At 32.5% G+C, this 144,179-nt stretch overlaps 14 protein-coding genes and 1 long non-coding RNA gene across 33 annotated transcripts in view; 5 read left to right on the top strand and 10 right to left on the bottom strand.

Moving 5' to 3' along the window:
- LOC123691509 (trafficking kinesin-binding protein milt) overlaps window positions 1–23,436 on the bottom strand; it is a 42,110-nt gene extending 18,674 nt beyond the window's left edge. For 2 of the 13 annotated variants that reach the window (XM_045635949.1, XM_045635948.1), the window contains exons 1-5: window positions 19,591–19,817; window positions 17,938–18,042; window positions 13,602–13,706; window positions 1,135–1,211; window positions 713–877 (exon numbers count right to left, since the gene is read on the bottom strand). In XM_045635949.1, the coding sequence (XP_045491905.1) occupies window positions 713–877; window positions 1,135–1,211; window positions 13,602–13,706; window positions 17,938–18,042; window positions 19,591–19,678 (540 nt within the window). In that variant the 5' untranslated portion in view covers window positions 19,679–19,817. Of the gene's footprint in view, window positions 1–712; window positions 878–1,134; window positions 1,212–1,993; window positions 3,247–3,269; window positions 5,468–7,977; window positions 8,024–8,065; window positions 8,751–10,411; window positions 10,931–13,601; window positions 13,707–17,937; window positions 18,043–19,590; window positions 20,371–23,346 lie in introns of those variants that run through there. The other 11 variants (XM_045635960.1, XM_045635947.1, XM_045635953.1 and 8 more) reach the window with 11 other exon arrangements.
- A 1,699-nt stretch (window positions 23,437–25,135) lies between these two features.
- On the bottom strand, window positions 25,136–25,994 carry LOC123691513. Its single transcript, XR_006751409.1, has 3 exons — window positions 25,881–25,994; window positions 25,580–25,789; window positions 25,136–25,482 (listed from the first exon to the last, which is right to left on the bottom strand). It is a non-coding gene; the product is annotated as an uncharacterized LOC123691513 (long non-coding RNA).
- Window positions 25,995–26,273: 279 nt separating this feature from the next.
- LOC123690863 (DNA primase small subunit) lies at window positions 26,274–30,447 on the top strand. Its single transcript, XM_045634960.1, has 7 exons — window positions 26,274–26,450; window positions 26,546–26,799; window positions 26,919–27,088; window positions 27,464–27,662; window positions 27,961–28,171; window positions 28,634–28,973; window positions 30,225–30,447. Exons 1-7 carry the CDS (start codon window positions 26,448–26,450, stop codon window positions 30,242–30,244), a joined length of 1,197 nt encoding a protein of 398 aa, XP_045490916.1. The 5' UTR covers window positions 26,274–26,447; the 3' UTR covers window positions 30,245–30,447.
- On the bottom strand, window positions 30,281–39,942 carry LOC123690864 (peflin). Its single transcript, XM_045634961.1, has 6 exons — window positions 39,785–39,942; window positions 39,649–39,700; window positions 39,115–39,153; window positions 31,680–31,911; window positions 31,299–31,442; window positions 30,281–30,916 (listed from the first exon to the last, which is right to left on the bottom strand). The coding sequence occupies exons 3-6, from the start codon at window positions 39,121–39,123 to the stop codon at window positions 30,696–30,698; spliced, it is 606 nt and encodes a 201-aa protein (XP_045490917.1). The 5' UTR covers window positions 39,124–39,153; window positions 39,649–39,700; window positions 39,785–39,942; the 3' UTR covers window positions 30,281–30,695.
- On the bottom strand, window positions 32,387–37,932 carry LOC123690862 (leucine-rich repeats and immunoglobulin-like domains protein 3). Its single transcript, XM_045634959.1, has one exon. It carries the CDS (start codon window positions 37,464–37,466, stop codon window positions 34,788–34,790), a length of 2,679 nt encoding a protein of 892 aa, XP_045490915.1. The 5' UTR covers window positions 37,467–37,932; the 3' UTR covers window positions 32,387–34,787.
- Window positions 39,943–40,230: 288 nt separating the features above from the next.
- LOC123690976 (SCAN domain-containing protein 3-like) lies at window positions 40,231–40,743 on the bottom strand. The gene has a single exon (XM_045635137.1). The coding sequence runs from the start codon at window positions 40,741–40,743 to the stop codon at window positions 40,231–40,233; it is 513 nt and encodes a 170-aa protein (XP_045491093.1).
- Window positions 40,744–41,628: 885 nt separating this feature from the next.
- LOC123690975 (zinc finger BED domain-containing protein 5-like) lies at window positions 41,629–42,030 on the bottom strand. Its single transcript, XM_045635136.1, has one exon. It carries the CDS (start codon window positions 42,028–42,030, stop codon window positions 41,629–41,631), a length of 402 nt encoding a protein of 133 aa, XP_045491092.1.
- An 855-nt stretch (window positions 42,031–42,885) lies between these two features.
- LOC123691010 (NECAP-like protein CG9132) lies at window positions 42,886–45,048 on the top strand. Its single transcript, XM_045635186.1, has 5 exons — window positions 42,886–43,135; window positions 43,209–43,414; window positions 43,546–43,727; window positions 44,266–44,447; window positions 44,855–45,048. Exons 1-5 carry the CDS (start codon window positions 43,050–43,052, stop codon window positions 44,910–44,912), a joined length of 714 nt encoding a protein of 237 aa, XP_045491142.1. The 5' UTR covers window positions 42,886–43,049; the 3' UTR covers window positions 44,913–45,048.
- Window positions 45,049–54,691: 9,643 nt separating this feature from the next.
- On the bottom strand, window positions 54,692–96,193 carry LOC123691009 (potassium voltage-gated channel subfamily H member 8-like). 7 transcript variants are annotated; one of them, XM_045635179.1, is made up of 16 exons: window positions 96,038–96,193; window positions 78,231–78,345; window positions 67,342–67,572; window positions 63,516–63,653; window positions 61,275–61,531; window positions 60,940–61,174; window positions 60,700–60,863; window positions 59,865–60,081; window positions 59,484–59,663; window positions 57,819–58,018; window positions 57,031–57,280; window positions 56,695–56,810; window positions 56,322–56,608; window positions 56,053–56,245; window positions 55,567–55,713; window positions 54,692–55,488 (listed from the first exon to the last, which is right to left on the bottom strand). In XM_045635179.1, exons 2-16 carry the CDS (start codon window positions 78,304–78,306, stop codon window positions 55,012–55,014), a joined length of 3,168 nt encoding a protein of 1,055 aa, XP_045491135.1. In that variant the 5' UTR covers window positions 78,307–78,345; window positions 96,038–96,193; the 3' UTR covers window positions 54,692–55,011. The 7 variants fall into 7 exon arrangements, with proteins under 7 accessions (XP_045491135.1, XP_045491137.1, XP_045491138.1 ...); XM_045635181.1 differs by having other exon boundaries at window positions 54,692–55,485; XM_045635182.1 differs by having other exon boundaries at window positions 61,284–61,531.
- A 10,739-nt stretch (window positions 96,194–106,932) lies between these two features.
- LOC123691485 (protein kintoun) lies at window positions 106,933–111,958 on the bottom strand. The gene is made up of 3 exons (XM_045635896.1): window positions 109,836–111,958; window positions 109,560–109,680; window positions 106,933–108,658 (listed from the first exon to the last, which is right to left on the bottom strand). The coding sequence occupies exons 1-3, from the start codon at window positions 111,848–111,850 to the stop codon at window positions 108,287–108,289; spliced, it is 2,508 nt and encodes an 835-aa protein (XP_045491852.1). The 5' UTR covers window positions 111,851–111,958; the 3' UTR covers window positions 106,933–108,286.
- A 1,662-nt stretch (window positions 111,959–113,620) lies between these two features.
- Window positions 113,621–115,622, top strand: LOC123691484 (THAP domain-containing protein 1-like). The gene is made up of 3 exons (XM_045635895.1): window positions 113,621–114,087; window positions 114,232–114,406; window positions 114,504–115,622. The coding sequence occupies exons 1-3, from the start codon at window positions 114,017–114,019 to the stop codon at window positions 114,837–114,839; spliced, it is 582 nt and encodes a 193-aa protein (XP_045491851.1). The 5' UTR covers window positions 113,621–114,016; the 3' UTR covers window positions 114,840–115,622.
- Window positions 115,623–116,049: 427 nt separating this feature from the next.
- Window positions 116,050–119,278, top strand: LOC123691483 (rRNA methyltransferase 3, mitochondrial). The gene is made up of 6 exons (XM_045635894.1): window positions 116,050–116,179; window positions 116,681–117,087; window positions 117,188–117,435; window positions 117,930–118,085; window positions 118,294–118,594; window positions 119,060–119,278. The coding sequence occupies exons 1-6, from the start codon at window positions 116,159–116,161 to the stop codon at window positions 119,226–119,228; spliced, it is 1,302 nt and encodes a 433-aa protein (XP_045491850.1). The 5' UTR covers window positions 116,050–116,158; the 3' UTR covers window positions 119,229–119,278.
- Window positions 119,279–119,915: 637 nt separating this feature from the next.
- Window positions 119,916–129,995, bottom strand: LOC123691482. Its single transcript, XM_045635893.1, has 3 exons — window positions 129,836–129,995; window positions 127,764–128,650; window positions 119,916–119,964 (listed from the first exon to the last, which is right to left on the bottom strand). The coding sequence occupies exons 1-2, from the start codon at window positions 129,993–129,995 to the stop codon at window positions 127,797–127,799; spliced, it is 1,014 nt and encodes a 337-aa protein (XP_045491849.1). The 3' UTR covers window positions 119,916–119,964; window positions 127,764–127,796.
- Window positions 122,940–124,865, bottom strand: LOC123690974. The gene is made up of 2 exons (XM_045635135.1): window positions 124,503–124,865; window positions 122,940–123,443 (listed from the first exon to the last, which is right to left on the bottom strand). The coding sequence occupies exons 1-2, from the start codon at window positions 124,842–124,844 to the stop codon at window positions 122,940–122,942; spliced, it is 846 nt and encodes a 281-aa protein (XP_045491091.1). The 5' UTR covers window positions 124,845–124,865.
- LOC123690973 lies at window positions 125,613–127,123 on the top strand. The gene is made up of 3 exons (XM_045635134.1): window positions 125,613–125,911; window positions 126,044–126,268; window positions 126,379–127,123. The coding sequence occupies exons 1-3, from the start codon at window positions 125,798–125,800 to the stop codon at window positions 126,787–126,789; spliced, it is 750 nt and encodes a 249-aa protein (XP_045491090.1). The 5' UTR covers window positions 125,613–125,797; the 3' UTR covers window positions 126,790–127,123.
- Window positions 129,996–144,179: the final 14,184 nt, after the last annotated feature.

Raw genomic sequence — 144,179 nt, 5'->3', positions numbered from 1 at the left:
AACTTATTGATTACCGGTTTTACGGATCATTAACAAATATGGATGTAGTTGATTATTATCTTTGAGATGTTTTATACTATCAAATAAATTACTGGATCACCTGCATCTGCAGCCCGTTTAAATATTTTTTGTACGAGTTTACTTTACCGATAATATTATATTTAAGCGTTCGATGGACTGTAGAAAAATGCGGAATTTTTATGCTGCGCTGTCATTATCCGCACCAAATTACAATTTATTATACCAGTTACGTCTGGGTTGAGGAAAATGATCATAAGACAGTATTTCTTTTTAAAATTTCGCAAATAAATAGTAATGTAAATATTATAATTTTTATGATTTGAAGTGCTTCACGCATATAAAAACCAAAAATCGCGCAGTTATGTCATAAAAATTACTAGTATTCATTACAGGAAATAAAATATTTAAAAGTCTTTTAGTGACATAATTACCGAGTTATTACTAAGTTTAATATGATGTATGATACAGAGAGATAAGCAAGGGTTTACAAGGAAAGACTATCTAATAAATTTAAAGAAGTTAACAAAAATCTTTTAAAAAAAATTATTTTTTATTCCTCACAAATGTGAAAAAGAACGGAACTGATCATATTAAACAAAATCCATTTCTAACACGGCAAGCGATTCTTAATCTTTCTAATTATAGCGATCGGAAGTCATACAAGTGGCGTTAATTAACCAGTTATGTATACCTGGAGCAAGTCGCTCTTCGCGCTGAGCTCGTGCTTGAGCTGTGTGATGAGGTCCCGCGCGCCTCGCAGCTCGCCCTCGAGCGCGGTCACTCGAGACTCCAACCGACCGTTTGCAGTCAGCAATTCCTTGCCGATGCGAGCCGTCAGTTCTAGATCCTTCTCTTTCTGCGAATAAACAAACACCTTGCCTTACATGTATTTACAATCAATTTACATACTAACAGTGCTATGTGAAGTTCATTTATGATGCTTATAACTTATTTTCTAAAACTAATAGCATCTTCGCACCTTTTTATTGCAATGTTGATGTAAACATTAAACATCACGTTTTTATTGTACAGATACAAAAGAGACGTGGCCAATTCATTTTCACAGTCGATCATTAAAATACAAAAAAATGGCAAAAAATGAACACGACTTACTTCTTCTAAGAGCCTTGTTACCGCTTCGATGTCATTGTAGGTTTTTGTCATTTGGCTCACCCTGTTGCTGCATAGAACTGAAAACACACGGCTCACTTGTACACACTACGAACAATACTTGAATAGCCTTATCAAATATAGAACAAGAATCGTAGTGAAACAAAAGTAACTGATAAGATAATCGGCGTAAATATTAACAACGTATTAATTATAGCTCCATCGGTGTATTTGTTGATATCAATTGAAAATGGTTGTCTACACAATGAACATAAAGTTAATATTTACTAAACAATATAATTTCCAAAGAATCTTATTGATATCATAAAATATTTATTTACAAAGCTTTAAGGACTAAATAGCTTTATAGATAAGTTCAAAGGTATGAATTGTTTGCTTTAACTAAAGAATATTGTAGGTGAATATAGCACATTTGGCAAAGTGACGCATTGACGTATTTTCATCAACATTTTATACCACACCCAATTTACTAGCTTTATATATAATATACTGGCTAAGTTCTACTGAAAAAAAGCTAAGAAGAACTTTGAATTAAATTTTTATATCCAATTAGAAATTTTCATTTGACTACATTTTGATATAGAGTTCAACAAAACATACGAGCAATATACAACATAGATCATGATAACATATATATATTTACCATTGTTTATAATCTGTCGCAATATAAACACTTATTTATCATTGTATACAATATATTAGAAAGGGAAAATCAAATAACTTTATTATAGATTCTATACCACAGTCAACGCTGTGTTGTTAAATACAAATCTTTTATTAAAAGTAAACGAATACATATTATATGTAATATGAAATACATTCTGAGTAAATAACGACTGACCAGCAAAAATTTCATCGAAGTTCAACGAATCCGCGTTCATGGAAAATCTTAGGATGTTCAGTGCACTCAAGTAATTCGACGCATGGTCAACAAACAAGCATGATTATTATTTCACAGTTCCAAAGAATCACACCCGTATAAACATAATTGAATTGCACCAAGTTGGAAATCAGGTTTCCACACTAGCGTAAACCGTCAGTTTAAGTTATTGACTGCATACGCAACGAGCCCGACCGCTCGCGCCGGGTGAGCCTATTGTATTGTGCAACATGGGAAAACTGGAATACAAAGACAAAACATGTTGACTATTCATCGCTTATTGGTAAACACATTGGATGTTGAGAGTTGAATTCAATGAAGATTCCATCATTATAACACGAGTTTTTGCTGACAGCAATCATTTCTCTTTTGCATTGCATCATTTAAAGAAATACTCCCTCCGTGTTTAAGTCGTGTGATACTTTTCCAGAAATTTCTATGTAATGCCGTAATTCAATTTAATTTTTTACAAGATTCCGCATTATGGGTCAAAAAAGAAATAAACATTACACAAAGACTCAAGATATTATTCGAGTACCTAATATTTATGATATAATGAGCAATTGAACGAAACAAATATTTTTACTAAGAGATAGTTCAAAGATAGTAAATCTAACAGTAATATATTATACATCCTCTCACCATCATACATTTTTATACAAAAAGGGTTATGTATTAACACCGACAGGGCCGCTTTCCAGCACTCAAAAAACTAATGGGAACTCAAGACATCTATAAAAATGCGCATTGAATGCTTCTGATTTTTTCCCAATCTTACCTAACGTTACAATTACATCGGATATGGATTGTTCACGGTTATGTCTCTCACGATGTCGGTGGACTTTCATTCATTACAATCACATAATATTTTATAGAAACTTAATAAAAATACCCTAATTGAACTAACACCCAACTATGCCTATTGCTTAATACATATATCCCATCATTATCTCAAGTTTATAAAAAAAAATAATCATAAACAACTTATATGAGACATTGCAAACCTACAAATAAGAAGGTGCACGCACGTCTTCTAAAGCATTGATGTCATGGATCGACTTGAGTTTTAGATGATTGCGGAAGTGGTTAAAGAAAGTATAGTGTTTTGTTATAATAAGCTTTAAAAGAAAGAAATGTGAAGGCTAGATGAGACGAGCAGAAGCGCAATGAAAGTAGAGACGACACCAAAGATTGCCGCTAATGATGTGAGCCAAGTGGTTTCCCAGTGTGGTCGTACCTCGATCAAGGAGCAAGGTCCGTATGACGCGAAAGTAGAGACGGCCGAACCTGTCTCGAGCCACGTGGTAAAGGAAGTCGGGATATTCGCCCAGGCACTCCCGCAGTTCCGCGTCGGGAAGGTAGCTTAGCTCTTGGAAGAGCTCGCGATCGAAGCCGGGCGGCGGCGAGGCACGCGAGCCGCTCGCGCACCCCGCGCCCGAGCCCGCACCGCCCTCTGCCGTGACGCGCCCGGACAGCGGACATCAGCTCCGCCCCCGTCACGTGGCCGACCACTCTCCTCACACACCAACACCACTTTTGTCCGAATGATTCGTTGATTGTACTAAAAGTCTGTCCGTTTCCGAGAACTCCCTCCGACCAACTGCGATATCATCACTTCACGCTCGTTCAAAATAAACATTTACTTTGACGACATCCAAAAATAAATATAACGATGAAACCTTAAGAGAGGACCGAGTATTAAATAGTAAAAAACCGCATAACAAAATATGTGAATTAAATTAAGAAACTCATAACAAGCTGTTCACGCAGCTGATGTAAATGAAATCCTAGACTATCTTGACGCGGACTACGTCAGTATGAATTTTTTTTTCAATTCTTAACTTATTTTCGTCTTAGGGACAATCGATTTTAGCGCAAGTACATATAAAAGTAAAAGAAAGCCAAGTAATACCTTAATAATTATAGTCTGGTTTAAAGAAAAGCCTTATTCAATGATATAGGTTCTTTCAACATTTACGGGCTGAGCTCTCTACGTTCAAAATGATCTATTGAATTGTAGATGTTGTTGTTGGTTAACAATCAATCAGAACAATAGAACTTGCAAACAATTATTATTTTTATTTATGTTAGTATAACTACTAATTGTCTACTGGAAATCAATAACTCTTGCACCTCGTTAGCATCTAAACAATCTTTACCTACTATTCACGGTCAAAGGAAACTTGGAGAAAGAAAATCACTATTTACTTGGTCTCGATCTAGGAAAATGGGGAAGCAATTAAACGCTAAACGCTATCTTAAAGAAATAGTTGTGTTATTGTGTAATATGATTGTAAAGTTTTTTTTTTTTTTTTTTTTCTAAAATTAATTGAACTACGTTTGTTCTAACATTTATTGCAACATGTTTATCGATCGGTCACTTTTCTACACGTTTTTGAACGGGTCTGGCTAAGTCTGAACTGAAACTATGAAATATAAGTGGAGAACTCGTCTTAGGCCCGACTTTGATAGTAAGAAAAAAAGTAATAAAATTACAATTTTAAAGAAACTGATAGTTTTGACGAAATACTTAGTATAAAATAAGGAATTTACTATGACTGGTATAGAGGTGAACAAAATTGTAATGGAGGTTGTAATGGTAATAAACAATAAATTTTATAGTATTGGAAATTTATTCTACTTGTATTAAATTTTCATCATTAGGTACTTTGCTTAGAGCTTTAGCTTTACTATTTCTAGAGTTTAAAGAGGTCTTCATCAATAGAAAGTTTTTAAAATAGTTTGAAATTTAGTTATTAGGTTTTTATTATTTACTTATTGCCTTCATATCTCATCATTTGAATTTAATTAGTGAGAGATAGGAGCTGTTTAGGAAAGATAAACCTATGATCGTCTTGAAATGGCCACTTAAAAACGTATAAAATATTTTATCTCAACATTATCTCTAAGGATAAGATAAAATCTTATAGATCTTAAATCAGTTAACATAAATCTATATCTCTTATTTAATTTATTTAATATTTCATTTATTTATAATATATTATGTATGATACGTACACCTATATTGGTATTCCTTATAGATCCCAAGTAGGTACCACAATTTTTGAATACTTTGATCTCAATATTACATTTTAAACTTCCTAACGTTTTATATACGGTCAATAACATAGCCCTCGATGTGACCCCAATTTAAAAGATCCGATCCCAACGGGAATCAAGTACGTTTTATGACTACACCCAATTAAGTTGATTGATGCAGGAATATACAACCTCGAAAATATACTAGGTACCTATATACATTGCAAATTTAATTAATATTAAATTAGTTTAAATAGTTAACTCAACATTTTTCCTACAAATCCTTATTGGTAAGAATTTCGGACGTGATATTGTGATTAGGCACTAAGAAAATGGACCTAAATTATTTTAACAATTATTGTCCTATCACGATAAATGCTTTGACAAATTTTGTAACACTAGTGTTGTAGTAGGTACCTAGGTACCTCGTACCGAAGGAGTTTAAGGTCGTCGACGCACGTGAGTCAAAGAGTGACGTCAAACAGCCTCGCCTCGATTGTATATAGGCCTACAATTTGACATGCAAATACAATTTCTTTTTTGCCTTACATTTATGTTTTACATAGGTATTTAAAAATACATTACATTCAGTTCCTAATAGTACGGGAGCTAGCAACGTTTAAAAAAAAGTCATTTTAGTATAGTTGGGTTTTTGATATACTGTTTCTCTTTCTATTTCGTTTAGAGTCCGGGCTGTCTGGCTGGCCGCAGTGGTTGCGTTTATTAGTGCGCATCTTATCTGCACAGGAAAATATCCTTAATTTAAAGTCATTTTTTAACGCGTAATTTTTAATCTTTTGCCTTTAGATAGATCCATCAGACATAATTTTTTTATTGCAAGACGTTTTTTTCGTTGTAAAATAGGTGCCATACGCAATTTTTATTTCAAAATAACTAAAATGTCATCGAAATAAGTGAAATTACATCAACATGAGTCCGCTTAAAAGGTAAGTAATAACTTTATTATTTATATTATATTATCCTTTTTTAATACTTATATTGAATACTTAGTAAATTAATATTTTTAATAGATGGTTTCATATTTATTACACTTTTGGGTATAAATATGAATTTGATGATATTTGTATTTTCTAGTGTTTGATTTTACGCGAGTATTATACATTTTGAAATTAAAGACTTGGGAAAATAATACAATGAATAAATCGTGTTTAAAATTCGTTAAAAAGTCTTTAATTTCTTGATGATATTTGGTTTTTATCAAGTTTACATTAACGTCCTATTTGAGGTTCGTTGGGAAAAAGGAGGCGATATGGTAGATTGTTGCAAAAAAACTGTAAATAGTAAAATGAATATTATATATAGTATAAGTAACACAGTGATTACTTATCCTTCACTGGGACTCATGTTGATGGAATTTCACGTATTTCGATGATATTTTAATTATTTTGAAATAAAAATTGCGTCTGGCACCTATTTAACAACGAAAAAAACGTCTTGCAATAAAAAATGTATGTCTAATGGATCTATCTAAAGGCAAACGATTAAAAATTACGCGTTAAAAAATGACTTTAAATTAAGGATATTTTCCTGTGCAGATAAGATGCGCACTAATAAACGCAACCACTGCGGCCAGCCAGACAGCCCGGACTGTAACCGAAATAGCAAGAGGAACAGCATATCAAAGAACCAACTATACTAAAATGCTCACTTGTCAACGTTGCTACCTCCTAGAATATAATGAAATGCAAAATTTCAGTTCTATTTGATCGATTTGTTCAAATTTTAAAATATCAAAGTACCTACCTACTCATAAGTATTTAAATGTCTTCCAAACGTGAAATCAAATATCCTATTCCTAAAACCACAAATTTTATTTCCTCTTATTGCAGACTAGCTTGCACAGTCTACCTTTCAAATCCACTTACTAAGGTAAGCAAGATCTCTTTATATAAAGTTATTATGTATAAATAACCTCAGAGACCACAACTTTATTAATATTCATTAATGACATTTAAAATAAGTCTGCATTTGAATATGACTAGAACCTCTGATGGCTGGCTAAGTGATGTAACACGGTGACTCTTTTATACCCATGTAAATTGTAGGTAGAATCAATATTATGTTCACCGCAAAACCATTCCAATGATGATGTATTTTTGTAAATAAAAGTCGTACTTTATGGCTTACTCCAAAGTTCAACCTAAAAAAAAAATCCAAAAATAAATTACTGTTTACATTGCCATTTAATTACCCTGTTAATAATCTGTTTCATTTAAAATGATTGCTAAGTATTAAATTGTCTCGTATAAAGGAATATGAAAACAAGATATTAGGTTTTATAATAATTGCAACTAATGAAACAATCAACTGCATTTTCATCATGGTCTTGGAAAATCTTTTTATACTACTCAATTTAAATGTTCAACACATAATTTTTAATTATGCTGCAATACATTAATGAATAATAATTAATAAAAAAATTTATTCATATTACAAAATCTATCAATGGAAATGAAAAAATATTGTATGTACAGTAGATATTTAACATGTATCGAAATTTAGAAATAAAGTAAGTATTTATTTTGAAATAATAATTAATTAAAGATATAATAGTCTATTGTAATTGTAGTAACTTCAAGGTCAAAAAGTTAATATATTTATTCAACACTTTGATAAGCGGCAAGACTTGTTTTAATAAAAACCTAATAAACTTCTTATACGCCTTTAAATTATATTTTGCAATTTCCATATAATTTAGAATTAGTAAATGTATTCCATTTCCACCAGTTTCAAGTAATAATGTACTGATTTGAAAATTAGTAGTAGGTAACTTTGAAATGAAGAAAATGCTACCGCCACCCTAAGATCATGTGACCTACGGTGTGATGTGGATAAGTTAATAAAATTGAATCGAATATGAGCAGCACGAGCGCTAAAGAACGTACATCTATCACGATGCCTGCGACGCAATCATAACTGCGAGAAGTAATTCTAATTCCATTAATGCAGTGTCGGACACACGAGACCACTCACTTTTCCACATCCACGAACCACATCAAGCTGATTAATCCACTTATCAATTCACCGAGGGAATATAATCAGAACGTATTGAAACTATATCGCGCTACACGAGTCACTTTTGTCTTAAAACCATTACAATATCTTTCGGTAACGGTTTCAGCATTTGGGGTCAATGTTAATAAACTTTCACGATCAAGTGCAGTGCGAAAAATGCGTAAAACGAATGTGAAACGACGCGACAGTACGCGAATATAAATGACCGACGTCCACTTCCGTCCGTATCACAGCATTAACTACAAAACGCGGTTAAAATGTGCTTGTCTTTGAATGTTGGTAACATAACTATTGAACTATATTTATATTTTTAACTCTATTGCTATGCCATAAGATTGATAATTATATAAAAGTTTCCAGTGAGTTTGTAATTAATAACGTTCACGCATCTGCATAGTAAAATGGAATCGTAATGTAACAGTATGGTACAGTAGCACACGTTATAAAGACCTGTAATAATTATTTATTAATAGCGAACCTGTCAAACTTTTGTTCTATATAAAAATGCACGTTATATGTAATTATAAAATGTTATACAACTTGCAAAACTTGTACACGAAGCCGTAAAAGTAAATCAATTAGGTATAGCACTAAGGCATTATTAATTGTCAAGCATAGCATAGGTTTATGTTCTGGGGCCTTAGACAAACGTACGTAACGCCATGGAATAGAAACTGCTAACGCTAATTATTGACATAAGCTCATGACATTTTGGTAATGGTTCGATCACACTACCAACGACGCAGACGACCACGACCAAAGTTCCAATCTTGCCGAAATTTGTTCAAAATCAATATTAAAATCTCCCGTCATTCTGGTACTCAGGAATAAAAAAATTCGAGGTCAATTAATAAAAAGAAATAGGGTTTTTTGCGATTTTCGCCGAGACGGTAAGTTTATCATACAATCACCTGAACCAAAATTGTATATAATCTAATTATCTATAAAAAAGGTTAAATACATTTTTTTTCTAGGAGCCACCGTTTCTATGAAAAACCTGTTTGTTTATCCATTGATCTCAAATTTTTTTTTTCCAAACACCAATACGACAGGAAATTCTTAAATTTCATTTTTAATTGTGTTTTGCACAATTTTATTTAATTGCGTCTGGATGAAAATTTTGTTCGTGGTCGTCGTTGTCGTTGGTAGGGTGACCGAATCCTTATGCAAAACATCATACGCTTATGTCAATTTCTATGGATAGCGTATTCTATTCCTTGGCGTTTTGACGTTTGGCTAAGGCCCCAGTTCAACTTTGTAGATTTTGTAATATGAATAAATTTAATTATTCATTATTATTAATTAATGTATTGCAGCACAATTAAAAATTATGTGTTGAACATTTAAATTGAGTAGTAAAAAATTTTCCAAGACCATGATGAAAATGCAGTTGATTGTTTCATTAGTTGCAATTATTATAAAACCTAATATCTTGTTTTCATATTCCTTTATACGAGACCATTTAATACTTAGCAATCATTTAAATGAAACAGATTATTAACAGGGTAAATAAATGGCAATGTAAACAGTAATTTATTTTTGGATTTTTTTTTTAGGTTGAACTGAACATTGACATGTATTGATTGCTTAATTATCTTGAGTATATCTTTTGGAACATCAAAAAAGATAAAAAAAACCAATAGTTCCTACATAATAATTTTTTTTATATATTTCATGAATTATTATTATTAATCTTAAATACAAAACAGGTTAAATTGCTGAGATCGATAACTTAATTATACTTCCTGTCTCCAGCCCACTCACTTGCCCAGGACACTCCTTCAGAAGTTCCAAGATTAGAAAAAATAAATAGCTATGAAAAGCTATTAACATTAAAATATAAGAAGACAACAATCACTCATTACCATAAAAGCAAAATAAAATTTGATTTTAAGAAAATTGTATAATCATAATTAAGCACAAAAATAACTATTTTTTTTTATTTAAGTATATTATATATTATTAGTTAATAATAAATTATTTATTAAATTCTATGCTTGACTGACTACAGTTAAAATATTTCAATACATACAATTATACGCGTACCTACTACCTATATCATATCATAAAAAATAGAAAATAAATAAAGCACTATATTAATAAAATACTTATGTATTGATAGAAAGCATGTCTTAATTCAAACATTTATAAATAAAATAAATCATAATAACCCAAACAGTATATAAAAAAATCTAGGCCTACTTTATTTACGATTACTCAAAAATGCAGTATGTGTAGTATAGCATACACAACAAGCTACACATAACAAGAATACAATGAACGTAATAATTATACTGCTCTCACGGTCAAGATAAAGAAATCGGGTGGCGGTGGGCCACAGCTGTTGCGCGATGCGGGGCGCCGTCGTCGCGGTCTCCCGTACCGAATCCAGAACACTTCAATCAATAGCAGCGATTCTGCGTCTAAATCCGTACCATGTGGGATAAGTATACTTCGCAATCGATGCCGGACGTCATTTCAATATCAAACAAATCCTATAAAAGTTACCGTATGTTACACCCGAATCGCTAATATCACTATGTTTAAGTCTTATAGTCACTAATTACAGTAAATAAAGTATATAAATCCCATGGATTCCTTAAGATACGCGACTAAAGAAGGAGGATGTGAAGGGACGGCTATGGTGTCTGTCGTACGGTGCAGCGGTGCACCGTGCCTTTCTATGTTTGGCGCAGTTCGTTTTGTATGGGTGCATGAGGTGCGGCGGCGGTGGGTGTCGCGGTATCGATCGGCGGAAGGGTGAGCACGCGTGTCGCGTGGCTACCGGCGCGACCGGTACTGGAGTTCGCGCGGAGGCGCCGCGCAAGCGCTCTGACCACACGCTACTCACTGCCACAATACGCCGTACCGACCGCCTGAATAAAATTCTTATCTATTCAACCATTACTTTCCTATCTTTCGATTCCATTCTGCACGAGCCGAAATTGCAAAACACAAATTACTATAAGGTCAATACAGACGACGCAATGATTCAGACAATAGACGAAGATATATTAATAGAATATACAATTTATAGATCGTGCAGAGTAGGTATGATAATGACTAATGTTCATCATATTATCGAGCGAGACAGGTATGACGTTACAAAATATTTCCGCATCGCGACATTTCATCGTTAAAATAAACCATAGGTAGACAATAATTATTAAGTAGGTATTATCATAACGCCAGCTGCAGGTGTTTGTAAACCGCTGCCTCCGTCGCATCATCAGAATTTACTGGCCTAATACTATCTCCAACGACGACCTTTGGGAATGCTGCAACGAAACACCGATCGCCCAACAGATTAAGCGCCGTAAGTGGAAGTGGATTGGCCACACGTTACGTAGAGACCCGGAACACATACCAAAGCAAGCTTTGGATTGGAACCCCCAGGGGAAACGAAAACGTGGCCGTCCAAAGTTAACTTGGCGTCGGACTGTCATCGCAGAGGCCAAGTCTATAGGAAAATGCTGGAGCGAAATAAAACATGCTGCCAAAAATCGGGATACATGGCGATGTACTGTCGACGCCCTCTGCCCCACCTAGGGGCCTTAGGATATTAAGTAAGTAAGTAAGTAAGTAGTATTATCATAACATTATGCTCATAATTTATGAATACCCTCCTATTGCTGAAGAATAATAATTTTACAGACTGTAATATGCATTTCCAATAACGATTATTAATGTATTTGTGTCCTTATAAATATAAATTTTTCATGTTCATTATGGTATGAGATCTCGGTCATCCAGCTTGTAGATTTAAAGGAGACATTGTCTAAAACTAGACTTTAGCAGTAGACTTTGGTTCTTTGCCAAAATTTATATCCATAAAAATACATGTGGTATTATTTGACCTCTTTTACAAGGCATCATTTACTTCGACAAGAAAACTTATTATGTGTGTGCAAACATGACCTCTGTTTAGCCTTGACTTATATTGAAGGCAATATTTCGGTTTGTATTGAAAAATCTGTGGAAGTTTTCCACTATGACATCTTCTTTTGTACATTTTTACAGGTTAATAATAAATTACATAAAAGTCTATTAACACTATTTTTTACATATTACTATTAATACTATTGTTTACATTTTCATTGACAATATCAATCCTATGGAATGGAAATGTCATTTTTGTAAACAACCAGCAATTATTATTATTCACGGAAGGTTCAAGAAACACAGTGAGAATATTCTTTTAAACGTTAAATTATATTTTTAGGTAATTAATAAATCTTATCTATTTAAATATTGAAATACCCACAAACGTAAATGACCCCTCAATACTGAGATTATAAAGGTTTTCATATACAAAAATGAAGATACATTATATGTTATAACATAAAATAAACCTATACCTTAACATTTTAGGTTGACTAACGTTAAAGAAAAAAGAAATTCCATATAATCGTCAATTTGCCAAATACGTGCAAATACAGTATGTACTTAGTGTTAATCCTTAACACGACAGCATTTAAAATAGAAAGTGATTTCGTGGTTTGTGTAGTAATCGGTGGTTTGTTTGTTATGACAATAGATATATCCGTGAAGTTGTGTTGTAAATCAAACCACATTCTTCAACCAGTAACATGATACATTGCACGATACATTACTTGCATTACATAAATGTAACTCGCACTCAAAAACCAACTAGATTTTAATGCTAGAAAATATATTTCACAAACACTATATTAATAAAACAAGTGATAACTGCGTTAAAAACAACCGACTTCAAACTTGCACTTGCAACATTTACAAATACAGCCAAAAATGTTCATAAAATAAAAACTACTGGGCCTATCCGAATAAAATTTTTATGGGACCAATTCGACACCATCCCGCATCGAACAAAAAAAAGAATCACGTAAATCGGTTCAGAAACCTCGGAGTAATCGGTGTACATACATTAAAAAAAATACCGGCCGAATTGATAACCTCCTCCTTTTTTTGAAGTCGGTTAAAAAGAATTATGTTTAGTCTTTTCAATACAGAAAATTTTAATACAAAATTATCAATCGTCAATGTAAATATAAAATTTCACTCTCATTTTAGATCATATCATAATATTTCCTCAAATAAAACAGACTGGAAAGTGAATCAAGGAGAAGAAGGTTTATTTGTCATCACACCTTCCTATTAACTGGCGTATAAAAGTTTTAAAGTTGAAATGATTTATTACTATTTATAACAACTATGCCGACCACCAGCATCCTTTGTTTATTTTGGTAAGCGTGCCACTCGGAGACCAAGTGATGGTGACAGAAACACGCATCGAATGCAGAGCTTAACATAAGTGACACGAAGCGGATGTTACACAAGAGATATGCGTTTCATAAAGCTTGTCATGTTTATTTGTGGCTCACTCCCCTTAATTCATACCTTTCCGCTATCGCTTCAATAAACAATTAACTCAACTTGTAACAACTTTCATTTTATAGACATTATCATGTTGGTATACATTTTAATATTTATAGGCTTTCAATTATATACTTACGAAAATAGTTGAGCGTTTCCCTGATCTGGTCAGGCGTGAGAGCGAGGTCTTCCGGGTTGACTGGCAACGCCGGCGAAGGTATGAACCAATCTTGATTCTCGTAACCTAAAAGTGAGAATATTCACGTAAATATAATGCAATTTTTTAATGGATGGCGGAATAAAATTATTATAGTTAGTATGTCACCATATCGAATATGGAAAGATTGATGAGACATGAGATAAAACACATCAACACATAGATCTACGTGTAAGCGATTTACTTTCCATATGAAAGTTAATGAAAAAACATTAACACTTCGTCCAACCATTAACAGTAGAAAGTTTGAAACAAAAGCACCATTGTAGTGTATTGAAATCACCGATACGTATACGTATATTAAAATAATAATATTTTAATTACAAAAGTGCGTTGAATTTAAATGTTAAGCGAATCGTTGAAGCGGCTACGTCATAGGAACGCTGAATCACACCTACAACATTCCCCAACCACTTTCAATCCAGTCCGTTCCTGTTTGTTATCACGTGACTAACTAATAGAAATATATTCGATTCGGTGTCGCTAGTTATGGATTAAACTTCACAAACTTTACAGACTGTGTGCTCGACCTAAACGCCAACACCTGTGTGAGTTCAGGTGGATTACGCAACACGACCAAAATATTGTCTTTATAGGCAAGTAGAAGAAAATGATGCTCAGATACGTACAATATACAATCTATTGTATAAAACATAAATTGTTTTAGATTTTTGAGGAAAAAGCAGACAGACTTTATGACATCATTCGTTCAAATAAAACAAGGCTGCATTTATGAATAAGATTTACCCCACAAAAGCATCGTTAGTTAAAACATATAACAACTGCATGTAAGATACCCACTGAAACATTAGAAAGAATTTTTAATCCATTGCTTTTAGACACTATGGAGATACAATATAGCAACATTCCATCAAATTTCTTAATTATGATCTAGAACATCTTTGGCCTTGTCATGATAATAAAAGTAATGCATGAAAGGTCGGCACACGGCAGCATACAATTTGCAATGTTTTCACAAGTACGCAGAAATGTAGACCCATTATCGCATACCGATCCTCGGCACTAGATGTGCAGCGTGCACTCCTACTAGTTCTTGTAACGGGTTGACAGATGGCACGCATGAGACCGGTCGGGAATGCACTGGTCAACGGACGATGAGTCGCACGATGAGACACCATTATTTATAGCGTCATCGGCGACGCCGGCGCCGGAAACTGTGCCTCGTGCACTAACTGGCACGGAACAGAATTTACAAACTTCACTTTACTTTCTGCATTGAATGCAAATCTATCCAATTTCCCTATCTCATAATGTATTTGCATAGGTATAATAGCTTCTGTTCAAAACAAAACTGCTGCTAACGACAATTCTTAACAAATTCTAAATCCCAACCTATTCAAGAAACATTGTATTAGAATATTATTTAAACCAACAGTCGACATCGCGTAATAAAATGGTTAAACTATTACAATAAAGCTGACGGCACAATGGACACCTTGATTGCAATAAAACTTTATTATTATTAGTCTTTGTCCATTTAATAATATAATAATCATCTTTCTTGTTTGGCAGGATTTAGCGTAACATACAAATAGTTCATCCCTCTAGAGTCTAGTCAATATATGCCTACTTCCTATAATGGATCCGAAAAGGACTGTTGTTATTTTAAAAGGATGTACATACAAAGAACAAATCATTACTTTGTTCATCTAAACTATTTTTGTTCATCTAAGCCGCGGATCAGAGCAGCGTGTAACTTGTGTTCGTCTTGAAGAACACAAGATGATAGCGGCTTGGGTCAATTCTTGGAGGCTCATGAAAATTATCCGGGTATCCCATTCTAAGCTTATCCTACTTAACTTAAGGTACCATCAAAGTGATATAAATGCATGAAGAACTACAGCGCAATGTTCGCACATATAACTGCGGATAAATTTATTACATATAAATTTTTAATTAATCAAGTAAAAAAAAAACTATTTACCTTTTTTTCAATGAAATGCACTCAGTGTGTCACTAGTACTTCTACTTTACGTAGTAACTTACGTAATGATACTCAGTGCCGACGAGAAGGTCAACGCAGGTTTTTGCAGAATGATTTCCAGAAAATACACCTTTTTGTAATACTATAAGATAAAATTTATAAATGTGCTTCCATTCATTTAATTTCAAACAAATTTATTAAAAACAAACACCTCGGGTAAAACAATTCATTATTTAACAGTTTGTTATAATACAAAATTTGTAGAGGCGTATGCATCTGTCCCCTTAAAATATGAGAAGGTATTATTATTATACGCGGAAAGACCTGCTAAAGAGAAAAAAAGGTACCTAAGGATGGCACGAGGTCTACAGCCAGCTATCAATTTGTCACGAGCTAACATAGATAGAAAACATCTTGAGGTCGCATACCTAAGATGATTCCTGGTGCATCTAGCGTTTATACAACTTTTTTTTTATAATTGGAACGCTATGTAACGGAACGTCGTACGGTTAAATAGTATTTATCAACGCTTATCTCCGTCGGTTCATAATTTAAGATATCAATTGAGACGTTAAAGTGTAAACATCAAACAAAATAACATTAAAATAAATCCAATACTGAAGGTATAATCGACATTCAATAATAATCGACGATATTTAATAGTTACATAATTACATATTATTATGTTCCTTAGGAATTTATGATAAAAAGGTCAAATATAATGGGTTTTGTCATACAGGTACATTACTCTCCTAGGTTAATAATGTTAAAATTTTTATTTGGCAACAAACGCAGCCGAGGTGCACAAAGAAGGAACTTTGACATTTAGATATTGATAAAGCAGCGCTTACTCAAGTATAGTCACGATCCGATTGTTTGCCTATTTAACATCTTTCACGATGTTACAACCTTCTTAAGAAAACGTTGAATGCCATTATGATTTTCTATTCTACTCTTATTTTCGTTAATGAAAGCATCTTTCATCAGATACACAACTGTGTTTATTTGTTTACTCGAATTTTATTAGGCTCTAAATATACCTTTTTCTACTGTGTATTGAGAGAATAAAGTCTAAAGAAGTCATATCTATATCTATACATATAATAAATCTGTAGAAGGGTCAATTCTGTACATTGAAAATATTGAAAAAATAAATACCAGGGGGTGTTACTGGATCGATACCAAACCCAAATATGTGATTAAAAAAATTTTTGTCTGTCTGTCTATCTGTCTGTCTGTCTGTATGTGAAGGCATCACGTGAAAACTAACGGTTCGATTTCGATGAAACTTGGTATAATTATACCTTATTAATTATTATCCTGGGCGTAAAATAGGATACTTTTTATCCTGGAAAAATACGTAGAAAAAAATTTATCTTAATTTTTCAGTTTTATCCATAGACGTTGTTCTGTAGAACCGCGAACACACTTTGTGTATTATTATAGGCCTAGCCGTATTTGGGTCCAATAGATATTTATAAGATGTCATTGTCAGAGTTACTCAAAATGGAGAAATAAGCCATCCACGCGAAGACCGACATCCGCGCGGACGGAGTCGCGGGCGGAAGCTAGTAGGTAATAAGTTTTTAAATAGATGAACCGACATGAACGGTAAAAGAAATAGTGCTCTTGCTTGATTTCCGATTCTTTTATTCATTAATCAAAGTGTACTTTGCTCATATTCAGTGTTTGTAGTTAACATTCAGAGAGATGCAATCTTGGCAATATGAACGAAATAATCTAAATACATATTATATCACTGCGTAAAATTTATACAACAATAATCAAAGTTGTGAATACATAATATATTGCAAAATGAAGGTGTGAAGTATGTAGACCTATTTTTAATAAATTGCATAATTTTATATAATATTTTACTACAGTTGATGTGTTTCGTGTAAAATTGTCTTAATTTTCAATAGAAAGCGAAGATGAAGATTTTATACATGGAATCATATAAATGAAACGAGAAACTTCATGTGCAGACGCTAGTGTTAGCGTTTGTCGGCTCAATTCCAGTCAATGGAGACAAAGACCTTTCGGTTCCGACAACTGATTCTCGTACTACGATTACAACGGTCTTTTGTGAATTACTTTTACTATTATTGTGGGTTTTTATATCTCGATATCTCAAGCTTTTTCTCAGTTTTGTTTCAATTAGGTATACATATTGCAATTTGTTGTACTATAGTATATCAGGAGAGAATTGTTGCGTTTCCGTTGTACGCCTATAGTACATCGTAATTTTCATATCATTTTTATAATATTATTTTGGAATAACTTATAATTTTTATCTTAAAAATGATTATGTACCTCCGAACTGAGTTAAGCTGTCGGCTCGTAATCGATACTTTGGTATATGTTCCTGCAGAAGGCTGACGATCTCAACCTCGGGCACCTCCTCGCTATTGCACAGCTCTGACAACAAATAATAAAGCATGTTAGTTAATTAATAGATGCATATCTTACCGAAAATGGCATTGTTATTACAACTACTTCTCACTATTGTACTTTCTCGATAAAGGGAAATTGGAAAGATAATGAACTGTTAGAAAGCTACAGGTTTGAATACCATGTCGTGACTCGTGACTGGAGAACTGAACTTGAGCGCAATGCGGTCTATACGCGTATAGAAGTACTTAGTTGTACACGGACGTATACTAGCAGTATTTAGAGCTTGCAGACAAAATCAATAGTTCCCTCCCGACGAACCTGACTAAGCTGACCGCGACATTTGCGGGGCCTGCACCCTATAATAATTATATTCTGGGAGCTTTGCATTCTGTAGGGATACGAGATGCAAATAAATATGTAGGTAATAAATTTTGCATACTCAAATATAATTACAATGAAATGCATGTATCGTTACATCATGTTGGAAAAATGTCACTTTAGATATGTACATGCAGCAGGAAGGTCATTATATAACACCTCTTACTGCAAGAAATTTCTATATCGATCATACTAATTAAGCAAAAACGATATTCATTATCAATATTATTCCAGCGTCGGCCACCGCCTTAATCTAACAAGAGAAAGTAAGTTATTTCTTATTAATTACCTACTTTATAACAACAGTACGGGGACTGACAACATCGGAGTGGCCAAATAAATTAAGAAAGCTAATTTACTGATATCTTCTCATCAACTATGCATACCGACAAGAGGTGTCGCGTAGTTTAAAACGGAATGAAAATTACGGTTGGATTACAGAATTTACTTAACCACCTGAATGTACCTATTATGGAATACAAAGGCATTATTTCTAAATTACACAGAATATCCTGTATCCTTAATAGTACTTTTATAAATAATCATTCAATTTGATAGGTATATGAGTATATATTTATACTGGGTGTACTGACAAAAAAAATTTAGTTAAATTACATACTTTAACTTGAAATGTACAACCAAACTCACCACAACGTATGTAACTGGTTCGCAATCTTTTCAACATAATTAAACGGAGGAGATATTATATGAAAATAATTAGCTTTTAAGTTCTTTCCCAGAAACAATGTTTGTTTCCTTCGATTAGTTTTCGTGTAGCCCATTCTAAAACGAATGTCTGAATTAATTAGGGTATCCTTTAATCATGAGAAAAAGGTAAATTTGATTTATTTATAACTTATAATATTATCCTGATGACAAATCATATAATAATAGAAATACATAAATTTAGTAGGTATACATATTAATAATCCACGTGAGTTCTTATCACAAACGAGCCATTAATCAATGCCACATTTAGTAATACATATTCAAAAAAATACAAGACGTTAATGTTCTATAACGAGCGTCGAGCTCTTTCGCGTTCCCAATATCTGTTTTCACAGATGTTTGACTTTTGTGCTCCAGTTTCAGATCTCGGTTAATTTGCACGCGCAATTTATCAGCATTATGTAGTATTTTATACCAACAATTACTATAACCGTCACACCAAAGATTCAGAATGATTGAACTCACCGTCGCTCCAGGCGAAAAGCAAGTCCTGGCGCTTGTCATGCAAATCGTTGCGTCTTGGCGGACGCGGCCGATAACGCTTCTCACTCATAATTATGTTTCATACGGAACCCTCTCTTCACGCTTGCACGCACAAAAAATAGCGTAATCGTTGCAAAATTTCATTAAAAATAACAAATAATTCACATTCAAATGTATTCTTTCGCATCAAATTGTGTGTACGTGCACTGTGTTATAGCGTCCCCTATAATCATATGTCTCCTAATCTAGATACATGATAATGAGACCGACGTCACCAAGTTCGATAATACATATAATTCACGGTCGACAATGCACATTATTATTTCTTATGAACATAACTATAAGCAACGATAAAATTAAATTATTTCTACATTTACAAGTCTTCTTTTTAGCATTGTGCATTGTAATGGTTATAGGATTGTTGTACCTACATGAATGGAAATTTAGAGATGTGTAATACAGAGATGGTAGCAACAGGGTAATAAAAGATGGCCTGATAGCAACAAAAATATGTTTGTAAATAATATATGAAAAAGAAACCAGTTTAATTTATATTTTCTTCTTAGTCCATCTGATTAAAGGTCCTTAGGACCAAATGCATAGAAGTAAGAAGAAGGCAAGATTTGCCTATTACCATTTAATTTAATTAAATTCACAAAAAATAATTATGTACTTACTAGTCAACCAGCCCTTTACAACTTCTGGGTTAGCTGGATAGCATTTATATGATTTTCAGCATGACAATATAAAGCCCAAAATTTGCATTAAAAAAACCAATGGTTTCAAGAGGCTCATGCTCTGTATTTGTAGAACAAGGCCAAGGTAAAAATTTTCTAAATTATCAAGGAAGATGTTTAATAAATTGAATGCAACTGTAACAACATGGCCAAAACAAATATGTATATTGTACGTGTACTATTCATAGTTCTTGTGTAAAGTGTTCTTATGTGAGCTGAAATCAATATGTATTATGTGAATTGAAAGGAGAATTCAGTAAGCTATTCATCACCTAGGCTGAACCTTCTTTTTAGCAGATTTTAATAACAATAAGAATGCGACCATCCTGGTTATCAGATGCAACTACATTTATACGGAAATAATATTTAACAATACTTAATGTTTTATTAAGAGCGCTGCAAACAAAATAGATACGAGGCCACACGCACAGTTCAGCTGTGAAGGCGGCTCGGTCGACGACTCGACGCACTCATTCAAACTAATAAAAATAAGGATGTCGTCAATATTTGGCATCGCCTCCATAGAGGGGTCACCTCCGTTATCTTCTATTATTCATATCGACCTTGCAAATAGGAAACGAGATCCAGAAAACCCGCTTTGTAAATAAAGAAGCTATAGAATTAACCATAACCAGTAACCACTTGTGTTTTGTTTAAATTATTTTACAGTTACAAATGTGTTGATTTAACACAAATGGATTGTGCCAAAATGTTTGTAATACTATCTGAGAAATGAGAATACATTTCTAAATATATCATAGAATAGCATAAATTCAATTTAATACATTCAAAATATACATTTAACATTAAAGCAATTGATGATAAATTTAGTTTACATTTACTTCACCCCAAACAGTGACCTAATAGTGGCTAATGTATGCATTATCGAACGCTCTTTCTTGCCAAAATAATTGAACTAATAAAACGCAATAAACCAATACAAGGATTGTAAAAACATTCATATAAAAATCCACGCTATTACATACGTAACAATGAACATTATATTTGTGATCAACTTTGCTGAATAACAAGCATTGCATTAGTGATTAGAAGAAAATAACATACAAAAAAGTATTAAAGGTACTCCCATACCTTCATTAACCCATCATTGTTTATAATAATGAATTAACTGGGCGATATATACCACTATTGAGGTTTAAGTAGGTACTAATTATATAATAGGTGAAACAATTTTTTCTATTATATCTTTCAAAACATACTTAAATTTAACGTTACATTTACATTACATGCTAATACTCTTCATAAACTTTATTTCAAGTTTTACAATAATTCTATTCATATAACCGAAACATATATTATGTCAAACACACACGAAAAAAAGTTAAACATATAACATCAATTGCAGAGCGTAAGTACGATAGGCCCGCCATCGGCGGACTCGCGGCGTTGTACTGGGGATGCGCGTGCGCAACCCGCCCGCCCAGAATAACCTTGGCACTTTGCCAATAGCAAAATTTCTATCTTTGCTCCCCATTCATAAAGCCAACCCTAAAGCCTTTATTGTTTACGCGCACTCTATCTTGTAATAGCGACGACGGTTAATGAATGTAAATTTTTTGATAACAATTCTAATTTCGATACAAGTAGAGTGGCTTCGGCGACGAGAACGCTTCGTATTATTGATGTTATAACTAAGTACCTAATTATTTAAAAATAATAACTCTTTGGAATTTGCTAACAGTATTATGCAAACGGCTCAAATATGTATGCGATTTAATAAATGTTAAAAACTTTCATATGTTAATAGGAAAGAAAGAAGCTTTACTCTCCAATTAGATTACGTAAAATAGAATTAACAGGACAGCTTGCAAGTCTTATTTGACTCAAAATAATGAAGTATAAGAACTTACTCCATGTAGTAAGTGTCATAAATGTTGTGTTGAGAGTAGCAATCCTAATAGAATGTGAACATGTGAGTCATGCTGTGTGCGTTTGCGTCAGGTCGTCAATTGCAAGTATGACAACGAGGATAATCAAATATAATTGAGACCACTGTTACATAGTGGACGTAAGTCTGCTGAACTTACGGGAAACACTTTCGAATATCAGCATAACTTTAGACGGGGTTTATAGATTTGTTAAATGTCTATGCAATAATGTACTCTGTTTAATCTAAAATAAATTATAATGTAGCTCAATTTAGGAGGTTATTTTAATAAACGGGTAAATACATACTAGAAAAATCTACCGCTTAATACAGTATGAATAAGGTTTATTCTAAACATCCTAATATAAGTATGACTCATTCAAAGTGAACCGTTGTTGCTTACGCGTCGTTGCGTGAAAATCGACAAATCCATTCAAGGTAAACAACCCTGACGATTGTAGTGCGCTAATACTTTGTTATATTGGCTTCAAGACTCGTTATTTATTTAGCGTCAAAACAAAACAGACCAGTACAGAACCACTTGCAGTGTATCCTGAATAGTAACTTTCACTTGCTCCAATCTGTGGCACTTGCTTTGAAATTTCTTGCATGATATACAGTGTGACCATTAAACGTGATGTACTTTTCATATAGATGCAAATGAGCATTCTAATAGTAAATTTCAATATTTAATCAATTTATACATGTCTGCTAGCCAGTCAATTATCTATGAGATAGTGATCGGTGTAACGTGTTAACTATGCTAGTCATGCTTCATTGTATAAATGGTTTGCACCAAGAAATTGTATGGCTTTGCGTAGTACCTATTGTGATCCTAAACAGAATCCTTCAGTCTACTTTCAGAAATCAAGGTCTAACACCATACTTCTACAAATAACATCTACGCATTACAATATAGCCTGTTTTACTTTATTTATTTATTGATATACCTAGTACAGAGGAATGTGTACCATGCATCCACATCGCTAAATATTCATTAGCTCATCAGCTCGTCAAAATTTGTGGCTTTGCATCAACCTAATACAGGGTTTAAACGAGATTAAAGAATAGGAAACGGGAGGTCTTGACTTGTAATCTATCCATAGTCCTTACCAGTTATAGTAGCGACGTGACGTGTTGCGCGCGGAGCTAGCGAGGGCGCGCGAGCCGCATCCTGAAGGGCCGCCAGCTTGACAAAGTACTCTAAAAAACAAAATAATCTTTACAAGATATACCAAAGCGAAATTTATCGTAATGCTCTATGATCGCAATTAATATGAAAAGTCATTTATCTTTCAGATCTGATGAAGAATTATCTCACCTAATTGCCATTAATATCTCTAGCTCCAGAAACTAGACCAGTTAGAGTGGAACTCATACAGATTTATTTATTTTAATGTTCAAACAAAGATCTATGTTTTGAAATGACAATAACAAAGTAAAAAATTAAAAAGGAAATTTTTTAGAAAAATTCGCTTCCATTAATAACAACATCCTAATTTTAAGTTATTTTATTTTTCGGTTTCACATCAAATCCATGTAATTATTATAATATATAGTATTTGAAGATAATATCACTTATCTATTCTGATGTTTTGTAATAATGCCAGAATTTGTATAAATCAAACAATAAAATATAATTGGCATATTCAATAATATTTAACAAATACTCGTGTTATGATGATTTAGAGTAGAAGAACTTAGCATAAAAAATGATTTCGTCACTCAATAAATGTTCCACACATTATATAATGAGAACAATGCAATACTGAATACAGATATAAGAGTAATAATTAGCATTGGAATATAGTTAAACTAAGAATCTTCTATATAAATTACTTATTCCATACCTTTTAAAATCATTACTACTTCTATTTAGACAACAAACAAAGAAGGAACAAAAAATACACCATTTTGCACTTTGTTCAAGCTTACTTTGAATATCTCAGATACAAAAATTCACGATTTGTTGATATAAAATTTTGTATATGATGTAAGGATATCAGCTATATCTAATCTTATTATAGGAATTGAATCATTCATTGCTAATACAATATGATTGTTTACATTATACATCCAACTTAGAATAGACCTGATAAATCATATTAAAAAATATACGTAGGTATAAAACATTGGTCATAAAAATCATAAACATATTTAACATACTCAACAGTATGTTTTTTACATAGGTAGTATTCTATTCGATAGGAAATACTTACAAAATTATTTTTCTAAATCGCCCTTGAAGTCCAATAATTTCTGTAAAAGAAAAGTAATTTAAGTAGGTAATGCTAAGGTTGAGAGAAACAAGAAAATAAAATACGTAAGTATAATATATTCATTATTCACTTAAATTAGAAACAAAGATCAATATTTCTTCAAACGAATTTTGGATCTTGTATTTCAACACAAGTTAAATTAAAGTAGGTACTTACGTAGATTTTCTTAAAATAATTTTATTGGATTTAAAATTTTTTATTATGGGTTTCAGAATGGCTACTTGGAAGGCATAAATTATTCAATGAAGATGAAATAAATACTTACAGGCATTTTTACATCATCAGTAGGTAATCTTGTGGTCACCAGCCTTTTTCGCACCAAACCATTGTCAGTAAATAATTATTTCTAATGTTAAAAGCAAACAACACTGTTCTATTTAGTAAAATAAATATCTATAAAGATAAGTTGTAAGTTCAGTAAAGTTATGGATAAAAACAGTCATCAATTTTCCAAATAAAAATTAACAAATTAAAAATATTCCTTCAGAATTTAGATTCCGTGCTGTCAAATTGTCAATTCGTATCTTTCAACTGATTTGATCAAACATTATTCGTCGTTCTGGATCGTGTTCGAGGATGCATGCACAGATTAAGTATTAGTTACTACGTAATGGATGCATGTATTTTGGACTAAATTATTGTTTACAATGGCAACAATTATATAAATTCTAAAGAGTTTCTATGCTCTAAGGTTTAGAGCTGTGGTAAAAAATGATTCACCGTTGAATTAATATATAATAATCAAAATTTGATTATATAATCAAAATTCAAAACTAATATTAGTAATTTACGAATTAGCTATGTACACATTCATTAGTTAGGTAAGTATATTACATATTGACGACGCTTATAAAATTTTATCTGAAAATTTCATTTAACAATTTTTTCATGCAATTGATCACAATGTTTGTGGAAAAAGCTATCAGCGTCATTTGAATTGCTATAGCAAACACAAGTATTACGATAATACCTGAAATAAAAAGTTTAATATATTATTACATAAGAGTAGAAACTTTTTAAACTCTATTAACCTCACAATATTGTAATAAATTTCATTTACAGCCTACCTTCAAATAAAATTATGTATGCTACTAGAAGAAATACTAATAGAAACAATGAAAACGAAATTGAAAGAATCATAGTAATTCCGCCTACAAAAAATGATAAAAATATTGTTGTAATCAGAGGCTTTTCCAATAAAAATAATAAAAATGTTTTGAGGTCCTCCTCTAATTTTTTGCTTAATAAATTATAATGCAATAAAGACAGTCCATAGCCTGAAACAAGTTTAAAATTTATTAGTAATGGTATCAAAATTTAAAGGTATAAATTGAAAACACAATACTCATATTTATTTTTTTAACTTACTGAGAGGAAGTTTAACGGCCAATAGAAAAGCGTTATTTATATCAACTTCCATTGATATAATATCTTGATTGATCTTGATCTTGAAGATTTTCTAAATAATTTTGTCAACCACCCGACACTAAAATAATTAAAATTTTAAGTGGTACTTCACAGAATATAGCAAAAATAGATAAAAGATGTAAAGTTTTTTAAATTCTTGTTGTAAAATTTTGGATACACAATATGATCAAATTGTGAAATAATTATGTTCTAGTACCACCAAAGTACCACGTTATTACAGTATAGATCACAGGTATAAATATAAAATAAAAAATTAAAAGTTATTTTATGTTTATTTTCTCTAGCAACTTTATTTTTCGCGCGCTAGTTGACAATTTGAAAATGTGACAGCTACTCTGAAGCCCAAACTCGAAGAATTTTTTTACTCTCAGAAAATTTAAAATAAAATACAAATTTAACTTAATTCCCAAAGTAGGTATTCAAATTAATGTGTAATACGTAAGACGTTTTATAGGTACATTCACAATTTCTTAGTTGGTTTCTATTGGAAAAAGTCAAAATTTCATAATGGTGAGTAAGTAGTTCCTGTGGTGCATTGTTTTACTACTTTTATTATATTTATTTGTGTTTGTGTTTATTTCATAAATATATATATACTTTTTCAGGTACAATATGATGAAAACTTACTATCGGATATGTTGCCAATATACTATTCTAGGCTATTTCCACAAAGTCTTTTTTGCAGATGGTTATCATGTGGAAATTATCCACAACCACTCGCCAACAGAGAATTATCATTTACTTTAGCAGAAGATATTTATCTAAGATATCTGTCTATAAACAACCAGAAGGAATTACAAACATTATTTCAGAAAAAATGTCCATATAAATTAGATATTGGGCCTGTGTATAATACTAAGTAAGTAGTATAAAACTGTATAGATTTATTTCCCAAAAATACTTTCTCTTAAAATGGGTAAATATATAAGTATCTCTTATTATTGGATATATTAAGTGAGAAATATTCTCTTATTTCAGACCATCTATAGGTCGGCATGATGCGATTGTGCTGGCCAGGGAGCTTGTATTTGATATAGATCTAACAGATTATGATGAAGTAAGAACATGTTGTCAAGAAGCAAATGTGTGCGACAAGTGTTGGAAGTTCATGGTTGTAGCATGTGAAATTATTAATGTTGCTTTAAAAGGTATGGTCTTATCTTGGATAAGAATTATATCCCTTTTTTTCTTTGATATTATTGCTATTGAAGGTGTGCTAGCTATGGCAATGCCTAAATGATGTCTTTCAACATAACATAAAAATTGCTTGCTTTTATTAAATTTTTTACTAACTTTTACCCCTAACTTTGTATGGTTCTTTATTAATGTTTAGCATCTATAAAAACTGTACTCAATTACACGTAGGTGCTTTTATGTGATACATCATGTAATTGAAATAAAACAATTTATTTCTTAGTCTTAATATTCTTGTTTTGGCTTCAATTATTGTACTTATTAAGAGTTAATGATCTATATTGTATTGTGTATAAAAACAATTCATATTTAAATTCTATTAATTTCAGATGATTTTGGTTTCCAACACATATTGTGGGTGTTTTCTGGTAGGCGAGGTATTCATTGCTGGGTGTCAGATTATGAAGCCAGGACCTTGGATAGTCCAGGTAGAGCTGCAGTTGCAGATTACATGTGTCTAATAACAGGCGGAGATAATCAATACAAAAAAGTTCATTTGGGAAGTGATAATTTGCATTCTAGTATCAAGTAAGTTATCAGAAGCTGTTGTGTCTTGTAAATTTTGATAAACTGATAAATACCCGCGGCCCCGTCTATAAAGCGGCACGGCGGAACACAGTGGAGTTTAGTTGGTAGGTCCCTGCACTCAGCAGGGTGAGTCCGACATAACCCAGGGCTCTTTCCCCGAGTGCCCTGGGTATGCCTAAATGCATTCTCCACTATATAAAAAAAAATATTTTATTAAGATTATATAATTAAATAAAGTAAAGTTGTTATTTGCTTTATTGCTGACATAATATATTAAAATTATTATTTATATTTTCAGGAGATCAGTCAATATAATTGATAAATATTTTAATGATATAATGGAAGAACAGGAGTTCCTATCAACACCAGAAAGACTAAGCAGCTTTGTAAAAATTATTCCCGATGAAACACTAAGAAAACAAGTAGAAGAGACATTAAAGAAAATGCCAGCATCATCACCAGAACGATGGGAAACATTTGTAAATCTTTATCACCAACATTGTAAACAAGTATGTTTAAAATATAGATTATACTAGCTTCCGCCCACGACTTTGTGTTTCCCCGTTCCCGCAAGAATTTCGGGAAATCCTTTCTTAGGGGACGCCTACGTTTTGACATCTACCTGCATGCTAAATTTCAGCCCGATACGTCCAGTGTGGTTTGGGCTGTGCGTTGATTGATCACTATATCAGTCACCTTTGAGTTTAATATATATATACTATATAGATTTCACTTCTTGATTTTCACTATGCACTATTAGCAAGCAATTTTATTATGTTATTGATATTTTCAACATTAATGTGTTAATGTCCAAGCCATTTTATTAAATTATATTTATTTGTTGGTGACCTTGCTTGCTGTAATGTGTAAGAAACAATGGGACAAATTAATTCATGCTTAAATTCCATTATAAGATTTTATTTACCAAAATTAAATTGATATTTTTAACCATATCATGATAAATATTTCAGAATGGAAGTGCTATGCGAAAGCTGAAGTACTTAATAGAGGAGATGAAAATCCAGTATTGCTATCCAAGGCTTGATGTTAATGTAACTAAAGGATTTAATCATTTACTAAAATCACCATTTAGTATACATCCAAAAACAGGGAAAGTATCTATTGTATTTAAACCAGAAAATGCTAAGAATATGAAATTAGATGATATTCCCACAATCAATTCATTGCTTGATGATAGTTCAAAGGAAAATGCGCAACATTCAGCAAACATGAGAACTGCTACAAAGAATTTTCAAGAAGTTGTGTTTACTTTGGAAAAGACTGAAGCCATGAGAAGGAAAAATGAACCTAGTGAGTTAATCTGCCATTTATTTACCTCTGTGTTCCATACATTTCATTATTGTTAGTCTGGCTTATTGTATTAATAATTTAATATCCATTTTGGCCAATGTGAGCAGTGCATTTCAACCAAGTGACACTTATTTAGGTATAGATATGAATTTTATATATTTTCAAATGACCTGAATTATATAATATAATATAATATCTATACATAATAATCGATAATAGCTTAATTTTGCAAGCACTTACAGTACTCCCAAACTGATAATGCGCATACAAAAATTCGTCACTGTTCGGAAACTGTCATATTCCCCGAGCCTCCGAAGACGATATGCATATAGAGATGTTAAATGTATTTTCTTCATGCATAGTTTATTAGAATTATGAGTTTTATTGTGATTTTATGGTAAAAGAGATAAGTAACGAAATTTGTTTCGACAATTCAATGTAAGTTATTAGCGAGGATAAGCCACACGATTGCGAATATATATTTGTTCTATTGATTTACTTGGAAAATTCTATACTTAGAACTATTAAAGTGTCTTAGGTACTGAAGCTGGCGTAATGATGGATGTATGGAAGCTTAAAATAAGACAAAGTTTATATTTAAAAAAAGGATTTTCAAACATTGGTTTACATTTAAATTGTGAAATCTAATCATTAAAATCTCAGTCCAAAGGATTTACAGAATCAGGGATTATCTCTATTTCTGATATCATAGAATGATCAGAACTTTCATTATGCTCTTATTAATTTTCACTTTCCCTACTGCTATCTGCTACCTGTGTAAATAATCATTTTACCGGAAAATTCAACTTTGTAACAAAGCTAAGAAGGGTATGTAACAGCAGCTCTATATTATTCCATACAGAGATAATACGTGCGGTCACCACCAATATATAAAGACGACTGACGGATTTTTGAATTTTTTGACTGACAGGCTACCGTCACCTATCGCCCCAATTGTTTTCGATTGTGTATGACTCTGAATTGACTCCTATTTCTTTCGAACAAGGTGCAAGATGCAAGTGCATTGTTTAGGGCACTTACGATTCAATGATTGGGGTGATTCGGGTGTTTCTGGGAATACGATAATTAGCGAAGATCTGCATGCGCATTATTAATTTTGGAGTACTGTATATCACTTTTAATTTTCAATTTTACAATTGCTAATAAATATTTTTAGTGAATTTTTTAAAAGATTTCACTAATAGAAGTAAATTGTTTAATATCTTCTTACTTTGTATATTTTCTTTTCAGGTGTATCTATTGATTTTTAATATGGAAATTATCAGAGGAAAAAAGAAAAACGTGGATTCTCTTATATTTTTATTAATTAATAAAAAATGCACATAAAATATATCTCTATTATAATTTTCAGTAATTGGTCAGATCCATTCGTCTATGTATGTCGTATTATCTCAGTATCTTCTAAATATCTTAGGACCTCATCCTTCAAGTAATTATTATTAAGCACGAAATATGTGACTTTCAAAAACAGCATTACTCAGTTGTTCTAAAATAAGATGCTTCAGAATCATATATCTGAATTGTAGCAGAACAAGCAAAAGATGATTTGTGACTTTGAAGCTGAACATTTTGTTGGCCTTTATTCATATTTTAATCCCATAGATATTTTTTTTTTCAAACTTTAATTCTTAGTACTTTTCATCCATTCTACAACAAAACTTTAATTTGCGTGAACTCAATTTTTGCATGGAATCAATTTAATTATATAGAGCAGCTCAATGCTACATTTAGAAAATCTTCAAATCCAATAGTTACAGTTCCATTTTGTTGAGTGTCTCTGGCTCTAAATGCTTCAGTAAAGCGTTGGACTTGGACGCATAACACAATAAAGTTATCAACCGAAATTTTTCCGTCAGGGTCACTTCTTTTCGACAGAAAATTGATAAATTCCGGCGAAAATCGAAATCCCATTTGTGTCAAAGCTGAAACATAAAAATATTTTAACACTACTCATCAGCAGACACTACAGACAGACTAATTCTCGTCTTATATGAATTATTAATAATTTAAATAATTCTTCCACCTATATAACTACCACACTGCACCTTGGATAAATGTACTTGCAACAGTGTGAAACTAAATTTACAGACTTTTTTTTAACAAATACTTAAAGAATAGAAATTATTTTCTTCGTACCGCGGCAACGCCTAGTCTTTCGGCCACCAGCAGTATGCTTTTTCTTGAAACTCACTCATACATTGATAGGATAAGGTTGTATACGTCTTAGTAGATATCGTTTTATAAAAAAATATACATTAATATAAAATATCTATACGATTCGTTTGAATCGAAATTTATACATACCTTTGGATAATTCCTGTTCGTCGATCTGTCCCGACTGATCCGTATCGTATGTTTTGAACACTGCTAACCACTGATTAATGTAAGTATATAATTTTTCAAACTCTTCAACGTTTATGTGTCCAGAACGGTCCTTATCAAACATTCCTGAAAGGACAAAAGGTGACTAATGAACAATATCAAAATTATTTTTGTGTGTCAGTCTATCTGTATCGATCTCGATATGCAGCATACATATTATCATGCTAAAACTACTGTGTGTATTAAAATGAAATTGCTGCTGATTAAACTGTTACCTTTCTTTCTTTCATGAAGTGCATAAACTTAACACACATATTAAATTAACTTTATTATAACAAACAGAAGATTATAACTTATATTTACCTATCATCAAGTTACAAGCAGTTTCAGAAAATGTTTGCCCCTGTGCGTTAACTAGAGCGGCCTTTAATTCAACCGCTGTTATATATCCCGATTGATCTTTATCCACAGCGCGAAACCATTGCACCACTTGAGGTGAGACGTTGCCTCCAGGACCGATTGAGGGATAAGGACCATGTCCCACTTCCAATTGTCCGCCCTGTGGTTGTCCATAACCTGGTTGACCATATCCTTGCTAAAATAAAATTGAAATATTTAAAAATATTCAAACGCTGGAACGAATTTTAAAAACTTTTTTTAATTCGACAGAATCAAAATTAAGGTACAGTTTGTTAACATGGACGTCGCGTAGTTAAGCGCGTATAGGGTCCCCCTTACGTATGTAATCCTAATAAGATAGCTTAGTATTTAATAGATTTGAATTATCCCACTAGTCTATTGTACTTATTTTATAATAACTATGGTTGAGAAACTTGATGAAAATAACAACTTTGAATTTTTGTGATAATTCGATTGTTGAGACAATACCTGACGGTTGTTACCTACCGTTGATTTTTTGTGGGCCCCACCCACATTTTGATACATTGCATCAATATCAAGGAACGCTACGCCCGCGCCGCTCCTCTATTAGAAAGGTATACTTTTAAAGCTATTAGCTCTATAAATCATCTCAATTATTTAAAAGTGGGTACTAAATAAAAATATATAAATTGCTTAAAATATTTTATTCTATAAAGTAGGTATAAATAGCAGTATGTTACTAATATAATATTTACATGAGGGTTGTAGAAAAGTTACCAGGCATCTTGAGACAACTGTTCAAGCAATAATCATTAGCAATAACATTTATAGTAAGTAGAATATAGGTACTTTTAGATTTACATCTTTTTAGTCTGCAGGATTCGTGGAATACAAAAGGCACCATAATTATTTTCTAAGGTTTATTTTAACGCCAGTACTACAAAATTTTAATACTTTACAAGTAATATGACCCTTGTGATCTGACTGGTCAAATTAAATAATCCATGATCGTTTAAATTAACAGCTATAAAGTGAATAAATTAAGTGCACTTAATTTCTGAAGGTACATTGTTATTGTAATTATATAGGATCCCGATATAAAACGACCTTTACCGCGATGCTTTTTTAATGAAACATATTTTAAATTAAAGTTAATATCTCAATAAATATATATTGCAAATGGGTTGCCTAACAAATTTCAGTCCAGAATAATATTAATTAATTATTGAAAATAGAAAATATTTTTAAACATTTCACCGGTTTGATTATTAAACAGTTTCAATCGAAAGTATGACGCCCTCAATATGCAAACGTTAGGTTGCCTATTTTTTTCCAGTCACAACTCACAACTATTGGGTTGCCAGGTATAAACGGGTATTAATTACTGATGACAAATTGTTATTAGTACACACATAATATAATATGTATACTGTATAGTTAAGAGTACTGAAAAATAGTACTCACTTCGGAGCGCTGTAAGAACTTAGCTATTTACTTAATGAAAAAATGTTGTATGTAAAAGTTGTTCCTCGAAAAACAATCTACAAAAATGGTCAAATCGTCAAATCGATACTAGCATTTTGCACCGGTCTACGAATATATTTTCGTTGTACTATTAGTATTAAATTAACTTCAAAATTTTAAACTATATTATAAAATTTCATATTGTCTATGGATGTATGTTTGTCCTGAGAAAATACACGTAAATAATATGTGGTACCTATGTATAAATTATGATTTTTCTTTTTAAAGTTATTTTAGTTTTTACCAGACTGATAGTAGTTGAACGTAACATATTCAAACAAACTTAAATTACAACAAAGAGTCAACATAGCGTTAGAATAGCTTCTGATTGAATAATTATCTGGGTTCATTCAGTTTAAGGAAACTTCCGTTATTATTTACACAAAAATTACATATTATGTAGGTAGTAGGTACCATTCAAAAGGAAAATTTTAAAGAATTCAAGTGAATACTACTTAGCTACTGTTGATGATATAAATATTTATTTTCACTACTGTTATCCAGTTTGCAAATTATTATGTACAATAAATATTATCTAATCAATAACCACAAATCTATATTTTACAACTTAAGAAAGAAATATTATGGTAATTTAATTCTATATCAATTGAAGGATTAGGCAATAGTCAATGGTTATTAGTTATTACATACACATAGTAAGCTCATTACACTTCATATTTTGCATGTGTAAGCAGTAAAACAGTCTTATGTTATTTATAGCCATAAAATACATTGATCTAAATTGTTAAAGTGGATGTAAAAACTAAGGGTTGAGGCAAATTTCAGATCAATCCTATTTTTTTTCGTATTATGTTACTAGTAACTACAACATTATTTTGGTTTATATGTGAAGCTTTACATTCAATTTCCTACTTTGTGCCCATTTACATTGTTTAATCTCAGCACTTCTCTAATTACATAATTTCTAAGCTTAATTTTCCTTATCTTAATCAAGTCTATCAATTATTGTTACTTGGTTATATTAATTGTTACAGGCAATATAAAAATAATTTTAAAAAGCTGCACTGCAAAAATATGTCAAGTAACTTACTCATTAAATCAAGTAAAAAAAAAATTGTTAATACAATTCATCAAAACAAACATTAATTCAATGTAGCTACCATACAATCACATGAAAGTTGAAATTACAGGCAAATGAAAATAACATTATGTAAATTAGAATAAATCTTATTCACTAGTTCTAATTATATTTATTGCCTAAATATAAAGATAAGAAAATAACAAGATTCAAACAAACACATAAATGACATTCAGTCTTTACATCAAACCAATACTGGCAAGTTTATTACATTTTGTACTAAAATAAATGTATATAAAACACTAATGAACAATGCTTTTCCACTAACAACAAATACTGAGGCAGTGCATAAGTTTCACTTCGTTAGAGTAGTTTAATTATGTTAAAATATACTATATATATGTAGATAGATAGATAAAAAGGTAACAATTATAACTATGAATAAATATTGACATACAGTTAGTGAAAATGCAATGTTTTAACAACAATATTCATAAAAAATTTAATACAAATACATCATAATATACTTAAACATTACCACTGTGACTAGAAAAACTATAAGTAGCTGGTGTGACACATGTATTTACACACACTTGAATAGACGGTTTGAAGGAAGAAGGTAAAAGCTTATGTGCTTCTGGCACTGGGGAATAACTATGACATAAAGCAGTCTCAAAATGCACTTGTTCACTTCTATCAGTGGGCACACCATCAAAACTAGTTTGTTTCGCAGAGTCACCTGTACCACTGTCCTTACATGAAGAATGTTCAGATATATTATCGGGGAACATATGAGGAGAGTCACTGTCACTATGCACTACTTGTGTCATTTTCACACTTTCGGTGGGATAGTTACGCACAGCACCTGCCATACGTCTGCGGGTATGATAGATAATAACAACCCAAATTATTGATGTGCCAACTGCACAGCACACTACCGTTATTACAATAATACCTGTCATATTTTCCTCCTTGACCATTATTGCAACAGGTGGTAATACTTTCAATTCTATCATATCTTTTTTGGTTCCTAAGTCATTTGTTATTTCACACTCATAATGACCTGCATCACTTGACTTGGCACCAATAATAATTAACAATTGATCATTACCAGTAAGATAATGACGTTCAGAGGGCACAATGGGAGTGCCATCTTTAAACCATTTTAATACTGGTGTTGGAGACCCTTGGACCATACACTGTAGGACCACTGATTCACCACTAGTTACCTCTTTATTCTCTAGTACTCTTATGAAGGAGGGTTCTTGTAAAACAGTCAATGTTGCATTTGCTATGATAGTACCAGCTGGATTTTTTGCTGCACAGCTGTAAACACCCATATCTGTAGTTTTTGCATTTACTATGAAGAATAAATGATCTGTTGGCATAACATTCATTCTCCTCTCTCTGGCTGCTGGAAAATCATTGCCACCATCTTTTTTCCATGATATTTCTGGTGGTGGATCTCCTGTAGCAGCACAATTCAATGTGACTGTCTCACCAGTTTTCACTGTTACATTAGTGGGAGTTTTCAAAAAACGTGGAAATGTCACAATATTCATTTTAGCTTTTGAAGAATAAGTTGTTCCAAATTTATTGCTTACCACACACTGATATTTTCCAGAGTCTGTATGTGATACATCAGGAATCATTAATACAGATGTAGCTTGTTGCCCTTTATGCGTCAAAGTGACATTTTCATACACCACAGGATTACTAACATTGCCATTATTCTTTCTCCATAGAAAAGTCATATTGCTAAAAGGATTTGAAGTAGCAGAACACACTAGATTTGCAGAGCGATTTTTGATAGCTAAATGAGATTTGGGATGTTCCACAATTTTGGGTTTAGGTGAATCACCACAATTTTCTTCTTTAAGTTTAGATATTAATGTACCACGAACTTCAGCTGGGTATGCACATGTAGCAGTTACAAACTTTGAATCTAATTTCTCTCTAATCCATTTAACCATCCAAAGAATATTACAATCACAAAGCAGAGATGAAGTGTTAAAATGGAGTTTTCTTATTTTTGTCATAGAATCAAATGCATGCTGTTGTATTGATGTAATATTATTGTTTCTTAGATCCAATTCTACAACATTTGTTAAGCCTTCAAATGCTCTAGAGCTTATTGATTTAATATGATTTGCAGATAGACTAAAAGTTATTAAATTTGTTAATTTTGAAAATGGTCCAGACATGTCTTCTACAGTCCATGATATTTTGTTGTTATTCAAGTAAAGTGATTGTAATTGTATAATATGACTAAAAGCTTCCTGTGATATTGATGATATATTGTTGCTACTTAAATTTAGTGTATGGAGGTTGGTAAGATGTTGGAAAGTACGGCCTTCTATTTCTATTATATAATTATGAGATAAATCCAACACCTCTAAATTTGTACACAACTCCCAGGAACCAATATCAATGTGTGATATTAAATTATTAGACAATGATAATGTTGTTAACGATTCAAGGCCATACATCCAACCTTTAGATATACTTTTAATTTTATTGTGATCCAATTGCAGTAAATTCACAGATTTAAATCCAAAAAAGGCACCATCCATGATGTTTTCTATATTATTGTACTTGATTTTCAAAACAGTCAAATTGGAGAGTCCTTGAAAAAGTAGACCATTGATAACATGCAGTTTGTTATGATTGAGTTCCAATGTTTTCAAATTAGATTGATACATAAATAAATGATTAGGTAATGATAATATTTCATTTCTGTTCAGTTTTAAAGTGATAAGGTTAGTTAAATTGTTTAGAGCTCCATCCTGAATCACTTTAATATGATTACTATTTAAACTCAATGTTCTCATTGAACTATTTGCCGGAAATCGGCCGACGTCTATTGACATGATGCTATTTCTGTTTAGACTAACTTCTTGTATTTGATGTTGATCAATAAAACTCGGAATGCGTTGTATCGCATTTTTGTCAAGTTTTAATATCTTTAATGATATTAACTTATCCAATCCTTCAGTAACGCCTTCATTCAACTTATTGTAGCTTAGATCCAGTTGTTCCACCCACTTAGGAATTCTTGGCACGATTACCAAATTTTTTTTTGAACAATCTACATATTGTTCCAAGCAGTCACATTTTTGAGGGCATTCATTATTTTCAGCGAGCGTAAAACATCGCAATAACATCAAAATCGTCGTCACAATGCGTATAATATGGGAGACTCCCATTTTTATGCATCGAAGAAGCTCGATTCATTGAATGCAACCGATGTTTTGTTCTTGTTCTTACATAATTCAAACAAAAATATGTTTACACTTAGAGTTCCCACAAAAGTCCGCTTAATAGCACTTTATTAACGCATTACATTTTGTCACTAATACGCAATATAACACAGAAAAACAACACCACTCATTATTTACAGCTCTCAACACGACCGCCATTTTCTTTAATGACAAAGACGATAGAAAATGTAAAGTAGAAACGAGTTTTCTATTGTGTATCTTTACTCAATAGATGGCGTTACTATCTTTGTAGCTGAATTGGTACCTAGCTGAATTTGATATTTTTGGTAAGTTTCTGGATGTAGGGAATTCAAATGCTAAAATTTATATCTTTGTAGCTTACTTCAAAATAATACCTAATTAATAATAATGTTTTGTATGTACTATGGATTTAAATTTCAGTTATTCTATTTAAATAAAGACATTAATTTTTAAACGAAGCTTTGCTATTTTATAACATCGATAATTACCTACATAATAGCCATAGTCCATTGTTTATGCAATTAATATGCATGATTCACATGAACATTGAACACCCCCCATAATGGTTGACTGTTTTTGATAAAATTATATAGGTACTTAAATACTTGTGAAAAAAAGATATACCTTAGGGGCTTAGGGTTTATTATTCAGATGCAAGAGGATTGACACCTAATAATTTGTTATAGGATTTAAGGCATTAAACTCATTTTTAATGCCTTAAATCCTATGGCTTATGGCTTATCCTATCCTTATGGCTATCCGATAAACAATTTTTGCAATTATTTTTAATAGGTACATTTTAAAAAACATTATACTATACTTATACTAATGTTTTCATAAGAAAGAACCAAAAAAATGTTTATAATAAATTTCTATACCTACATAATTTTATGAATTTGCACTTGCAATAATCACAAACTGATTAAAATATAATAAAAGTATGAATATGAAAATAATTGTTATTTAGAGTGGATGGGAATGGGATGAATCATGGATGCCTCTGGGGTCAATTTTATGTCTGCCTCATTCTACGATGTTGCGGTTACTTTTTATCCCGGGAAAATGACGCAATCCCGGAAATCCCACGGGAACGGGAACTATGCGGGTTTTTCTTTGACTGCGCGGGCGAAGCCGCGGGCGGAAACCTAGTTCATAATATATCTCTTATTTGTACCATTTCCTACTTGTTATTTTTTTGACTTGTTTTATATTTGTTTTCAACCAACTTTAAAAAAAGGAGTTCTCAATTCACTTCAGAACTTTCAACTGGGTGAACCATTGAATTTGAAGTTTTGATTATTTCATACAATTATATCCCTTCATTTAAAGTAGTAAGAAGTTACTTTTTTTGTTAAAAATAATTAGAAAAAAGTTGCAGCATTTAAAGCCATCATTGAAAAATTATTGAAAAATTATTATACACAAAAAAATGAGGATGTTATTGAACTCAACTTTAGTTTGCCGTTTAAATACATAATATACAGTCAATAATTAATAGTAATAGTTATACATCACACAACTCAACCCGCTGATAAGTTTTTGGTTTAAAAAAAGGTGTACCAAACAGCTTAACAAACTAAAGTATGAGATTACTGTTAGATTGGTTACTTACATAAGCCATAGTGATTTATTGTGATTGTTGTTCTAGATCCTGTGAACACATAAATAAATATTCTAAGATTTGATAATATAGTTATAACAATATAGTCATATACATGCACTTATCAATATTCATGAACATAAAAATATGTAAGTACACATATTATGCCAATTAAAGGTGTTTCACAAACATTCTCATTGGAAAGGTTAAATGTACTTAATTACATACAAATTTTACTAAAACAATAAACTGTAATTTTTTTTTCGATATTGGAAAGTCTCACATAAAACATCAATATTTTTCTTTTACAACTTGATATTTCAATTGCATCTAAAATCTTTCCGCTATGAATGTTTTTAGTGCATACAACAACCAAGTGGTTTCAGAAGTTTACATTGTTTGGTGGGAATATATCAAAATATGGAAAATTTATTTTGTGCTGTGTGTAAGCAAGTTGTGAGTAGGTACTTCAATTTTTATTTTTTGTAGTGTTGTGCAAATATGTATTTTGTTTACTGAAGTTTTATGATATATACGAAGCCTTACTTCTATTTTATCTTCGATTTTAAATTGATTATCACCAAGTAGCGAAGTTGACCTGAAAAATAAAGAGAAACATAAAAATATATAAGTTTTGGTTAAGGTATATTACTTGAGAACACAAAGTGTTTTGTTCTATTACCTTAACGTTTAATTTAAAAAATATACGAGTCCTAGATAATTCCGTTAATTACCGTAATAAAATAATAATTTTTCTCTACAAAAGTTCTTAAATAACAGGAATAATAATTAAGTCTAATTACTAGTAAAACAAATCACCTCTAATTTGTTTTTGACAGTTTTTGAGTTTGACATTGATTTTTGACGTAGGAAATTATAAATAGGTACTTAACACAAAGATAGGTAGGTAGCTGGTAGACCTTGTGGTAGACCATAGACCAGGGGTTCCCAACCTTTTTTTGTCTACTGCCCACTTTAAGAATAAATTATTTTTAAAGCCCCCCTTTTTAAACATACTTAAAAACCGCTAAGTACTTATAACTTATTATTGAAACACAACTTTATAGTATTCGTATCTAGTATCTTTTATTGAAAATAAAACAAACATAATCAATTCTTATATAAAAACTAATGTGAAGGTTGAATCTGATGCTGTTCAATAAGTTTGTTGATATCAGGTTCCAATTTACTCAAAAACAGCCGCAAGTCGCCACGTTCGGTAACACGCAAACGATTTCTCTTTTTAGTAAGCAGCGTTGCCACAGCACTAAATCCACGTTCACACAAATATGACGATGGGTATGCTATCAAGAATCGTTGAACAATTGACCACAATCCAGGGTACAATTGCGGGATCGGTTTTTGTAGCCAAAATTCTTGATATCCATTTTTAAACTTGATTTTTGTTTCTTCGTTTGTTGTCAATTCTATAAGTTCTTCTTCCAGCTGAGGTGACAATGCTGTGTTGACATTTGAAAACGGATCCAACACCCAGTCTGGTATTTCCAAGTTTAAAATGTCCTGGTATCGTTCGGTGAAGTCAATGTGGAGGTTTTCCAAATGTTGGCAGTAGGCAAACAAGTCGTCGTTACTGCAGAATACTGATAAATTCGGAAAGTTGTGAAACTCACGTCTGCCCATATTCTTTTTGTGCAGAAGCAGTTTGCTGCGAAAGCAGCAACGACATTTTTTGTTTTAATTAAATTTAGTTCATCGCCTTGCAGTTGGAGGTTCATGTCGTTGAACAATTTATACAGGTCTGTCATGTAAGCTATATCATTCTTTGATGTTATGAGCTTGTTGCGCAGTTCTGTATCTTTAGTTTCCAAGAACTCTATCACAGAGTCAAACCTGGTTGTAAAATCGAATCAGACAATTGCCTCTTGACAGCCAACGAACTTCAGTATGAAGCAACAAACCTGTGCAACAAACGGTTGAAATCTTCGTCATTAGTAGCACAAAGCTGATGAAATAATCTATCATTCAAAGAGCTGCTACGGATTTTATTGACTGCTTTGATGACATATTGCAGTGATTGAAATAGTCGTTCACTTAAGTTTCTAGCAACCAAATGTTGTCTATGAATAACGCAATGTATAGCAAGGACATCTGGAATTTTATTATTTAAGTACGCTATGAACTGTGGCTATGAAGCCTTTATGGCGCCCTGTCATAGCCGGAGCGCCATCCGTAGCAACTGATATAATATTAATTTTCAAAGGAATCTCTTTCTCTTCACAAAACTTTTTCAATGTATTGAATATGGTTCCGCCTTTTGTATCTGTCTCCAAATTTCTGGCAAACAATAGTTCTTCACGTATTTTCTCATCTTTAATAAACCTCCCATAAGATAGCAACAACGCTTCATTAGTTGGTAAAGTGGACTCATCGAGCTGAATTGAGAATTGACTAGTCCTCAGATGATTGCACAATGATTCTTCAATGTTTTCAGCCATTTCATCAATTATTCGTCTTTGCACAGAATTATTACTCAAAGGAATTTTTCGGATAATATCTGCGGCCGGTTTATGAAGCACAGTAGTTTATTACTTCCTTTATTGCTGGCAAAATTAACTCTTCTCCGATGTTGTGTGGTTTGCCTTTTTGAGCAATTAACAAAGAGATATTGTACAAAGCTCGAAGTCCATCGTCATCTTGCTTAGCAGCCGCCGAAAATAGTTTTGATACACTTGGCTGAGTATTATGCTTCTTCTCTAGGTCTTGAAAATATGCTACATTCTTGTCTTTCTTATCTGGATGCATTTTATTCAAATGATCTTGCAGTCTTGAAGGCTTCATTGCTTCGTTCGAAAATGTTTTTAGACATAGAAGACACAAAGGCGACGACGGGTTTGTGGGATTTTCAATAAATCCGAATTTAATATATTCCGCAGAGTATTGCCGTCTCTTCTTTTTTACTTCCGACATTGTTTTGTTTTGAGAAATACGTAGGTGTTGAAATCAAGTATTGCATATCTATTATGCGCGAAACCGCAAATGAAAATAAAATAAATTTACGTCGTTTATATAGGATTGCATAAGCAACACGCACCAACAGGAATAAGACATCAAACGTGCATAAACTCGTTTATCTCATTCGACGCCCAGTCGTACTCGACAAGCAAGAACAAGTATTAGGTATAGAACCAGCCGATTGATACAGGAATGTACAATCGGATTATATAACAAAACTTGTTAAAACATGATTACCCGCTGTCTATTATATCCAACCGAGTTTGAGCTATATCTTAATTAATATTAGTTGATGTTCACAAGATGTTGACTCTCAAAGTCGAGAGCTCAGTCGGTGTCTAAGAGTTTTCCTAGCTAGGTAGATGAAATTATAAATCAACCCCAAAGCCCTACACAATGCCCCCTTTTTTTTCTGGGTCTCTTACCGGCCCCCTTTAGGCCTGCAGCGCCCACAAGGGGGCGTTATCGCCCACGTTGGGAAAGACTGCCATAGACTATTTACGAGGTAGACCATTCACGACACACATCGCGAGCTAAGCATATTACTTGCCAATTACTTGCTGTGTGTTACTTGCTCTGTGAGCTAAGCCCATTGTAAAGTATACAATATCCTACGTAGCCAGTGCCGTTCAGTTAATGACTGGAAAAACGATCTATTCCTTATTTAGCCTTATTTAGCACAAACAGCTAGAAGCACGGCCACAGCTATGAATGGTAGAATAATACCACAGAGTAAGTAATAGGGTGGTGGTAATAGGTATTTATTTTAAACTTCTCTGTGCCAAACGGCAAACACGTCAAACTCAAAGTCACAATCGTCAATCGTTTATTTTGTCACGACTCACGTATTTAATATTTATTAATTTGTAGAATACATTAAATAAATAATAAGAAATATATATCAACGTTATTTCCTCTCAAAACAAATAAGCATTTAACAATTAACTTATATCAACAGATTTGAACTAACCACAATGGAAACATATGAAAGTGTGTTACTTGTTAAAAATGAAGTTTTTGTATTTAAAATACCTCCTCGGACTACCAATAGAGGATACAGGTAAGAGCTAAATAGATTTAACTGAGTATACATTTTATAATGTTACGTTTTTTCTAACTATTGCTTTTCTTAGGGCAGCTGATTGGAACTTACAAGAACCTCAATGGACGGGGCGTATGCGTTTAGTCGCGAAAGGCGACGAGTTAATCATGAAGTTGGAAGATAAAACTTCTGGAGAATTATTCGCGAAATGTCCTATAGATAAATATCCTGGAGTTGCCCTAGAGTCTGTGACAGACAGCTCTAGGTATTTTGTTGTGAAAATACAAGATGACAATGGTAAGTAATTGTGTCATCCTCAGAAAATAAGAATACATTTTAATTATTTATATTTATGATGTTTTAGGCTCAATTAATGAAATCATAAGTAGGGTTTATGGTACTTATACATTATAACATAAATTTTCTAGGTCGAAGTGCTTACATTGGCCTTGGTTTTGGAGATAGATCAGATTCTTTTGACCTTAATGTTGCACTTCAAGATCATTTCAAATACTTGAGAAAAGAGCAAGAATCTGACCAGGGGCAGCAGCAGCAGCTTGATCTCAGTTTTAAGGATGGAGAAACAATAAAAATTAACATGAAAATAACGGTATGAAAATAGGTTTATCTTTCCTCTATTTTATATGTATGTTGTAACATTTATTTTGCTATTTTTGTTTTTTGTCAGTAAACGCCCACTTATAATTATCGTTGTAACTATCAACCTTATGTGTATTGAATGTATTTTTCTAAGCATATCTCATGACAGACTACTGAAGTTTTGCTCTATTTAAATAATACCATTAGCAATAATTGTCAAGCTTTTATTAATCATGACTATTTACACAGAATATTTCTCATTAACCGACTTCAAAAAAAAGGAGGAGGTTATCAATTTGGCCGGTATATTTTTTTTTATGTATGTACACCGATTACTCCGAGGTTTCTGAACCGATTTACGTGATTCTTTTTTTGTTCGATGCGGGATGGTGTCGAATTGGTCCCATAAAAATTTTATTCGGATAGGCCCAGTAGTTTTTATTTTATGAGCATTTTTGTCTGTAGGTATTTGTAAATTTTGCAAGTGCAAGTTTGAAGTCGGTTGTTTTTAACGCAGTTATCACTTGTTTTATTGTTTATTATTTTAGAAGAAAGACGGTAGTGAAGCAAGCAGACCCCGTCGCACGGGGGGTGTAGGTGGGGGTTTGTTGCCCCCACCCCCAGGCGGTTCCAAGCTACCACCACCGCCTTCACCACAACATGTGCCTACTCCATCATCAGCTAATCCCGCTGGGTCTAACACTGAGTGGGGTGATTTCAATTCTGCTGGGTATGTAGTCACTTGATATTATTTATTGAAAACAATAAAATTTGTAATAAACTTGTAAATAAAACCGCAAGTGTCTTGATATAATTCTTTATTAAATTAAAAATATTTTTGTAGTGCTAACAGTAACCTATATTTTATAGTCATCATTGCATGAAGCAGTAGTGATTTCTGTTTGTCCTTTCCATTTGCATTATTGCAAATTGCAATATTCATAGTAGATTAGAATTAATAACAATTTCTTTATGGTATGTCGTGTTTATATTTACCATGTTTGCAATTAGCATACCTATAGCATGAATATTCACAATTGATATGATTTTAGTCTTAATTTTCTTCTATTGATTCAATAAAAATTTCATATACATTATTTAAAACTGCTAATTTTTATTATTATTTGTATATTTCAGAACTGCCAGTCAAAAGCCAACAACCCCAGCGAATCAACAGAATTGGGTTCAATTTTGAAGTTATTAAAATGTATATATATAATATGTTGATGTATGCTGTTTTGGGTGTTGCACAATACTTACATAATTTACTTAACCAATTAGTCAGTTATATACTTAATTGCAAAATATTAAATATATAAAAATTCCAGTCATCTAAAATTTTTCATTAACAGCTAAAAGAGTCTTGTTATGGGTGTGCATTCATATTATATAATATATAAAAAATATTGAAACGTAATTATACTGAAGGCATCTTTATATAACAGCACATTATTTATGGCATACAGTATTCATCGAATTTTTATTTGGATAGATCAGGGATGGGCTACCATATTTGTGTTTACTTATAACTTTTATGTTTTACAGTAGGATATTTTGTTAGAATGAGAAAGGAAACTCATAAAAATCGGTGTATGGATACCTTAAGTATATAATTGTGTAATTACTGACCATTATCCGAAAGAATGAAGTTGTTTAGAACAAGATCTATTGTGCATTTTTTAAGTGATGATACGATGACATACCGAAGAGAAGGATTTCGTAATAAGCAACTTAAAGCTTCATACTCGAAGTAAACATTTGTTCAGCAACACTTGATCAACAATGTTGCTGAAAACTTTTTTTATTGTTTCCGTTCCTTGGAAAAGTTCTTTTGAGAACTTGTAATATCAACTCTTCTTTACACAATGTTGCAATGTGAAAATAGATCATTTCATATTATAATGTTGACAGTAAACATGTTGATTCATATAGTTATCAAATGTTTATGAATATGGGGCTTAGGGCGCTTTCAAATTGAAAAGCTCGCGGTGCCCCACTGTTGCCGCACCGAGCGTTTTGCGTGAAAAAAGAAGATCGTCCGTGCGCTGTACGTCTAACGCGTCCAACACGAAACGCCCTTAGGAATACTAACGTAAATAAAAAGCATTAAAAGTCTTGCGCCGATTAGATATGTGCTCAATACTACACGTCTGAATATCTCTGATCTGAATATGTTAAATTGTTTTTATGTTGCGGTTTATTGATGTCCATTGAGCGAAGAAAGGGCACATTAGAAATAACCAATTAGGTCGTAGACATGACAATAATGATTTGAGTACTTTTCTTCTTCCTTAATTATAAAACACTAGCTTTCCGCCCGCGGCTTCGCCCGCGTTTTCAAAGAAAAACCCGCATAGTTCCCGTTCCCGTGGGATTTCAGGGATAAAACCTAGCCTATGTTACTCGTGGATAATGTAGCTTTCGAATGGTGAAAGAATTTTTCAAATCTGCCAAGTAGTTTCGGAGCCTATTCAATTCATACAAACAAACAAACAAACAAAAAATCAAACCTTTCCTCTTTATAATATTTGTATAGATTAAACAATAAATAATAAAAACCACTTCGACTAGTGATATTAACGTCAGTACAAAGAAAATTATAATCAATGTATCGATTGTAACTTTTTATGAACCTATCCCAGTTAAATGCTTTCATCTATTATTTATTATTGCCTTTGTTACATATCTCTAGGCTTATCACTTTCTACCTGTAGAATATAAAAAGTATGTGAAAATGTATAATTATTTCGCAATTGTACTTTAATGTTTAATCGTGCACTGGCAACTTGATCGTGCACTGGCAACTTGCGTAGTTGTACATAATTATAACGGTGTTAATTGTATTTGTGTGACTTAGAGCGTAGTAATTGGAGTATAGACGGCTCACTATGATAATTAAAATCGATAATATTTAATTTATGAAATTATAAATGTTCCCAGAAGAAAAAATGTCTACAAAAGTGGTATATTTATTTGGAAGAACATTTGTGTAGATTCATACATGGCAGTTATATGAAGTCAAGTGAATTGTAAATAATATATAATGTATAATGAGAATCAATATTTCGTTGCTGTTCTTGCCTAATGATACCTTATTAGTTATCATTGAGCATTTAGATGATAAATGAATGTTGTTATTTCGTTAGCAAATGCGTCATAACCCAGTTTTTTTACCATCTGGCACTTACTTCATAGACTATTATCACATATTTAAAGTAGTTCTTAATAGGTACATATTTTGTTATTGTGTACGAGTGTATGCAATAGTGTATAATATAATCTTTATCTGTATATGATGTGTTACTCATACCGTTTATAATTATTAATTAATTATTATTTACTTATTATACCACTACATTTCTGACTTGTGTAATACCTACATTATACTTTTGGCTTACTTACTATTATAATAAGATATAGGATTGTGCGTTTTCTTATGCAATTCAAATTAGCAATCTCAATGTATTTATATTATGTATGTAGTAGAACAGTTAAATCTATTATCATCTATTTATCATATAGATAATCATAAAACGGTACGAAATGTGACCCTTCGTTATTTTTAGCATCGTTGGGAAAAATAAAAAAGTGGTTATTATTCGTAGGTACTCTATTGTTGGCTAACTCTACGTTCTGCTATGTATATTTTCAAACCTCTTCCGAAAAAAAAAATAACGTTAGCGTACATTTATTCGATTCAAATACTTAAGTAGTCAGAAATGAAGGTGGTTAGTATTTTTAAATTATTAGCTATAGGTAGCTGTCGTAGATTGTTTTTGCTCTGAATCAACGTTGATGAAATGAAAATTGTTAAAAAGAACAGGTCACAGATACATATTTATGTAAATAGCAGATAAGTGAAGATAAAACAATTATTTATATCATGTATCTACATCCTTTATTTTCTTACATAAAGAAGATCTGTTCTTGGTTGTTCTACTTGATGATGTACAAAAATAAATCAAAAGCAGTTACAATTTCCGCATTTTTATTTAAGCTCTGGTTGCCGATATAATAAACTCAAATCAGTCAAACTTGAAACTAATCTGAAGATTAGTTTCAAGTTTCAAGGTTTGTTTTTAATTTGATGAATCAAATGCTCTTCAAATAATAAACTAAGCGTCAATTGAATTTTTCGCTATTGCTAACTATGGTAAACTATGTCAATGGGTTCAGGATATATGAACTCATTTTGTCTCGAACTCAGTTCTTTACATCGGTGAAATTTGTTCTTAATGATTCAGGCTTGTTGATGCTCATGATTTTAGAGAAAAGCCGGAACAAGGATAGGAAATAAACATCTGAATAATTGTTGTTTGTTTAATTACAGATGTTTAATTTTATGTATATCTAAACAACAGGAAAATGGACAAAGTTTTCACGGTAGGCTCTTCAAAATAACTTTTTCCGCGCTCAATTACATCACGACGGAGACACTTTTTGTTTTATAAAATTCAATGCTTATAAAGCCGGTCGTTAAGGCATAGTAATTACCTACATTTAGAAAAAAAGAAAATACGTCATACACAATCTTATTAGTAGATACGTGTAGATACAGGTATATTTTACCATAACTGATTAATCTATCATTAGAATGAGATCATGAAACATGCACCTTACCTAAGTTTTCACATATTGACAATTAAATTAAACGATTAAGAAAATTATTGTAACTCATGTATTAGGTATAAAACGCTATACAAACGTTCAAACTTCCATCAGCGCCTAATACGTTTAACCCCTGCGTGATTATATTAGATTGAGATTGTTATGTTTAATGTGCTTCAGAAAACTGAGGAGGGCGACACAGAAATTCCATTAACAAGGATCCAAAGTGAAGAAAGCGAAAGTGCCTTGCGCATTTTAATAGTACCTAACCTATTATTTTCCGAAATGTCGAGAATACGTTGGATGTGGATAGTTCGTAATAGACCAGAATTATACCAGGAGGAGCAATTAGGTTAATGCTTTACAGTCTACAATAAGCCAAACTGACATTGGCCAAAATACCCACTACAGTCTACATTTAAGAATAAATAAAGCCTACAACCTATATCTCCAGCCATCTACAGCCTGAAACCTATATCTGTTATTGAATTACCCCTGAAAACATCATTTAGACTATAGCTAGATCGCATGCGATGGATGGATGGAATTTGGAAAAAATATTTATGGGTTCGAATTATAGATAGACGATCAGATTATACAGCTGACTAATGTTTAAAAAGTACCATTAGGTACTATTTAACAACAATAAAAAACAACAACCTTCACACGTCCTGTAAATTGTAGGTACAACTTCGTTAAAAATATAACCATTTTACAAATTAATAACGTTCCTTTCTTTGCTTTTATGTTAAGGATTTTCATTTTACCTGCGTTATACAAGGGCCCCTAAGTAAAAAATTCATGTCGGTAATGAATACGCTGTAGAGATTTAAGATCATAATGAGCAAGGTTGAGAGTTTAGATTGTTGTAGGTACCAACGTATGAGTAGGTATGTATGTTGGAGAAATTACCTACTTGGTCCAAATGAGTTTCCTTAGAGGACATGAATGTGAAAAGCGGATGTCATTACTGGAATAGCGAAGTTGACCTAGAAGTGGGTAATTTCCAGAGAATTTATAATTACCCACTAAATCTACCTACATGTGAAAATTTTTGAAATATTTATATGTATAATCTCTTCCATTTAGATCCAGATTTAACACAGAAAATATATTAGCAGGACTTCTCCGTATCCGACCTTTAAAAACCTATAGTTTTTAACCGACTTCAAAAAAAAAGGAGGAGGTTATCAATTCGGCCGGTATATTTTATTTTAATTTATCTACCTAATGTAGTGTTTGTATTGAAATATCAAATAATATAGGTAGTAAGAGTAGCGTTAGCTACTACATATTAAGTATTCTGTGGTAAGAGCCTAGGTAAGTACCTATACCTAAACTAGGTATTTCTAAAGTTCATCTAACAAACTTCGTACCAATTATAGATACATGTAAAGAGATTTATTACCACTTACTTGCTTTCCTTAATCACATTAGCGAATGCTTTTCAGTTATTAAATTCCTCAGTTTAATCTTTGCTGAGCTTTATATGCGGTAAATTAAGGGACGGGAATAAACACGGCGAATTGTATGCAAATCTCACTAATCCGATTTAATCTTCTAGTACGCTTAGAACTATAAGTACACGAGACACGTTCTTCACAATAGTTAAACGTTATTTAAAAGGTGGTATGTAGGTAGGTAACATTCTGCAATATCGAAACCTCTAATCCTCGGATGTAGAACTTTATTTCATCTGGTTCTAGAATCTAATAATTGCATGGCTCTCTTTTGTCCCAGATTTGTTTCGCAAGTAATGCTATAACAATATAAGTAGATATCTAGATATATACGAGAAGAAGAGAGTGCTCTTCACTATATTCCAGAGCTCACTCGATTAAAATAGGATTAAAGAAAATATTCATTATATTATATTGATGTCACGAAGTTGAAAACATATTATATGGAGCTGAAATTCATCAAGATACAAGATGTGTTAAAGTTACTTAATGCTCTAAGGTAAGTTGTAATCATATAGACCTTCTGCTATTAGTTTACATTCTTTTAGAGGAGTCCTTCAACATGGTTAAGCTTTAAATTGATATTAATTTATCTGAAATATAATTAACTATTTATGTATCTACGTACATATTATTTGCCATTTCTCATTCAGATATACCTGGTATACCTACATCAGGTACAGATTTGAATGGACCACAGAACATAATATAAAGAGGTTTTCTAGTTATCCAAACGGTATTGAATAATTCAGATTTTTATAGCATTTGAATAATGGTTTCTATAAATATAATTTAATTACAATTTTCATAGTACAAAAAAGTTACTTTTAAATTATTTTAAAAGAGAGATTTTTTTATCATAGACAACTTCCTCTTGTAATCCCAAGACTATCAAAATACACAGGAGTAGGTATGTAATTATTGAGCAGGGACGTTTATAATATGCAAATACGGTCTAAGATAAACGTTAATAAATTATTTATTGCGTCTAGGTTTCATAGATACAACTTTGATACTATCAAAGTTTAAGCTACTAGCGTTGAGCCTCAGCGGGACTCAAATAAGATTTGAAGTAAGCAAGATTTTAATAATAGCCTCTGAAGACCGTCGTACCCACAGGTCGTACCATAACAGTACCTATTAAAATTGTCGTAACTTGATTTTACTAGCCATTTCTAGCATGATTTATTTAAGAATTGTATAATTAAGAATCTTAATTAGGTTGGTGGAGGAAAGTTGTAAATAGTTTAAATTATTTTTTGTAAAATTAATAGTATTAGAGATACTTATTAAAATCGGTGGGCCCACGGCCTCGTGGTGCAAAAAGCCTGGAGCCTCACAACCGAAAATAAATTAAAAATAAAATCGGCCAAGTGCGAGCCGGATTTATGCTCGGAGGGCTCTGAAAATGTCAGCAATTTATACGAATATAATTAATTATAATGTTTGATTAAAATTATTAACAGCGCAGCAGTATAATATCACTTTTACGTATTTATAAAAAAATCTATCAAATGATTTCTTGTTCGGTTGAGAAGTGAGGTAAACTGTAAGCACTTTTCGGCGAGTGGTTGGGAAAAAAATTTCAACAAACATTTTATGATTCATATTATAGTAATTGAGGGTCCAATAATTGGGTATTTTAGTGTTGGTATCAAATTACGGTATATTTTTATCTTATCGCAAAAAATCCACAGTACAATCACACCTTATACCCTTTTATACGCTTCGCTTTTCCCCTTATCACACCCATCACTGTCAATTATCCTTTATCTTTTATCAAGGCTGTAACATGAATTGCGTAGGTATAATAATCCTTCAGGTGTTATTTAAATAACAAATTCTTTATACGTTTTTTTTGTGACAGTTGTAAGAGGTAAGTTAATTTGCATCTTTATTTTTTTCTTTGAGTATTTGTCAAATCTTAGCGAATATTTTTGCAGTTTCCTTACAAAATAATAAGTGAATTTAAACAATTTAATAACGTTATTTAAAAATTAAGCTTTATAATTGTAAGTGAAGGGAATAACAAAAAAAACTAGTACCATAAAACTGAGATATACGGGCTTGTTTAAAAAATGCGCTCCAGTAATTTAGTAACGTAGCGAACTACGTTCGGTCGGTGCATCTGGGGAAAATTGCATTTCACGCCTCGCGGCGCAGGCTACCCGGTCCAGAGTCTTCAGTCTGGGGTGTGCATTACAAGAGGGGGTTGTTCAGTGCTCGTTACTAAGTTATGCGTCATATATAAACTGTTAAATCGATGTTCTCACACGAAATGAACATATCGTACTATCCGTCTAATGGTAACTACGAACGTTTGTGAGGATGAATGGTAAGATTGTAACTCTGTCACGAAAAATATACTGAATGTTTTGGGATATAACTTTAGAGTAATATAGATTATATGTCAGAATATCAAATGATCTACAGAAATAGTATTTATTAGATTTAGCCCGCCGCGCGATCCAACTAGCTCGTATATAATATACATAATAACTCAAAATTTAAATCGCTACCATTGAAGAAACATATTTTGTGAACAGGCCTTCCTCTGATTGCCTTCCTCTGATTCCTCATGCAATTGTTAGTAAGTACATCAGTATTTTCAGGTAGCCACAAGAATGATCTACAATCTATGAGTAGGTACGAATGTTTTTTATTCTATGTGACGGTTACATATTTGTATGTACTATGTACCTACTCAACGTAACGTTAGGTACTTAACCTACGCGGGGTTTCGTTCTGATAAATTATTAGCGACAGTCTAACATGCTAATGTACATTGCGAGCTTATGGGTTAATAAAATTAAAGTGAAGACAGTCAAGTTAATCCTTTCATTCAATAGAACGAGTACTCACCTCGTGTCGAGTAATCAGTTTTAATTTGTATTTTAACTGTGACGTGAATCCTTTCACATAAACCCTTTAGTATTAAATGCTTAATTGTACTTTCCTTATTATTATGTATAAGTTTAGTGTATTCAAAACACCTACACAATTTTGTAGAGTTAAACTTTATGATCTCAAAATGTTCAAAGGTCAGATACGAGTGTTTGAATTTGGTGGAGCTATTAAACACCGAGTTTACCAAAGAGAATTGGGGCTATCAACACGCAATCAACGTTTGACTCTTCACTCATGTTGCATGTTGCATGTTGTAATAACTTCCAAAATCCAACGTACCAAAAGCAAAACCATTGTGTAAACAATAGATAGGTAACTTAAGTGGTCTCTGCAAATGGGTTGTCGATTTTTAAAGGTAAAGGGGTAGAGAAAGATGGAAAATAATTGATTTTAGATCTCAGACCTTAATTATTAATTTTATCAAATTTTTGAACCGAAAAGGCATTGTTTTTTTATAAAAATCACCTTTGATCACAAAATCGTATGCCAATCGATTGTTATCAGCATTCAAGTTCTTAAATACCTTCTAAGTGAAAAGCTTTTATTATATCAATGATTGGCTGCTGAATCATGAATGGCGGTCGACATAAAATTCTGATTGTTATTTTTTTATGAATTTCTTTTTTCTCGATAAAATAGAGAATCAATCTTACTTTGACGATTCTCTAATGACGACATAAACAAAAGGAAAGAGGTAAAATAAAAAGAACGGTGCGAAACATCAAGTTGTCTTTATTCAAGTTTACAATACTAATACTTTGTACTACGAGAGAAAAATCATTAAGTTCATTCTATGTACAAAAAATATGTTAGTAGATATGCAATCATTTGATGCTTATCTTCATTTAACACAAGAATAAAATCTCAAGAATAATAAACCGAGTAAATAAATAAAAATTTAGGCACTGTATCTTAAATATTTTCTCAACATATCACATTCATTGGCTCTATATAGAGTATATCATACACATTATTATATAATTCATATTTTATACTAGTAAGCGTTTCATTCTTAAAGAATTATTATCAAAGATTTATTATTAACACATTTTAAGGACCTGTAGGGATTTTGCAATAGGTATTAATTATTAAACCTGTACCTTCAGTACGTAGGTATCAGTATTGAAATGTCACGGCAGAGTGGAACATTGAAACTTTGACCCAAGGTTCCTTAAACACAATGGCCACCGAGTAATTACTACCCTCTACAGAATTATAAATCGACTTCTTTTGATTTTGTGCGAAATTAATTTATGTATTACATATTTCATTACTGTGGTATATAAATAAATGAAAGATATCACAACCAATGCCTCGATATAAAGTTATTGACAAAAACTGTGTTTTTCAATGCCATATTCATATGAATATGGCAATACATATGTGTTGATTTCTAAATAAGTATTATTGCATGTAATCTTATAATATAAATATTAAAATACTTACACCAAAAATTTGACACAGTTTCATACTACTTCACGAGATTAGTCAGAAATGTTCATCCTTAGATTTTAAGTAATATTTGATATATATTTTGATGAATTATCATCGTTAACAACTTAACATTATCATATCAAATATTTTTTACACATTACAATCAGATAGAAGACATGGGAAGAATGTATGTTGACTTTATAACTCCTTTGCTTGGTTGTTTCACTAGAAAATATTTCATCGAATTGAGCTCTAGGAAGACTGCATTTTCTCACATTTTTGGCACATCTTGTTTATTAGTATATAGGTACGTAATAGGTAAGTATTGTCAGACAAGTTACAATAATTATTATCAAACAAAAAACAAATTACGAAATTTAAATAGATTTAAGATTATACGAAAGTAGGTACTAAAGGTCCCATTGTGGTGAAATAAGTATAAAATGTAAGGTCTTAGGATACAACATTTAATTGAATATAGGACTATTGAAAAACTGTAGTCACTAATGAAATCGTTTAACTTACATCAATACCTAATAACATTCTTTGTTCAGAAAAACACGACTAAAAAAAGAACAAAGAGATTTAATGGCAATATTTTAAGAATAACACACTGCCGAGAACATCTGCTACGTATCACACATTTAAATGACTATAATCTAAACAGTGACTAGATAAATAAACAACTTTAACCTAATAATCAAATTATTTATATGATTTCTGATATGTACATTTATTATTGAAACAAGTGAAAGGAAATTTTATTTCGCCGACAGGAATATTTCACTATATTATAAAAATAGAAGCTTTCAATTAAACTTGATGTACTAACATTGAGAGTTAACTTGAAATTATCTACTAATGAGCATATTGGAATAAATAATCTTAACTGTTAAAATTATTTTTGAGACTGTACGTGCTCTGGTTGGAGGCTCTCGTCGGTAACAATCTTTCGGACACTTCACTTATATCACTAGCAGAATACCTATTTCTTTTCATATTTGCACCTTTACAGTCTTTGTCAAATAGTCTTTTTGCCTCTGGCTGTGTATTAACACACTTGGCGCTGCCGGTGGGACTTATATTCGGTTCGGCTTTATCACTGGCCGTACTGGAGGGAGATTGACTTCCGTTTTCAGATTCCACGATCTGTTCTAATCCACTGGGCCGGCGACTTCGAGGGTCGTAATACTCTACAGCTGGAGCCATAACCGGTGTTAGGTTTGCCATGGGATCTAAGCCGAGTAATAGCATCACGGTCGCTGGATGTTCCATTATGTATTGTGTGACACAGTTCAAAAAAGGATCCGTTTGCGTGCATCGATTTATTTTTGGTCGCTCCGGAGTTATTGGCCTCTCCTGCTGTAATGCAATATATTTTAACATATTTGTCAAATAATATCATTTGTTTATATTGTGTTAAGAATATAGTATAAATACCTGATCCCAACAAAACACATCAGGCGGATGACTGCAGCTGCGAGCTAGTTGATTGGGTGGAGTATTCCACTGCAAGTTAGGGTTAGAATGTGCGGCATGCCATACGGGACCTGTCATCTCCTGTAGAGCGTGGATTGCATTCCGTACCTGTTTACAAAGCAAATTTACAGTTGGAGAAATATAAACTTGCGTGAGTGTTCAAAACGAATAAAATAATAATACTACCTATTCTAAAGGCAAAACAAGGCAAAAATATTAGAAGATAAATAAACAGCTCTACAAATTCTAATGACGCTCTTATAAAATTACTGTTTTAATAAAACATTACTTACATATGCATTTAACTGCAACAACACGTTAGATTGAAAAAAAGATTAATAACGTTTGTTTCGTAACCAACGGACACACCTGTTTTCACTAAATGAAATGCTGAATAAACGTACTGGGTTTACGAGTATCGCACACGTTATTTGATTGTTTACCAACCTCCATGCTGAGCGCAGCGACGTCATGATGTAAACTGGATACCTGTGTGTCGAGTCTCTCTACAGACGAACGTATTTCTAAATTTAAACCTTCCAAAGAGTCGGCTCTATTAATTTTGGGCGTTGCTACGGAACGTTGTCTTTCAATTCTCTCCCGTAATTCTCTATGAGTTAAACGGGCTTGCCCGTCCGACCTGTAAAGAAAATGTGTACTATTGTTTTGATCACGGATTAGCGATACAAAGATAAAAAAAATGTAAGGTTATTAACCTAAATCTTGCGTGACGGGGACTACTGGTACTCGGAACTAGCGGTTTTTTCGGAGATAAAGCCTGATCTTCTGCTGCGTTTTCATCATCTTCCGATATCGATGGTAGAGTTAACGAGGGGTGTCCATTTCCATCAGATTCCTGTTCTGCCTCATATCCCTCTCTCAAATTGTACGTGAGGTCATGTTGTATATCGTGTATAAATTCCTGCTGGTATTCTGGATATAAGCGTAGTACCTCAGCGAGACCAATCATGTTAATGCACTTGAGATCGCAGTAAGTGAGCGCCTGTAATATTAAACTTGCTCCATTATCAAGGCCTTAATTATTCAAAGTTTAAATGCAAATTTCATGTTAAGGGAAATTATGTGTACCTTCACATCGCTACTAGATTTGACGACGACGTCGGGGTTATTAGACTGCGATGTACCCGTACCGTTGTAAGCTTGTAAGTGGGTATTCATATCACAACCCACTAAATCACCCTTTCCTGACCAATAAAGATTGCACTAATTAATACTTAACGTACGGATACTTCAACTGCTTAATACTTGTGTATTCTTGTTCAAATATAATACATTACAAAACATCAATTCACATAATAAACCCTTAAAACAGCTTTTATTCTAAATTGCCACTTGTATAAATGTCAAATAGCAGAAATAAGTCTTAAATACAGGAAATCTCGACGCATTGTTGTACTGACTCACCCAATATAGCAACAACCATATCGTTTTGCATCACTTCCATTGAGCCGTTACAAATGTAGTAAATGTATGTCAATGCATCGCCTTTGTGCACGAGATATTCGCCGGGTGCACAGAAGTTGTTTCGAATATGCAGAGACAGAAGCTTGAGGCAACCCTGAGAGGCGGACTCGAATATCGGTAGCGACAGGATTTCCCTATGTAAATGTAGCGAAACGTCGCCTCTCAATTCTTCGGGGAATTCTTTTAGTGTCTAAAAAATAATACACCTACATTATTTTCTTCAAACGCTTGAATCGTAAATAACATCCATAGAAATTAAGAAAAAAGTTCTATCATCTTGTTCTTTGTTAAATTTTATCTTTATCTTATTAAATTATAACTTAATGGCGAATGATGTTATTATCCTTTTTCTTAAAAAAACAAAAAAGCTTAGACGGTGCAGATAAAATAGACCGTTTTGTATTTCCACCTCATTTAATTCCGTTCAAAGCGGGAATTTTTTTTCAAAAGAGACAATAGAAAATGCTTTTCATTTTAGGCTCACGAATAGGAAAGCGATTATGTATAATATTTCTTATTAGAACAGTATGTATTTCAGATCTCGTTTACAAATGCTATTAATTTTGGCGAAACAAATTATTAACTTTGTAGGAGGGAGTGTGGGAGGAACTCTATTACAATATACACTCTACGATATATCGTGTACATGAAATATTTCTGCGCAAATCTCCTATTAAAATATTTATCAGATATCTGTATACTTATATAAAAGTAATCAGTGAGCTTACCTCGTGGATATCAATACCATGGTTGAGAGACCACATCGTCTGAAAATAGTCTTGCATGCGTTGTTTCAGCTCCTTAGGGACTTGGTTGATTGTTAGGAAGTCCTTCAGATCTCGCCATTTACTTTGATACATCGATCGGCGTGAATACATCCGTTGTATGATTGCGGTTACGTTACCGAACACCACGGCGTGCATTAGAGCTGATAAAACGATATAAATATTATGTGTGTGAGCATTCTATTTTTTTTTATCTGGTGGTATTTACGCGAATATTATGAAGTAATGTATATATTAGTAGTAAAATATATTATAACAGTAACAAAAGTTTGTATAAAATTAAATCTAGTGTGAATGTTCACATATTATAAAATATATTTAAAATATTCTAATTCAATTTATCTAATACTAAAAGATTGAGATATTGAATAACAGCGAAGCTGCCAACAGCAATACAAGAGAACAAAAATAAGAGAACTCTCATTTATGATTTCGGTTTCATTTTCTCTACTATTGATCCAAGCAACGTCGTTATTGCATTGTGAGATTAAATTAATATCTGAAGGGTTTCGTTATGTAATCTGACGCGCTTAGTATCACAGATGCTGAGCGAACAATACTTTTAAAAGTAAGAAGTTATATTTAATATTAAGTTACATTATGCTATTATTTACAAGTTTCGTAGTTTAGGAGAAAATATGTCTACTTTTAGAAAAATATTAACCTTGAGGTCTTTTGAACAACGAGTATTTTGAACGTTGAAACATTTTACTCTCCTTTTATAATAAATATACTTACATTAATGTAAATTTGAGATAAGAGAAAGTGATACTCTATCAAAGTGATATTATCTTAGACCTTAATAAAATGTACTAAAATAAATTAATAAAAACAAGAAGGAAAACGTGCACAGTAAGTAGTTTTGGAATATTGGTGACTAGTGTTGTCAGTCATGATATACCATGGTCCATGACTCTAGTCATATGGCAGAAAAGGTATAATGTATAAATATCTTCCTCCTTTGTTTCTATTATTTGCTAGAAACACGTTAACTATTTATTTTTTCTGTAAGTAAAAGAAAATCCTCTTTATAAAATATGAGAAATCTCGTTATTTTCAGAGGGTGAATAATTTCCCTTTCGCAGGCAGCAAAATCTAAACAAAAGACTAAATCCTTCTCTATATTTAGCCAAGCAAGACTAAAGTAAACAAAGTAATAATGAAATAATGTTGACCTCATATGAGGCAATTCATGTATAATGTAGTAATTACATAGAACTAATTTTATATGCCCTCGGATGTAGAGCACAATGCCTACTACTATACAAATGTAAAAGCTAAGGAAACCTCTTAGCCTATTATCTCAGTTTATTAAAATAACCTAATACTAACTATACTTTTAATATAACTACGTATTTACGAAGGTATATAAGCTGTTTAAGTTAAAGTTTTAAATCACTGAAATCAGTGAAATTCTAAAAATGACCTTTAGGTAAGTATAAGTAGATAAGAACTAAATTTATAGTACTTATGTCGACCTCTGTAACAAACAATCAATATAGCTAATAGCTATCGCAGGTCTAATATTATTCAACAAAGTATTAACTTTACATCTAAATAATCGTATCTTGTCATTCACACGCATACGATATGTAAGTAGAATCTAACCTCCGACCAACATAACCAGTATGCTGAAAATTTTCTCTGGCAAAGTGTTCGCTGACACATTTCCGAAGCCGACGCTCGTTAACGACGAGCAGGTGAAATACAGCGCCGTCACATAGCTTTCGCTGTGTGATATGTTCACTATTGGTATTTTCAATCTTTCCGCCAAGTTATTGATCCAACCTTAAGAGACAAAAAGAACACGTAGCGTTAATGAACTTCGTTTTTGTTGCTGAATTCAAAGGATTATTTATCCTACACATTATCGTAAAAAATGATCTTTTGTTTAATCAGTAAAGAGAAACATCTCGATCGTTAATCGTTATTTGCTTATGCATGTAAAATAACAATTTGTATCATATAAAATGGAAATTATTATATTACCTAAATCCCAACTTTCATTTTTGTGATGTTCGATCTCTTTTTCGGCAATGATAAACCAAATGCATGCGAGCCAGTGAGCGACTAACGTGAACGACAACATGAGTAGCGTAAGGATGAGGGCTGAGTATTGCGAGTAACGGTCCATCTTCTGCAGTAGTCTCGCGAGTCGTAGCAAACGGGTAAGCTTCACTAAGTGAACATTACCATGCGTTGACTCCTATATAAAACCGAAAGATTAGATTACCATAATATATTATAGATTACCTTAAAGATTAATTTAAAGATGTAATTTAAAACGTTAGTGATTACCTTAAAGATGTAATTTAATTCATTAGCGCACTAGTATCTTAAAAATTTAATTTAACGGATGTTAATTTATAAATATTACACGTATTTTTTCATAAGTGCCTATACGTGACAGTATAACAATATACGTTAACATTTTCGTTTCATTCACACTTTGTAACCTATTGTGATAAAGTTTCTATTTTTATCCATTGTAGGTAGGTACTTCAAACATAAGCGCTACGTGAAACACTGTATCGATATATTACGTATTAAAATCACGTGTAGCAACAAGTTGATTTTACAAGAGCTTTATGGATTTAACTCTCCTGACTCTAACAATAGCTTTTGAAACATTTAGTATTCACGATAACTATCTATGATCTCTTATGAAGTGGATCGAACAATCGATAATTTCAAACGAAGCGCACATGTTCAGAATCTAAACAGTTGCGACAGCGCTGAAACCGTTTGAAGTTCGTTGATACAACAATAATTAAAACTTCGCTGTTAAATTAATTAATTAGTCGGCATTGCTAACGTGTCTTACCGTCCCGCTGTATACGTCTGAAGCGTAAAGTAGGTCAAAAGGGAGCGCGGCCAGGAGATCCACCACGAACCATGAACGTATATAATTAAGAGCTATCGCTTTGGAGTCAGATACCACTTCCCCTTTCTTGCTTACAAACGTCGTTCGGAAGTTAAGGACGATATCTGAATATAAGAGACATCTTAATAAGCTGATATTGAAATCATTTTAATTGGATTTTGTATAAAATTTATATTTTACCTATAATAAAAAGTGCTTCCACTATGACATCGCTCGTTACACTTATTCTGGGGTGGCCTTCGTCGACGAAACTGGCGTTATATGGCACAACAACCGCTACATAAAATGTCGCTATTAGGATTAACCAATCCCAGAAGGTTTTAAAAACGCCATAATGCGAGATAATAAATTTGGACTTTTTTATCGCTGACGTTTTGTACTCGGGAAGCGGGGGATCCGACGAATGTAGCAGGTTCTAAAATGTTCATAAATTGTTATTTATACATTCATTACCTACTTATGCAAATGTAAATCTTAACTAAATGCAATTCATTTGTTAGAAGCGATCGGGGTACCTTACTGACATTGTTGAGTTTTAGTTTAGACTTCATTTTATCCGGTTTGTAGTGTCCTGAAAGCTGGTAAAGAACAGCCCTGGAGCGCCGCCTGCCCATGTTAGCGGGTGAAGGCGCTTCGGGGTCAAGATTGCCATTCGGGTCTGGAAGGAGGCAACTAGATTCAGCTCGGAACCGGGCGCCCAAGAGTGCCGCTGCGGGTACAAATGGGGACAACGCTAGAGTTACCACGCCAGCCGAAGGCCGCACCGCGGCTCCTGTACGCATAAACCACCCTGTTACTAAACTAACTGTTTGTTTGTAACCCTTCCACACGACTTAAAAAAATGGTTCAAATAACATTAAAATTCAACGCGATGAATCATTATAAAGGACGTAAAATTTTATCGAAATAATCTAAGCGCTCGTGTGGAAGGCTCCTAAAAGCTGTTACATTAAGTGCTACAGACGTAAAAACGTTACAAGTACAGGATTTTCTTTGTGCCGTAAGCTATGAAAAGTTTTTGATGATGGAATCACTCGACAGTCATGCAAAGGATAAGCATAATGAATATTTACGAGAAGAAATGTGAATAAATGAGTTCGGATTATTTGAGGGTATTTCTGTTTTGAGGTAACGCTAACGTTTGAAAATAAGAATCATTTACTTTCTCAGATCATAAAGAAAATCCCATACGTGTTTATTTTACTCCAAAGAAATAGGAATGGATGAGATAGCAAAAAGTTACAAACATGCGTCAGACTTACCTATTAATAAGTTTAATTTTAAGATTAAGACGAAAATACATGCGCATACATGCGCAACATACCAACTTAGTGAGTTATTCACGAAGTAGGTATGTTTATCTAAAATATTGTGAAGGGCTGTTCCTTTTTTTAATTATTCAGAAATGAAGATTTAAAGAACAGCATCACTTAAGTAATTTATTAAAATAAAAATTATTACCACGATGCAACTTTAAGTTAAAATATATTTTATACTTTTTAAAAGACCTTTCTCAGCACTAACATGCATTTTGATGAGCAATTTGATGCAACCTACTTGTTAAACACATTCGATTAATATCACTTTTCAATGCTTTCAAATATGAGAAAAGTAAAAAGAGTGTAAATAATTTCAGTAGAATGTATTATAATTTATTGTATTAATATAATAACGAGAAAATTCAACGACTTGTTACTAAAAATCAAAAGGTTTTATTACTTTGAAAATTCAGCTAGACATATTTGATGGTAACAAAAGCAATTTATGTACCTATTTTTACCCCAAAAATTTATCACTGTTAACGAACCTGACACTTTTATTGCAATACTAAAATAACAGGCGTATTATAGCACGCTATATAAGTGTTTATTACGCTCATATTATCTACGGATATTAATTACCTGAATTTTCTTGAAGAAATATAATATGTGAGCGACAGATTCACTAACAATGGTCTATTAATTTTCGGTAATTACAGGGTGGTTTCCGTAGGTATCACATATGAAGCGTTAATAATTTTATTTTTACATAGAAACATTGTAAACGATATATTCTACAAATAAATAATGGGAGTAATCATAAACTTTCCTTTCTGATCACATAATGTTTAAATATATTTACTTATTACCGGCTCTATAATTGAAGAGAAGTTTTTCCAGGGTTCTACACTAATCTATACTACTGTTATGAAAAACGTAGGTACTTAGAATAAATAAAAATAAAGGTAATCACTAATTACCAAACCATACCTACTTCAAATATTAGCTAGCTAATTGGCTACCTAAAACATAAATTGAATGAAACACCTACGAACATTTAAATGAGTTTTTACCGTGCGATGACGATCCAACGAGGGGTCTAATGTCACAACAACGTGCTCGGAACACGTAACAGGATTGTAAAATGTTCATTTTAAAGAATTATGTTATATCAATAATCATATTAGTACTAATCTAAAGGTAGTGTCCCACTATATGATTGCTAGAGCCTAATTTGTAATTGCTCGGTAGATCTACGTGGTGGATTGCAATATTTTAATTGTTAATAATTATCAATTGGTCTATATATTTTGTAGTCATGCTTAAGTACTATAGATATCCTTTATTACTAGTTGGTATATTTTAATTGGAAGTAGAGGCTTGAAGAGAATACACGAGTACGTATAGGTACATTAAATATTTACACAGTCCTTTAAAGGGTAGGTAGGTGTATATGCAATTAAGGTATTATTCAAAATATTGTTTTAGTCTACTTACCGCTATCGAAGTCCTCATTAGTATTCATGGCGGCCATCTTTGTATTTGTGATATCCTTGAATGAGGCGAGAAACAACACGACCTCCCGTTTCTCATTTTTAATTGGAACGATATCGAGCAGGCACCAGAAAGGTGTTCCTGTAAAATAAGACTTATGTAATGAACTAATGGAATATTAAGTATTGAAAAAAAGCTGTAATAGTAGGCCAACCGTTAATTAATAATTTTATGTTGTGGAAAATCTCTAATAATCTTTAGTGAATAATGTAGGTACTATAAAATTAAATAATTTACTAAACTATAAAACTATTCATTTTAGAAATGTTTACAATGCCTACTTCTCTTATTAATTACTAGGTTTCCGCCCGCGGCTTCGCCTGCGCAGTCAAAAAAAACCCGCATAGTTCCCGTTCCCTTGGGATTTCCGGGATTGCGTCATTTTTCCGGGATAAAAAGTAGCCTATGTCCTTTCTCGGGTATCAAAAAAAATATCTCCATACTAAATTTCATGAAAATTGGTTCAGTAGTTAAGGTGTGATTGAGTAACAAACAGACAGATAGAGTTACTTTCGCATTTATAATACATATTAGTATGGATTATTGCTAATTATGAATGAAACGTACATTAATTTAATTCAAATCAGAAATGAACAACATGAAACCTACAGTAACATTTTTTCATTATTTTAATAACAGACGATGTTTACAACGTTCTACTGAAATACCAACCCGTGTCGATAATTACGTCCACATTCTTCCCGAAGTTCTTAGATTTGAGTGAATGTTCGCATAAATTAAAATGTTTGTAACAGCTTATTTATTCTAAGTATTTTACCGAGTTTATTTTGTGTGGAGATGAAAGCAAGATGATATTATGTATGTACCCTCCAAAAAGATATTAATTTTAAGGTCTTTATATTCAGCAGCTGAATTATATCTACTATAATTAAATTATTTAAAACTCCAAAGACTTGTTTGTATAAAGAATTGTGACAACGCACAACTGTGTGCTTGTAAAAGTTTAATTTTGACGAAAGGAATCGTAAAAATAGGATTTTGTTTACGATAGCGGCTTGGAACGCGTTGAAAAGCTTTTATGTACACAATTAAAGTGTTTTCATTTACTGCTAAATATTTCCTTCTTATCTGACATAAGTATGTATATTTGTAAATTTAGAAATTAAAGACTTTTTAACGGATTTTAAACGCGATTTATTTATTTATTCATTATATTATTTTCCCGACATTTCGAACACTTTACAGCGAGCGTGGTCACGGCGCGGGGAGGTAATGAATAAATCGCGTTTAAAATCCGTTAAAAAGTCTTTAATTTCTAAATGTATAATACTCGCGTAAAATCAAACCCTAGAAAATACTAAGTATATTTGTGTTTGTGTGTGTGTACACTTGATACACGTTTTCCATCTATTAAGCATATTAATAATTTATGTATTTTGGTCACGAAAATCCTAATCATTTTCTTTCCGTCATAAATTTAAGACCCTTTTTACATTTTTCCGTCCCAATAAAGCTCTTTTTCAAACTGTGACATAAAAGGTTTGTTATTCTTGTAAATTTAAACGAAACGACTAATTTACTGTGAGTGGCAAGAAACTCGACTAAGAGTAATTAGCTGTATTTCAACTTCCAGGGTGGCGATGACAACTTGAAATAATATCCTCTACTTTTCAAGTGAATTTTAAAATGCGAAAATTTGCTTAATTTATGAAAAAAAAATCAAATAAAAGTTAGGAATTTGCGTTACGATATATCAAACCGCAGCTGCTGTAGTCATCAAAATGTACTTATTTGTACCATATGGCATATCCTGTTGAATATTTGAAGTGTAATAATAAAACTCACTGAAAAAATTGTATATTAAAAAAAACTAGAAAGTTAGTATTTATTTTTAATGCCTGTAATTTTTTGTACGTAGGGATCTTTAAGCATACCTGGCTTTTCGATTTTAAATACCTCCTGAGGCTTGAAGTTTAAATTAAACATTTACTGAGTATTGTTATATCCCTATTGAATACATTTAATCATTATAGTAGTTTTTATTAGAGAGATAAGAGAACAAAAGTAATCAATCCAATTGGGGTGAAGAGAACAAGACCAGATAATTAAAGCCTTATTTCTAACTAGCTTCCGCCCGCGACTCCGTCCGCGCGGATGTCGGTCTTCGCGTGGATGGTTTATTTATCCATCTTGAGTAACTCTGACAATGACATCTTATAAATATCTATTGGACCCAAATACGGCTAGGCCTACAATAATACGCAACGTGTGTTCGCGGTTCTACAGAACAACGTCTATGGATAACTGAAAAATTAAGATTAATTTTTTTCTACGTATTTTTTCAGGATAAAAAGTATCCTATTTTACGCCCAGGATAATAAGGTATAATTATACCAAGTTTCATCGAAATCGAACCGGTAGTTTTCACGTGATGTCTTCACATACAGACAGACAGACAGACAGACAGACAGACAGACAAAAATTTTTTTAATCACATATTTGGGTTTGGTATCGATCCAGTAACACCCCCTGCTATTTATTTTTTCAATATTTTCAATGTACAGAATTGACCCTTCTACAGATTTATTATATGTATAGATTGAAATGAGTGATTGTTGCTATAATTAAATATTTTGTTAACAATTTGAAAGAAATATCTGAAGAATTAAAAGGAACATAAGCGTAGCGTAACCTAAATCTTAACGATTTTCTTCACAGTCATGTCAAGTCCTTTGACAGATTTCTAAAATCACTGGGATTAAATCAAATATTAAAGATCCCTTTATATGCGATGAATTCATTTATACCGGTTTAACTAAATATAAATTTTAATTTTAACTCTACATTTTTTCATATCTCCATAGCTTCATTGTGTTTTAATTCATAATTTAAGTATTTGTTATTAAATTCCTATAATGTAATGGATAAATGAAACTTCAAAAGATTTGATCAGAATTGGCTTTCCAATTTGCTTTAAATTGAGCCTTCAAGTGCAATCCAAAGATAAGGTTGATCCTTTCTTTAGTATTCAATAGGGAAGTTTATCACCGGAACTTGCTATTACAGGAACCGTCATAATATTATTTGGCTTATCTAGTGTTTATCTTATTTGAGTGTTTTTTTATTTAGGTAGATTTTTTGTGTATAAAACTCACAAAAGATAACAATTATTGTTTAATTAAACATGCACAAATTCAAAAAATATTACAAATATTTAATAGATTTGAACTCACTCGTTAGATGGAAAGTGATGAGATAAAGGCAATCAATAGATCACCGAGAGCGCGCTAATCCCTTCGTGCTATAAAGCTTTCTGCTTGACACAGCTAAACCAACTCCTATCCTAGTTTTATTTAGACAAAATCGGAAAAGCAAATAATGCACCTCAACGCAGAAAGAGCAATACACAGATCTAGCTTTGATAAGTTCACTGATGCGCGTTTGACCCGATTCGACTCACATGCACGGATGGCGTTTAACTTGACCCAATTTATGTCAAACATCAACACTTATTCAAAACACTCATTGCTTTATAAGATTTAAGAATAAATAGTAGTAAGAAAATCTAGAATCTAAAGAACGATCCTATTGATACCTATGCGAATGTTTGTGAGTATGTATGGATATTTTTTACTCTTTAAGGCACACACATGGACGGTAACTTGGATAAACAGTTAACACATAGGATTGGTTTTATCCCGGAAATCTAACAGGCACGTGAACTATGCGGGTTTTTCTTTGAAAACGCGGGCGAAGCCGCGGGCAGAAAGCCAGTTGTATAATAAAACAAAAAGTATAATGAAATTACCAATTTTCTTATAGAAGATGAGCTCCAGCTTGAGTTCATGTTTGGAGTCTAGGGCTGCGTCGATCTCGCGGCGGTGGTCTTCGTGCGTGTCGGGCCCATGGAGGAACTTGCACGCGCAGCCCTTCTGCATGATGTGCGCGCGCGCCCACCCCGTCAGCTCGCAGAACCCGTCCGAGCAGTACACGATGGGGTACGACGGCACCTGCGCGTTCCCCAACACGAAGTTGCTGTCTGCATGCATAAATACACATTATAAGATATTTGAGCTTCGTATTTTTGGTTGTAATATAAGTATATCTAGTAGTGATCATAGTAGAATACTGTGTTTGTTTTATCAATTTCCAATCAAATTTTTACCCGGTAGGTCAGAGGTCAATAACGTGACCGCGAATTCAATCCCTAATCCTCTATAATAACATATAGGTTACCTACCTACATAAAACAAGGTTGAAAAATACTGCCTACGTAGGTTATTGTCTAGCTCTACGTAGGTACTTTTAACTTCCCTATTGTTCTGATGAAACTGATTTGGAAGGAAATGTTTAACAAATATCGCGTTGATTGTGTAATCAAACCTATTAATTTAAAATCCAGAATGGCTTTTAATTTAAATATTTACTTTCCTTTATAAATAGACCGAGCAAAATTGGACCAGCTGTTGCTCGAAGTATGAATATCTGCACTTAATTTAGTCCAATTGGTAACCAGATTCATAACGTGAATTAATTCAATGCGAATGCTAATTTTAACTCGATGTGTTCTCAGTAAACATTGTTACAATACCATGCATATGTTATTTTAAGCAGAATAATACAACGTGATAGCTATGAATCAAAATCATCTCAGTTTGTGGCTTAGTGACTACGCATGCATGAGAAATTATTCCACAATTTCGCATCTGTTCCATTGTAATTGTGCCCTTAACTTTTGAGGCTTAATATTGTGTGGCAATATGAATACCGAATTATTAAGTGACAGACGTCTCATTTGTTATATAGAAGCGTCGTAAATTGAAACAGTTCAAACGTGTTTCTATGCCAGCAACTTTGAGGTCTGTGATTGATGCGGGTAGACTCTATCTACTTTACCCACGATTAAGCCTCTTGTCGTATTTGCCGTTTTGCAGGATGTAATATCAATTACGGAAAATTGAATCATACCCGATGTTAGGTATCTGATGTTTACGGTGAAAGACTAAAATACGTTTTTCTCACAGTCGAGACAGCATTTACTATCGCAGGACAAACCTTTAATTTTTTTAAGGAGGAAGAAGAATTAAAATTGACTTACGATCCGTTCTTTTTTCGCATCGTTTACTTAGAACCAATACTTCTACTTAGAAAACGAAAGATCTAAGCTATATAGGAGTGGATTTATTATTGAAAGCTTGATAGACGTATATTCGTATTGTAACTGTTTATTAGAGCTCTTATCGCTAATCGTTCTTTTAAAGTCATTTTTATTGAGCAATAATTTATATTTCGCTGTTACGAGACTCTCATATCTACGCTTTATTTATAAAGCCATTACAGCTATAAGTAGATTACGATGTAGAATCTATATTAAGATTCATTCACTCTTCTGTAATATCTTCCTTTCATAATCACTAATGAAACCGATAATATAGAGTATAAGTAAATTACTTAGCGGAACATCAAATGTGGTTTATACATGTAAATACATCCTTATATTGATTCAATTATGAAAATTCATGTTTAGTATAAAAAGTGAGGGACTGTGGTTTAGAAATGTAACCTTCGCATCGAAACAACTTTTGTAATCAATTTTGGTTAGGCCTAGACCCTACATATATCCAGAGCACTTTACAGGGACGAGCAGCCCACGCATTGTCAACTAGTTTGATGAAAATGAATAATGAAATTGTACGCCTGTAGCCAGAAAATATTTATATTTTATCGGATTGACGCTAAAGCAATTACGAAAAAAAAAAACAAAATCAATGCTGGAAAAAATATATAGCCAAGATTAAAACGGTGATTTATCCAGAAAATATTCGACAACGAGGCAGTAATGAATCGAATTGCCCAAATTACAGATACTTTTAGTATTAACGAATACGAAAATATCTAAATCTACGATCATAAAAAAATTACAAATTTATTTATTACCTACACGTTCGTGCGTAAAAGCTCTTCATAAAATATAATTAACGAAATATGGAACGAACTATAATTTATATAAAGACGGTATAAAACTAAAAAACCAGGTATCCACTAATCTCGTGTCTATCGAAAGTTTTCTACTACATTTCTGAAATTCTTTACCTATAGGTAGTACATTGTTTCCATCAAAGACACAGCTCCGGGCTTAGGCGGGTCAAGTACGTTTTTCCTATATACACACTGTCTATAAAACCTTTTTCACCCCACCTGTAATCTCAAATGTTGTTCATCTTCCCAAAAAATGATATAAGGTCTTCTTTGGTTATTCGCAATTGCCTTTCATACGAAAATATACCAAATGAGAGTGGTTTATTAATTGAATCTAGAAATAAGTGTATTTATAATTAAAAGCGTGTTCTAAAAATTATTAATTTTATAGTCCGTACCATTTTCCCCAATTAAGTAGGTGGCTCTATATTTAAATCTTTACATATTTTTGGCATTTTTATTTTTTAAGTACCATTTTAAAAATAAATAAAATCTTTGTATAGGTTATGTACATAGCGACATAATATTACTATTTTATAGTATTTTATAATCAAATTCTCTTCAGTTATCCAGTTGAATAATAGATAGAAAAATATGAACAGAGCAACTTGAAACACTCCCATGAGAGAGGAGAGGCTTCAGTGTAGGTATAATTAAATAATTTCAAATAAACATAACGGATAAATAACTTTCCGAAGGGCAGTCTAACTTGTGCAGTGAGTACTAAAGTCTGAAGCGCAGCCAACCTTCAGGAATATTACAAAGCGATATAAGTCCGAGGGATAAGTTTTGATTGCTCCACCCGATTCTCCACGATCACCCACCTGCTAACGGCGCATTCAAACTCATATACCTGAATAAGTATATCATATAATATAACCTTTTTTGATGGACTTGCGAGGTCCGATAGCGACAACAAATTTGTTTGAATAGCTGTTTTTCTTAAACACGACGAGGGAGTTTCTTTGTCCAATAAGTTAAACAGGTGTTCGTTTAGGCTAGTTCAATACCATAGCTTTTATTATAATATATTTAAAATTGATCTTTTCAACACATGTGCATACTTTTATTGTTTTAACGTAATAAAATATGAATTATAATTGAGCATGTAGTTATGTGAAGTCGCCACATATTTTTATAATATCCGTAGTATCGTGGTAATATCCATTTAACACCATTATAATAATCCGTATTAACTACCATATAACTTTTACGAAAAAAGCTGCACGAATGTGTAATTCTTTTTAAATCCGCTCCAATCCTTACAAAGACCTGATCCCTTGGGAAAAAAGGGAAAATTGATGACACTGATGCGGTTGAATATAGCTTCTCTACAATGTAACGAAACTAGGATATTCATCTTACTTACAGGTCAATTCACTTGGTGTATTGTACATATGTCTATAATATACACGGAATGGGTCGCATTTTGTTATGTAGATTTTGATCATAAAATATTATTATGGAAATAAATATCATAGTAGCTACTTATGTTATTTTAACCCGATTTGGTTCTCAAGTTGATTTGCTCCGGCTCGTACCTATTTCATTGATCTTTGCTAATTGAATATATATATTATTCCAAGAGAACACTTATTGATTTGAATATTCAGTAATGGGGATGAAAATTATTAATTAACCAGTTTGAATGCAGTGCATTTCGCGGAAATTTTAGAAGTTAGAACTGCAACTGCAGAACTGTTAGACCTCCGTGTGACCTACACTTACACAAATATTTACGTACCTAAGTATATGAAGGTACACGACTTTCCAATTAGAGACATTCGTTTGATATTAATTTGAATAAAATATTGAATAGAACGAAGAAGTTATTTTCGGGGTCAAATATATTTATTGGAACCGCTGGAAGCTTACAAAAACTTTCTCAATTAGGCGAGGCGAGACTTGATTCAGACGTGAAGAGAAATGAAGTTTTACACATTGGTTGTTAATTAAAGTGCTTACCAAAATGTTTTACTGGGTAAAACATTTTATTATGGTTATAATAAAGTGTTAGATAAGCATTGTTTTCACAGTAGGTACCTAAGTACTTAAACTTTATAATAGGTATTTCATTTAAATTATATTATCTTAATCCAATTACATACTAACATGAAGAAAAATTTAATACTTACGCTAACAGAATCCGTTTTACACAATCATGTTTTAATTATATTACAATACATAGACTGTATTATAATATCTCCTCACATTTCAATAATTAAGAGTACATATCTAGCACAGAACATATAAAGGTATCTAGGTACCTAGCTGTGAAAATTACAATGCATATGTTTGTTTTACGAGAAAAAAGAACGTACCTACCTGTTTTATTCCCACTCGCATTTTAAAAGTTATAAGTAGAGTAGCGTTTCTTTTCACTGCACGTCAGGTTTTTTCATGGAACTTTTTTGCTTTTAGCTTTTGTGTCAACGCGACAACTGATAATTGCGAAAGCTCTAATGTCTATTTGCGTTTCATATGAAATACTTATAAAGAAACTGTTTGCTTACAATATCGGGGTTCATAATTGATTTGACACAAATAATCAAAAAGTGTGTGTATAGCTTTTATTTTCATCGGCATTTTGGTGTTTTTTTTTTTTTTTTTGAATAACAAACAAGAGTCAGTTACCTAGTTATGACTTAGGTAGTCTAGTTTATCGTGTCATTGTATGCGATTTTAAAGCTAAACCTGTAGTGTACAACGGAACTACATTTCATTTAGACGTTTAATAGCGTGGACATTTAGTCTTCTTAACGTCTACCAAAGTCTATAAATCAATATATATCAACATAATGCATTTCTTCGAAACCACCGTTCAGTTTGTGTAGAAAACGCTTCACAATTTTTAAGAAAATAAAGTGTTCTATGTTCAGGAAAATAACAAGAATGTTATAACTTAAGTTTATTTGTGTTTGACAACATATAACACTACGTTCTAACTTGCTGCAACTTTCCAACATTCACATAAAATATGTAGCCTCACTTAAAACTTAGGTAACTACTAAATTTTCAACCTCCTTAACGTCAAACACCAAAAAATATATATTTTGCCTTGGAAATATAACTAATTTGCACTTTGAAATGGACTAATTGTTATTTCTATTCAATATCTTACTAAAACTAAGTATTTAATTATATTTATATATAAGAACAGCCTGAATGTTTATAAGATGTTGAAATAAATCTAACCATTTCATAAATATGAATACATTATGCAAAATTTCTGTGAAAACACGTTAATCATCAGTGCGTTTAATTTACTCACATCTATTTGGTGACTAAATCAAATACCTATAATTTAATGTTGGAATCAATTGATTTTCAATTTATGTTAATCGTAGCCGTTTGTGATAAACTGACCGTTTTGGTCAGCGCTTGATAATAAACAATTGGCAATGTAAATAAAAAAGGGATCTTAAATAACTAAAGCTTTACATATCGCATCACTGGACTTCATTTTAATAAGGCAATAATTATTATATAAAACGAAGAGGTGACGCCCGCTATTCCATTCGCCCTAAGTACCTAGCCTTTATTCCTCCTTATAAATAGCTAACTAATAACTGGCTGTATCTCACTGAAAATCGTCAATATCGAATCATAATAAAATATAGAAAGACGAATAAACATATTGTGTTAGTTTTATTAACAGCCGTACTTATAACATTTTGATAGATATTTCATGCCGATTTTTCAGTATAGACAGCTCACATATTCGAAAGAGAAAAAAAAAACAACGTATGGCCCTCGGGGACTGCCGCGGCCGCGGTAAAGCTATTGCATGCTATGCCTTCAAGCCACACCTCCGCCCGTCGGAGTGGGGAGCGTGAGGTTTTTTCGTTACGGAATTTCTCAATTCAGTCCCCGCGCTCAAGGCCCGCGATAGAAGCTATGCAATAGCTTAAAAAATGTTCGTTGAAATTATTTCATCCGTAGTTAGCTATGTAATTCCAGAGTTACATAGACTATATTTTTCATTGCCGTCCTGGGCTAAACCAGGCGCAGCGGAGTAAAACTAAAATTAAAAATAGTTAAAAGAGATATCTCAACTGAAATTTTGTTAAAGTGTTGCTTTAAATTGTGAAACAGTAATGTTATCTTGATGTAGTTATAGTTAATTAGTCTAGCAGACGTCTGCACCGCCCTCCGTACTCAGTCACCATTCGATTATGTCTCCAGTCTACGGACAGGTGCTTAACGACTTCCAGTTATAATGAAATTTAACGTCCCGCCACAATCAAGTTACCTAGATGATATTTCCTTTATTTATAGTGAAACAAGTTACGCTATCATCTTGTTAGTTAGGTTAGTGTAAACAAATTTGTTTTGAGCAAAAATTGGGCATGGCGATGACGGGTGAGAATCTGCCTTCCGCCCTGGGGGACAAGTGTAGGGATACTTTCTTTAAATATTGTAAATATATTGTAGAAGTAGTCAATAAGCGAAACAATGGCGTGTGATGTGATTCTGTGATATTAGGTATAGTTTAAATTTTTGTAGCATTTATTGTATTTATTTTATTAGTATTTATTTACAATACTGGGTGTACTTATTTTAATTTTGTATTTGTAAGTAATATTTTAAAGTTTGTAATAATTTTATTTTTAATTTACATATTATGTGGCTATAAATTGTGTTTGTAAATAAATTAAAAAAAATGAAAATAATGTCTCTGGACAATATTCCAGAGGTGGCGCGAACACCCTTTGATGGCGGGTGCCTTTAAAAAAAAAAAAAAAACAAATTTGTTTAGAATATAGTACATTAAATGATACCAACGCTATATAGAGTTGTCGGTCTATGTATAAATTGTATACGTACTATTTTTTTCAAAAATACCCCACAGAATGATTAAAAAATACAAACAGAGAGATAGTAACGGGGTACGGTATTTTATATTTCACCCTAAATTCTTCGTAATTCTGATCTCTCTTAAAATTAGAACAATGCGATGAAACTCGCATTCATTTAACTTATTCAAAAGTGAAGCCTTAAAGATGAACCGGGGACGGCAAAATGATTTTCTCTAATACCCATGGATCAATGAGACACGACCTTAAATCTTATTTCATCCCTGTTGAAACTTACCATGATATTTTCATAAATAATCCCAGTTCCAAAGTTTTCGTATAAGAACAGAAAGAAAATATATAATAAAAACTTTGCGGTCATGAAGCGGATCTCCAGGTACGTCAATATTTGTTCACCAAAATTGAAAATTGATGAAAATGTGTATTGAGCTTATTATTATTCTCTTTCAATATTCCACAGGCCTTTGTGGACGAAAATGCCATTGTGTGTTTCAATCATTACTTAAAATACTTGATTGTAATTCATGGAAGCAATTTATAAGTATTTACCATCGCTGATAATGCTGCATACGAGTGTATTTTTTTCTCATATTTGTTACATATATCCAATATCCATACATTATATTACAGGAAGTCGCTCTCCAAGTTGTTAGACTGTTTATTCTCTAAGGCAAAGTGACGGGTAATAAAACACACATTAATATTCAAGAAACACGCATTTTCCATCATGTATTTTTTTCATGTATGATTTATAAATATAATGTATAATAAATATGGAGTATGTGTAAATAATAAAGATAGTTCCCAGTCTTAACGCTCAAAATGAACATAAGACGTAAAAGGTTTAAAACGCAATAGATTACAAACGCTCGTTATTTTATAATATAAGGATGTTTATTTAGGAACTCAAAGAAGATGTAAATGGTCAGTATAATAAATGCAATATAGATTGGTTAGATTCTACTTCAATGATGAGCGAAAATGTCAAGTTAAGCAATCAGAGAATACTTTTTCTACAAGCAATGCTCTTAGTTTGTATCTGCAGTCGCTTTTTATTCATATAAAGCTGTTCTTGTTTGCAGGAAAAGAATTCACGCAGCGAATAGGCCCATTTAACTAGAAATAACTTTATTGCGGTCATGACTGCAATATGGTGCACGTTGGCGAATCTCTGGCTTATTTTACTGGAGTACCTACGGTCAATGCGCTGAGGATTCGATTGTATCGAAATAACACTCAGTTAATTGAAACTGGCGCCAATTGCTACTCATAATGTGCAATTCGACCACTTCAATTAAATGTTGCACATCAAATTTAAAGCCCTAATACTCTTGGTTTTATTACTCGCATCACCATCGCGTTTAGAACGCTGAAATGAACAATAAAATCAGCTATCTCGAAATGTAGAGAAGTAATGATTTATTTAATAGTTGTTATACGTATGTCACTGTTCGCTAGCCACGCTCATTAGTGGTTCACTATTAATTAATTGTGTAAATATTTGGTTAAACTAAATAAATAATGGCTACAATCAAACAATAAAGTGAAGCTAGGCAGTATTTTATTTACTTTAGAAATAAAACTGTGAGTGGTTGAGTTAGCTCCGTGTAAGCAGTACCTAAATCGTTTGCAATTCAAATAATATTATGTAGTTATAGGAAAGCTGAATCGTTTAACAGAACGCGACGTTAAGATTTGCTTTCCATAGATCTCGATTGTTACAAGAATTATAGAGACTTGCTCTTCTTGGAAACAATGTTATCTTGATAACAGTTTACCTCTACAATATACCTACCTAATTATATTTTTAACAAAATACTTAAATGTTTTGGATACCTGACAATCCTTAAAATATACGAAGTCTCACCTCGATTCTCTACACTCTACAGACTCCATCGACCTACACGTCTTATATATTCAATATTCATATAATATATTATTATACACCCTTATTCGCATGTTCAGTGTTCACACTTCACCCTCTTAATAGTTATTTTTATAAGTAGTCTCTCATATTCATGAAATGTTTGCTGAGCTTAAGGATACCTATAATAAGGTGAAGTATGTCTGAAGAAGGCTGTTACCTATAAGATAATAACAAGATACACGTTTTGACATAGAAGGTATTCGATTATATTATTTGAAATTAAGACCTAAGCTATAAAACTATTTTGTAAAAAGACAATTAAGTTATAAAATAGGTGTTGTGTGTATCAATATACTTTGTAAATAATATGAACTAATCAGAAGTTATTGATCATATAGGCATTTGGCATTAATCAATATCCTACTAATATTATAAATGCGAAAGTTTGTATGGATGTATGGATGTTTGTTACTTTTTCACGTAAAAACTACTGAACCGATTACAATGAAATTTAGCACACATATAGAGGGTAACTTGGATTAACACATAGGATAGTTTTTATCCCGGAAATCCCACGGGAACGGGAACCATGCGGGTTTTCCTTTGGAAACGCGGGCGAAGCCGCGGGCGGAAATCTAGTTTTACAATAAAAGCAAGTTTAATCCCTGGGATCTTTCATAACGAAATATTATGAATACAAATATAATATTTCAAACACCGTTAGATATAATGAAACGGTTACTGTTATATTATATGTAAATAATGGAATGCTTGTTTTTCATATGTATCTACTCGACTAATAAAAGGCCCAATATGTACGTAACCCACAGACCCCTTTCATAGTCATTATTCATGTAAGTACGCAGAACAAACACACCCAAATGCTCTTTGTGTGGTACAAATGCGGGAAAGTATTTCCCGAGCTCTATTAACCCTCCAGATATCTGTAATTAATGGAACTTTCTTCCTACTTCCTTTCGATGTTGTGGATCAAATAAAAACGAGTTCCCGATATCGTTGTCTTCCAACGATTTCAACCAATTATTCTCAAGGGTGCTCTCTCAGAGAGTATCTACTATTTTTAAAATATAAACTTATAAAGGTTTGCAATGCTGCACGTAGTACTTAGGTACCCATTAACTATAATGTAATGTTGCTACAAAATGTTATTTTATAGTTTGTACCAGTTTGTATTCTGATTTTCTATTTCGATAAAACGGAAAAAGTAGATAAATGTGCCTATATTTAACAACAGCCGAAGCGCTTAATGAAGAAACATTAACAGAAACGCTATTTTTAGAGACTAAATAACAAATCCTACTTACTGTTCAAGAATCAAGAGGAATTATAAAAACTTATTTTACACGTGTAACAGTGAATTATAGTCTTCGTTTTAATAGTTTTTTAACAACTTAACTGTTTAACAATCCTTTGATTTTAAAGGGCAGCAGTTCATTTTCACTTCGTGTTTTTTCTCTTTTCATTTTGAAAACTATTAATTCTAGAATATTTATTTACTAAGTAACTACACATAGTTACATACCGTTAAAAATTTTCATAACGTTGGCTCGCTCAGAGGCTCAGAGCGTGTCATTTAATTTTAAAATATTCAATGAATGTTTTATCTTCTACGACCTACATGGAGAGTGAAATGTATGATGTGTAAAAAAGTATTTTTTACAACTTTATTGATATTAGCACATTAATTGCTGAGCTCGGCCACAAAAAATTAATGGAAAACATGAAACTGAATAATGATTTAAGATAGCGGAAAATGTTTGAATATTTTACTCGTGATATTGAAAACGAAAGGAGCAATTTAATACATCGTAAATCTACCTAATTTCTTTATTACTAAATTTGTCTCATATTAAATGGGATATTTATAAAAATTATAAACCATATTATTGGTGATAGATAAACACGAACTTTGAAGAAGTGATTGAATACTATAATTGAACCGTGTCACGCTACAGATCACATACAACATTTCTATAAGACCTTTTTTCGACTTTTTCATATAAAAAAGCTTACGTGTTCCATCGAAGCGAGTGGCGATAGTATCGAGGAAGGTATTCTGGGGCGCGAGCAGCCCCTTGCGCACCGGCATCACCCCGCGCCGCGCGCCCCGCGCTTACTCCCCCTCCACCTGCAAAAAATAACATTACGCGATATTACTATCCAAATCCATCAATCTATTTCAATCACAGAACAGGAAAAACGTTTAAGCACGCGGTAAGCGCAATAAATTTTGCTATATTCACGGCTGCTCTGTAGAAAATCCTTCGCGATCCCTGTCAAAACCAGCTTCTTATGACTGATTGTATAATTTAGGTGATTTCCATCATTGATACATGATAAAATAGTGCAGCACATTGGTGCAGCACGTGGAAATTGTTTATACTGTAGTCACAATAAATACAAATAGTCAGATGTACTTAATCTATACATATAATAAATCTGTAGAATTGAAAATATTGAAAAAATAAATAGCAGGGGGTGTTACTGGATCGATACAAAACCCAAATATGTGATTAAAAAATTTTTTGTCTGTCTGTCTGTCTGTATGTGAAGGCATCACGGGAATACTGACGGTTTGATTTCGATGAAACTTGGTATAATTATACCTTATTATCCTGGGAATAAAATAGGATACTTTTTATCCTGGGAAAATACGTAGAAAAAAAATAAATCTTAATATTTCAGTTTACTCCATAGACGTTGTTCTGTAGAACCGCGAACACACGGTCATATACGGGTCTAATATTAATTTCGTGAGAAACGTCTTCCCAGTTCAAAATGGAGGAATAAACCATCCACGCGAAGACCGACATCCGCGCGAACGGAGTCGCGGGCGGAAGCTAGAAAATAAAAATGAATGCCCTAACATTAATAAATTTTCCTAACAATTAATTTAGATACTACTTATATTGTTTCTTTTGAAATGGTATATTTTTTGTTATTGACTGTTTATTTTATAAAATATATTCCGACACAAAGTTTAAAATGGAAAACGCGATAATTATAGCGTTTGTATGTATAAATAAACAGTTTTGTTTATTTTTTCCGCTCCGGCCGACACGTTTCAAATCAAGAACGAGGAGATAATTTTTAAGTGCTGACATGAAAAGTACATATTATTTCGCAGGTGATTTATAACGCAATACCGGCAAAAAACTGTGATATAAATTTATGATTTAATATGAATTAAGATCTTATTGTAACGGATATACAAAGTATAAAATTTTATGACATATTTTATGCCAGAATAAATATTTAATACGACGTGTACCTAACTATTAGATTAGAGAACGAAAACAAATCTTATTATAGATTATGGTATAACAAATTTTAATTTATGTTGTCGGTAGCATCGGGATTTTCATTAGCCGTCGCTATAAATCTCCCTGTATAATTAAAGCTCTATTTAAGGTGACCCATAAACTGAGCGGGCTAGAATATGCCTGCAGCCTATTCGTGCTAAAAGCTTACGTGTTCCATCGAAGCGAGTGGCGATAGTATCGAGGAAGGTATTCTGGGGCGCGAAGTTTACCTTCTCGTAAACTTTTTATGTTTCATAAATGCGCGGGTAATAAATATGAATTAATGGGTTTTCGAGGTTACGCCCTTTGTTAGATGCGTTATAGGTTCGCAATAAGATGCGGTGGTAGCTCTTCATGTGTGTCGAAGTGCATTGCAATAACGTCTAGTCTAGTCTAGACAATATTTTCTTATAAACGACGCTATAATAAGAAATATAGCGTCTCATATCTGTCACATAAAAGTAGGTACGGAGTACGGACCCACTCTACTAGTATTAACTCTTAAGTATAGTCGGCGCAGATGTATTATATATTGCTTACCTAAATGATCGATTTCTTTAGACGAAAGTAATTGAATATGTGAAGGTGCAGATCAAGACTTTTTATAAGCACCATTAATTAATGAACATAGAGCCAATTTGTTCTTTGTTCACTTTATTATTAGCACTACGCAGAGAAAAAAGATGTCAGATATATAGGTATAATTATTGTAACTAATTAATTATTGATATGACTATAAGTTACAATGTGTTTTGTAGTAGTAGTTTATACCTATGCAGATGGATAATATACGTCTTAAACGCAGATATCTATTATTCAAAAGTATCTATTAGGTACTATTGTTAAAACGATGACTTAAAGTATAAGCCAAATATTATTTCAACTCTATGAACGTTAATCCAATCTTTTAAGTTGAAAGCTACAAAATAACGATGACCTAAAAGGTAAAATAAAATGTATTTGTTTGAAAAAGGTTAAAATATCACAGACAATTAATTGTAAGCGCTCTCTTTATGAAAAGTAAAAATTATAGCCGGTTCAAAGAAATGTTTACGTGCGATCGAGTTGGATCCTTATTTAATTGCAATAAAATAGGGATTAAACAAATCAGACTATCTCAATATTTACAAAGGCAGAAAGTTCAATGACAAGAAGCAATAAGATATATCAATTAATTAAATACCTATTCAGTACCCTTCATATTCATATTTACATATGAAAAGTATTGTACATTCTATACTGCATTTTTATAATACTACTTTTTAATAATAAATCAGATATAGAGGTAATATAGGCAGGTTCAAATAGGCATTAATTTGTTTGATTTACATAAATTTCGAATGGAATATCTCTTAATGGAATCGTAAGTAGTGATATAGGTAAGTAGTGAATATATCACTTTTAATTCTATGATACTCAATAATAGTTCATAAATATATTACTGAGTGTCAATATATTTGGTATAAAGGAAAAAATATTGTAGGTAATTTACTATACCTAAGAGTAATTTGTATTGTGGTATTAGGGACTGAAAAGGATTTTGGTTTACGAGAGATTCAGCTTCTCCAACTAACCGAAAACTCAAAGACATAGGTAGGTATAGATATATAGAATAAGCCCGACTGGTCACAAAGGAATAAGACGGGACACTTGTGGGTTAATCTTAAACGTTTATTGTAGCATTTTCGATTTACCTTGCCGAACCTACATTGTAGGATAAGTGATATTTAAGATAAAACACATCTATCTTGTAGAAACTAAAATATATAAAAAAACTCTATTTACGTTTCCAAAATCAAGGAGCTTAATTTTTTCATACGTACCTCTAAATTTTCTACGAGATACAAAATAGTACCTGAAATATAACTGAAGATTATAACTTGATAGAAAATGTCAAAAATCACCCAGTCATAGCATTTAATGTGACGACCACGGGCACGTGCTTTTTGAATTCATAAGAACAGAAAGTATAACAGCCTTTTCTATAGTATGACATGTACCGAATACTTTGGTAGATAGGTAGGTACTTACTGAACTAACATTTCGGCACTTAGCCATTGACCACATATTGATCATTTCTATCACAGAAAGATAAAATAAAATAAAACGATAATATTGAAAATAACTGATGTCCTTTATTTAGTCCTTCTGACAAAACTTCCATTACGAAACTTCATATGTAATTAATTATAACAAGTTTTATTGGATACAAAAAGGATACAAAAACAAACATAACATTCATCCAAACAGACATTACGCAGATATGTCATATTGCTTCAATTAATGTGTTTGGAAGTTTCGCTATTGTAAATAAACTCATATATGATATAGTACATTGAAAATATGGTAGTAGATACTAGATATACCAGGAGTATGTATTTAGGAGTGTCCGTCAAAATTCAGTATTGATAACGGCCGGTGCAGCGTCGTGTTTCTATTATCTGATGATAACGTTGGTTATAATTTATTGGCAACACAAATCGTGAATTGACTAAACGTGAATAGAAATGTAGCTATTATGTACCTACATTTGAGTATGAAAAATATAAATAACATATAAATAAAAAGCTATTTGATTTGAGGAATACAAAAAGTTATTTAAGTGATGCAAAAACATTTTTTTAATAATTTAGCTATTTTTCGCTTTGAGAAATTAGATGACTTTTTAAGTTCTGTTGAGAAATGGCCAAACGTTCCTAATTGCATTATATTCATCCGCCGGTTTCTCTTCCACAGTTGTAATTTTATGTATTATCTCAATGGTTGAAAGTATGAGTTGATTAACATGAGAATTAAATTTAAGAAATATTCACCTTCAATTTGAACCTTGCTTAGTAAAGAACTAAAGATACACCTGAATATTCAAAGCTTCAATTTTTATTTAGATTCCATAAAAAAAACACACACAAGATCATGATGTAACCGATAGTTCTATGACCTATTTATTTCAATTTTGTTGTAATAATTTAAAATATAAAATACAAAATCAAATACAAAAGTAAATTAAGTTAACCAAAAAGCCTCAAGCGCTTTATTACTACATGAAAAACCAGATGAGACCGGGAACAAATGCAAATAAAAACCCGAAATATGTATATGAAATAGGAATAATAGGTAGCCTTAAAAATGCTATAATTTTAGAAAGAAGAAAGAAAGAAAAAGCATTTAATCCAACACACAAAAATAAAAGAAATAAAACATACAAAAAAAAAACACCAAAGTAACATGCATCGAACAAAAACAATATGAAAATTACAATAAAAAGAAGTATGCATGCCATTTACATTATACAACAATAGGTCAAAGGTATTGTGTGGTTGAGTATATGTGTGTTGGATAGGGATACCACTCAGGAAATCTGTGGCTTTAGAGCCGCAGCACTGATTTTCAGTGGTTCCCATATCGCAACTGACGTTTGCAGTGCTACAAAATTATAAATTACTTAAAATTAATTAATAAATTATAAATCTAAATACACATTTTAAAATATACATCCATTATATGCGTATACATAAGAATATTTAAATATACTATTTACTTATATATCATATGCTAATACTATTCTATGGTAAAAAATTCAACACACTGATAAAAATAATAAAATAACAGATAAAGTAAAATAAATAGACTAAGATAATATTGCCTTATTTTTATATACATAGTTATATATATATTTTTTTTATTTTATTAAAGAGCAACTAAGGTTGGCTGATTTGTTGCTGTATTATAAGTTTTTTGAATCCATTACGAAAGCTCGGCAAACTGCTTTTATTTCGTAATGGTGGAGGCAAATTGTTCCAACATTTAGTTGCTCGATATTTAAAGGCACCTCTGAATGCCATGGTGTGGTGTCGAGGCATAGCTAAACCAAATAAAGACGCCCTCGTTCTGTATACCGTGTCCGAATTTCCCAGCCAGGATAATTTTTCGAAAAGGGATGAGGGTACATTAGACCGTATGACTGCAAACAGCAGAACGGCAAAATGCAGCCTTCGACGATTTTGAATGTTTAAAATCCTGGCGTTGTTCAGGTATGGCGTTATATGGGATCGGGGGGCACATCCCAGCAAAAGCGGGCGCACGCATTTTGTACTCGTTGTATAGCTTTCTTTGAACGCGCGAGTATTCGATCTCCATACAACGCGTCCCCATAGTTAAATTTGGACAACACTAAGGCATCACATAGTCTAATTCTGAGCTTGGTCGACAAATGGCTTCTGATACGGTAGAGAACTTTCAGCCGTTCTTTATGGTTTTTACAGTAATTAGCGACGGATTTATTGACACGCAACATATACAGGGCTGCTTGAATGTTAAAGATGCATATTAATTTTCATTTCTATAAATGTGACCTTAAAGATTTCTATCTTTCTCAGAACCTCAAACGCAAATAGTACCTATTATTAACTAGCCTCTTAGCCTTTTTCCAAAGAAATGAATCTCCTTTAGAAATTGAACCTTTTATGCGAGGTAGGAGGTAAAGCTTTATTTATTTTTGTTGTTGATGATACTCTATTGAAACATTTTAGATATTTCATTGAATAGGCTCCAGAAAATATAGAGAAAGACTATATATTGATTAATGATTTTAACACCTTCTTAATTATCTGATCTTTCAATACTACGTGACGTGCGTTATGAATCGATATAAATATTAATGACTAGCTTTCCACCCGCAGCTTCGCCCGCGCAGTCAAAGAAAAACCCGCATAGTTCCCGTTCCCGTGGGATTTACAGAATAATACATATCCTATGTCCCGGGGTAAAAAGTAGCCTATGTCCTTTCTCGGGTATCAAAATATCTCTATACCAAATTTCATGCAAATTGGTTCAGTAGGTAAGGCGTGATTGAGTAACAGACAGACAGACAGAGTTACATTCGCATTTATAATATTATAGTATGGATTGATCGAATAAAAAGCCAGTCAACTGTATTATGCAAATAAAATTTGTCTAAAGGAAAAAGTTTTTGTAAAGTTTGACGTACCATCCAAGTTCCGAACAGCAAATAGAAGTAGCTAGTACTCAAATAAAAATCAGAGTTTTAAAGTATTTTGCATTGCGATTTGCGACCAAGAACAAAATAGAAACGGGCGTGTAGGTACATATTTTCAGATATAGTCGGTAATACTGAAGTGGAACATTAGAGCGACCCAATTGTAGAGAGTTTTTGTAATAAAACTCAACGTGGATTTGTTAGGAACTTTTTTCATAAATGTCTTAGAAAAATTTACTTTAACTTTTTGTTTTCGTCGCTAAGCGTGAAAAATAGAGGGACATTTGTGACGTGGATCCCTGTTATTTTTCTTAAGACATGATCAACTGTGTTCAGAATTAGAAGACAGGCAGACATATACGCAGTACCTACGTATATTATATAGATAGTATAAGTAGTACAAATTATGACGCTGTTGGTCAAGCAATACGTCTTTTTGAAAATTATGATGAGTTTTGAGTTTATATATCACCTACAACCTAATATACCTGTTTTATTATTACACATTATTACTACACCAGAATACCTTGCTTCCGTTTCTAAAATACCTACACTATTTTACATGAGTTAAAAATATAGGTATACTTTGAAGAGCAAACGGATGAAACAATAGGATGTAATAAACATTATGTTTACATCATAAAATTAGATGCAAGTACTATCTCATTTGAGTGTTACATAAAGTTCTGATGACTTTCAAGTACTTTATGTTCTCTTTATCTCTAACAATAACATGGATTTTACAATATAAACATTTGAGGAAATTCCTTAAATAAAAGTATTATTTATACAAAATAGACACTATGTAAAAATTGAAGTATGTATTTTTGAAGTGAAACTTCTTTATCGGGGTTTGAAAAAAATTTAGTGTAAAATTTTTTCGTTACGCGTGACATTTTTCCGCTACGTGCCATCTTTTTCTTATAGACCGGGAGATACTGACACAAATTTTCGAGTCATTTTTAACAGGATGGCGGTTCTACAGGGGTCTTAGTACGCAATGACAAAAAGAAAAACGATGATTTCGCTATTTTCCGAAGAGTTCGACTAACGCCCACGCGACTAAGCCGCCGGTACCAGCGTTCACACTATCGTTTTTCTTTTTGTCATTGCGTACTAAGACCCCTGTAGAACCGCCATCCTGTTACAAATGACTCGAAATTTTGTGTCAGTATCTCCCGGTCTATTATCCCTACCACGCGTGATTCGACGTGCCTATTTCTGTAAAGTTGCATATAGTAAATTATTTTTTGAAAAATAAGGTCATAAAGAAGTTTCACTTCTCACGTGTGTACATACTCGTACACGCACACATTTTTTTTTTATTTGGAATCAATCTGTAAATTGTTTGAGTGATACCAATTCTATCATTTATAATTCGGTCCCATGTATAAAGTTGATGGTAATCTGCTGCTGATATAGCTGTACTCATAGAAAGTTAAATTAGATTTTCTATTCCGTCTAATTCAACTGTGAACCCATTTATAATAATTTACATTTAATGAAAGATAAATTTCTCTCTCATGCCTCACTCTCGGTGTAAACCATTTAACGAAATGACAAATTTTGCGAGATCTTGGTTCTGCTCGTAAAGTGTGCACGGTGTTAATTTCAGATTCGAAATAATTTCTGAAAATGTGATAATAAAATGCTCGTTTGGCCCAAATGGGCTTACGGATCATATTTTATATTTAATCGTTAAGTCACTGATCAGTAAAGTTTATATGACTTGCTAATTCCATGGAGTCAAGCTAAATTGTTTCATCTAGATTTTGTCAATGGTATATCGTGTGTTGAGGTAGGTACAAACTTCCATGCATAGTAATATGGGCATTTATCCACAAATCGATGTCAAGAACCGTAAGCTCTAGCACTCCTGGGCTAACAGCGATCCTCGACAAAAAAAATGTTCTCAACTTTTGATCACAGGACCTTCTTTTCTCTTCTTCTGAATTGTAAACAGCTGAAAGACATAACACAGGGTCATTTGATACTTTCTTAGGTACTTATACCTACCTAAAATTGAATATTCCATTCATAAATAACTTTATTTACTCACTTATTTTCCTTATTCGCATCTACAATATGGAACCACCAACCAGCGAATTCAGTTCCACTGGGAATAGCATAAGCTGGTGTATATTTTACGTTAATACAATTATATTTGTACAATAAATTTTAGGATAAAACCCAATATTTAAGGCCAATCAAAATGATCGACCATCTATTATTTAGGAAACCTTTTCGTATGGAATTTCGTATAAAATAAATTACGTTGAGGATTACAAGAGTACAACACATGGTATTGTTTAGGCTGACGTTGATTTAGAGATTCCTTCACAGATTATGCTACTTAATGGGAGAGCTTTTGTTCAAAGGTTGTTATAATTTTAATCCAAAATCTTAAGGGAAACTGTATGTACCTTTACGTGGAATATTATCTATGAGGGTTAACCCAATTTATAAAGGACCAGATTAGCCACTTAGTAACGAGATACCTTTCTCAGCTTCACCTTATATTGATTATTAGGCACGGGTGATCATAGCATTAATTACCAATGTTTCATGTTATTCAAACCAGTTTGTTATTTTTATCATATTTTATGCACAAAAAATCCGCAATGTATTTATATTTCCAGCTTGATAATAATAATAAATGTATTTATCATATTGTTTGATAAATTTATGACGCAATCAAAACTTTATCTGGGTTATTGATGCGTATTATCGCATTATTACTATACCTCATTGACATAATATTATATTCATAAAATATAGTTTTATTATTTACCTCACTCGAACCTACTTAGGAATCGACATATTGCTTTTTCATCAGTATTTATTGCCTACTGAGAAAAAATAATGGATCTACATGAAATGATATATTATGTCTTTTATGAGTTAAGTAAATTAACATCTAATATGCTACAAACAGTCTGTTTAATCATAGAATACATAATACACAGAATTTGGTGTGAATTACTGCAAGTTAAGCATATAATCACTGAATTAAAAATAATTCAATTTTTGCAACATTAAACAACAATTTTGAGACGTTTTTTATTTGGTCGCTTACTTTAGACCTTTTAACATACCTAATTTATTTTGATACGGATTTATAATGCCCGCTTTAACTTTGTATCTGGTCAGTTCACATCTAAACGAGATCCCTTTAGTTCATTGTGGATGCTGTTTCAACTCGAAATGGGGTATAACGCGTAGCAAACTGCAGGCTCAAAGCTGTCCGGAGTGACAGGGAGGCTTTAGTTCTTATCATACCGTAATAGCTCTGCGTAGAATTAACTGTGTTTAATCTGATTGTGTACTTACTAAGCTGTTATTTTGATGCCGACCATTCGGAAATGTTAGCTTTCATTCGCACTTTATCGAATTGACATTATTACATATTTTCATGTGAAGATTTATAATACTGAAAATGATGCAAATAAAATAATATATCTGTCAAGACTACTCGATTGAAAGGTGTGGAAAGGAAAAGCGTGAAATGAGCGGTAATATTTCTGCATTTAAATTTCTCTCTACATAAATAACAGCAGCGAAAAATATGAAAAAGAAATTATTTTAATACCTATTAAAAATAATATATTACATTACAAGAAACCTAGTAGAGTCCAGGCGTCATTTTGTAAAAATAAGAGGGAGGGAGGGAAGGGATATAAATATCTAAGAATGCGGAATAAGTATATAAGAAATGATTTCTCACTGCGCTTTCAATTACTGACTTGTCTTTTGCATAAATATTTACTGGCCATACATTTAAAGGAAGAGGTTATTATACACCATAGATAAGTTGGAGAAAAACTTATACTCCATAGTAATAGATATATACTTATGTAGATATTTACTCGTTCAAAAACTCAAATCTTGTTTTTCAATTATGTTTGTTCTGCTTCTATCAGGTAAGTACTTTAGTTATGGAAAGCTCATAGATGGTATTATTATATTATTATCTGACTGTAGCACAAAGTGAACGAAGATCTCGCAAGAAACTCGTGTATTTGCTGTTTTATGCTAAATAGTTAGGAAGTCCGTAAAACCGATATTATACAGCAGCATCATAAGAAGATGATTGATATACGAAGATTATATTAAGCAGTTTGTTAAGGATACACGACACTGTGGAACAAAAAGTTTTTATAATTTTTTCCAAAAAAGCTTATGAAAGCTTCTTAAAATTTTGTTGATTAATACCAGCTGTTTGAGTATGTATTGTTTAAACCAGATGTAGTGAAAGGTGAGAGTACGGAAATCTTAAATTAGTTTGCAATTAAGCTTAATATATAAGACGGCCTACATTCGAGGCTCGAGCATGAAACAAAGCACTTCACAGTGTAAATACGGAACACGTTGCAACAACGGCTATCTTCTTTTTTACTGATTGCTGAAATAAAAGTAGCTAGGTATATTAAAGTACTCTCGATGTGCTGAATGATTAGAAAGACAATTTATTTAAAAACGTAGGTACAGAATTATTATGGATACTGCCCAAGGCCAGAAGTTTAATTTTCTTATCCGGATAAGTAATGAAAGCTTCGTTGGTGCGTCATAGTAAGCATAAAAGAACTTTAGTATATTTATTATCTTTGTTTTTCTCGTAAAATTGAACAACAAGGTATTGTCCCTTAAATAGAAGCTAATTAGTAAATTTACTTATTTCAAATAGAACATAGTATAGGTATTTGTTTTTTCTTTCTATGATGAATTAAACTGATGATCGTTACCTATGAGACATGCTTGTGTCTATAATCTATAGTATAAAATAACGAATGAAAAACAATAAACATCTCAAACAACATGTATGTACATAGAAAAACAGATTTAAAATACTTATTTTTAATTAAGAGCCTCAAAAGAATTGTGTAGAGCTCAAAATGTTTCAATATTAATAATTAATCCAGTCTTAACGAAATGTTTTCATTTCTAGGTTACCCGAAAATACGCTCAGATTTTAATTTTTTACAAAATGAAACATATTCGAGGAATACGGAGGGAAAATACGAAAAATATCCACAGATTTTTATACCCTCCGTGCTTTATAAAACTCATTCAGCTGCGCAAACTTTTCCACTAGATCAACGGCATAGTGTAAGCTCTAGTGCAAGTCATCAACTCACAAAAATAATAGGTACCTATGTAATCTCTATCTCTTACTCTTTTATCTATAACCGAAGCCATACAATATTTGTATTATTATTTATTACTAACTGGAGGCCGCGGTTTCAGTCGCGTTGTACTATGACAGATTAACGACTATAATAATCTATCTTTGGACCCTTACAAATCCCTACCTGTTTTTAGTCTGTAGCAGTAACGAACGAACATATTATGCATATCGTTACAAACTTTTGCGTTTATACTATGAGGAGGATTTTAGCTTTTAACAAAAAACTTTACACACTTAACAATTTTTTGAGACCACATATTTTGATAATAATTGAATTGAGCATCATCGTAGCATAACCGCAATATTGGAAATTAGTTCTTATTTTGTTACTGTTAAATATCAAATGGAAAATGATAATATAAATATTATCAACACAATAATCTAAACATTGAACCTACATAATATGAACATTTTCCAAGTCCTACAAAAATAGTTCTAATCACTCGCACCAAGGTAAACAGACTAGTATTATAGAGTGCAAAGGAATTGCTATTAAAAGAAATGTTTACATTATAAAATCGAATTAAATTTTCAGATATATTATGCCCTTTACATTTTTCTTTTATAGCTTCAAAAGACGTTAACGAGTATCTCAAAGAAAACTGTGTTAAAATTGTTTTGTTATTTTAAAAGCAGTAACAAGCAACATCTGTTCAAAACCACAGTAGACGCAATCATGGTTTACCTACATTCTACAAGTTTATTACATTCGGAAATCATTCGGCCCCGCTTCTAAAGTGCGGGAGGCGGACGTTTTTCCCACATTTTCCTCTCTTTATAAAAAAAATAATTGTACCTACATATTTTAGATGGCAGGTTAATAAACTAATGAATCTAAACAAACTTAATTGTTTGATGACAAACGGGTGATAAGAAGATAAAATGGTGTATCGTATCGTATCGCTCTGGCGTCGCTCCAAACAATTTTTTCTTTCACACTGTTTTATTTCCATTTTAATCATACGAAAAGGGTTAATGGCACGTGTCACAGAATACGTTCGGGAATGATAATGCCATTGCAATGATATCATCAACTTCAGGTGGATTAACGAGATTTCAAAGAGATACGCTAATAAAATGTTACCAAGTGTTTGCATGATAATTGATAACGTACCCACGCTTTTCTACAAAGTAATATCTGCGCCGCATTACAGCTATTCCAAAAGTTATTTGTTTGGACGCTGAAATATTTTAATAATATAAATTGGTGCGGTTATTAGTTTATTCTTTTATTTTTACGTATGGGCAGGATTATAATTTGATGAATATATACATTTTTCTATCATAAAACCACATTTATGTAGGTATATTGTACCAACTATAGCATATATTAAGTTTTAGAATTATTTATCAATAGCAATTGTTTGAAAGACTGAAAAAGAACCTTCAATATGATTGCTGCGACGTTATAAACCCAAAATATTTACCTATGGGTGTATGGATGATGATTGGATAGAGGTATAAAGCTCCAATTGTTTTACTATTATGTTTATTCCAAATATACTTGAGACAATGTACGCAGAATCATTCAAATTTAATTGAAACTCAAATTGCTACACGTCTACAGATTATTATCAATATTGTAAAACATAGCTTCGTAGCTGCGTACACAAAATGTAAGGCTTTATTTATACACCCGCTACTATAATCTTATATAAGTTACAACGAGATAATATAATTGAACATGGCTCGTTCCAAGATTTCATTATATAAATTTTACATGATGAAATCACGATATATTTTTAAGATAATATGTATTTTATCACTTCTTTTACTATATACCTAGAAAAAATATTTGTATATGTGTTAGTTACAATTTAACTCCGACAAAAAATAATATAGAGCGATAAGAAGATGAGATAATTTAATAGCAATTCAACAAAAATTTATAACAACGACTACAACGAAACGTGTCCGATATTTTCGCTTGAATACTATCAATTAGTTACCAGTTTACGTGGGTGGGCAAATTGCCAAAATCTGGAAAACACTATTGCTTGCCTTGACTCATTCTTCATTAATTGGTTTACTTGTTGGGAATAAAATTTGGAAATTGTCAATAAAATGCTGAAAATAGAAATTGAAACGATTGTTGGTAAAAATTCTTACTTATTTTTTCAGTCCTTCCATTAAGAAAAACTTATTCGAATTAAATTGGTTTTGATTTCAACGCTTAATTATAATTTGGAAATATTACTATTAACCCTTTATTTTATAGCATAGGGCCTAAACAGTTTAATTACATTTTATACTCCGCATTAGAATTTGGATGTATCAAAGTATTTTAATAAAACGAAAATAGCTTTAAATTCCATCGCGTTCCCGCTGACTTCACAATAGCAATTTGTTTTGTACTTCCCTTAGCCTAATCGTTTAATGTAATATTCCTCGCTTGTGTACATTTCTGTTTAAATCTAAACTTGTTTATCATGTTATTTAAGAGCAAGTCCTGAATCAACCGCAGACAAATGAATTACCCGTGCAGACATATAATTCTGTTTAAACTTCGTGTGACAAACACAAATAAATGTATCTCATTCTCTATTATTTCTGTGGACTGTGTATCGTTTTCAGCAATCGACGTTATGTTATTATTTATAGCTAGGTAATCGATAATAGTTTACTTAACTACAGATTCTTTGTTCTTATTCTCCTACAAGTGTTTATTTACGGGTCACGAGTTAATTTCTACATTTACCATTTCTGTGAAAAGGAGACATCATACCTACATCAAAAGTGAGGCATACCTTACGAATTTCATTCCAAATCGCTATTTGTCAACGCTAGCATGTCGTCAAATTGATTGTCAAAGGCTTTACCTTTTGCAAATGATCAGAATCCCTTTTTGTGGTTTACCCATATACATGTTGATGTTGATACGTTATTCCCTTACAGAATGGAATTGACGAATCGTTGCTTTGTACAGGAGAAATAAAATTAAACATGCACAAACCACATGAACCAATAATATGAAAATACGTTGTAATAATATGTTAAAGCCTAACTACTTAATAAATATGAGGAATGACGATGTTAGCGAATTTATAATACAAAAAAATTAATATAAGAAATGGATAGATAATTACGGTTAAAGTCGCTTATTACTGTTGTTTGTAGTATGTAATGCTTTTTTTTCAAAAAGTCTTTGTTTTTTTTTCTCTCTTCGCATGGGAACTAGTTCATGTTCATTTTTTTATGGAGATAGTAAGGAGGTTGAACAGTAACATATAGACAGGGCTACTTTTTACCGCGATGAAAAATCTAGTTTCATTATATTGACATAATAATATTAGTGTTTTGTTTTCTTAAAATTCTCGGATTTTCGTTCAATTCTATTACGTTTGCCTGTACTTTAAGATACCTCGTTCATGGTTAGAAGTAATGGTCTTGGAGAATTGTACCGTATTTTTGAATAGAGGAAACCTTAAAAGTCTGTCATTTTTCCTTATTTTATGGAAGACGTACCGCATTACGTTAAAGTATATTTTCTCAGAATAGATATTATTCCATTAATGTTTTGTTGAGTACATATCCATACAATATACCTATTACTTATAACAACAATCAGAATGATCATTTTGTTTGTAGATTACTTGTCACGGGAAATTGCAATGTTAGCTGTATTAATATGTAGACCAATATAGCTGTAAAGTTGTGTACTAAGAATATTTATGAATAAGAATAAGAATATTTATCGTAATTAAGTAGGTATATTAACGGGTCCCAATTATATTTGGTCAACATATTAACCCGACATCTAATAATTCTCCAACTGCTTAATTAACAAGTTGTTCCTTTAGGAAATTCAACTTCTAATCTGCAGACAACAAAGCGTTTAGATCTTCTGTGAAACATTTCGATTTATTTACGACTCTATGAACTGAGATAGGTAATGTGATCTTAATTAAGACAATTACTTATTCTCTTAAAAATTACTTAGGAAATCAGGATGAAAAAGTCAGAAAAGTATATAACTTTACCAAAACTAACTTTCAAGCCACCATAAAACATCTTCAAACAAGAATTCAGTTCTGAAAATAGGGAACGGTTTAAAATAAAATGTGTATGTGTTTTGCAGTTTCTATAACAAAGGAATAAGTGGTCTTTCATAACAATCGATTTTTATTGATCATTTGTCGGGGCACCTCCCGTAGCCGTAAATTTCAGGGTAAAAATAACGCCTTTGGTCGAAAAGTCCAGTTGACTGGTCTGTACAATTTTTCCGCTGTCCCTGATCGTATAGAAAAGCTTGATTTACTGGCCTAAGGCTCACCGCAAATATTTCTACACGTCTGCGAGTAGTGTAGCGTAGTGTAAATAAATATTTGCTACCCACCATGTTGCTTTATGATTGTGGTATTTATTCAAAGTATTTTTAAATTTTTATTAGGATCTGTGGCGGCTGATTGTGTCGGTAACATTTTAATATTCTTCATTACTTCTTCTTTACCTACAATCCTAGATTCATTAATATAATGTGTTAAGCTTATGACAGTCCGAGTGAACCTTAACGTCACGTCGGACAAGATCCGCCCTCAGTTCCCTGAATATTCAAATTTATTATAACATAAAATTCAAACTTAATACTGATTAAGTAGCACCCTGTCTTACCAAATCGATATTTCCCTCAATACTTTTTGCTTAATTGATAGAATTTGTTAACTATAAAATTTCTCGTTTAATAACAACACAATGAAATACTTATAATAATATGATTCATTGTATTTGGATTCAAATTCTTTTTTTTTTCGACAAAAAATTTCAAATCAGGAAGCTGTTTTGAGTTTGAAATGAGGCACACGTTATCGTTAAAAACAAAAGTAACAAACATTTAATGATTGAGCGCTATAACTCTATTAATAGTCACATTGCTTTGCACCTAAACAATTGTTCAGAGTACGTTGAACAACAAGAATAATTATACGATTTTCATAATTAGCACGAGACAAATCATAAACTTCTCATAATCCTGTTTAAGACTTTATACTGTATGTACATGTTATCTCCACACGTATGACAAGTTTATCTTGTGTCAACCTGAGTAATGAGATTGCTAGGCTTTGTGGCCCTGGAAAATCACAGCAGGATAGCAGAGCTGTATGAATATGCACGTGTATGCACTCACTCAGTGGGTCCGCGCCGGTGTGGCGGGAAAGGGATCGATGGAGCGCAACCCGCCTCTATCGGTCATTGGTTCACCCCCCACCAACTAATCACTTCACGTTCACTATCAAAATATCACTTTAAAATCGGCAACTACTCCACTACACTAAATTCAGTGGGAAAAACGGTTACACAAATATTCCTCATGAATTTAATTCGATGAATTAACATAAAAATGTATTTAACACTGCCAAATTCTATACTATCTGTATTGATCGGAGATAGCGTATACAGATAAGCATTCCACAACTTTACTTCGGCTCTCTAATCATCGGGGATTTGTTGAATTGCTTCGTTCTGAATAAGCAAATTTTGATTGCCGTGAAGTGAATATTTCTAAGAGAAAGTTTAGCATAAAAGGTAAAATTTAATCTCGTCCCTATAATAAATTAAATTTGTTTGAAAATGTTGTAAAGCAGTTTTATTTATAACATAGAGATATTGATATTTTGTATAACGATATCATACAAATTAGTCGTATCTAAGTATGTTGAATAATATGAACACATGATTTTAGTTCAAAAGGGTTAAATTACTGCCACTTCCGAGACACTTCACAAAGGTACACTGTACAAAGGAGCTCTTTTTGGTAGGTTCTGTTTACGCTTTACAAAGCATTGTCAAACTGGTTAAAAGGTTCCTAGTTCCATGTTAAATAAAAAAATATAATAATTATATACGATTCAAAGAATTAAAATAAAATCTAAATTCAAATACTTATTTAACATTAAGCTTAATTTCAACATTTAAAAATGAGGAAAATCAAACAATATATTCAACTTATAAATAAAATCATAGATTCTTCCTTGGAACCGTGAGTTTCAACTAGCTTTTATTAATTAATGTTATCGTAGCCATACTGCGTAGGATCTATTCATGTGTAAATAATAGAGAGATTATTTATTATGGAAAATTTTTAATATTGCTTTTATAAGCGCACGCTAACATAACATAGTAAATTGTAAGTCCCACCTTTTCCGCAAATTGAAAGATTTATTGAAAGTACCTATTTGAATCATCCTTATGATAGCTACTCCCACAAAAAAAATGATTTCTAACATAGGATTATTTATTTATTTTGGAAAATCAATAATAGCAGTTGCAGTTTCAGTAATAAAATACATTCGCTAGCAATAAAATAAAAAAAGTCCACAGAATACTCCAAATGCTTTACCTTAATTATAACCAATCGGTTTAAAGTTCAAAAATTCAGTGCGCGTACACATTAAACACGCGATATGTTTTTGTATGCATCGTATTTTTAACACAAAGATTTAAGACACGTGCGTCTGGTTTCTCGAGGCGAGACCGCGTACGCGGCGTGACGGGCAGCGCGGGGACACAGACTGCCTGCGGCTCGGCCAGGGCGGGCGGCAGGCACCGGGCGGGCGCAACAGATACGCTACGTTCTACAGGTTCCCCGGGCCACCTCTCGTCTCCCCTAGCCCCAATACTTCCTATCGGGGACTTAAAAACACCCTCATTAGTGTCACGATGTATATTTGTCTATGACTAGTTATTGTTTTCGGGGTTTAAAGTTATCGTGGAAGAATATAGTCTTAATAGCCATCAAAAATTGTTTTTTACTTGTTCTACAGTAGTATAAATTAAATATATTGAAGAGGATATTGTAATAAAAAAAACAAATATTAAACAATAATGGGTGCTTAAGATACTTGCATATGAGTTTATACATATATGTATTAGAAATAGAGTTTATTTTTTATTTTCATAATTCCTACTATTTTCGCTCTACATATTTGATTACGTTATATAATTATGTCTTTAATATTAATTTGATAATGGTTGATAATTTCGTGGGAAAATTATATTGATGGCGCGTAGGATACAGGATATTATGATTCGGTTAGGCTTAAAATATTAACATAAACAAATAAGGTGAAATCAACGATGATAGGTATGTGACTGTGTATAAAGTAACAATTAGCAACACGTTAAACGTCTACCCTTTTGGCTTCAATTGTTCATATAGCATGAGATTGAATTAGCTGAGTATACTATACCTTAATAGAATTGCCTGTATGGCAACACGTCGACCTGTTATTTTGATAATGTGGTAGATATGTAATATATAACCTTTATATTGAATACCAAAAAAGTTGTGACGTTTATAAGGTTTCTTTATAGGAATAATAATTTCATCATAGTAGTTTTAGGTATAGTGTTATAGCAGCCCGGCTCCTTCCAGGTTGACACTGATGAAAAAAATAGAGCCTATTCGCTCGGTAAAAATGTATGTTATAAATCAGTTGAGAACTTTTCCTTTATCATAAGAAACAAACCTTTTTAATATTCGAATAGAAAAAATAAAAGTATAGTAGCATTATGGAGACAGTTAAAGTCCCTGTTACTAACAGGCCAATTTACATCCTCATTATCGTTCCCATCATCAGAACTAGAAGCAACCAATAAGCGTTCAAGATAAGTCACTTGCCAATTGCATAGTTTATTGCAGGAAAGGGTATTATGTGGTTTTAAGTATAGCCTATGACTACTAGAGTCATTTTGTTATAACGATTGTGAAGATGTTCAAAATATCTTCTCTAAGAGAGTGCTTTTTAAAGCGCTTATATAGGTTAGACTTTAAACGGATTAGTTTTTAGAAAATTCTTTAACTACTTTATACATGAGACAAGTTAATAATTAATACGTAGGTAGATTAATAGACATTGTTATAATACTTTACAACTTAAAAAAAAAGAAAGAGGGACGTGGAAGTGTTTAAAATTGCTTTTCGTGGTTAATTTTCTGTAAAAGTATCTAATTGATGGATGGTGAGGCGTCCACAAATTATTAACGTCATTTCCCATTTTCTTTGTTGTATAAATAAAATTCAGCAGCGAGCAAAAAAATCACAATTCACGTAAAATATTTACACGTTACAGGATTTATGGCGCACTATAAACAATTTGTTTTTAAATAATTTATTTTTTTCGAAGCATAAAAGTGTGTTGTTACAAACCGGCAATATTGAAGTTCCTCGAATAAATTTTGATGTTAATAAATATGTGATATTTTAGCCTAGTCTAAAAAAGACAATCTTTTTTTTTATCCTTCGTATTTAGATACCTAATGCCGGACAGAGACATACGTCTCTGTCCGGCATTATCTTTGTAACGGCTGAATTTTTTTAATGAACAATGAACATTAGAGAATTAAGTACCTATCTATTTACTAATAAATAACATTTCATCTCATTAAAAAAAACTCTTAGTGTCGTCTAGTATATTATAGTTACGATTCATATTATATCAGTTTATTTAAGGTCAAGCAAATAGTGAGAGCAGGTACTTATTGATCGGTTTTCCAATTACACGTTGTAAACGAACAAACATTCGGCAATATGTTTCATGAGAAAACACACCGGTATATTGTTCGTTACATGTGAAAATGTTTATATTTGTACAGTCGTGAGTAATAGAGTAGAATAGATTTTATAAGAGTTAATGTATCTATAAATCAATCAACAAACTCACTCACTTAAAATTTCAACCTGTGAAGGTTAGAGGCAACTATTAAATAGTGGAATAGGTATAATTATCATCAAAGATGTCCATTTGAGTTTGATTTAAGAAAACTGTATTATAAGTAAGTATTTGGTGCTTAACTGCTTAGACCTAAGACCTAAGCGAGGTCTTAGGTTGTAGTAGGTATCTGTTGTTTAGTAACAAGGCTCAGTCAGCTATAGCGTAGATTTTGCAAATGAACTAGGGGTAAAATAGCCCCAAATATAATAAGCACATGGCTTATTATATTTGGGGCTTTATACGAAATTGCAGATTTGCGGGTAGGTATAAAATACCCAATATTAGCCAAGTCTTTTGAATAAAAGCTTAGAAAACATGATACGAAACTGTCGTAGCAGTGCTATTCATACGATGAGTGATGAGTGTGGAACGAGCAATCTCTACCTCCCTCAAACATTTCTAATCAGAAAAGGGATTCCTATTTTTTCGTTCGTTAGAATATTTCTTAAAGTATTCGTATAACTCTACATAGCAAGCTCTACACAGCATACGTTACCACTTTATCTATAGATATAAAAATTAAAATATTTATTTTTTATAATTTTACTTAATTTACCGATTTTTTTAATAATATTATATGTATCTGTTTTTTTTAGCAACGCTATAAAACAAAAGTTTATTTTTCTTGTAGTCTTTCTTTACGTTCGTATTATCTAGGTCCCGAGGGACAATATAACCTAACCCTTTTTAAAAGCTTTTTAGCACCTGCACCAGGAAACTTGTAAAAGCTCATACATGCGGTGGTGATCGGTCGCTCACTGGGCGACACACCGTTCTTCGCCGCTTTTTTTTCATATAAAAAATAAACAAACAAACAACAAAAATACTTTATTGTGCACCAATAAGTAAAAAAAAATTACAAGAGTAAATATATAAAATAAATAGACACAGTTGAGCACAACAGGCGGTCTTATCGCTAAGACAGCGATCTCTTCCAGACAACCTGGTGGTCAAGGAAAAACAGTGTAAGTATTAGTTTATGGGCAAGAGGTGCATTTATAAAGTTTAAAATACATAAATAAAATAGTATAAACACAGAGAACATATATACATCCATAATATACCTACATAAACCTACATACACATACATAGGTACATATTATACATACATACATAAAAGTAGTTTAAGTAGATAAAATAATATAAATACAAAGTACATATAAACATCCCTATTATATACATACATATATACACATACATACAGACACATACGGTGACAGCATCAATATTACAATATTTAACTTAAATGAAACTATAAAAATACTTCAGTTACAAAGTTTCAGTTCTTACCCACTTCTCATACAGAAAAAGACTCAATACAACAGTCAGTAAGCGCTTAAAAGCGCTTAAAAGCAATTATTCATACAGCTCTACCAATTTATACATTAAATATAAATGTCCGAAACAAAAGACCTATCAAGAGATTGCGATATATCTATGTATACTATATAGCAATCAGTAAATGGATACAAAATGATTTACAAATTGCAATGCTCGCTCAATCGTTGTTTCAGTTATGGCATGTAGTTTCAATCTGATTCAAATTCCTATCTGCAGACTAGGTAATTAATCAATATTCGTTGTTTGTTTTGGCTTACTAGGAATAGTTTATAGTACATTTAGCATTTAGCAGTCTTTTGATATGATTCTTTCAAAATATTTTCATTTGAAATCATGTTCGTCAATGCATTGGTTGTCAATTGTGAGAAAGGTATTAACAAAATAATATTTCTTGCTCTTATTTTGTAGACTACATTGTTTTCTACTACATAATATAATATAATCTACGCGTATGAGCTAGTTTCACCATAAAGTGCCACTACTCTCGTCTCTCAGAGAGGGTAGGTAAAATGGCCGGGCGGTCGGAACAATAACAAGGGTTCTATTTCGTCATCAAAACGAGCCTTAAGGAATAATTAAAAATTTATTATTTAGATTATAGATATAATTATGTTAAACGTATTTTATAACAATAATATGTTGGTTACCTACATACCTACATCCTCCTAACTTCACTCAATCCACACAATAAAAATCGGTGTTAATAAATAATATACCCTTTTACTTTCGTAGTTATCGATTCTCAATTGGCTTTTAGTGTAACCGTTTTCGTTGGAACCACTGGTATACCAAAATTTATTCGAAAGACGCTAAAATTCAATTTTATGTAGCCCCTAGTCCTCATAAAAGTAAAGCAGCGGTTGGGATAAAGTATTCAATGCGCAGATTTTCTACCCACATTCCATTTATATCTATAAAAGCCCCCATAAAATGACTGTAGCTTCGATTTCCAATAGAAAACAGTGGCAGTAGATAGGGAGGCGAAGAGGGGAATTTTCTGTAATACTCGAGCGTGGCAGTTTAAGATATGAGAGATACCTTCGACCTAATAGAACAACCTTGTTAACTATTTAGCTCTATATGTAGTGACGCGCGCCTAGGATAGACGATCAGATTAGTAAAAAAAAATCGATAGTCTGAAATACTCGAGCGCGTCAGATTAAGATATTGGGGGTTGATTTTAGTGTTTTAAGACTAAATTTAACTAATCTGACCATAAGTCCTTGACGCCGCCGAGTTATAGGGTCGCGAACTTGTAAAAAAAAAAACGTTAATCCGGCATTCTCGAGCGCGATTGTTTTTATTTTTATTTTGAAGAATATAATCTAAAACTTACTAAAAATACAAAATCTGCCGGTTTCCGCATGACCGGAAGTCTGGAGGAGCCATTTCATCTTCCGAAAAACGCGTTGCAGCATATAAGTCGCGAACTTTACTTTTTCCAAAAAAAAGTTTAAATAAACAAAAAAGGTAATTTTATTTTACAAAAAAAGGTCTCTTTTCATTTTTGTCCAAAGTTAAAACTTTTTTTACTTGAAGCATCGTAAAAAGTCAAACTCCCGGTTTTTTTTGTGTATATCTCGAAAACTGAGGGAGTTAAGAAAAATTGATATGAAATAACGATGATTAAAAAAAAGAAACCCACAAACCTTTTTCGGTCAGATTAAGAGAACCCACCAACATTTTAATCAGATTAAGAAAATATGCTTTCAGGATACCGAGATAAACCTCCCCTATGAAAATCTGACGCGCTCGAGTATTTCAAAAGGACTCTTTTTTTCTGCATTTTCAAAAATTCATCATAACTTATCGTCATGTCGTATTCGTCAGTTTTTTTAAGGGGAGCTTCCTTGGGGCCTACTTAACACCCCTTCCGAAAATCTGACGCGCTCGAGTAAATTTTTTTTTTGTGCATTTTTGACGAATTTTTATGCCTAGCCCCACCACGCAAACCGGCAGATTAGTATACCGTTGTTATCAGAGGGACTTGGGGCATACGTAGTATGAATATCTGACGCGCTCGAGAATGCCCAAGTAACTGTTTTTTTTTTACATTTTTGAAAATCCGTACACGCCAAACCCACCGCTAAAATGGTTTTTACCATAGAAGCTTTTCTTTTCGAAATTATTTTCTCTTTCGATTTTGATAAGTCTCGACGACGCCGTTGAATTACGTCATTTAGCTACCTCGCCTCCCTATCTACAGAGAGTGGACGCAAATGGAAATAAAACAAATCACATGAGTCAGCACAACAACGCGTGCATTGCATCCGTTGTTCAATAAAACGTCCATAAACCCGACCATTCCCGGGACTTTTTGCGTAATAAAACTAGTTAGTGCCTTTTACTATTATTATATGTAGGCGTTCTTGTACCCAGAGACTGCAATTTGAATGAACACAGATTATTTTAAATATAAAAAGGGTACCTACTTATTTACAATTACAAATAATGTCTCTATATATTATGTATGTCGTGGCCATATCGTAGATTTGCTCATTTCACGAAATGGCCGCATTTCATGAAATGGCCAACATAGTTTGATCAGAACATTAAATCGTCAACGTTTCACTATTTGGTCATCCACATTTGGCCAGATCGTATAAAATAGAGAGTCCATAAAACATTAAAAACTGCCGGCACGGCAGTGGCCGGCGAATGCCAGAAGCGAATCGCTTTTAAAAAAAGTATATATTTATGTAAAGGATTTTAGACGCATTTTTCCATAGTACTCGAACCTCTTTGTCGTCAATTATTTGATATTACTTTCTTCATATTGTAATAAAACGAATTATGAAGTTTTTAACTGCGAATAATTAAATTTTCGCCAGCGGCCGCCGTCTTATCACATAAACACAGCGCTTTCAGCGCCTCTACCAATAATTAATGTAACTATTTTACGATATTATCAAATAATTTTGATCATTTCATGAAAAAACCGCGCGTTTAGTTGGCCATATCGAAAAACGATTTCTTATCATTGATCTGCTCAAACCACATCATGATGTGGCCAATAGACATTCGACCATTTCATGAAATGCGACCATTTCACGAAATGATCGATCATTTCATGAAATGAGCAAATCTACGATATGGCCACGACAATATACATAGTACCTTAATTAACTATCTTTTGTGATCCATGTCCCCATCCCTTCTGCCTCATATCCTGCAGAGCTAGAGCAAGAGAATTATTTCGTTCGTTTTCAGTTTTGTTCAGTATTTTATTTATTTATTTACATTGCATAGAATTTTTTCGAACGCACTAAGAACAACGAAAGAATGCTACTACGCCTGTTTAGACTAAAAGAATTTGCCGTAGCGTAAGCCATAGTAAATATAAAAACGTATTAAATAATACACTGATCTTATTCATTACTAGCTTTCCGCCCGCGGCTTCGCCCGCGTTTTCAAAGAAAAACCCGTTCCCGTAGGATTTCCGGGATAAAACCTATCCTATGTCCTTTCTCGGGTATCAAAATATCTCTATACCAAATTTCATGCAAATTGGTTCAGTAGTTAAGGCGTGATTGAGTAACAGACAGACAGACAGACAGAGTTACTTTCGCATTTATAATATTAGTATGGATTGACATGAAGTGACATAAAGAGTAGGTAGTTAAGTGCCTATGTATATTACTTGGGCGTAGTGGATCATCATAATATTAATATTCCATATTGAGGTTTCAGTTCGGCTGCTATCCTGAATTTTCATTTCGAGTTTAATTTTCAGGTCATATTTATCATAATTTAATAATTTTTCGCATGAATTGGAATGTGGATGAATTGTAATGTATTTCAGAATTGCTCTCATCAGGAACATACAAATGGCTCAATTACAATTAGAATTATTTTATTCCTACTACTTTATACTTACTTAGTATATTATTATTAGTATTTAGTCTGTGCTACTACTAATTAGGTAGGTAGTTACCTACTAGTTAGATTAACATTATTTTGTTTTTACTAAGGATTTTAATTGTAATGTTTAATAACTTCGTTAACCATTCCATTTATAGGCATTAGGGAGTTTTATCTAAGTATTGATCGCGCTCTACCTATCTATAAACCAAGTTGGTCTAGACTGTTTTTAATATTAGATACATAAGTATATCTCTAATCTCTATCGACTACGCATACAAAACCCGCTTTTTGAAATAAAAAAAATATATTATATTGTTTCAATAATATCTAGTAAGTAGGTATAGGTACTTTATAGTGCCTATAAGTTATAACCCTTAGGGCCTTAGCTATAACCACATACCTACTAACCTTTAGGTATAACGAACTGCATAATATGTAGGTATCTTTAAGGGAGCTCCTTTACAACAATAATTAAATGTAACTATAACTTTATTTGTAGTCTTTTCTTATTATTAAGTATTGATAAGTAGGTAGTAGGTAAACGATTTTTTTTTAATATCATGGTGAATAATATTTGATTTATTGTATTTTTTTATTTTTGTTTGTACCTACTTGTGTAAGTTGTACATAGTCATTATTTGTGTTTGTGTATTATAATAAATACAAAAAACTCTGATGTGTTTTTTTACATCAACCTTACAAGAGTAGGTAGGTTACATAACTGTTCATCGATACTATTAACTACTACTATATAATATTATTTACTATATAATATTATTTACTTATTTCTATTACCCATAGGGAAATAAGAAAAGGGGAATTAAAGTGAATTTTATATCTTTGATATTTTTTGCAAAATGTCGTAGACGGTAGAATATGACACGTTATGAACCTTGTTAATGAACACAAGTAACCACAAAGTAACGCTCAGTTCAAGCTAATAAAAAGGTCGACATTCACTCGTATTGTATATCGTATATATAGGCTACAATTATTATTTAACAAATAAAATTTGTCTATGACCATTTACAGCTTGAGTAGGATTTAGGATATTTCCCATTTTATTTTTTAAAAGTTAATAGTGTCATTTTTCTCATTAAATAAAGTAATATCGATATCAATCTGTGGATATCAATTTAAAGTTTTCGATATCTGCAATAGTTACGAAAAAATTTCCTGTGCACACTTATACAGACATGAAGTACGTAAGACAATGGTCCCGAGGTATCCATTTTTGAAAAATGTTTTACAAAAATTAAAAAACTCAAAAAAATGTAAAATAGAACGTAATTAGGTAATACGTAATACTATACAGAAATTATTATTTTTTAATTAAAAACAAAGTGCTGAATAAATCTGCTGAACCAAAGTAAATGATCAGTTGAATCAAATGCATCCCATGGCCATGAAGATGAAATAAAAATGTGGAACCTATGTGGAAATTAAAACAACTTTACTGAGAACTTTTATTTTTACGGCTTCTTTGCTCTTCTTTTTTCGTAATTACCCCCATTTTTACACTATCATGGCTTCCGTCAAGAAAATTGAATATTTTAAAATACTAGATGGCACGCGTGAAAATTTTTCAAAATATTTAATTCAGATAACATTATCTTTACTGAAATAAGGTCATACAAATACTTCATATCAAAGGAAATTTGCAATAGCATCTAGTTATATACTTCATTTTTCGTATCTTATTAATCATACTAGCTTTCCACCCACGGCATCTCATCTCATCATTTCTCGGGTATCAAAATATCTCTAAACCAAATTTCATGCAAATTGGTTCAGTAGTTAATTCGTGATTGAGTAACAGACAGACAGACATAGTTATTTTCGCATTTATAATATTAGTATGGATTTGTCTCAAAATATTAGGTCCCTATGTGGTGGTGGTGCATAATTTAGTTGTAGAAAGGCTATGTTGTGTGCCATTTTATAGAATTTTATCCCTTACTTGAAGTGAGCACTGAGCACTATTTGTAATGTGTTTATCACTTGTTTATCATATTATTCTATAATTATTTGGTTTCTTGGAAACAGCGCCAACGATTTTGATCTTTTTTATATTTATATACCTAGTCGATTAATTAAAATTGATGTAAATAATTCAAGATAATTATGACCTTCATAAGATTTTATTTTTATACAAAATCACAATAATTGTTTTTAATGAATTAACATAAACATTTTCAAACAGCGCCATCTATCTTTTGTTACTTACAACTTACTTAAATAAATTCAAGATGCTGCTGAGTGCTGCCATCTGCTATTATTACTCAATACTAATTAAAGTTACGTTATCTAAGACAAACGGTAATTAAAGATTTTGCTTTATTATTCTGAATTTGATAGCCGATACCGCATTATCACCGGAACAACACCACAACATAGAATGAATAATTTGAGGAATTGTTATAAGTACATAAAGACATAGGATCAGAATCCAAGCTCACTAAGAAGGCTAGATAGATCACAACTAGATTGTATTTGCATAACTAAGTACCTACTCAAAACTGTACAAAAAACGAATTAAATGCTTATTAGGTACTGACGCTCCAGTCCCGCCCTGACTTCGTGATAGATTTTATACCTACAGCCTATATAGCACATCCTTTTTTTTTTGTAAGGTTTTTCTCAATGTTAGCCAGAAGGGCTTCTACATTTTAACGCGGACGCGGGGGTGAACTGAAGGTTCACCCTGGTAGCGACATGCACAAGGGCGTCCCCCCTTGACGGGGATCTCGAACCTCGGCTTGGGCTGTCGCTTGAGTGGAGGAGGCCAGAAGGGCCCTAATCGGACGGGATAGCACATCCATCATACACCATTAATAAGACTTTTCAAATCGAATCGGTAGTAGGTAGTTCCTGTGATTTGTGCTTCCAAACAAACAAACACAGTACATCAGGTCTATATTATTAGTGTAGAAGTATAGATATAATATAATGTGTAGGTATACATATCGATAATGTATATTATTTCAATCTATGAGCGCATTGGAGATCGACCTTCACCTATTTGATAAGCAGATAAGAACTATTTTTCATGATAATTATATTTTTTTTTAAATAAAAATTGTACATATTACAATTTCTCAACTGATTTTTGGTTAAAAGGAAATGTTAGTTATAGTACTTATAGTCATGAACACTTTTTCACGGACTAGCTATCTTAAGCGTATTAATTATTGATTGATTAATAATAAAAAAATACCCGGACGGAGAGATGGAGAATAGACCGGAGAAGGTCGATCTGCTATAAATTAGCTATAATTCTGTATTATTGAGTATGAATAGAAAAACAAATGCAAAATATTTTCATAATTGTATTTATTATTAGAAACATCACAATATTAAGTTACGAAATAGATCAATCGTTACGTAACTTTCATAAGGCCGCCAATACACTATCACAAATGCATAGATGCTTGGAAGTTACAATATTGAAAACAATACCAAGATAAAAAAATAAGATAACCATAAATGATAATGTAGTAGCAGGCTTAATACTCATTTTCACACAAATCCTCAACTAAAGGTAAATTAAATGCAAGTTATATGACAACAGTTTCAAACACGCATTTGAGATTGAAGAATAAACCGATATTTTAATTTGTACGATATCTAACCACCATCTATATCAATTTCGATTACCATATAAAAATGTGCATTATTGTGTTTTATATCCGACTTTTTTATCTATCATTAATAATTAGTGCCTGTATAACTAATTTGTACTATTTGTATTCCCATTTAAGTCTGTACCTAATATTGTCTAAAATGAGCATACCATTATTATAAAAAGTGTAAACAAATATAAGTACCTATATGCAACAAGAATAATTCTATCACTGACACTGGAGCAGAAATTTTCCTAAATTTATTCACTTATTTTACCTAAAACCATTGACTTACTTATTTTTGAAACAATTTAGTTAACAATACACATTATTCCATGATCTTATTTACTAAATATTATTATTAGGTCAATTTTTTGGGTCTTCGACTTTAACTATTTTTTTATTTATGTCTTGTCAATCACTGAGAAAGTAAATTCCACGTTATTTTATAAACCTTAGGCACTAAACATTAAATACGCATAATTATTGGCTTTAAAAATATTAACCGACCTGAAGTTAAAGCCAATCATAAGTATAATAATAGTCATACCAATGAAAATATTTTAACTGGTTACAAAAGAACACAATAAGAACACATTTCAAATAATTGACACTTTTTAAAAACCAACATTTTTCCCCACAAGTCAGATTTTAAGGGTTATATTATTGATTTGCAGCAAAAACTTATCAATTTCATGATTTCAAAATAGTATAGTACTTAATATTGACTGATAAAGAATAATTAATAAACTATATATATAAACCATTGTCATAAACTTCTACAATATTATTAACAAGACATCACTAGGGAAGAAAAGGAACATAATTTCATGGAAAAATCTATAAGGTAAGCGCACAATATTCATCTTCTATGAAGGTAAAATATTTAAAAACACACATTTGTTATTGTTAAAAGAATAAACAAATTGTGCGCCGTGATAAAATATTTTTAAATTAAAACAAGAAATCACCACTGGTATATTAAAAGAAAACTAAACACTACAAAACAATGTTACCTTCTTGTAGATGCTACATAAATGGCAAATATTACATATCTAAATCGAATATGAGATCATTTTTAAACTTTATTTCCGAATATTGACCCTTGTTTAACTTGTCCGGATTATACATGTTACAGTTATGCTTGATATTTTCACAAGTCACGGGTTCGTGTTTTCCCTTTCTAGGTGTTTCCAAAGATTTACTTTTACGGTGGGAATTTCCGTTGGCCATACCAATGTCTTGATTTTCGGTACTGGGATTATTTTCGTTTCCATTTTCATCTGTTTCATTTGCAGAATTGTAAATGGTGTCGAAATCAGACATGTTATTTTTGTTTTCGTGTTCAGCATCAGAAGTATCCGCCAGCCCGCTGTCACGGCGTTGCTTCAGCGCTGATTTTATTCGAGGTTTTGAAGACTGCAATTAAAAAATTAAATAAATAATTAAAATTATAATTAAAAGTTCATTACATACAAAAGAAACCCACATTTGTTAAAGGTTTAACACAATTTTATATGGACTTAGACATAATAGTATACTTGTTACTAAAACTGTTTTATTAAATTAAAAATATTGATTTGTGTATTAATCCATAATTCCAGAGGGCTGTGCATATATCTAATTTATTTATTAAACAATATGGGTTAATACACGAATCAATATACATATTAATAATGACTAACATCAAGGTAAACAGCTTTAAGTGAAAAAAGAAAATTCAAAGATTTTCGAATATTCGCATGCCATACCCGGAAATTGAAATGACAGTTTTTTTTTAAATAACACACTACTTTTATTGCATCAATCATTAGGGTCATAAGGATGAAATCTAGGGAAATTATTGTTAGAGACCAAACCTGATTATTTAAATGAAGAAAACATTGAAATCTGGACTTATAAATTCAAATTTCAAATCTTAAACACAGGCGATAATTTTGGCAAGTTTTCAATCGCCCATTAAAATATCCACCATGGCAATGACATTGTAAACATGCTTAGCATATAGATTACGTAATTAATGGTAACATGCTAACAACCTAGACTGAGTCAATGTTTACTATGGAAAATTTGACAATCCCTCCTAATAATAACATAAGTATGTACATTTCCACTGTGTTAATAGCTTATTGATATTGTTTATTATCACCATAATAGACATATTTCATGATGAAAATTAGTACAGGATGTGATAATGAATGTTCTGAATAGTGAGATGCATAATTTTTAATCATGGTAGTTAATCGAAAATAAATTTTCATAAAAATAATTTATTAGAAATTTTTAATGGGTGGTTCTCAATACAATTCAAAAAGCTCACCTGCATAGAATTTGACAAATCATCTTCTGCTTCGCTCTCACTTTTACGTCTTTCTGAATTTCTCTTTTTACTTTTCCTGCGTTGATTTTTTCTTTTTTGACCTTCTATAGATGAATTATACCTGTAAAATTTTGAAGGGCTGTTTTAAATGGTGTAAATTTTAAAATAAAAACAAGATATTGTATTTAGTTTGTTTTTTACAATATTAAAGTGGAAAAACTTTATACTTTTATTAATGGTAGGTATATAATAATAATAAAAAATTACAATACTTACCTATAAAATTGCCTTGCTATAACATCACTAAACCTAACAGTCTTTTTTAAACTTGATTCTTCTGGAATACAATCAGAACTTATATAATCCATGGAGGATGCAACATCTCCATAGCTTGACTCTGAAAAACTTCTCATTGGGATGTGTTTCACCAATATACTTTTTGCACCATTTTCAATTTTATTTTGCTCACTCAAGGTAAGCTCTGTTTCTTTTACATCTTCAATATCTTTGCTCTCTTCATCATTAGACTCTTGGGTCATAGGAGTTGATACAAGAATATTCGTTTCCGTTCCCAAGTTGGTAACCTCAACAACGGGAACTACTTTTTCTTCTGGAATTTTTGGTAAAGTTTCACTGGATTCAATCTTTGCAGTAGTCTTTATCATAGAGACATCTAAATACTCTTTTTTCATGGAGTCCTGGCTTAAACCAATAGAAAATTCAGTGGGCACTTTTCCAACCACTTCTAGCTGTAGGATTACATTGTTGTCCCAAGCTTCACCTGTAGCATCATTGAATTTGACATCATCAGAAAATGATAGCATTGCTGCATAATGTACAGGAACAAAGCCTGAACCTATAGAAGAAAACTTTATTTGCACATTGTTTGAATCATTCTTTACCTGCACTGATTCCGGATCAGTGTTTTTAACATGAAAAGTGAAAGCAACAATATCATCTAATACATTGAAAGTATAAGCAGGTAGAGTATAGCCAATAGAGGGTAGAAGGAATTGTTCTTCATTTGGTTCATCTTTGTGCACTTCTGAAGGAACTGTGGCTTCATTTGAAATTGAGTGCAATTCTTCAATTAAATTATCTCTTGTCTCCTCTTCACTATGTGATCCAGAAAGCTCTTCACTCTCTACACCACTATCTGTTTTTGTACTTCCTTTATTTTCAAAATACAAAGTCCTTTTTACTACTGGCAGAGTTACAATCAACAAATGTTTTGTTGTATCAAATTTAGCATTACCCCTTTCATCATCCACAGGATAGGGAAGTTGAATGTCAAGTTTATACTTTGCTGGTTTCTCAGAAGACAGAGTTAATTTTTTTTCTTGAACATCTAAAATGCAATCCTTAGTAGATGACAGTAATGGGAGATTAATTTCCACAACAATTTGACTAGGGATAGCACAATATTGTTTACTGTCTTTACTAAATGTATAATCTTGGAAATCAACATCCTTTTGTTGTTTAATTGTATATTTTGGGACAGTATAACCATTTTTACTGGTATGTGTAAAATCAATTTTCTTAGATTTTGTTTTGGTTTGATTGGTATTCAAATCAGTAGTTTCACTGGGTTTATTATTTTGATGGTAAATATGTTGTGGATACAGCTTTTCTAATAAATCAGGGTCAGTACTGAGATTTTCATCTTCATCTTGTGGTTTAAAATCAGGATCTTCTTTTCTTATAACAGCAGGAACAGACATACCTTTGTAGTAAGATTTGGGAAACCGAATATTATTTTGATCTAAATGAATATCATATGTTTTTTGGAGTCCATCAAAAGCCGTCTTATTTACTAGGTCACGAAAACGCTTATTTACCTGAGCCATACGTAAGGTATCGGGATGAAATACCACATCATATATGATACACCTTTCTTTTTTGGAATTGTAGTCTTCCCGAGGAGGTATTATTGAGTATGGTATCTGCCAGCTCATACCTTTTTGCCCATTTTCTTCGTGAACCTTGCACGATGGCTTCTCTACATTTTCATTACTGCAGATATTAATAAATGCTTTCCTATCGCCCGCTACGCTGGTCTTAATAACATAACCGCCCTTTGGATTGATAAAAGTAACGTCGTAGCCACGCTCCTTTTCAAGTTGGGTCATTTCTTTCTGATACACGGCTTGATTTGCCGGGTCACGTATCTCTTCACAATATTCACCCAGTAAATCTCGAAATTTCTTATTCTTCATAGCATCCTGTATTACTTCTAAATCAGCCCGAGTTAGTTTAGAGTCTTCATCACGAGGTTTTACACCCGTAGCCATTATGTTGTTTTTACTGTTTTAAAAATAAATACGAAATAGCACGCTTATCGTCGCAATTTGTAGTGTTCAGCTGACTTTTGTGTACTCCCAAGTCAAGTTCGAATGTACCACAGAATACAGATCAAAACTCAAAGATTACATCGACCACACATTTCATCTGGTTACCACAGACAACCTAAGCTCACAGCACAGCTCACAGTTATATAAACGTCACATTGTGAATTAGGTGACAACCACTAGAACAACAAGAATTGAACGCGTTGAATGCTCTGATTGGCTTATTTGAATAGGTAACTCATAATACACATTACACGTTTAAATAAAATTTCATAAAAGTATTTTTAAGCTACCTATTGCATAGCTTAAAAATACTTTTATGCATAGCTATCGCGGGCCTTGAGCGCGGGGACTGAATCCAGAAATTGCGTACCTAACGAAAAACCTCACGCTCCTCACTCCGACGGGCTTGAAGGCATGCTATGCAAATTGCAATAGCTTTACCGCGGCAGTCTCCGAGTGCCACACGTCTTTTTATATATTATAATGAAACGAAATAATTTAAAATCCAATTAGTATACTCTGTCCCCAAAGAGATTTTTCTTTTAATAGAGATAATATCATTTTTTTTATCAAAATGAGGTATGAATTTGATTTATGGAATAATAACAAGAAGTATAATAATATAATATGGATAAGACTGAGGGATAAGGTGTCAGAAACAAGTAGTAAGGTAGGTATGTATTTTATCTAGGTTAGCAAAATTATATCGATGTATTCCGTAGATGTAATATAGATTATTAATTAATTATTACCAAGATTATTACACATGTCTATAATATGTACCTAATATTATTATGTGACCGCACATTCTAAGAATTTTTCTGTCAGATAATTTCGGACGCCCGTCGATAACATACCACACCGCCTAAGAGCGTTTTCACATTATCCGATCCGATATCGGATATCGGACGCCGATAGCCGATATCCGATATCGGATACAATTTGCTTTTTCACATTGTCCGATAAAATCGTTCCGATATCATCATGAGTGTTGCCAGAAATTTTTAGAGAAAACTAAACTAAATTGCCAGTTGTTAAAAAAGGTATAATTAAAAAAAAAACAAATGATAGATCATATTTGTACATACACATTAAAAATAAATTCGTTAAAAATAACAACTACTAAAAAAGAAAAGTAAAATGTAAAAAAGATTTTATATCATTAATTACTGCATATTATTTAGATGTGCTATTTACTAAATAGTTTTGATATCGGTCATTTGTATAGTATAAATCGTATTTTTAATGCCTATAAATACTTAAATGTGTGTTTTCTTAATAAAAAAAGGTTTCTTTTAATAGAAAGGGTTTTAAGTTAAAGCAAAGAATTTCTTTAAAGATTTAGCGCCCTATAAGACTGAAAATACACAAACTAGAGCTTTTTTGCTGTTGGTATACTGCCTTTTCGAAAATTGAGTTGGCAACACTGAACATTATCATCCGATAGCCTCTGGCATATCGGTGTCGGTCCGATATCCGATATCGGACCGGAAAATGTAAAAGACAGGTACATATTTCATACATTTTACTTCCCTCCGATATCGGATATAGGCTATCGGCGTCCGATATCCGATATCGGATCGGATAATGTGAAAACGCTCTAGATTGTTTATTGTCAATGACGTAATTGACGTACCTAGGTATTTAAGTAGGTAGGTACAAGATTACGACGTATTATTATGTCAAAAATATTAAATGCCAATATTAATTGTCAAATCTGTGTAACTTGTATACCATTGTTGTATACACAGCTTGTATAAGTTTGAAAACTGAAAATAAACAATTTCTCCTTTATTATGAAACAGTAGTCTCGCTTAGTATGTTTTATTTGTAAAATCTGTAAACAGGAATTTTTTAAAGAATAGAAAAAATGGATCACGAGGCGGGATAAGTTTAGTTTATCGTAAATTGTCCAAATTACTTGCTTTAAACACTTTATAAATAAATAAAAAAATGTTTTTTTAGCAAATGCAGTTGCAATATACATTTTTATGCATGGAAATCAAGTAACACAATCCTAATCAGTGCTGAAAATAATACCTATATTACTATTAAATCTGTATTTAACACACATTAATTGCATTTTCGCCTTAAATGCTATAAGTAATGAATCAGTGTTCCGTATTGAATTGTGGTGTCAATGTTATTAACAACCCAAATAAAGAGACTTTTCACAGGTAAATGTGAAAAATTATAGATTTTTATTAGGTTGCTAAAAAAATCTGATTTTTAATTGTTATTTAAAAATTAAAATACTTTATACAATAAAATTTGTTTGAATAAAGGCAGTCTTTGTGAATTGCATCTTTTTTTTAATATAGATTTCCTGTTGAGTCCGTTTATAAAGAAAAATGGGTACGAGTTATTAATCGATCCGACTGGGCACCTACCAAATATTCAGTTATATGCAGTAAACATTTTAAAGAAGACTGTTTTATGACCAGGAATGGCCGCCGCATTTTAAAGAGAGCATCCATACCTACTATAGCTGTACCGGTAAATATCTACTGTAGATTAGCAGGATTGTTTGCATAATTTTTCAGGTTAGTCAGTTGTAAAAATGTAAATATTATTCTTAATAAAATTGTTACAGGTAAATTTTAAAGTAAAAAAGCCAGAATTAGATATAGATATTTTATCGGATCCATCACAGCCCAGATCTTTATCCCCGAGGAGACAAAAATTAATCGTTCAATGTTCCAAATTAAGAGAGACTATAAGAAAAAAGCAAACACATATAAGAAATTTAAGAACACAAACTAAACGATTAAGAGAAAAATATGACAAGGTTGAGGCAATTGTTGTGGAGGTGCTAAGACATCCATATTTACAAGATCAGGTTATAGAAGTGGAATCATCTTCACAATCATCCTCATCTTCATCATCATCATCATCATCATCATCGTCTTCATCTGAAACAGAAAAATAAGGTTATAAAAATCTTTTCAGCAAGAGTTGATTAAAAAATGAATAAAGACAGGGTAACTAAATACAATAGAAGTGTAGGTGTTTTCATCCATCAACTCTTGCACTATAGATTTGAGTTTGAGGATTATAAGGATAAAAATTTAATGTTTTATATTTATAGATAGGTAGTTAAAATGATGTTTTCTTCAAGTAAGGAAAGACCTGCTCACAAACAAAATATTAAATATTAGTTTTTATTTTAGTATACCAAGTAAATAGGTACATTAGATAATTATCAATGCATAATTTATTTTGTGAATTTGTAGAGCCAAAATGAAGGGGTTGCTTCACAAAGTACCAAATCATTGGCTGAAATTATGTACAGACTAAATTAAATGTGTTCTTACAAATATCTTATTAATTCTTGAATTGAAATTTCTTTACACTAATTATTACTAATATATAAAGCATTTACTTGTAATGTATCTGGCACAATGTTTAATACATAGTACCTACTGAAAATAATTTTAGTCTATTTAATCTAGTCAAACACGTCAAAGTTAAAACAAAGACAAAGATATAATTTATTGAATTATAATTAGAATACTTATTATTTTTTGTTAATAAAGCTTGTAAATATTGCTTTGCTATAATTGTTTTCTATATTTTGTGGTAATAGAGAAGGGGTAACGTCATCCATGTCTATGCTTATCCATAACCATTTCTCAAATTATTTCCTAAGTCAACATAAAAGTAATCAATTAGAGACTATCTTTTTATGAAAAATATAATTGCACAACAGAAAGTGTTTGAATACTTATTTGGATAAAACTCCTTATTCCTTACCACCTTTAATTTTGTTTTAAATTATTTTAAGTACCTATTTTTATTTATAAGTATTTGCTATAAAGAATACAGTTTATAATAACCTTATGTAACAATTCCACAGATAGATTCAATAAAAAATGAGTACATAGGTACTTAAGTACCTACCTATCGATACTATATTACTATACTATAAAAATATTATAAGGAGGAAAGGTTTGTATGTATGTATGTATGGTTTTCACGCACAAACTACTGGACCGATTTTGATGAAATTTGGCACAGACAATCTTAAGAACATAGGCTACCTTTTATTGCGAAATATGTAGCACGGGCAAAGCCGGGGCGGACCGCTAATTTGTAAATAAATGTAAATATAATATATTCTAATTTCTAATATAAATGAGAAGTTAGAGTTTGCCCTTGGAGATAGTAAGGAGTCTAGAGAGTGACAAAAGCTACTTTTTCCCGCGGTGAAACATCTTATTCTTCATCCCATGGGAATTTCCTTTGACTATGCGGGCGAAGCCGCGGACGGTAAGCTAATTCCATACAAATATGGCAACTTTTAATTATTAAAACTATGAAATACCCTTATATTAAGGATTGGTGACCGCGCGACTTGCGAAGACCAATCCGTAATCTAAGGAAATACCTTTTTAATAAATGGTATGGTACATTAAGCTCGGCTTAGCTAAAAAGTCCGATTAATTTTCATTTGTTAATCTCGTTTATTTTAGGCATATATTAAGATTTAACAAAACATAAATTTATCTTTTTTTAACTCATTAATCGATTATATTATCAAACAGGCACAATTATTGTGCTAGTTAATGGGGGAAGGCGCAGAACTGTCACTTACAAAGTACAGAAGTGGTTGTCACTGTCAGTTGTCAATTGTCGTGAATCTAATTTCTAAATAGAAAACAACAAATTATACGAATTATAAATTTTGAAACATACGCTATCATGCTCGTAATCGTCTACTTTTCAGGTTTGAATATATTGAAAGTAACTAACTTAATTTTGTCTTTTTAGTTCACTCATATAAATATCACAAGAAAAACTACTATGTTTAGCGTACGGTCTGTTAGGTTATATAGCAGGTGGATGCATAGAAGGCCTGCTAAAGTGATTATTCCTTTCGAGAAAGAGTCTAATGTTCAATTAAAAAAAGAAAAAGTGATAGATTTGAAACCTGTATTATTGGAGAAGGAATTAAAAAAAACATTGGATAAGGATAATGCAGTAAACATAAAAGAAACCTCAAAAGTTCAAGAGAACATTACTGTTAAAAAATTAAAACCAATCATACCAAATGATGTTATAGAAAAACGAGAAACAAAAATTAAGAAAAGGAATTTTTACCTCAGTCAGAAAAAAGTCTATGATGATAATGGTGAAATACTGTATGAAAAGTTAAATGAAAATGATAGTATAATAAGGTATGTTTTGTCGCTAAAGTCCCTTTAATATACCGTGATTATCTAGATCATACTGAAGCCTATGTTATTGTGTATTTTTATTATTCTGTTGCATTTTCAGTTCACTCTTAGTCAAGTTGAAATCCAAAAAGGAAAGAATGCGGACAAATCAAATGCTTGTTGAAGGTTGGCGCTTAATTGTTGATGGATTGGAAGCTAAATGTAAACTAAAATATGTTATGTTCAGTCAACTTCAAGATTTACAGAATCTTCATCCATTTCTTCCGAATTCTGGTGTGCAAATATATAAAATACCCTACAAAGATATTACTAAGTGGTCAGATCTTGAAACTCCACCAGGAATTTTTGGTAAAGTATATATTATGTCACTTCAATTCCACACTAGTTATAATTTATAGTAAAGCTTAATAAAATTGCAAAATTAGCCGATTTATCTGTAACACAAAAAAGGAATTCAAATGTTAGATGTACTTATATTTTGCATTATAAAGATGAAGAGTTTGTTTGTTTGAACTCACGAATCTCCGACAGACTGGTCCGATTTGAAAAATTCTTTCAGTGTTAGATAGCCTATTTATCAAGGAGGGTTATAGGCTATATATTATCTCGCTTAGACCAACAGAAGCAGAGCACTGCGGGTAAAACTATGGAGCAGAGCTAGTTAAAAAGTGAAAAAATGTGATACTTCTGTAGTGATATGTAGACATGAGGAGACTCAAGTCAATTATAATTTTTCTACTACTATATCTTTTAATAAGTGATCAAATCAAATGATGGAATTCATATGAATAAGCTGTACTTATAATTAATTTTTAATAGTATGTTCATAATTTGATTTATAGGTGTGTTTGAAATGCCTACTGTTGAAAATGTAAAGAGGCTTTCAAGACCTCTGCCGATGGTTTTAATTTGTGACAATATAAGAGTACCTGGTAATCTGGGTGCAATACTAAGAGTGGCGGTGGGAGCTGGCTGTGAAACTGTGTTGCTAACAAAAGGTAAAATGATTGTATAAATACATTTTATATTATTATATGTGATGACATGTACATGACGTGAATGCTGGGGTTCTTTTTTAGAAAAGCAAATATAAAAAAATAAATTATGAAATATTTCACACTGGTGCAGGTGTGAAAAAGCAAATAGACAGCACTTTTAGTAGAGTTAATATTTATTTTATATACCAATAATAATATTTATTTTTAGGTTGTGTCGATGTTTGGGATCCAAAAGTAATAAGAAGTGCAGCAGGAGCTCATTTTAGACAGCCAATATATACATCATTGGACTGGGAAGAAATACCAAAGCATATGGTGCCAGACTCTTCACTGTTTATAGCTGACAGTAATATTACCACAGATAATGTAGAAACTCCAGATCTTACAAGTAATTCACTATTGTCACAGATACCTGTGTTACCATATTATGGTGTTGAATTTTCCAATTTGAAACATATTACACTAGTAATAGGTGGAGAAACAGAGGGTATAAGTGAAGAAAGTTACAGGTAAAATTCATTAAAATTATTTTAAATATTAATTTCCATAAAAAGGATATGTAACATAAAAATATAATTCTCAAGACATCCATACTAATATTATAAATGCGAAAGTAACTCTGTCTGTCTGTCTGTTACTCAATCACGCCTAAACTACTGAACCAATTTGCATGAAATTTGGTATGGAGATATTTTGATACCCGAGAAAGGACATAGGCTACCTTTTATTGCGATATAATATTATGTACCACGGGCGAAGTCGGGGCGGACCTCTAGTTGTTAAGTATATAAAAAGGTTATCCATTTAGTTTTGGTACTAATAAAAATATTATAGTTTTTGAATTAGAATTGTAAAGTGGATATAATTGATGCCTGCATATTGTTGTCATAATATAAAAATAAATTGTATTTAAATTATCAGTACATAGTTTCTTGGTAAAAGCTTTATTTTGAAATTATATTTTATTTTTGCAGATTAGCAACAAGCACAAATGGCTTGAGGCTAAATATTCCATTACAAAGAGGTGTAGATAGCTTGAACACAGGAATGGCAGCAGCTGTGATAGCTTTTGAAATAAGAAAACAGTTTATACAAGCTTGGACTAAAGAAAAACTCGAAAGAGAAAAGGAGCAAATCATTTAGCATTTATATTGTGATCAATAATAGTATTAATTAAAGATAATTAAATGGAATGTTGTTTTTTATTTTCTTTTAGATATGCCAGAGTCATTTGTTTTACTCTGTGAAGTGATGGTTATAATAAGAGCCAAATAAGGATTAATAATTTTACAGTAGGTACATTCAACACAGGCCTATGTTGAATGTACATTGCCATGTACCTTCCTGTATAACAAAAACGTATTCTAATCAGGTTGAAGAAGCGCGCGCGATAAAAGTGACAAACTGGCAAACTATAATATAGCGCCCCTTTCTTTCGAACCCGATATCATCGGATAATGTGAAATCAATGTTTATAACATAACTAGATTTCCGCCCGCGGCTTCGCCCGCGTTTGCAAAGGAAAACCCGCATAGTTCCCGTTCCCGTGGAATTTCCGGGATAAAAACAGCTATCCTATGTGTTAATCCAAGTTACCCTCTATATGTGTGCTAAATTTCATTGTAATCGGTTCAGTAGTTTTTACGTGAAAGAGTAACAAACATCCATACATCCATACATCCAAACTTACAAACTTTCGCCTATTCTCTTCTAATATATAAAAATCAATGCCACTTTTCGTTGTAATTCCATAACTCGAGAACGGCTGAACCGATTTCGATAATTCTTTTTTTATTATATTCCTTGAAGTACGAGGATGGTTCTTATGTAGAGAAAACGTTAATATGTACCACGGGCGAAGCCGGGGCGGACCGCTAGTAAAATATATATTAGATATTAGATTAGATGGCAGTGAAAACGCTTGTCAAGTCTGTTACACACTCAGTTACACACGTAGACAGACATTCCTCTTTCTACGGTTACACCGCTTACACGTCTGTTATTTTGAAGGACAGTGTTGCCGGGTAAAATAGTTGATTAATACCTGTGATTAATACGAATGGATTTTTATATTTATTTTAGTTTTATATAGAATTCAAATGTAAATAAATCAAAAATAGAAGTTACATAATATGTAAGTTCTTATTTTATTTTGAACTTTTTAACACGCTATTTATTCTATGAAATAAAATATTATTATCACAGAACAGTAAGAACATAATAGAAGTGCTATAATGTCATAATTAGTATGAAAACCAGTGTCGCCAAACCCACACATTTAAACCGATAGTTATACAGTACACTACAAGTAAACTATGCCTTTGATTGGACAGCTTAATTTGAGTAAAAACCGACTAAGGTTATAAATTCAGCATTTCAATATGTACCCTAAATCACTATGTTACGGTTTATTTTAGTATAACATCCCCAGGTATATTAGCTGTTTTGTTTCTCTTTGCTCAGAAATTCCAAATTCGAAAACATTCAGCTACTCCACAACAGAGGGCGTTAATTTTCGATAGATATAACTTTGAACCTCAACACATAGACATAAGGTTGAAATTTGTGTCACTCTAAATTAATGACATTAACTTGACATTAACCTGATGCTATGCTCTAAGGGATGTCAGCCTTGTTATCGATAATTCACAAATAAATATATTTTTGTGCATTTTTTTTTCTTTCTATTATATGAGTATAGGATAATGTGTCACATTTTGGAGTATGTTTATTACTACTAAGTACGTCTTTTCATATTATTATATTTAAATAAAAAACGGAATAGAATAGTATAAATCTATATTTACAAAACAAACAGAAAATATGCATTATTTTAAATCTTGGAACTGCCGTAGGTTTGATGTATCGGTGGCCTTTGTTAGACTGCTTATTGCTGTTCGGCATCCAGTTAACTCGTCACGTTGCATTTATTATCCATTTCTCTTTTAAATTAGGCTCTTTCGAAAATCTATAAATTAAGCGTGTCCCAGACAGACGCGGCCTGCGGTGGCGGTGGCGGTGGCGGTCAGTTGGATGACTTGAAAGTTCTAGGAACGACATAGACAGACGCGGCCTGGACGCGGTCACAGCGCGGCTTACCGCGGCCGCAAGCCCCGCCCTCTCCGCCACCGCTTCTGTGTGAATGAGCGCGCGGACATGAGGCGGTCATTACGCGATCAGTTGTAAATTTTTGCAACAAGCCGCGTGTACCGCGTGAAATTATGCCTATAAACACTGAGTTGTTTATTCAAACAGTGCAAAAGTACCCAGTTTTGTATGATACATCACTTAAAGACTTACTACTCTTACGTACTCTTAAGAAATAGCTCTGTATAATTGGCGCATGCTGTGTTAACCTCTAATTATTTGTTACTTTATCGCAAGAAATATATGTTATATAATAATTATATTAAAGAATCATTGTAAACAAATGTTGGTTGACCAAATAAATAAATAAATAAATAAATACTAAAAAAAACAACAGAATTAAAAACAAAATATGGGCAATAAAAGCAATAAAACTTCGTACGATTGGCCATTACTAACGTCCACTTGCAGGTGAGACTCGAGAGCTAATGTGCCGCTGTAGGTTAGAATGACCGCCACCGCGGCCGCGGCAGTATATTGTTATCACGGTCAAGCAAGAAGGCAACAGCAGATCGCCACCGCAGGCCGCGTCTGTCTGGGACAGGCTTAAATAGGACAAATGAAAGCTAAGGAAAAATAGAATAAAATTTAATATTTATAATGTTTGTCTTTTCTAAAGTATCGATACTGTCGATATGCGCCACATGCATCACTAATCCAACATTCGTTTGTTTATTGCAATAATATTCCAGAAAGTCTTGTTTGCTGTTCAATCTATATTAGTACTTATTTCTTATGGATTAAGGTTCATTTTGACTTAATATTTTTATAAATTTTTGACAAATTATGACGAGCGAAGTTGTAACGTAATGCGTCCTCCACACTACTCGCGAAGTTCCTCGGCGAAGTACTCGGCCGAAGTTGACTGAAGTCCGCGGTGCTACACTACACACTCGTTCAACTTCGCGAAGAGCGCATTCGTGTAGCGTTACCGGTACCCTGCGGACGTTTATTAAAATGGACGCTCAAGTAGCAGCTGCCGTAGCAATGTGCTCTCTAGCGTATTATAACTACGTGCATACTTATCTCATGAAGAAGACTACAAAGAAAAGAAGAAAAAGAAGATGGTGGATGATCGCAATGCATCGGAACAGAACTAGGTAATATTTATTTAAATAATTATGATTTCCAATAAGTTAAAGTACATTACATGGCAAGTTAATTAACTGTAGGTATATTTTTTTTTCAGACGTACTATGGAACAACAATTTCTTGAACTCATACAAGAACCATCAGGAGAATTTGAAAATTTCCACCGAATGTCATTGGACGATTTTAATTTATTGCTTTCTAAGATCGAACCCTTAATCACTAAACGAGACACTCATTTTAGAGAAGCTATACCTGCTAAGATTCGATTATCAATCACCTTGAGGTTTTTGGCATCTGGTGACAGCTATAGATCTATGCACTATTTATTTAAAATTTCAAGCCAGTTGATTTCAAAAACTGTAGTTGAAGTCTGGGTCCGCCTAAAGCAAAGGGGGCGCAGGACTTAAAAAATTTTTGATGGAGTTGGTGTCATTATAACACCTATTTATTATTGTTTTATCGTAAAGATTACGCTAATATAAGCATGTTTTATAGAAAACTTTTTCTCTAAAATCAAAAATGGCCGAGATATTCGCCCTGCGCCCCCTTTGCTTTAGTCCAACCCAATAAAGAGTAAATAAATAAATTAATTAATTAAATCAGTGATTTAATATATCATTTTATACATTGATACAATGCCTTATATATTAAATCACTCTGATGTGTATTATCTTCTGGACAATAAGATTGAGTTTGGGTCTTTGGTATATAGCGTGGTTCAATAATTTGATCTCTAGTAATACATATCTTTTTTGAAGTACAGAACGATTCACCCGATGGAGATCTTTTATTAGGTGATTTCCGAAACAGAGCATGTATATCGAACATGATATTATCCCTTTCATGTTCCGGTAACCTCTTCAGTTTTTTGGCAATTAGTTTGCCGAATACGTCGCACTCGTCATCATCATCCTTTGAAGGATTATTTATCACTTTATTTAAGTTATTGAAGGCTTCTGTCATCTGCCTACTGGCAACTTGCAATTCCGGCGGGTTATCACGCCGTCGGATGGTGTGTTTATTTTTTCGGGGCTCTGGTTCTTTTGGAGTTGGAGAAGCAATTGGTACATCCTCTGAAGCGTTGGTTGTTTCTTCCTCAATCGAATCAGTTCCATGATCCTGAAATAAAAATAGCAAAGATTTATAGGTATATATCATGACCTATTTAATAATATATTTTAGTGTGAGTGTATGTCTCTGTATTTTATGAAAAACTAGCGGTCCGCCCCGGCTTCGCCCGTGGTACATATTAACGTTTTCTCTACATAAGAACCATCCTCGTACTTCAAGGAATATAATAAAAAAAGAATTATCGAAATCGGTTCAGCCGTTCTCGAGTTATGGAATTACAACGAAAAGTGGCATTGATTTTTATATATTAGATACATGAGTGCTATAATTAATCGGCTTTTTATTATTTTATTTATTTAAATACTTTATTGTACTGCCAACAAAAAAATTACAAAAAAGGAGGTGGGTAAAAAGTATACGCAAGAATTATGTAATATAATACTAATAAATATACTGTAAATAATACATAGATATAATAATAGATATCATATATTTATACATAGGTATATTTACCTTTCATTATATTAATATAATATAATGATAGGTATCATATCATTATATTAATATATAATGTAGGATGTATAATTACATACCATAAGTAAAATAAATACATACAATACATAATTATCATATGCATGTACATAATATTGAATTATTTTAGAATATCTTTTTTAATTATTTATATACAATTTGAGTGTCGGTCATGAAATTGACCGTGCCTTTTTACATATTATTTGATGATAATATTTTTTATATTATATACTTTTTATTTACAGATGCCGTGCAATGAGCAGCAGTGGTTGGAAGTTGAAAACGGATTCAAGGAGAATTTTCCACATGCCCGTGTGTAGGGTCATATATTTTTTAATAATTTTGTAATGTGTTTTTTTGCAATAAATTTATTTACTTTCTTTCTTTCTTTCTTTTCATTTCGCCTGTTCGTTACCACATTAACTACATACTTTTTATATTGAAACTAATGCAGACATTATTATGTTCTCCCTAAAGTAAGCAACTGCACTAAATGGACGCAAACTGGCGAATCGACCTTGCTGTAATCTGTACTTTAGTAATAATAAAACAAATTATTGATAATAAAAAACTTACCGTGGTTATTGTTTGTTTACATTTATACACGCACCCCAAAAAGCTGTTCATGAACTCAAATGCGAACCAAACTGGACGATAAACATCATCTGCGCCGGCACCACTTTTTAAGGAAGCTTCTATTTTTCTGTAGTAGCCCCTGTATGTCGCAAAAAGTGAATCCTTTTTTTTCTTCAATTCTTCTACTGGTATTTCAAAAACGTCCCGAATACGCACCCAAGCATCATTTACTTTTTTCTTGTCCTTATGACTTTTCTCACTGGGGTCCCAAATAAAAGGCTCTGCTTGAAGTGTTTCAAGAAACAACATAGTTTGCTCCTGTGACCACTGTATGCCGCTCATAATAGTCTCGCATATCAACGAAAAACACATGAATTCAAAACGACCGCGACGTCTTGACGCGTAGTCGTACTGAAGTCGGCCGAGTAGTGTAGAGAGGCACTTCGAGAACGCACTTCGGGTAACTTCGCGCCCTTTGACTCGGGCGCAAAAACCGACAACAAATGGAAGTCGACCGAGGCGAGGTAAAGTTGGACGAAGTAAGCCGAAGTGCCCCTCTACACTATTCTATTCGTCTAACCTCGTTCAACTTCGCGAGTAGTGTGGAGGACGCATAAAATATATTTAAAATAAATTAAAATAAGACTTACCGATGGTATGAAATGCCTCGATTGCTGATATTATTTCGTCTGCTATCATTTTTCCACTCTAATACCGAACAACACGCTCTAAATAATGAATAAATATGGAAATAAGGTTTGACAGCTGACAACCGACTCGAATATTTTTCTGCGCACAACTGAGAGCGAGTTAGGTGATCTTACCTTACTAGTGACACGTGGGCCACGCCCACATCGCACTTCTATTATGTTCTTACTGTTCTGTGATTATTATTCACTTAATAATTCTTATTCTGAAATGTAGCTGGCAGCCTAGCACACAGAGCAAGTAAGCCTAGCAACAATTTTAATAAGAATGTCATGTTTCTTCTTCTTCTTTTTAGCAAATGGCAACTCCCGATATGTCATGTTTCATGTTTGTCGTTTGAGTTTTGACGTTTTGGTTTTCGTTACCTACCTTACCTACGCGACGTTACATTCAATTTTGTGCGTCTGATTTACTTGTTTTCTTCATCTTTATCGACTTTCGCTCCGTATTAAGGGCACTGACGAACCCTGGTATTACTACCAATCTGCGCTTGCACACCGGACTTTGATTAGTACCTGCCTTTACTACTCACACTACTCCTACCCTACCTGGACACCGACATTGCAACCGATTTTTCATTTACAAATATGAACTGCATCAACTGTGGGATTAATGCTAATCGTAACAATGCTATACGTATGCATTTGTTACAAGATAAAGCAATAATATCAATTATACAACAGTGGACTGCCCCTCTAACGGTTAGTGGATTAGTATTATCTAAATTCTAAAGTATTTAGTACTACCTATTGAAATCAAACATAACGTAAACACATTGTTTTTAAATATATATTCATTTTCGTTTGTCCAATTGTAATATTATTTATTTGTAGATCACTCACACTGATCACATATGTGATGCATGCTGGAAACTTGCAAATGATTCTTTGAGGATTGAAAATCATGAAGATGACACTCCTAGTACTCTGGGTCATCAACGTGTATGTGTTTATTGTGGACGTTCTGTATTGCGCACACGGTTTCATTTACTAAGAACTGATTCTCAACGCGAACAAAGAATTAGAGAAGTGATATTAGAGTGGATATTACCTCGTCAGGTAAGTTATTGAGTGTTTTAATAATATTTTAAGTAATAAGTAATCCATAATTTTCTATTAAAATCTCAAAGTGATAATGAAAGGTGATTTAGCAAAGTATTTCTTTACAGATTGGAAATAAGGCAACATATCTATGTCATTCTTGCTGGGTGAGGGCTGACAGAGCTGCATCTCATTTAAGTTCCAATCCAACGACATCAACCACTTCAGAACAAGATGTAACTTCTACTTCATCTAGTGAAACAGTCACCTTACCTAACTATATAAGACCTGTGGAAACTGAATCTCACTGTTTTTTGAAAGGATGTGAAAGAAAAGAAAGAAATCGTGTTCCAGTCAGCGTAAGAAGAAATTTACTGACCAAATACAATTATTATGTACCAAAAAATAATAGGCTGTGTGATTTTCATTCCAATACTGAGACATTGGATTTTATGGATAGAATTATGGACAATTATATAAATGTGTTTACAGCTGTTCATATTGAAGATATGCTGCAATTAAAAGAGAGCCACTCTTAATCCGATTTCAGAAATATTTTTGATATGCCTGAAAGTTCTTTTTAGAAGTTGTTCGGCTTTACAAAAGACCTATTTAATATATGTAATAGTAAATGACGTAGAACAATTTAATAAAATGAATAATGTTGCTACTGCACTAGCCTTATATTTATTAAATCTGAGGACAGGGGATTGCAATGAAAGATTATTTATCAATGTTATTTAAAATTCCAAGGAGAATTATGGAAGGTTGTATCAATAAAGCTAAGAGAATTACTATAATATAATTATTTTGTACCGCATCATTTGGGTATAAATCATATTAATAGGCAACAAATAATTAATCGAAACTTGATTTTACAAAACGGGTTATTTGGTTTATATGAAGATAATATACAAAAACCCATTTTAATTGTAGGTGGCACAAATTGTTATGTTCAAAAAAGCTCTAATTATATATACCAAAAGAAAACATATTATAGTCTTCACAAATATGAAAACTTGGTAAAGCCACTTCTAATAGTTTGTGCTGATAGTTACATTATTGAAGTACTGGGCCCCTATCCAGCAACCACTTCAGATGCTCAAATTATGCAGTGGTTTGCCGTTATTGGAGCTTCAGAGATGCCTTGCCCTTATTAAATAATAATTTTGTGTATAGTTTGCCTGTTTATAAAGGTTTTTTCACAGGCGGTTTTTGGAATTTATGATCTAAGCTTTAAGGTGGACTTCCGACCAGCGCGGCTCTATCGCAACGGCCGCAGCGTCTAAGCCGCTGCGACAGTGGTGCTTAAAAATAACAAGAAACTGTATTAGACCTGAAGAAAAATTATTTTTAACTATGAGGTATGTATTTATTATCATATAAACTTAAAGTAAATTATTGCTATTCTTAAAAGCGAATCAAACATAGATCAGTAGCTTCATGTTACATAAACTTACAAGTAAATTATTGCAATTATTCGAAGCGAATCAAAGAAAGATCATAGCATCATTTTATATATTTAACTTAAAATTATTGTAGTTCTTCAAAGCAAAGACAGATCAGTAGCTCTGTGGATATCGGTGGACGAGTGGGGAATATTGTTTTGATAAATTTGTACGGAATTTAAGTTCGCCGAATTTGAATAGTGCACAGAGGTAGCTTCTGGCGCATGTGACATGGAGACAGCTGTCAGTGGATCAGTTGTATTTTGTACAGGAGAGTAGGCGCCTTGTTCTGGTAGTATGTATCCAGGCGAGTATGGACTCGAAGCAGACGAAATATTATGGGATGGTTCAAGACTTAACAATTCATATTTTGTGAGGACACCATAAAGTTCATTTTTTGCTTTAATTCTTAAGATTGGTGGGAGCATTTTCAACACACTTTTTAAGTGGTCTGAAAATGAAACCAGTAATTCCTCGTCATCGCTTATTTTATCTAAAGCTTTTTGCGGAGACTCTTCTCTTTTTTGAAGGTAATTTAATATGTCGTTTTTTTGCCTTTTATTAGACTTAGGAATTTTTGCAGAATTCTGTACATTTTGGGAAGGAGTGACTGTTGTGGAGGTAGTAGTAGTACAACTCGTTTTTGCAATATTGTCTAACTGCTCTTGAAATTCCGTGACGTTCTCAATCTGTTTTTCAATATGTGAATCAGAAGATTCATTCAGTTCATCAGGCATTTGGGTATCCTGCGTAGAAGAATAATCATTTTGGATATTACTTAATGTCAACCGTTCCCTTGGCGCGGTCTCTAAGAAAGATAACAAATTAGCGTATGTATAAAATTTTGATCTTGGGTTTTTAGGCGCTGCTGATCCAGTTCCTGATTTATTTTTACGCTTTTGACGGAAATACGTGTCCTTAATATTTTTCCAGCGCTTCTTACAGCTGTCACCTAAAACATTACAATATGTTAAATAAGTATTTGCAAAATATTCTAAGTAAGAAATAATTATCAATATCGGTTTACTTGTAAATAATTAATATTATGCTTATTCGTTCGCATTCGCCTTTATTGATACAATACTCGCACATACTATAACCACACACAGCCAGACACAAGTTTATAAAGAAAATTCTTTTCAGATTCATGGCAACAGGGGAGAGCTACTTACGCATCTTTATCATTTGCATATAGAATATCGGATTGTTATATTTCTCGAATTTTACGACAAGTTCTTAAACTACTAAAGGAAAAACTGACGCCTGTAGCAATGCCACCTCCTACTAGAAATGATTTCAAGCGAATCGAAAAGGATTTTTGGGTAAAATGGAATATGCCAAACTGCGTCTCCACTCTCCAGCATTGATGGAAAACACATTCGCGTTCAAGCGCCAGCGCACAGCGGTAGCCTTTATTTTAATTATAAAAACTATTTTTCAATTGTAATGCTTGCTTTAGTGGACGCTAACTATAAGTTTGTGGCTGTTGATGTTGGCTCGTACGGCAAGGAAGGTGATAGTAATATATTTAGGAAGTCCGCAATAGGAAAAAAACATACCGGCCGAATTGATAACCTCCTCCTTTTTTTGAAGTCGGTTAATAAAATAACAAGCAACAATTTCAATATTCCTGAGGCAAAAGCATTGCCCGGCACGAATGTGGAGTTGCCCCACTTTTAGATAGGTGATGAGACGTTTGCTTTAAGGACTTAGGTATATGATGAAACCCTTTTCGAGAAGAACAACGCTTGATCGCGGAATGGAGATTTTTAATTACAGACTATGTCGCGCTCGTCGTGCTGCAGAAAATTCCTTTGGGTTACTAAGTTTTTAGAGTATTTTATACTCCAATTGCAATAGCGCCAGATACTTGCACTGACTTAATAATTGTAGCCTGCTGTTTTCATAACCTTCTACGAGATGCGTATCTTGAAGATACAACTAGCCCATATTAAGTATGTACGCAATGAACCAGAAAACTACTGAGAATATGTTTGATCTAGCAACATGCTATACATGTTCGAAATCAACTCAAAGTGTATTTCAACACTGAAGCTGGTCAAGTATCCTGGCAAGATAACCATATTTAGTTTTAATCAAAATAAAATAAAACTATTATTAAAATGCACTTACTTACCACTTTTATTTAATATTCTTCCAATTTCACCCCAGATTTTGTCCTTTTTAGGCTGTTTTTTGTAGCCCGTTTCACTTAAATCGTACAAAATTGCATGTTGAGACACTAAATTTATTAGTGCCTCGTCTTGCTCATCCGTAAATATGTTACTAACGTCCATTTTTTAGATATTCTCTCGAAAATAACTCGATAATAACCTAAAAACAACGTGCTTTCGCAGCCTGCCACGCGACAGTGCTTGCGCGAGCATTGCACGGCCGCTACGGCCGCGCGTCACTGACGCGGCGCCACTCGAACGTTCCATCATACATTTCCGTATATACTATCGCTCTGTCGCCGCGTCAGCCTAAGCGCGCACCACGATTTTATGCAGCGTGATTATTTTATCGCAGAAATACAACGTATGAGTTACTATGAGAATGCGCGCACATGCGATTAAATAATCGCAGCGATTTTAAAATTGTGATTTGTCACATTTTGCTGCGACTGCTCGCGACGCGATTGTCGCGAAAATGAAATGCAGAATATGAAATTGTATGGTACCGCGCGCACTGCGATAATTAGGCGATAATAAAATCGCACACTCGGGCCCGGCTGGCACTTCACTTGTGTTTCGTCTGTCCAACAGTAAACATCGTAGTGGTATAGGTAGGTACTGTTTGGTAAACATAAACTCAGTAATCTGTCAAAGGCTTGAATTTATTTATTTATTTTACACTATATTGTACAAGAAACAAAATAAACATAAAGGTTACAATAATAAAAAAGCACAAAGGGCAGCCCTTTGGCGGAATTTTTAACCGACTTAAAAAAAAAGGAGGAGGTTATCAATTCGGCCGATATGTTTTTTTTTATGTATGTACACCGATTACTCCGAGGTTTCTGAACCGATTTACGTGATTCTTTTTTTGTTCGATGCGGAATGGTGTTGAATTGGTCCCATAAAAATTTCATTCGGATAGGCCCAGTAGTTTTTATTTTATGAGCATTTTTGTCTGTAGGTATTTGTAAATTTTGCAAGTGCAAGTTTGAAGTCGGTTGTTTTTAACGCAGTTATCACTTGTCATTCTATAATAGCCAAAGAATTTTTTGGGATACATCCGAAGTTCATTATATTTCTGACTAGCTTTCCACCCAATATAACTTTTTTTTTGTGTCGGTTTCGTAACATAAGTTTTTTTACGTGGATGGGGTGTTAACCCATCGCACAACCCCCATATTGCTGGAGGACCACACCCTTCGTTGGTCAGCGAGGCCATCGGCCTTAGCTGATAGTGCAGCTGGGCTGAACTACCGGCCTTCCCCCCATCCGTGAACCCAACATTATTGGTGAGACAAAAGCTGCCCGCCTTCGATGGATCGGTCACCTAGAAAGCATGCCAAACGATCGCGCTGCGAAGAGGGTGTACATGAGCAAGCCGATAAGTAGGCGCCCCGTCGGCCGACCTCGTCACCGTTGGAGAGACGAAGTCCAAAAAGATCTGGACATCCTTCAAGTAGAAGACCTCAACACCAGGGCGCTAAGGCGCGAAACCTGGAAACTTTTGGTGTCGGAGGCCAAGATCCTCTTTGGGTCGTTGCGCCGTTGAAGTAAGTAAGTAAGCTTTCCACCCGCGGCATCGCCCGCGCAGTCAAAGAAAAACCCGCATAGTTCCCGTTCCCGTGGGATTTCCGGGATAAAACCGATCCTATGTCCTTTCTCGGGTATCAAAATATCTCTATACCAAATTTACAGACAGACAGAGTTACTTTCGCATTTATAATATTAGTATGGATAAAAGAAACTTTTGACAATTCTATCTGCTGTAAAAGAATGAGTCCAATATAGACGAATTTTCTTTTTTTTTTCTTCTTATCCTCCGAAGTAGTAAATAAAGACAAGCAACTTGTACGAAATCCATGATGAAAGTGAGTAATAATCACTATTAATTATCGCTGTGCGCGCACCGTACTCTCTGCGATTTTCTACAGCGCGATTTTGAAATCGTGTCGCAAAAATTAAAATCGTGGTGCGCGCTTAGCCTCAAAATTATTAGTCTGTTTTGACGTTATATTTCAATAAACCGATTAATTTACTAGTACTTGGGTGAAAAAAATACACCTATATAATATTTAATTTTCAATCAAAAACAATCCACTCAAACACACATATTTTTGTAGTTACTTTTTTGAAATAGTTCTGCGATATTTTTGTTTTAAAATGCGTGATACTTATATATATGTACTTATATGTATTTTTATTTTGTTTGTGTCTACATTTGAAAGTGTAGGTATAATATTTAAGAATAAAATTTTAGTAAACAAATGTGTATTTTTTATACTACGAATTATTTTAAATGTCTCTAAATACGGCTTTTAAATGAACTCGCGCCAAAGTTTTACAATAAACATTTTTGTAATGCTGTTTTCGCGCTCAGTAACGGCCGGTACTACGTATATCGGTGCATCCACACATGCCGCCGGGTTTAGGATTGCTCCTTACCGCGGAATACAAGCCGCCGGCTTTACTGGCGGCTGCCACTTCGTACTCCACTCCGTAATGATAAAATGATAAAAGGGCATTCAGACATTTAAAAGAATTTTTATGGTGATGTCGCACTTGCACTGAGCATCAGCGGGGTCATTTTAAAAATTTCTGGTAATTAAACACCTTTTTATGATTTTTTTAAGCATCATGTTAATTCAATTTTTGCACTTACCACATTTAGATTTCAATTTTTCGATTGAAGCCTTTACTATCGTTAACTAATAATAAAATGAAATTTTCAGGGTAGCTACCTGACAGATAGAGCAAGTTTTTAAAAGCCAAACGGAAAACTTTTTCATGTGATTTTATTTTTTTACGGGCTCTTGAATTGGTAAACATACTGCAGGGTAATTTCATCTTTCTTGGCATTTAATTCTTTTTTTTATTCCATTCAAAGATCTAACGATAGTAAATGTTACCATACTGAATTGGCCTATCTTTCAGACTAGCAAACAAAAAAAAATCAAGCATCTAGCACAATAATTGACGTCAAAATGAGTGAAAATATCATCGTACTCGGCGATAGGTGAAAAATTGATAAAAACTTCATACCTCCGAAAATACGAAAAATCGCATAAAATACATGGGGGTGATTCGGATAGCCCTCTAGGTCCTCTACCTCCCAGCTTCCGTTCATCATTACTTTTTGGGTCACCCTGTATCTGTAATGGTTACGTATAAACGATTACACCATGTATATAAAGGTACTAGCTGTACCCCGCGGTTTCACCCGCATTGCTCCGTTCCTGTTGGTCTTAGGGTGATTATTTATAGCATATAATAATCTTCCTCGATAAATGGGCTATCTAACACCGAAATGGAAATGGATCGGCCACACTCTCAGAAGAAACACATCGCATATACCCAGGCAAGCCCTGGAGTGGACTCCTCAAGGGAAAAGAAAGCGTGACGAGGCAATCCTGGCGATGTTCGGTGGCGGCGGAAGCTAAGGCGATTGGGTTGACGTGGCTGGAGGTGAAGAGCGTAGCCCAAGATAGAACGCGATGGCGGCGCACTGTGGACGCCCTCTGCCCCACATAGGGGACATAGGACAATAAGTAACACCGAATTAATTTTTGAATAGTTCCTGAGATTAGCACGTTCAAACAACAAACAATCAAACAAACTCTTCAGCTTTATATTATTACAAGTATAGAAATATAAATGACTACGTATTTCGAGTAACTATAATTACTATTAAGAACTTATTATAACAAAAAGAAAATGTCAAAACAGGTGATGTAATTATAATTAAACGTAAAAAGACACATTTATAAAATACTAGCGGTCCGCCCCGGCTTCGCCCGTGGTACATATTAACGTTTTCTCTACATAAGAACCATCCTCGTACTTCAAGGAATATAATAAAAAAAGAATTATCGAAATCGGTTCAGCCGTTCTCGAGTTATGGAATTACAACGAAAAGTGGCATTGATTTTTATATATTAGAGATAAAAAGAAGATTGCTCTAGAAATCTCGCTTCCTTCGCCCGCGGTAAAGTAATTTCGCGGAAACGCTGCTTATAATTTTCATGGGCGTGAAAACATAAAAGGTTTTTTTTATACAAATCTGGCGGCTAAACGAAACATTAAAATCTTCATTTCACCAAGAATGTAAACTATAAACTTTTATATTAGGAATTTGATTTGATATTTCGATCATTCATAGGATAATTTTCATTTCGATCCTGTATGTAGAATATGTACCTAGTTATGTATATTTATTTGAAATCATCAAAGAGTTCACTCTGGCTCGTAGAGTTAAATCTCGCGAGGCATGACTTATGTATATACTTATCATGAATAGCCTAAGAATATAAAGAGATTAATATAAAATCTTATACTAAGTTATTGAATGGTCTGGACTGGAGCCATTGTTCTAATTTGTATTTGGCATCAGTTGTGGAAAAAATACGTTCCCAAATATGAAGTGTAGGTACTTAATCAATTTTATGTACGATATATTATGTACGATTTTATGTACCTGTAATACGACAAATTCATGAAACCGATCCTAAATATGTGTCCAAAATTAAATCAGTCCGTTTAATGTGGGTCAAAATTGAGTCCAAAGGAATCGGTTACTTACATATAAACTTATGAACATATAAGTGAAACTAATGAAAACGTGTTAAAAACGAAGCTCCTTACATAACAACACACATTTTGAAAAAAAAAAATATAGAGTTTTACAGACATTTCGGATAAGTAACTTTTTTAATTGTTCATATTCCTGTAACCATCAAATCGAGTGATTATTTGAATAATGAACAAGTATAATTAAGGTTAAAGCGTACGGAAAGCTTTTCGAGTTCAACGAAACATCCTCATACATTACCTAGAGTAATAAAATAAATTTGGTTCATAAAGGCGCCTTCAACATATTAAGTTATTAAGTACCTACATTATAATTATCCATCCATCAAAACAATAAAAAGAAAAAGTCGAACGTGTTTGCTCTGAATTGATCGTTAAATTCGCATATCTTTGCATTATGAATTTTTATATTAATAATAATATAAAAAGTTGCAAAGTTATTCATTACAACCAAAGAATATAAACTGCATTAAGATCTTTACTAAAACCACGGATCTTTTGAGAGTTCTTTGGAAAAAAGTTTAGTTAAATTTTATATCGGTGAGCTTAGCTTATTTTCTCAAGTTTTATAAAAAATGAAGATCATGTTATTTTTGTCCATAAAAATATTTTTTATCGAGGTAAGTTAGCTCGGTAACTTTTTATTAGATACTAAACAACAAGATGGTTCATTGAGCTCACAGGCAAACAATATAGATAATATTACCTAATATTAGATACCTAGGCCTTGAAAGTTAATTACAACTGAATTCAATTCCGACTGATTTTACACTAAGGTACCTACACCTATCTTTATATCTACCTACACTTCAACACTAATATTTATGAAAGATGAGAAATTTAATTGTTTGTATTGGATGTAGTCAAAAAGTACCTACTCTAACGGCTTATTGCGTTTGAAATCGTCGCGTTCTCTTACCAGTTACCAGTAAAAAGAATCTGCTCTCCTCTCCGATTCATAATTTAATAAAAAAAAGTTCAAATTAGACAAATTAAGAAAAATATTCTTTATTTTTTAACGAAACCTTTTTTCCTAATTTGCTCTTATTATCGAATCTTCATTCTTCAGGAAATTTTATAAAAGTCTCTTTAATTTAAAGTTTGTTAGCCCTTTGAAATTAAAGTATGTAATTATATTCTACAAAATTATTAGAGCGAAGTAGGAACGTAGATACCTATTTTGAGTTAATAATTGTATTCATTACGTATTATATTATGTAGATAATTATTACCTATGTCCTATACTAACCAAGTAGGTACAATGTTACGCCGCGCCGTCCGCGCTTATACCAATACGGATGTAAAAATCTTAGAAAAGTGAAAATTATTGCAAGAGTTTTTAAATGGTTCCTTATTAATTTTTTTCTACAAGTTCATTAATAATAATAATAATAACCCCATCACCGTATCTCTACGTTGACGACGTGATGGGGCTTGTGTGTTTCAATGACTCTCGGGGCTAAGCCGGTAGAGCTACTCATGCCGGATAGGCCCAAGACGAGAAACCAGACCAAGCGAGATACAGCCCAATCCAAGGTGGAACAGCAAGCGCCAAAGGATGCGTGGCTAAGGGGAGCTTAGTCGCTAGTTTGCGAACTCCGGAGACCAGGGGAAATCCGGTTTAAATTACCCTTGCCACGGTGAACGCGGGGCTCTGCCGTGGTGGACCGATCGTCCCTAGCTACTCGTGGGAACACAATGTAACAAATATGGAGGAGGTAGGCGGCAAACGAAGATACAACCTACGGTCGCTACCCGGAGGGCGCCGGGGTGCATCTGGAGCCAGCGCTGGATGCTACAGCATGCGATCCGTTGGCGAAGAGGAACTGAACAGGCGGGTTCCCCTCGAAAAATTGACGACAGCCGAACAATCATTATCACCTTCATGTTTATCTTCATCATCTAATCAGTCCCCTGTCTCTAATATAACGACAACTACAGCTTACAGTCCCACTAAATCGCCAATTTCATTACAAGAAACATCACCTTCATCAATATGTTCATCTAATACCAATGCTTCATCAACTTTCTCATATAAGTTACGTAATCGGCCCAAAGTAAGGCAACTCAATATTATTCATAAAACTACCACCAGCAGACAGAATTTAATCACCCCAAATTCATTATCAAATCCTTCATTATCACTCGTGGATGTTGCACAGACAGCAGATAGCGCTGGTATTACTGTGCCCACCTCAAGTGAAATAACAACGCGCAGAAAATGGTCAACAGAAATGAATGAATTCATTCTGCGCACCTACCTAGAAATTACAGCATTAGGAACAGACAATAGAACATACTTAGAGCCACTTTACAATAAATTTATTAACAGATATCCTCACATTCAAGTAAGCCGTCAACGTATAGGAGACCAAAGACGAGCCATAGTCCGAAATAAATTATTGTCAGATGAACGAATAGCCGAAATAACTAAAGAGGTACAACAACAAAATAGTCTAACACAAAACTCTAATAATAATCAATACTCAAAGCCTACTGAACCAACTACACACGAACAATCACAACGAATGAGATGGACACAAGAATATAACGAAGCCATAATTCGCAGCTATTTTAGGGTTACTCATTTAGAAACCAATAAAACATCATACAGGAAACAAATGCATCAAGATTTTATTTCAAAATTCCCACACCTGGAGCATATATCAGAACAGAGAGTAGCTGACCAGAGAAGGATTATCATCAACAATAGATACTTAACTAAAGAAAAAATTGCAGGTATTAAGAAAGAAGTTGCAGCGGAACTAGGAATAACTAATTATAACGAAAATAGTTTTGAAAATACCAATATATTAACTTTACAGACAAATGTATTGAACGAAGACAACCGCGTGTCACACGACCGATTTATAAACAGCCAGCCTACTACTACCAACGAAACAGAAGCTACACATAATATAACATCACAATTACTAGAAACTAGATCAACCAACACTGTAGAATTACTGAACGAACAAAATAATTTACCATTTATCTATAGTATTTTGAATGATGAACCCACAGGTCAAACGCAAGAACAACAACAAAATAACCCGGAATCAATTGAAGAAATAGATACCATATTTAACGAAAACCTCAGCATTTATTTACAAACAAGTCCTACAGAGCGTGCATATATACCGAAACAAAAAGTTACTAAAAAATTAAACACAGCTGTGCAATATCTAAACCAAGTTATCCTGCCCAAACATATAGACTGCAACACCGATTTTATTTCATTACAAACAATAATTTATTGTAGTGCACTAACAGCGGCTAAGTATAATGGATCTAAAATACACACACCATCTATAGATAGTACACAAGTTAGAAATAAAACCCATAAACCAGCATGGCAAAGGAGATTACAAAAGAAGATAGAAGATTTGAGAATTAAAATAGGCAGATTGACGCAGTACATAGATAATAATCGAAGTAGAAAGGTAATGAAACATGTAAATAAAATACTAGAAGACTATAAAACACACGCAACTTATGAACCAGAAAATAATAAACCAGTACACGTATTAGATACACTCAAACAAAAATTATCAGTAGCGTCACAGAGATTAAAAAGATATACAACCTGTACCCTCCGTAAGACACAAAATATTCAATTTTCTAATAATGAAAAACTATTTTATCGGAATTTACATAATCAACAAGCCAATCATCACCATAACAGATACCCGACGACTGATGACCTTCGAAACTTCTGGGCTAATTTATGGGAACAACCACTCGAACATAATGATAGAGCCGAATGGATTACCGATGAAGAAAATAGATATTTAAATTTAGAAACAATGCAATTTGAAAATATAGACTCTGAAATTTTTGTAAACACACTATCGAAGCTAAAGAATTGGAAATCGCCAGGTTCAGATAATGTTCATAGTTTCTGGTACAAAAAATTTACGTATATTCATCCCTTTTTACTAGATCATATTAATAACTTTATTCTCCATCCTGAAACAATTCCTCCATACATAACAGAAGGCATAACACATATGATACCAAAAGATTCTACAGACCCACTGAACCCAGCGAAATACAGACCTATTACTTGCCTACAAATAATTTATAAGATAATTACTTCTTGCATAGCAGAAACTATAAATAAACATGTTTCGAATAATAATCTAATAAGCGAAGAACAGAAAGGATGTAGAAAATTCAGTCAAGGGTGTAAAGAGCAGTTGATAATTGATTCCGTTATACTTAAACAAGTGCTTAAAGAAAAAAAAGATTTGTTCACAATGTACGTAGATTATAAGAAAGCATATGACTCTGTCCCACATTCATGGCTATTTAAAGTTTTAAATATATATAAAGTTAACCCAATTTTAATAGATTTTCTTTCAGCTGCGTCAAAACAATGGTCAACCCGCTTAAAGATTAACACTTGCAATGGACATCAACTAACAGATAGCATTAAAATACAACGTGGCATTTTCCAGGGGGATTCTCTCAGCCCCCTTTGGTTCTGCCTCGCCCTCAACCCACTCTCAAACATTTTAAATTTCTACGACTTAGGTTTTCCTCTCATATGTAATCCTCATGTAAATACAGAAATATGTTCAAATAGAAATAACAACACCTTAAAAATTACGCATCTACTTTACATGGATGACATAAAACTATACGCATCTTCCCAAAATCATATGAATAAGCTTGCACAATTGACTGAAAATTTTTCAAAAGACATTTGTATGGAATTTGGAATTGATAAGTGCAAAGTAAATTCTGTCAAAGCCGGTCGCAATCATGAACATTTTTACCTTTTAAGTACAGGAGAGAAAATAGATCCACTGGACCAAAACAGTACTTATAGATATTTAGGATATAATCAGTCAAAACAGATTTTGAACAAAGAAACTAAAATAGAACTAACGAACCAATTTAAGAACAGACTGAATATACTTCTAAAATCCATGTTAAACGCAAGAAATTTAGTAAAAGCAATTAATACATACGCAATACCTATTCTCACATATTCTTTTGGAATTATAAATTGGTCAAAATCAGAATTAAAAAACATCCAACGCATTATTAACGTAAATATGAGCAAAAATAGAAAACATCACCCCAGATCATGCATTCAGCGCTTAACTTTACCAAGAATTGATGGAGGCAGAGGATTTATAGATATTGTCAACCTACACAATAAGCAAATAACTACTCTCAGAAAGTTTTTCCATACTAAAGCACCCACAGTAATGTTACATAATGCCATTGTTCAAAATGATATAAAATTAACTCCGCTTAATCTAGCAGACAATACAACCCAACGAAATGAGACCTTAATTAGTAAATGTGATAAACTTGCAGCATGGACCCAAAAGTCTCTGCACGGAAGGCATATACAACACCTTAATCTGCCTCATGTAGATAAGGCAGCATCAAATGCATGGCTTAAGAGAGGGGAGCTTTTTCCTGAGACTGAAGGTTTCATGCTAGCTATACAGGACCAAGTTATTGAGACACGTAATTATCAGAAGTATATTATTAAAAATTTACCATCAGATATTTGTAGAAAATGCAATAGTGCTCCAGAGACCATTCAACACATAACAGGAGCTTGCAAAGCAATAACCCAATCCGATTACAAGCACCGGCACGATCAGATAGCTAACATTATCCATCAAAAATTAGCACAAAAATACAAACTTATTTCGTACGATAAAACACCATATTATAAATACATACCAGAAACAATTTTAGAAAACAAATCATATAAATTATACTATGATAGAACTATTTTAACAGACAAAACCATACATTACAACAGACCTGATATTACACTCATTGATAAACATGAAAAAAATGCACTAATAATAGATATAGCTGTACCCAATACTCACAACCTCCCAAATACCATAACCGAAAAACTTACTAAATACACAGAACTTAAACAAGAAATTACAAAAATGTGGAAACTGCAAAATGTTATCATAGTGCCCATAGTACTCTCCACTACAGGTGTTATACCCACTCAACTTCAAAAATACATAGAATTATTACATTTACCAAAACATACATACATGCAATTACAAAAAGCTGCAATATTAAATACATGTAGAATAGTACGCAAGTTTCTTCAGACAGAGAATGAATGACACACAACCAGTTTAAAAATATTTTTATATAGCTTACACTTGGTTTACACCCGTGTATTCTATTACTACCAGCAGATCATAAGCTGTGAATGCAAAGCATTAATAAATAATAATAATAATAAATCCTTTATTTGCATTTAAACATGGTATTTTAAGGTGTTATAACTTACAATATAATGTTACAGCATGTTTAGCCGTTATTTAACAGCGTGCAAAATTATTTTATTACATAATATCTATATTCAAAGTATCCAATTAATTTGTCATTCATTCACATTATTCATTATACAATAAAAATTTCAAAATTTATTATACCTAACATACATCATAAAAATCAAGAAACAAATATACAATCATGAGTCCAAAAATTCCTTAACACTATAAAAACATTTCTGTTGAAGCCATTCGTTAAGTTTTTTTAGAAATAATTTAGAGTCTAAGTTTTTTAATTTAGTTTGTACCTTATTATATATTATTACACTCATACAAAGACAATTTTTATTATATTTTTTTAGTCGAGGATTATCTTTTAAAATTAATTTATTTGCATCTCTGCGACTACGGCTATTTAAATCACTTGCTTTTTTGTATAGGTACATATGTTTAGTCACAAACACGCACATCTCATAAATGTAAAGAGATGGTAAAGGCAGCAGACAATGTTTTTTAAATATCGGTTTGCATGACTGGTCCGACCTCATACCATATAAAGCCCGTATACATCTCTTTTGAGCCAGAAATGCTCTTATTATATCAGTACTATTACCCCAAATAACAAGTCCATAACGTAAAACAGATTCCACATAAGCATGATAAGAAATAAGTGCGGTTTTTACGTTTGTAACACTTCTTACTTGCCTTAATGCAAAAACAAATTTATTTAATCGACTACAAACATTTTCTATGTGTAATTTCCAGTCTATATTAGTATCTATTGTTACACCTAGAAACTTTATATCATTGTTTGATTCAATTTTAGGAATGTCAAAGTTTAATTTATTAAATTGTAAATATTTTGATTTGTCCAGATTTATTTTTAAATCATTACTGTCAAGCCATTTTATTATGTTGTCAATACTATAATTAATGTCATTTATGTGGTCATGAATATTATTTTTGTCAGAAGTTACAATTAAAGAAATGTCGTCAGCAAATAAAATGCACTTGTGATTTGTTACATTTACTATGTCATTTACGTATAATACAAAAAGAATGGGGCCAAGGACACTGCCTTGTGGTACGCCATATTTTATTATTTCATAGTTTGAAAAATAATGCGTTATTTCATCGTCTTTATTTACTTTAGAAACTACTACACACTGCTGCCTATTTTGAAGGTAAGATGTTATCCAGTGTAGCGTTTGCCCCCTTATACCATACAATTCTAATTTTTTTAATAGTTTAAAGTGTGACACGAAGTCGAACGCTTTGGATAGGTCAAGGAAAAGAGCTGTAGTTAGTTTGTTTTGATTTACGCTACCTAAAACTTCATCCATCAGGGAGTATATAGCCAAAGTGGTTGATTTATTTTTCTGAAACGCATTCTGATCCTTAACAATAATATTGAATTTATTGCAAAAATTAATCAACCTTTTATGCATACACTTTTCAAATATTTTTGATAGAATGGGTACCAAGGTAATAGGACGATAGTTATTTACGTCATGTTTGTTTCCTTTCTTAAATAACGGCTTTACTATCGATTTTTTTAGAGCCTCTGGAAAAATCCCCAACAAAAAGGAGGCGTTTATAAGATAGATTATAAAGTATTTAAGTAGATACCTAGAAAAAATAAACGCCAAACAGCTTATGTTTTGTAAAAACAAATCCTACGCAAAAGGGTTCGAAATTAGACGGGCGTGTAAAATTAAATTGATATTCCAATTTATCTGTTCATACCTTAACCCTATTTGTTGACTGTTCCGATCACAGGTTCCGATAGACCAAAACATCATGAGCTAAACAACGGTTTTTAAGTAGGTATTATTTTTTTATTGCCTCCGAAAAGTTATTTTTCAATTTTCATAAAAATTAATTATTTTTTTTATAAAATAAAAGCCTGAAAAAGATGCGTCATTGATTTCTAATGTATCGAATTATTACCGAAGAAAAGAAGAGATAGTAGATAACTATAGGAGCCACGGCCTTGGCGCTGGGGCAGTGCCTTTTGTGGCTCAGACGGGAATCCAAGTCTGGTGATCGTAAATAGTGTCCAATGAGGCAATGACGTCGGTAATAGCATAGGCTCCAGTCCAACTAGGTCTCCGCTAGAAATATGTTCAAGCACATATGACTATCTATCTAGCTAACCCTGACATTATCTGAGTTTAATTTGTATTGTTATCTGTAATACACTTGGAACTGAAATTACCTAGCTCCTTTAATTGACTATCTAACAGTGAAATAGTCTTTCAAAGCGGACCCGTAGTTCATGAGATTAGCGCGTTCAAGCAAACCAACCGAGAACCGACAAACAAACTCTCCAGCTTTGCTCCACAAAACGCCCAAACCGCTTGATCTATTTTGATGGAACTCTCACAAATGGATAGTTTAAAGTATAAGGAGTATAAATTTACCAACATAATAAAATACGTACGTGCAAAATATCTTCCCGGATGATATTATAATTTCCATAACATTTGCTTTATTCAAATACAGATATTTATTATTAATAATTAATTCCACGTCATGTTCTTTACAGATATTTTCTTTTATCGCTAAGTCTCTAATGTCACTATGTAGATATATTATTAATTTTTATTTAATATTTTTTTAAGTATTCTATTGTAAGTGTTTGATTTATAAAAGCAAGATTCTAGATTCATGAGATAAATTCATTACGACTCTCGTAATGAATTTAGCTCAAATAAAGTCAATTAGGACTATTGCTACATATACAAAAACGAAATATAATTTATAATTGTTTTTCTGTAACCATTCAAACGATGTAAAAAATCCAAATGATACATCAACATATCAAATTGCAGAAAAATACTATGTTGAGTCAAATAGGGGAGAAATAAATAATGACAGGGTATTAAAATCCTAACAAAATTAAATTTAAAAGATCTCGACATTCCTGTAAAACTTTGTAAGTTGTTACTGTCCAGAGAGAGAACAAGTGATAACTGCGTTAAAAACAACCGACTTCAAACTTGCACTTGCAAAATTTACAAATACCTACAGACAAAAATGCTCATAAAATAAAAACTACTGGGCCTATCCGAATAAAATTTTTATGGGACCAATTCGAAACCATCCCGCATCGAACAAAAAAAGAATCACGTAAATCGGTTCAGAAACCTCGGAGTAATCGGTGTACATACATAAAAAAAAAAAAAAAAAACATACCGGCCGAATTGATAACCTCCTCCTTTTTTTTGAAGTCGGTTAAAAAGAGCTAAATTCGTAAAAATCTTAGAGCTTTCAAGTACATGGAACTTATCTGACAATGACGGCGTTGTGTAGCAAGGAGTACTTATGTTACATAAACGTTTGGTAATAAAAACTTTAACTAAATAAAAGGTTTAAGTTCATTTAATTTAATAAAATATCTGAAAATCGAAGCCTTCCCAAGGAAATTTTAAAAGAACAAACAGTA

Source organism: Colias croceus, chromosome 4, assembly GCF_905220415.1.
Source record: "Colias croceus chromosome 4, ilColCroc2.1".
Lineage (NCBI taxonomy): Eukaryota > Metazoa > Arthropoda > Insecta > Lepidoptera > Pieridae > Colias > Colias croceus.
Note: the sequence above shows the minus strand (reverse complement) of the source record. Positions and strands in the feature narration are given on the sequence as shown.

Bases quoted from the DNA above. Each gene is read 5' to 3' on its own strand.
- LOC123690975 (XM_045635136.1), bottom strand. From the start codon at position 42,030: ATGTCGGAAGTAAAAAAGAAGAGACGGCAATACTCTGCGGAATATATT.
- LOC123690976 (XM_045635137.1), bottom strand. From the start codon at position 40,743: ATGGGCAGACGTGAGTTTCACAACTTTCCGAATTTATCAGTATTCTGC.
- LOC123691010 (XM_045635186.1), top strand. From the start codon at position 43,050: ATGGAAACATATGAAAGTGTGTTACTTGTTAAAAATGAAGTTTTTGTA. The intron at 43,136-43,208 runs GTAAGAGCTAAA...TGCTTTTCTTAG, and splicing joins ACTACCAATAGAGGATACAG to GGCAGCTGATTGGAACTTAC. The intron at 43,415-43,545 runs GTAAGTAATTGT...TAAATTTTCTAG, and splicing joins GAAAATACAAGATGACAATG to GTCGAAGTGCTTACATTGGC.
- LOC123691483 (XM_045635894.1), top strand. From the start codon at position 116,159: ATGCGGGCGAAGCCGCGGACG. The intron at 116,180-116,680 runs GTAAGCTAATTC...TTGTCTTTTTAG, and splicing joins TGCGGGCGAAGCCGCGGACG to TTCACTCATATAAATATCAC. The intron at 117,088-117,187 runs GTATGTTTTGTC...TTGCATTTTCAG, and splicing joins GAAAATGATAGTATAATAAG to TTCACTCTTAGTCAAGTTGA.
- LOC123690974 (XM_045635135.1), bottom strand. From the start codon at position 124,844: ATGAGCGGCATACAGTGGTCACAGGAGCAAACTATGTTGTTTCTTGAA. The intron at 123,444-124,502 runs GTAAGTTTTTTA...TTTTTATTTCAG, and splicing joins GTAAACAAACAATAACCACG to GATCATGGAACTGATTCGAT.
- LOC123690864 (XM_045634961.1), bottom strand. The intron at 31,443-31,679 runs GTAAATATAAGT...TTGTCCTTTCAG, and splicing joins TGCTTGTAACTTGATGATAG to GAATGTTTGATAAGGACCGT. The intron at 30,917-31,298 runs GTATGTATAAAT...TTTATGTTTCAG, and splicing joins CGAACAGGAATTATCCAAAG to CTTTGACACAAATGGGATTT.
- LOC123691482 (XM_045635893.1), bottom strand. From the start codon at position 129,995: ATGGACGTTAGTAACATATTTACGGATGAGCAAGACGAGGCACTAATA. The intron at 128,651-129,835 runs GTAAGTAAGTGC...GTAATGTTTTAG, and splicing joins AAGAATATTAAATAAAAGTG to GTGACAGCTGTAAGAAGCGC.
- LOC123690863 (XM_045634960.1), top strand. The intron at 26,800-26,918 runs GTAAGTAGTATA...CTCTTATTTCAG, and splicing joins GGGCCTGTGTATAATACTAA to ACCATCTATAGGTCGGCATG. The intron at 28,974-30,224 runs GTGAGTTAATCT...TTTTCTTTTCAG, and splicing joins GAGAAGGAAAAATGAACCTA to GTGTATCTATTGATTTTTAA.
- LOC123691484 (XM_045635895.1), top strand. From the start codon at position 114,017: ATGAATCAGTGTTCCGTATTGAATTGTGGTGTCAATGTTATTAACAAC. The intron at 114,088-114,231 runs GTAAATGTGAAA...TTTTTAATATAG, and splicing joins AATAAAGAGACTTTTCACAG to ATTTCCTGTTGAGTCCGTTT. The intron at 114,407-114,503 runs GTAAATATCTAC...AAATTGTTACAG, and splicing joins TACCTACTATAGCTGTACCG to GTAAATTTTAAAGTAAAAAA.
- LOC123690973 (XM_045635134.1), top strand. From the start codon at position 125,798: ATGAACTGCATCAACTGTGGGATTAATGCTAATCGTAACAATGCTATA. The intron at 125,912-126,043 runs GTTAGTGGATTA...ATTTATTTGTAG, and splicing joins AGTGGACTGCCCCTCTAACG to ATCACTCACACTGATCACAT. The intron at 126,269-126,378 runs GTAAGTTATTGA...ATTTCTTTACAG, and splicing joins AGTGGATATTACCTCGTCAG to ATTGGAAATAAGGCAACATA.
- LOC123691009 (XM_045635179.1), bottom strand. From the start codon at position 78,306: ATGCCGGTGCGCAAGGGGCTGCTCGCGCCCCAGAATACCTTCCTCGAT. The intron at 67,573-78,230 runs GTAAGCTTTTTT...TTATGCATGCAG, and splicing joins CACTCGCTTCGATGGAACAC to ACAGCAACTTCGTGTTGGGG. The intron at 63,654-67,341 runs GTAATTTCATTA...CTTATTTTACAG, and splicing joins CATCTTCTATAAGAAAATTG to GAACACCTTTCTGGTGCCTG.
- LOC123690862 (XM_045634959.1), bottom strand. From the start codon at position 37,466: ATGGGAGTCTCCCATATTATACGCATTGTGACGACGATTTTGATGTTA.
- LOC123691485 (XM_045635896.1), bottom strand. From the start codon at position 111,850: ATGGCTACGGGTGTAAAACCTCGTGATGAAGACTCTAAACTAACTCGG. The intron at 109,681-109,835 runs GTAAGTATTGTA...AAAATTTTACAG, and splicing joins ATAGCAAGGCAATTTTATAG to GTATAATTCATCTATAGAAG. The intron at 108,659-109,559 runs GTGAGCTTTTTG...TTTTAATTGCAG, and splicing joins ATTTGTCAAATTCTATGCAG to TCTTCAAAACCTCGAATAAA.